Source organism: Ixodes scapularis, unplaced genomic scaffold, assembly GCF_016920785.2.
Source record: "Ixodes scapularis isolate PalLabHiFi unplaced genomic scaffold, ASM1692078v2 PGA_scaffold0__279_contigs__length_252992795, whole genome shotgun sequence".
NCBI lineage: Eukaryota > Metazoa > Arthropoda > Arachnida > Ixodida > Ixodidae > Ixodes > Ixodes scapularis.
Window position 1 is genome coordinate 181,116,469 of NW_024609835.1, and position 144,179 is coordinate 181,260,647.

The following is a 144,179-nucleotide window of genomic DNA, read 5'->3' on the forward strand; positions in this document are numbered from 1 at the left end:
CATCGTAGGAATCCTTCCATAAGCTGCATCCAGAAAATAGGGTGTTTTGTTCGGACACTTTTGTTTCTTGGAGGGCCACAATGTCGCTGTCATATTTCTGTACAAAGCGAAAAAGTTGGTATTGTTTTTTTCTTGAATTTATCACTCGCACATTTATCGTGGAAATAGTTTTCTGGGTGGTCATGGTAGCGTTAGCTGCTATTCCTTAGTGTCAAGTTCGGAAGCTGCCGGAGAGGTGGTTTCCCGGTCCTTGAATTTGGGATTCAGCCGCGGCTCTTTGGGCTCCAGTCGAATTTGCGGCTCCGTTGAGTCCATTGGAATTTTAGCGGCCCCAAGTTCTTCTATCGAGTTGTCGCTGATGTTAACTTTAGCTCTCTTGCAATGCCTTCCTTCCTTCTTGCCAACCTCGGCCGACTTCTTGGTGTGTGTGGATTGCTTTCTCATTTCTTTTCCTTTGTTCAGTGAAGTCTTTCTAATCCTGGTTGTGGTGTTGGGATGATGTCTACACCGGACATGTGCTCCTCCATCAAACTTTCGTTTGAACTGCAGGAGGGCTCTTCGCTTTCGGTTGTTGGTTCCTTCCCCGCCAGCGTCGTTTAGATTTCCTCATTGCACATTTCTTCTACGTTCATTATGTGCTCGCTATGATCAGCTTCTGGTGTTATGATCCCCTGGAGTTTGGAAGCGTATGTCACAGCGCATTCTTCGTTTGTGTGACCAAATCTCCAGCACTGCGTGCACCGAGGAATGCAGCACTGTCGACGGATGTGCCCGATTCCTTTGCACCTAAGGCATAGAGGTGGTCTTCCGGGGATGACGACGAGCGTGTTGGTGCCGTACACGTTTAAGAGGTGCGGGATCTTGTCGACTGTAAGGTCTTCTTCAGGACGAGCGTCACTTCTCGGGTAGTAGTTTCGAGATCTTCAAGTCCTGAGAATCTCTATGTTTCTCTTTTCATCTCCTTGATTGTCCCAAAGGGCTCTAAAACCTTCCTCACCTCGGAGTCTGGCATCGGGATCGGCAGCCACAGGAGCTTCAGTTTGATCTCCTCGTTGCACGGATCGATGATTATGCACTTCTTCCCTTTGATGAGGAACTCTTCGTACGCCTTGATCTTGAGCTTGGCAGCAGCATTTCCGAAGGTCACCATACATACGTGACTCATTTGATATGGGCCTAGGCCAAGGACGTCCTTCCGATCAACGACAGAAAAGATCGCTTCCTTGAAGTCGCTTGCCTTGTAAGGCCTTCCGATGATGTCGGCATGTAGAAATAGAGAGTTTGTGACGAGTATACCTTGTCTTGGTAGAATAACCTTGCAGTCTGAAGATTCCAATGTCTTCTTAAAAACCCGGCCGTCAAATGCCGTCGAACTGCTCTCGGTGGAGCTCATCTCTCTCCTCGTAGACGACGCTGCCGTCTAAAAATAGCGTTTCGGTAGACGGGGTCACCCGGGAGGACCCCGGGCCCCTGTTATTGAAATAAATTGTAGACAGGCAAAATATCGCTTCTCCATATGCTATGCCATCGCTTAGGAAACTCGATTTGACCATTTGTTTTATACGAGTTTAGCGGAGTGCGTATAGCTATTTCCGTCCGAAGTGCATTCCGGAGTGCGTATAGCTTTACTCTTTATATAAAGCTCAAATTACGAGGTGGCAATCTTGGATGGCTATGAAACGGTTCACAAGCCGAGGTGGCCATCCTGCATGGCTGTGAAACGTTTTACAAATCCTTAAAATGATTGTAAATCATAACATCAAAAATCAGGAAAAGTGTGTACCCGTCCTTTGTTTTTTCCCCCTTTTGAAATTTGCGTTTTTCGGGCAAAAAGGACATTCGTTTACAAACGGGACCACATGCACCGTAAGCATGTTTCAAAGAAACGCCCTCAATGTCTAAACCTTTCGGGACGACCGTATGCACTTTAATTCACAAAACCTATGCGACTCCGTTGAAGCTAGAGAGAAAGCATGCATGCTACGACAGACAGCCCTGGCTTCCACGGACGAGCGCGAGCAGCCCACATATCTGGACTACGCTCGCGGATGCTTTTTGTCTGCACTTTTCATGAAACAAAAATAATGAGGTGCGACAGAGCGGTAAGGCCAATAGCCCATGCCAGATAGAAAGGTATAAACTTTCTAGCCCATACCTCTCGGACCGAGTCAGGAGCATTTTAGTATTGCAGCGCGAGATTCCGACAATGAGCGCATCGCTCTAAAGAATACTTCGGCTGCAAATGCAGTTAAGCCTTCACCAGGTTATGCAAAGCACTCGTACATCACTCGCCGTACTTCAGTTCTACTCACCTGCCACGTAGAGTACTTTCGCGTCGTAGAACGATCCTTTTGTTCGCGCGTCTCCGGCCCAGTAGACCTGGTACAGCTTGTCGTCTTCAACTACACCGCTAAAGTCCCTCACATCGTCGTAACTCACAACAGCCTGGGTCTTGTCGAGTAGAAATTCTACTAAAACATAAGACATTGTAGAGCCCGGGCAGGATCGACAGGTTGGAGAAAGCGGGCAAACAAAACGAGTCGAGAGCGACCGTTCATGGAAGCTCGGCGAAGCCTCTATGGGTGAAGCGAAAGTGGCGTGTTTGGCGTTTCGGTGGGCTTCTGATCAAGGTTGTCGGTCGGTTGCGCGTCATATCTCTAACATCCGCGGTTTTATGGGCTCACGTCCCGAATTGGTTTTTCAAGCATAGATTATTTTTCGTATCCATAGATTTGACGAAATAGTGGTATCCGAACGAACTTTACGCCCTTTGAGCGTACGTCTGTCTGCACGTCAAAGCGTTTTGACGTACAGTCAGAGACAATCGATGTGCAATCAGAATCGCCACCAAGACATCTTGATGGCATTTCGCGGCGGCCGACTGCCACCAGGAAACCATCAGAAAGCCGACAAGCGGAGTCTGATTGGAGTTTGACTGTCGGTCAGAGTAACATGTTGGCCAATCAGACATGCTTGACGTACAGTCAGGCACAGTCAGCGGTCCACTAGAAAACATTGGCTGCCAAACAGGGTTACATTGATGGATTTTTCATTCGGGATACTTGCGTGTGAAAAAATATTGTCGAAGTCTTCACTTCGCGGTTTTGGCACCCCAATGCGGAGTATAACCTAGACATTCCCGTTTTTTTTCCTTGCGATGTGCAACCCTCTCTTTACTCCGGTTGAATCGCGCGCGGAAATAGTGGATAGCAGACGACAACCGAGCCAGTGCCATTTGATTCATTTCTCGGTACTGGAAGTTTGCGCGTTGTTATTAACAAGAAAAGTACAAAAGAAACGTGAGGCAACCGCGGGTATCACTGTAAAATGTATATATTTTATATAACAAACAGCCGTTACCGTGTGCTTGGAGCGTCCTGCTATCGTCAAAAATTACGAACGAGAGAACGAAGCCACATTTTAATGCGAGAGCATTACCTGGTCCCATGGAGTGAGCCGACGTCATCAGTTTGAAGCGCGAACACGGCACCTAGTTTCCCTGATCCCAAAGGTCTCATTGGCTAGCGCGCGGCGACGAGGCTTTCATTGGCCGCTGCACGCGTCAGTTTCAATGACCGCCGCCAGATGGCGCTGCGTGTCCGTGCCGCCTAAAGTCCCTGTATCTTGGAGAAGTGGCGCATTCTCTTTTCTTCTTCTCTAAAAACCCTCCTTACCCCACCTCTAACTTCCGGTGTGCGACGGAACCGCCCTCTGCAATTTCCCAAGCGTTAGGGTGGCCAGAGAGTTGGGTGTGTCGAGTGCGCCGACTCTCCCATGCATCGCCGCGGTCTGTTTGGAAAATCACCGTCAGGGACGCTCTACTCAGCGTGTATGCTAGGCGCGCGCAGCTGGCGCAGGGATTTGCGTGCGGCAAGGCGGATAGCGACGAATTCACGCCCATCGTGAATTCGTCGAATTCGTGCCCGGACGTAGACTGAACTCTCCAAATGCTGCTTTGGCGCCCATCGTGAGAATTTTTAGGCACCCAAGTTTGTAAAAATGAGATGTCCTCAGTTTTAACGCGAAAGAATTGACTACCTTCCAGTCATTGTCCACCCCAAGAAAGGACACACAATTAAAAATAGCGTGAACATGAATGGGTGACACCAATATTCTTCACAAAGAAAAAGAGACGGGTGGGATATTGTAAGGACCTCAGATATTGGGGTTCTGGTTTGAAATACATAGTGATCTGACTGTTCTGCGTCTGTATTTTGTTCTTTTACTGTATGATCATACCTCCCGGGCTTCACAATAAAGCTGTCTGTGTGTTTTGTACACTTCTGAAAACCTACGAAGGAAGGTCCAGTTTTGTACGGATTTTCATTCTATCGAAGCTTTTCTTGACAAATTCACAAGTAGCATAATGTACACAAAAGAAGGTGCATCTGAGGGTTGAAACAAAGATTGTAACGTGTATTGTATGAGTGTGAGAAATTATTTGCTGATGACACAATCATCATCAAATGAACGTATGTTAGAGGTGATAGAATTTGGAAGGTCGTTAATAAAGATCAAGAAAAGAAGCGGACCTAGGACACTGCCTTGTGGGACCACAGACAAAACATCGGTAAGGTTTGATTCTAAAGTGTTGACGACTGTATATTGGACTCTGGATGAGAGAAAGCTGCGAAAAGCTGCGAATCCAAGATACGATTGAGGGATCAATATTGAGTCGCGATAGTTTTGCGAGTAGGCGTAGGTGAGGAACCCGATCGAAAGCTTTGGAAAAGTCCATGAAGATGGCATCCGTTTGAGAGAGCGAGTCAAGGTTAGTGTGGAGGTCGTGAGAAAATTCAAAAAGTTGGGTGTCGCAGGAATAACCCTGGCGAAAACCATGCTGGTTTTGGGGGAAAAAAAAGTTATTACAGGTTAGGTGATTCATAACGTTAGAGAGGATGATATGCTCTAAAAGCTTCAATGCAATGCATGTGAGCGATTTGGGACGATAGTTATCAGGAAGGGATCGATCACCGCTTTTGAAGACAGGAATGACCCGGCCAGTCTTCCAGTCCGTTGGAACGCAGCCGTCTGACAATGACTGGTTAAAAATTAGCTGAAGAAATAAACAGGAGATGTCTCTCGTGTTCTTCAGTATTTTTGAGCAAATTGTATCAGGTCCCGGGGCAGAAGATACCATCAGTTTATCTATAAGATTAGAAATTCCAGATGCAGTGACAGTGATCGGAGGCATTTGGGAAAACGCAAGTAGAGGGAGGGAGGGAATATTTTCTGGTGGCTCCGTTGTGAAGATGGAAGAAAAGTAATCATTCATTACTGACGGGGCAAGTTCGCCGGGCACAACGACACCGCCCTTGTCAACTAGCTTAATGGACTGCATACTAAGATTGGGTGTAATCGTTTTCCAAAATTTAGTAGGGTTGGTTCGAAGACTGTTGGGCAAGTCCTGATGAAAATACTTCTTGTTGAAAGTTTTGATTAACGCAGTGTACTTCTTTAGGCACTGAAAATACTTATTCCACACAGAAGGAGAACCACTAGCCTTCGTATTTAGAAAAAGGCGCTTCTTTTTGTTATCAACTGATTTCAGCTTTTTATTGTACCATGGTTGCCCGACATCTCCACGAATCCGCAGCAAGGAAACATGTAAGTTGATCAGGTCAGTAACCTTTTGCTTAAATAACAACCAATTGTCCTCTACGGACCGCGACGAAAAAGAAGATAGAAAGACGTCAAAAAAGATGGTGAGCTTAGCATTAATACCAGCGTAATCAGCTTTAATAAAATCACGTATGACTTTAGACATGGGCGATTTAACTAGAACAGGCAGTGTGATCAATATATCCATTATTCTATGGTCGCTAAGACAAGGCACGTAAATAGTAGATTGCACAAGATCCGGCGATGATACAAGGACTAAATCAAGAATATTATCATCACGGGTAGGCTTGTCGATCATTTGACTAAGATTGAACAACATGCAAACGTCAAGAAAGTGCTTGGAATCACGTGACGTAGATGTGAGTAACTTCCAGTTGATTTCAGGGAAGTTGAAATTACCGAACAGTAAAAGATTCGCTTTGGGAAATCGTATCGTGATTTCGTTTAGGGCAGTATGTAGTTTATTAACAAAAGAACAGTCAAAACCTGGGGGCCTATAGCACACTGCAAGAAGCGTTTTGCTAAACTGCGATGAAAGACACACACAACATAGCTCGAGATCGCAGGATAGTTGAACGTAAAATGAAGGCATTTCTTTTTTTATGGCCACAAGGACGCCACCACCACGCTGCCGAGGCCGATCGCAACGATATACAGAAAAGTTCATGTTCGAATAAAAAAGCTCATCGTCTTTAACGTTCGGTTTTAGCCAAGTTTCCGTAAATATAGCTATGTCGGAGTTTCTTGAGCAGGAAACTACGAACATTCGTAAAAGTAACAACATGAGACTGCGATTTCTTTAGTTTTGATCCGACAGTTGCTTGGTGTCGGGAGGCGTTTTTTTTTTTTTTTTATTCCCATTTAGTTATGCTTCAAGCTCCTTTACGCAGTCACTAATCGGATCGTAAATGTAACGCTTGTTATGAATGTGAAGTTTATCAAAGGAGATTTTAAAGGGCACGTTTTGCGGCTCTGCAAACTGGTATTACTCGCCGCGCGCTAGGCGAACTGATTCAGAAAAGTCTTCACGGACGGCGAAAGTAGTATTTTTTAGTTTGTGACCGGCCGCCAAGATTGATTCCTTATCTTTAAAACGTAGAAACTTGACAATTATAGGGCGAGATTTGTTTTCAGTGAAGCGTCCTAAGCGATGGGACCTTTCGAAGTTGGAAGGATCCAGCACGATGCCCAATCTATGTAAGCAGAAATCAATAACAACTTCTTCGGACTTCGCCCACGTTTCACTCTGGGAATCCGGTATACCAAAAAAAAAGTAGGTTTGATCGACGGAGACGGTTCTCGGCATCGTCGCACCTCGCTCTTAATTTAGAAAGTTCCGATGAGATGGTATTCAGAGGGCTGTTAGGTGATTGTGGCTGAGCTGATGCACTCTTCAATGCCGTGATGTCATGCTCAATGTTAGTAATCCTATTGTTAAGAAGTATGGCCCCGTCATCGGCCGCTCGCTGATCACGTTGCAAAGATGTAATCGCAGCAAGCATATTTGCTTGGCCTGCTTCAAGACGCGTCAGCGTTTCCAGAATGGTATTGCTTACGGGGGAGTTAGGGCCAGGGTTAGTCTCTATATCTCCCGAGATTAAAAGCAAAAGATGGGAGATCATTGCGTGGTATGCGCAATTGAATAACCATCTCAAAATATTATTACGGTACACTGACAAGTCGTAGGGGCACGACATCACCATAAAACAGCAAAAACCGTTACAAGCGTTAGCAGCGTTGCTAATTAGATAACGAACCTGTAGCAGACGGGAAGTTTGCATGACAGTTCCAGCGGCAATGTCGTGCCTAGAGTCTTCGTAGGTGCCTACCAAGGTTGCCTATCCTCTTTGGCAATGTTTCTTTTCTGCCAGTTTAGGCGAACTGGGCCACACGCCTGTTTCGACCGGTTCAAATTTGAGTAAATGGTAACCAACGGCGCAAAGAAAACAAGTTTCAAGTACTTTTTGAGATTTTTGAAGTGACTTTTACTATTGAACGACTGCATACACTTGAATGTTCAATTCAAGAGTTTATAAAACGTGACTACCCCATGCTTGTCCCTTGCGCGTCACTTGCCGACAGGGCGGTAACGCTCAATGGCTCGAGCCCAGTGGGTAGTTAAGTAAGCCTGTGAAATAGTTACAGCCGTCAAAACGCATGATGACTAGGGGGGTGCTAAATTTTTCTTAAGCCTAGTTCACATGCAGCGGTTTTGGCCCTAGAGCGGCGCGATTTCTGCCGTCGCGGCGCTCTGGCCAGCACCAGCAATTCAGTGGCACGAGCGCCGCGACGGCAGAAATCGCGCCGCTTTAAGCGAGTTTCACATGCAGCGATTTTGGCCCTAAAGCGGCGCGATTTCTGCCGTCGCGGCGCTCGTGCCGCAAAATTGCTGGTGCTGGCCAGAGCGCCGCGACGGCAGAAATCGCGCCGCTCTAGGGCCAAAACCGCTGCATGTGAACTAGGCTATAGGGCCAAAATCGCTGCATGTGAAACCCGCTTTATGGCGCATTCACACTGGAAGCGGATCCGCGTTCGCGAAGCGGTCGCGGATGCGGTTGGCGAGCGACCCCGTTCAGACTCACCGAGAGGCGGTTGGCGGTTTCTCGGCAATCACGCGTGATCTTTTGAGGCTTGCGTTTGGCAACCCTGTTTTACAATCCAAAATCCACTTTAATTCAAGATCCAAAGCCAAAGTTTTGCTATTTTGGCACTCAGAATATTTTTCTCCGGGATGTTCGCGCGCATCACAAGTTCAGGCAGCGAAAAAAGAAGCATGGACCCGCCAAACTCGCCTGTGATTCCCTCGACTTCGCCCACAAGCAAAGCCCAGCTAGGCGCGCCTTGCTGACTCAGAACAGGATGCCCCCGACCTTTTCTTCGAAGTGGACCCTTCCCGCATGAATAGCTGACCTTGTTTTCGGGACAGAGGGCCAGTTTTCCCCCCGCGTTGTTCGCTTTTATCATTTTCGAAGTTGTCAGCGGTGGGGTGGACCGTGGTGCGGGATTGTGTTCGGTGCTAGCCGGTCGTGACTTCGTTGGTGGCGGACTCTCCTCTCGTCACTCGCTCGTCGGTCGAGTCTACTCTTTGTTTGACATTAAGCTCAAATAAACGCCGTATGGATTACCTCTGAATTGTCTGGTACGTACACTTCATGCCTTGAGTAGGTTCCCTTTATTAATTTTATTAGTAGCAAACGTTACAGATCGAGCTAGCGCAGGTACCCAGGTACGGTAGTGCGTTGGCTACGCAATCAAGCTCACGACGTCCCTATCGGCCTTCCTGGTTGTCATGCACGGTGTCGAAAGCTTTCAATAGTTCACGCGACTATCCTAGTGGGTAAAAAAGCTGACATTTCGGTCGATCAGGGGCGGGTTCCGACGTGGGAGAAAGAAGAAGGTACCGAAGAGATCGGACGCGTTTTTCTTAGGCTCCTGATATTAGGCCTAGCACCTAATACACCCCGTCTTGAAAGTCTGGGGGGCCGGTTGTCGAAAGACAATGATGCCGGCTCCTCTGGACAACCAGGAAGAAGCGGCCAAGACTTCGAGCCCTCAAGACCAGCAATTAGAAACCATGGACATGGACACGAGAAACCTCGCCGGGCCAAGCACCGGACCCGCCGCTGTCACGACGGGACCGGCAAGTTCGACCCCAGCAAAACCTATGCTAGTCATGACACCTGTCATCGAGCTGCCCACTGTATTCCATTTCGGTGAGCAAGCCACTTCTTCACCAGAGAACTCAGCACCGACTGTTGAGCAGGCTCTACGAACTTTACTTTCGAGCATTTCGAAGGAAAGCCTTGTAGACATTTTCAAAAGCATTTTAGGAGAGACTCACAACATTGTTCCTGTTGCCGAAAAGCAACAGAAGAAGAAAACGAAAGCCAAAAAGGCCAACGAGAAGGCGTCGACCGTCCCTACACACACGCCTGCAGGCGCTACGTCAAATATTCCTCCGCAAAGTCAGCCCCACGACACGACGGGGGATAGGACGTCGCAGCCAAGAGCTGCAGCTGTGGTAGAGGAAGCGCCCATGCTCCAAGACAACGGAGATCCTTGGATAACCGTAACACACAAGAAAAAAGGCAAACGGGCACGGGGAAACCCGAATGCGCAAGCAATAACGGGGGTTGTCGCCAAGCCCCAAAAGCGTCGGCAAATCGAGTATAAGATCCGCCTGACAAGATCACGCACTTCGATCAAGCCGCTCATTCCAAGACTGAAAGTGCTTCTAAACAGCACACATGCACCAACAACATACACCATGTACCTAATAGAAAAGGCCAATACCATCTCGGTCAGGACTGACTCGGAGGCATTGGCGGCCGTCCTAGAGAAGATCGTCGAGGTCGACATCGAGGGCAAGAAAATACCCGTTCAAGTCTTTCGCACTTACGGCGCAACCTATTGCAAGGGAGTAATTTACGACATTCACACCCTACAAGAAGATCCCCAAGACGAGGTACTCAACCTTGAACTGGAATCGGAGAAGGTGCGCGTGGTGGCCGCCCGACGTCTGGGCAAAACCAACACCGCAATGTTAACCTTCGACGGAGACAAGCCACCGCGATCCGTCTTGTACGGAAGGCGGTACATGCGAGTGTTCCCGTACATGCCAAAAGCAGTTACCTGCGGTAACTGCCACCGCTTGGGGCATAAGCCGGACATTTGCCCGACTGCTACGGTCTGCGCAACGTGCGGCAACACGCATAGCGAAAACCAAGTGGGATGCCCAACTCCGAACGCCCTGTTCTGCCAAGGGTGTAAGAAGGCTGGGCACATAGGCACAAACCGTGCCTGCCCCACATGGCAAGAAACCAACAAACGAATGAGAGAACAAGTCAGGAGCTATAAGGAACAGCACAAGCTGCAGCAAAAGCGAGAGGTTGCTTCCAGGGAGATCAGGATCCCGGTCCCGCCGAGCGCCTCACAACTCTGGGCTGACAGGCTCCGTAAGGGACTCGACCCGGCAGCACCCCCAGCAGAGCAGAACACCTACGCTTCCCTGAAAGCAGAATTGGATAGGCTGAAGGCCACGGTTCAAACGCTGCAAGAAGAAAACAGACAATACAAAGCTTCCTTCAACCAATGGAAGACACTCGCCAGCAGCATATGTGGCATTAAAGCATAATCAAGGTGCTTCAGTGGAATTGCCGAGGGCTTCGCAGTCGAGTGGCGGAGCTCAGAGCAAGATTCCAAGACAAACCCGACGAGAAGCCCGACGTCCTGCTTCTGCAGGAAGCCAACGCACACGACATTAACCTACGAGGTTTTATTCTCTACTCAAGCCCATCGATCTCTAATAATCGTCCGGGACAGAGCGCCGACCCTCCGGGGAAAGCCCTGGTCTACATCAAAGAGGACTGGGATCAGCACCAGGTTGATCTGTCAAAGTACTGCGATGACAACCAGGAAATAGTAGCAGTTCGCACCACGGTCCAGCGGCAAGTGAACGTCATCTTCACATCAGTCTACTACCGACCTATAAGAGGCAAGAAACACAACTACGATCACGGATGGATAGGGCATTTACACAGTCTCTACCCAAAGGAGCAAAAGCTTTACGGAGGTGACTTTAATCTACAGCACCTTCTATGGGGTTACGATGCAAACACCAAGGGAGCGGAGCAGCTGCTCGGTGAAATGCAGGCGCACCGGATCCAACTAGTGAACAAATCAGGAGTCAAAACGCGAATGGGGGACGTCAGGCAGAAAGACACCACCCCTGATCTCACGTGGACTTCGAACCCTTACACTCAACATCAAAAGTGGAAGCGAGCCAGGGACCTCTGGGGCAGCGACCACTGGCCAATCTACTTTGAGTTCTCACCAACTCGGAAGATTAAAGGCAGCAGCAAGAAAAGGGTCGTGAAAACGGTTCACTGGGACAAGTTTCGACAAGCGCTAGAAGCGGACAACTTTCCCGGGTCCAGCTTTGAGAGTCTGCTCAACAACGCCTTGAAAGAAGCGACCACCGAGACCAAAATTGAAGAAGATGCGCCAACTCCCGACCTGCACCTCTTGCGAATATGGGCTAAGCGACTTCAAGCGGTGCAGCGGTACCGCAATGGACGCAAGACTCCGCAAGCCCGGCGAGCAATCACGCGAGCCACGGTAGAGGCCAAGCAGTACGCTAAGCAACTCGGCACCAATAGGTGGATAGGCTTCAGCTCCTCGCTAACCGAGAAGACTTCGGTGAAGCGGCTCTGGGCGGTAAGTCGAGCCATGCTCGGGAAGAAAAAGAGCAAGAAGGGCACCAGCATACTGGCACTAAAGATGAATAAGACAGAGGAGCAGCTCGCTGACATGGCCGGAGATCTTTTCTTTCCTCAACCGCCATGTAAGGATGATCAGGGGCTCGGAAATCCGTACAACATAGAGGTCCTAGCACCGGACGAAGGCATGGACCGGCCTTTCGCTCTGGGTGAGCTCGAGTGGGCGCTCCACAAGGGGAAATCCTGCTCAGCTCCCGGCTCAGACAAAGTCACAATGACTATGCTCAAGAACCTCCCCGAAAACACCAAGCTCCAACTGCTAAATTGGATTAATCTCATTTGGATCACCGGCAAGCTGCCCGAGCACTGGAAACACTCTTTGGTCATTCCCATACCGAAACCCGGCAAGGACAAGGAATCACTAAACAATTATCGGCCAATTTCTCTAACATCATGCACGTGCAAAGTCATGGAGCGGATGGTATTGGCCCGAATTGACTGGCATCTCGAGACTACGGGGGCCTTTCATCCAGCTCAGACTGGGTTCAGGCCTTGCCTGGGCACCCAAGAAAGTCTGGCCCTGATATCGTCCAGCGTCATTCGCAACGTGCACAAATCTAAATTCCGGACCATCGTGGCCATCGACGTGAAAAAAGCGTTCGATTCGGTGCCCCACACGACAATTATCAAGGAAGCCAGCCGGCTTAACATCACCGGCAGGACCCTCAACTTCATCAAGAGTTTCCTGGAAGGGAGGACATTCTCGGTACGCTGCGGCAGGCACGATAGCGCGCCAAGGGCGAACCACGTGGGTGTCCCACAAGGTTCGGTCCTCTCGCCTACGCTATTTAATCTGACGATGGTGGCGCTACCACACGAACTCAGTAAGATCTCTGGCCTAGAATTCACCGTATACGCGGATGATGTTTCGATCTGGGCTTATGGGGACGATCTCGAAAAGCAGCGAGATATACTACAATCTGGACTAGATATAATCGAGGCTCACCTGGCCCGTGTGGGAATGCAGGCGGCACCAGAAAAGACGAACTACACAGTCTTACGCAGCCCGAGAATTCGCGTGAAGGAGGACTATGCAGCCAAACTCAACCTGGTCCTGGCGGGGAAACGAATCCAGCCGTCCCCTTCGGTAAAGATCCTGGGGATCACCATCGAGGAGAACGGCAAAGGAGACGCTTGGCTCCGCGACACACTCAAACAGTGCAACTCGGTGCTCAGCATGATCAGACGGATCTGTAATGCACGCGGGGGAGCGTCACAAGACATTGCCAAAAAAATGGTCAAGGCTCTCGTAGTATCCCGGGTATGCTACGGAGCAAGCCACTATTGGCTCACTGCAAGGCAATGGGAACGTCTCGAAGCTTTGAACAACCACGCTATGAGAGTTATCACTGGACTGCCCCGTTTCACTCCTCTCGTCAAACTGAGGCAGTACGCGCAGTTGAACAAATTGCACGACGTCGTGGAAGCAAGAAGGAACGCGCACGACGAACGCCTTAAGACGACACCGCAAGGAAGAGGCATCATGCGACTCCTAAAAAAATCGGTAGATGGCCTCCCAGAGCTGCAGAAACAACTGCCTCCGTGGGAAGACCTCGCGGCCATCACAAGCAGCAAGCCTCTAAGGGCATGCAGAAAAGGGGACACCAAGCAACTGGCCCGCCGGGTAAAAGCACACAACAAAATGGTGGAGAGCTGGAAGCAAAGCAAGACCGTAGTTGCTGCTTATACGGACACTGCATCGCTTGAAGGCCCCGTCATCCTCAAGTCGGCTGCCGTGGTATTCCCAGCACTTCGACTCGAGGCAATTGAAGCATTACCCCCTACGGTGTCGACAAAGGGAGGAGAACTGGCAGCCATCCGCCTTGCATTAGAGACGGTCGTCACTCAAGCCACCGACCTCCCTGAGAACCTCAGGATCTTTACGGATTCACAGGAGGCGGTGAAAGAGTGTCGAAACAAGAATAGCCCTAGCGTCCAAGTACGCAAGATCAAAAAGCTCGCCGCGACACTTAGGTCGCGGGGTGTCTTTACAAGAATCGAGTGGGTTCCTGGTCATGCGGGGATCCCAGGCAACGAAGAAGCCCATCAACTGGCCCGCGACGCCCTTGCTACCCCTTCCTTCCGCGGGCCCGGAGATGAAACGCTTCCACTTCAAGATCACCAATATGACGTGACCGCTCGAGATCGAGCATCCATCGTCGATTGGCAGTCACAAGAATATGACCCCGCCGAAGAAAAGGCCGGGATAAAAAATGAATACCAGGCGAAACTTGAAGAGCTCCTGCCCGAGCCGGCGCATCCCCTGCTCCCTTCACGGGGATTTGGACGACGAGGGCAGGTTCTGCTCACCCGAGTCCGCACAGAAGCAACACTATCACCCGCGAGACTCGCATCGTGGAACAAAGGCAAAAGGTCTGGCCTCTGTTCCCAGTGCGACATGAACGCTAAGGCGGACACATACCACCAAGTGTGGGTGTGCCCCAAGTATCAAGTAGAAAGGGCAAAATTTCGACCTCAGAACATTGCCACTCTGGAAGGCTGGACTCATCCCCCTGGAAACGAGAACCAACAACGAGCGATCCTGCGAAGTCTCCTGGACTTCCTCCACGAGGCAAAGCTGGAATCGTTTATTTAGTGTACATGTTTTAAATAGTATGCCGCATCCAGGCCTCGACTATTAGCCACCGATGCATTCTTACATCCCTTTCCCTGCTTAATGGCATCAATAAACGCTCTTTGAACTGAACTGAACTGGTTCCGACGTTCCACAGGCAGAGATTAACAAGGCAGCGATTTTCGGCTGTGGCACCCGCAATAATAAACAAACTCTTATCCGAACCAAATTACCGGTGCGAAGCCCGTTAAAATTACGAGTCAATTCTTTGCGCGGCGGATTCAAGTGACGGACGTGAACATCAAGTTTCTCCGTTGATTTGTCGAAAGCTAAGACTACAGCGCTAGGACTACAGCGCCTTGGACGCCTCACCAGCGACGGGTGCCATCTTGTTTCGAAAGTCACTGACGTCACGTCAGCGTCGCGTTGTGATTGGTTGCCGCTTTGCGGTTCGTGAAAGCGGTTGGAAGAAATCGGTCCCGAAGCGGTTGGCAAAAACGCGCTCCAACCGCTCGATCCTAGCCGTTTTGCGGTTGAGAACGCGCGGATCCGCTTCGCGAACGCGGATCCGCTTCCAGTGTGAACGCGCCATTAGAGTGTAGTAGCGTTTAACGTCGGTGTATAAACAGCCCATGATCCACGGTCGGACTGGAAGCGCGCGCTCTCTTTCAGCGCGCGCTTCCAGTCCGGCCATGAATGATCATAAAAAGGATTTGATGAACGCGCGTGCAAGGCAAACTTTGTTTTAGGCTTTTTGCTTTAGAACAATTACAACTGCAGACGCCAGCACGTGCAACGCGTGTAGCTACACCAGTAGCATGCACCTCGGTGCTTAGGAAATTTAGAAAAAGGTCTATTGGGACGCTGTTTGCTTCTGCGTGCTATCAATAGACCGATGATGATGATGATGATGATGATGATGCGGCTGTTCCCTTTAGATCGGGCGGGCTCGAACAATATTCATGCCCAAGCCTGGGGGCATTTGCGTGTTATTGCCCCCTAAAGGTAGATCTTTCTCCACCAGTCCTCTAATCGTCTCTTTGTTGCCTCGACAGACGGCCTATGTGGGCCACTGGAGGCCGTAGTCTCATTCGAGGCAGGCCTGTCCGCTGGTGCGGCTGGCCTAACCTCACTGGTTTGGTGTCCTTCTCTAGTAGCCGTGAAGCCCAATACTTCGGCAAGCTCCAGAGGGCTTTGAAGGTCACGGTCGTTGTCTCGTGACTGGGATGGCCGGAGTCCTGCGCATTCCAGTACAATGTGTGCTACTGTTTCGTCGTGGGCCCCGCACACCCGGCACACGCTCGTGGTCACAGTAGAATCGAAGTGACGTCTGTAAGACAGAGTCCTTAGTGCCCCGGCTCGTGCCTCAAATAGCAAACGACTACCCAGGCTCTTATCGTATAGCCTAGCCTCCGAGCCGATGGTCCTCTTGTTTGCAACATACACATCGAGCGTAGTCTTCAATTGGGCATCTTTGAGCCACTGCTGTGTTTCCTGGTCGCGAACCTTTTTCCGGACCTCTCTCTCCCATTCCCTGGCCGACGACGCTTGGACAGGGTCCGCAAAAAAACCGTACTTTCCCTTTCCGGAATTCAGTGCCATCTGGTGACTCAAATGGCAGTTTATCTTTTACTATACTAATGGCGGCAATGAGCCTGTGGTCTGCAGTATTTAATGGGCACCGTTACTTAAAGGTCGACGGTAAACGAGAATGTTCATTTCACTACAATTATTTTTCAATTTCTTTTAGTGTCGATGGCGAAACAAATGCAGCCAGCCGAAACGAAGCGCCAACCCACATAGACGCCTTGATAGAGTCCTATACATCAAGAGGCTTTGAAGCTGATTGAGTGCTACTAACAGATTGACTGGGACTGAGTTAGGAATGAACGCTTACGCAGCTCTTGCTTCCAATTCCTGGTTCACGTCGCGCTAACATCTAGAATGTATAGGCCTCGAATCATCTGCTCACGAGAATCTTCAACTTCTTCCTTCATCAGTAAGCAGAAGGCCGCCATTAGTATAGCACATATGCCGTTTTCAGATGATGATGATAGTGATCAAAGTGGCCAGACTGAATTCCGGAAAGGGTCTATACCCGGCCGATTGAGTCAAGGCAACGTTACTAGAGAGTTTTAGTAGATCGTTCCCATGACTCCGATAACGATATCCCGATACTCCGCCACCGCCTCCCTTGCGCATGCATAGTATCGTTATCGGGGCTATCGGAGGTATCGGAACGATCTACTAAAACTCTCTACTAGAACACTCAGTTGGGAAACTCGCCGTCGAAACCTGGGCCGCTGGCGTCCACCGAGACCTAGCTAAATACGACAACAGCGCCACTCTTCATCATTTGTCTGTACTGTGGTCACCTTGAGCTTTTAGGAAGCATGTTTTTGCGTAAAAACAAACGGAAAAGACACTTTTTGTATGAAATTGATTGGAGTTTAATACAAAATGAAGGGCGCGTGATGTTTTTATAATCTTTAGTTTGCAAGGTCTTGCGGAACAATTAATATTGTTTTTATACAACTATGCCTCAGCGGTCCTTTCAGGTAGCGCGTCCCGACCTAGGTGCATTTTAACTTCGGGAGTAATTCGCGGGGGTGGCACCCCTGTAACCTCCACAGCTGTATCTGTTTCGGCGCCAAAATGGCTGATTAAAGCCAAAATAGAAGTGCAGTTCCTCGAGTGGGCGCTGTGGGAGAAATGGCAGCGTTGTGTTCGCCATTAGCTCGGTTCTGGTGGACAGATTGGGGTCACTTTTTCAGAGCAGTCTCTATGACAGTTTCCCAACTGAGTGGTTCTAGCAACGTTGAGTCAAGGCAATCCACTTTCCAACGACGTTGCCATGCTGACAATTATCGCGTTCATTTAGGCTTAAGGATGGCCAGAATCAAAAAACCATCTAAAAAATGCGGCGAGGTCATTGCTCATGCTTTGCGATTTAACAGAGGTAAGGCAAAGCAAAAGCCTCCTACACCATTCGTTGCTGACTAACGCGCCCGATATTGCAGCTACGATATATTAGTTCCAAAGTGAGCGGCGCTCACTTACCGGAGCACCGCCATGTTTCCCCGGATCCTTACCGAGCCAGTCACGTGACCTCAAAATCCCTCTCCTAGGTACTGCGGATAAATTTAGCCGCGGTCGGTCACGCACGGTACCATAGCAACGAGCCTAGCTGGCACCGTACCCATAGCAACCAAGTCACTACTCGTCACGTGACCTTGCAAAAGCCGTGATGTCATTGGTAAGATGGCAGCGCCCAGAGCTGGTGGATGCAAGTTTGTTCGGTGCGCGGTAGCCGCAATGTGCCGCTGCTTGCCGACGATTTCGGGCTTACTTGCACTCTCTGACGCAGGTGTAACGTGCGAGCGCGTCAAACATCAAACATGGTAGCCAACTCCATCTGAGCGCTCCCCATGAAAGAGCCTGCTCCCGGCTGATGATGATGATGATGATGATGATCTTGCAGCTGTTCCCTTTGTATCGGGCGGTTCCGAACCACGTTCGTACCTAGCCAAAAAATAAATATACTAAACGAAAAAAAAACACTTATTTCTTTCACTTTCTCCTTGTCCTTCGCGTTCAAGTTGCTTTTGCCCTTTGCCACCAGTCCTCCAGTCTGCTTTTCGTTCTTCCGATTACTTTCCAGCTCCGTCCAATCGACTTCGTGGACGCTGCAGCGCGCGTTTCAACCTCACTTCGAGGGATAGCAGCAGCATCTCTATCTAGAAACGCGTTCAGCGCTGACCCCGTCGCAGGTGATTGGAAGCCGAGTGCTTCCGCCAGCAATTGGGCTTGTGGAAGGTGCTAGCCAGGTGTCTGTACGTTTTCAGGAGCGTAATACCACTGCACCGGATGGCTTGGTTGCAGGCTTGTGCATGAGAGGACGATGTGTTCGATGATTTCATCCGCTTCTCCACAAGCCCGGCATGTTGTTGTTTCCACCATCCGATTATATTTCTGTTGGTACATTAGTGTTCTCAGCCCTCCTGCACGTGCCTCAAAAAGCAAGCGGCTGCCCAGGCTGTTATCGTATAACTGAGCCTCTGCTGATATTGTACTTTTGCTGAGGTTGTACACTCATAGCGATGACTTGCTCTTGGCCGCCTTTGCCCATTGAAGAGCCTCCTCCTCACGCACTCTCTTTCGCACCTCCGTTTCCCACTTTGTGTCTGTATTGGCACTCACGGGCACTGTGAAGAAACCAAATTTTTTTTCCAGTTGGTATAGCCGCTTCCTCCATCTTGTCTGTATACTCGTAAGGTAGATGTATACGAAGAGTCGCTTTGCCCACCGATTTCGGTCCATGAATCGCAGCCGCCCGTTGTAGCCGATCTTGCTCGTTGCTTCTCTGGCTTCGAAGGATGACCACCCGAGGTCTCCTTGAACAGCCTCGTTGGCCACCATACCATGGCATCCTACGGCCTGCCTCCCGATGTCTCGCTGACGCGCTCCAAGATCTCTTGCACATCCCCGGGTACGCAGATAACAGCGTTGGCAAAAGTCAGTCCCGGTACTATGGCCACTTTCCAAAGTTCTCGTGTAACAACAAACCGGTTGCAGCTCCATAAGTTTCGTTTGCGAAGAACGTTGGTGCCTCGTATAGCTGCCTGTCGGAGATGTAGATGGTGCTCGGCCAAGTACTCTTGCTTATTGGTGAGTGTAATACCGAGGTACTTGTAAGTGTCTTGCTCGGGGATTTTTTCGCCATTCAGCACGCAGTTACCTATATTAGGCCCTTGAGGTCCAACCAGCTGCATCAGTGCCAGCTTTTTGTTGTTAAAGCGAAGGCCTCGCGCATCCGCCTCATCGCAAATGTATAAAAGTTTCTGCAAGTCTTCTGCAGTCTCCGCCATCAGTACAATGTCATCCGCAAATGTAAAACCCGGCAGTACCCAACTTACCTCCTCGCCTTCCTCTAAATGCACCAATGAGAACCCGATTCCAGACTGAACCAGGCGCCTCTCCAGTCCCGACACATAGAGGATGTACAAGAGCACTGAAAGCAGACAGTCTTGTCGGAGACCCCTTGTCACCGTCACTTCTTCTGATTTGGCACCATTTAGCTCCGTTTTCACCGTGTTGCCCGAATACAGACATCGGATGAGCGTTAACCACTGGTGCGGAAGACCAAGCTCTTCTAGGTACAGAATCAGTAGGTCATGAGGCACACTGTCATAGGCCTTGGCGATATCAAGAAAGCAGCAGCAGACTCCTTTCTTCTTTACGCGCAACTTCAATACATTGGGTGATCATAAAGAGGTTATCTTCCAGTCGGCGATCCCGACGGAAACCTCCCTGGAGCTTTGTGAGCACCCCACTCCCCTCCGCCCATGTCGCCATATTTTCTTTCACGATACGCGCGAAGACTCGGTATATCATGGAAGTCACTGTTAGTGGCCGATAGTCCCGAAGGTGTTTTCGGTTTCCACCCTTCTTTGGGATTAGGAAAACCCGGCCAAGTCGCCAGTCTTCTGGAAAAGGCTCTGCGCCGCAGAAGATTGCACTGAAGATCGCTGCCAGTTGTTTCATGGAGTCCTTTCCCATGGATTTTTTGAGACAAGAGGCTGGGATTCCGTCTAGACCCTGGGAGGTAGATGTCTTCAGGTGCGTCAGTGCTCGTAGAATTGTCACCCAGCCTATGACCTCTTCTTGAGAATGTTCTCCTGTGTTTGTCATCGGCCAGTCTAGTTGGGGAGCTGCCGGCTCTTCGGAGACAAAGGTCTCCTTCAGGTAGTTTGTCAAGTAGGTGCCAAGGTCGTTAGGTACCTCCCCAGTGACCTCGTCGCTGAGCAGGTACCTAAAACTCGGCTAAGGGCCGAGTTTTAACGCCGCCTAGGGAGAGGCGTTTTCACTAGGCGGCACAAAAACTCGGTCCTCCTACCATATGATCTTTATGCTCCTACCTCATCGGGTTCTTCTGTTATCCGTGGGTGCGTGTCAGCTGATCGCACTTTCTGGTTTCAAGCGCGTTCACGATGCAAAATGTTTTTCTCTATGTAAAAGATACTGAAGAAGTCGAATTCATAATTAAGTTTGCTTTTTTTTTCAGTTTGCGCAGTCAACACCAGATGGTATTGGCTGCGACCGCGCGCCGCCAACACTATACAGGCCAATACAACCTGGTGCAGCATGGAAAATACGCAAAAATACACAGAATTCCAGGCCTTGCCACGAGGCGCCGCTGAAACTCGGCCCTCCGAAAGGTGCGTGCTGCAGTGTTTCCAGATGGAGTGGTCTTTAATGTGCATCTCGCAATAGTGATACATGACAGCACGCCGGTACGATGTTCATCCAGACTGAAACGGGCAGGGGCGGGGGATTGAATCCACATCAGTGGACTTTACAGCGCGAGCATTCGCTACACGTGTTACCGATCCCCGAGCAACCAGACATGGCAGTCGAATTCCAGCTTTAGAGAAAAACAGCAACAAGAAGAAAATTTCCGGTTTGAGGCATTTAGTACTAGTGCCGCCATCTCGTTTAACACATTGAAAACAAAATTAACAGGATGACTTTATTTACACAAATACAACAATATTTAGTTTTCTCGTCGTGGTCTTAAAAATAAGGTTAGATGGACCCCTAGTGCGCACGGCCAAGCGTTTTTTTTTTTTTTCCACGTTTGTCTTCTAAATATTTGTATTTTCAAAAATGCCTCAAAACGCAGTCAAAACGGTCCTATTTCATGATTTTATCAAAAATCTCCAGCGCTTTTAAAATTCAAGGGCCGCACAACCTTCATTACGTCTTTAAATTTAACCTCCAAAATAATCAATACTCTCTAGCATTCCTGAAACTCAGGTTTGTGTAGCGAAATTTGCCCACTGAGTGACGAGCGGTTGCAGTAATACACAAACAATTATTCTGGTGCACTCTCAACAAAACGGTAGTCGTAGGGTACCACATTTGGGGTAGCCAGAAGGGGCTACGGGCCGTTCGTCGAAAGGCAATTCGTAACAGGGCAATTCGTAGCAGGGCAATTCGTCGCGTAGGGCAGTTCGTCATAGGGCTATTCGTCGCTAGGGCAACTTGTCGAAAAACGGCGTGTGTGTGTGTGCGTGTGTGGGAAAGGGGAATCCCGGAGAAAAGCTCACCGGAGAAAAGCTCACCGGAGAAAAGCTCACCGGAGATAAGCTCACCGGAGAAAAGCTCACCGCAAAATCGGCGGATGCGGAGAAAAGCTCACCGGCCATTGAGCGTATGCGGAGAAAATTTGCTCACGGATATTTTTGCTTTTTTTTATATGGAGGCTGTTGGATCGAGCGTAACATATATCAATTTATTATCATTAAAATTCGTCAGCTTTGTAAAAAATAAAATGTCCTCTTTTGTGATATTTGTTAAGCTTATTGGGTATATTGCTCCCAAATTAATAATTGCGGGAGAGTGTTTTTTGTGGCTTTCTATGCAACGAAAGCCTAACTAAAAATCTTTATGAACTTAAAAACAGGAAAAAGATAAAAAAAAAAAAAAACGTAATGATGACTGCCTAAAACCTAAAAATCAAAGGTGTAAATGCCGAAAATCCAAAAGGGCATGCGCAACAACACGGTGCCTGAAATTCTCTTTGAAGCTTTTGTTAACATTTGAAAGCAGGATAAAGCTGTCAATAGGATATCGAGGCTTCTTTTTTTCCACGGACATGCACGCTTTCTAGCCGTTCGTGCTTCCACGGACATGCACGCTTTCTAGCCGTTCGTGCTGCATGGTGTTTCCACACGTCCCCTTGTGTGATAGCGCCTTCTACGGTGAGCCACCCATGACCCTCAGAGCTGCGCACTGTCACCGTTGTTACTCGTGAGCTATATAAGAACTAGTCTTTTGTAAGGTAGGTAGCGAATTGGGCGAGTTGGTAAACTTTATACATGATGAAAACCGCGCAAACGACGACGACGGAGTGAAGACAAACAAACACGACACGACGAAGCTGTTCTCGCAACTAAAGTTTTGTCAGTGAAATTAACAGAAAGAAAACAGCGTAGCCGACACTGATGACATCAACAAACATCTACTTATCTATTAGGCACTACACAATATTTGGACCTCAAGCGATTCACACACCGCTATTCATATTGGCTCGCAAAAAACAAACCTCTTTATCTGACAGAAGTACCGACGGCGCACCCTCAGCTGTCAATAAATGGTTGCCTTTTTTACCGGTGTACGATGTTCTGATTTTATACTTGCGGCTTCAATAATTTACAGAATGGGTGATTACTAATTTCTGAGGAAATAGTAAATATGCCCATGAACCTCAAGAATATTACAAAAACGAGGACATATTTTTAATGAAGTGACGAATTCGAATTGTGTTAAATTGCCAAGTTTGACGCAGAATCAAGCTAAGCTAAGAAAATATCGGTGAGCTTTTCTCCGCATCTGCCGGTTTTGCGGTGAGCTTTTCTCCGGTGAGCTTATCTCCGGTGAGCTTTTCTCCGGTGAGCTTTTCTCCGCCGCCCGGGAAAGGGGGGGGGGGGGGGGGGGGGGGGGGGGGGAACGAGTCATAGAAGAAGTTTGTGTAGAACATAAGGCTTTGATGTTTCTTTTTTTTTTTTTTTTTTTTTGCTTTGCTTCGTTGGGTGCTTTGTCGTATTCTGTTTAGAGAGTTCACGATCCCTTGTCCGGTTTCTAGGACCCACAAGCAGACGTTTGGAGACTTCTTTGATGCCTATTATCTTTACCATCTTTCTTTTTTTATCGTTCGGTCCCTGTCATCTTTACCCCTTAAGTTTAGAACAAACTTTTCAAGGCGTACCGCTTACCGGGAGTAAATGTTGGTTCGTTCGTTGGTAATACTTTGGTCCTGCCAAGCTTGGCAGGCCGATGGTCGTTGAAGTTCTCAGGAGGCAATGGAGACTTTGCGAGTTCTTTGGCGAGCCAATTTATTTTACAAACTATGTAAATCTGTACAAAGTAGGGGAAGTTGGCATACTCGGATCGAACAGGTTTTACATATGTCCGAATCAGTCCAAAATCGAACTCCCTCGCCCCGTCCGAGGTTTTTGAAAGCACTCACTCCCTCGCCCTCAGGGAAGTTTTAACCAATGGTTTCAAACTTTTTCGAAGTCACGGGGCGTCAGCCCTCCAATGGTCAGCTGGGGACCGACCCGGCCGTTCATCAAGTTTGCAACGGCCACGGCTGACAGCTCCGTAACATTGGCACAGCCTTGGCTTCCAGACAGAGTGGCACCGCACCAGAGCTCCTGGCCCGAAACTCGATCGTCGCCAGCGTACCCTGTGAGACGCTGGAGCACACAAGAAATCACGCGCACTCACAAAACAAAACGTTCCCTTTTGCGAAAGAGACAACGTCTTCGCCGCGGGGTGCCTGCTCGAGAGGACCGCGGTCACCCGTCGAAAGTAAAGAAAGTGACGTAGAAAGTAAAGATAACACCGAAAAGCCGATCACAACCACCCCCTGCAAACAAACAAAAGGAGAGGCCAAGTTTGAAACTGCGGTAAGTTCGATGCAAACACTTTTCAGGTTGATGCCGCCGCGCCACCCCCCCCCCCCCCCCTTTCCCCCCCTTTTCTTGAAAAAAGTTTGTGACGAATTTTCGAAGAACTTCACTGCGACCACTTTCGCTACTACCGGTTCACCTAAAACGAGATGCCTTCTTTGACCAGTTCACCTATGACCAGTTTCCCTATGACGACCAGGGTTGCCAGGTTGGGCTATAAATAGCCAAATTGGGCTAGTTTTATTTGCAGTTGACGGGAAAAAATGGTAGTTGGCTATTTGGCTAGTATTGGGCTATTTCTAACCTGTGCATTGGGCTATTTCTGACCTGTGCACTGAGCAATTTCTGACCTGTGCTGGAACCAAAATGCGTGAAAGCACTTGGGTTTATAAGTTCGAATGTATTTTTAAAGTAAGTTACGTGAACATTTGGCGCTTCAGTCCCTTAACCCTGATAAGTTTGCGACAGCAAACTAATTCGTCTTCTTTTTGCGCGCTTTGTGCAATTGTTTACCTCCAAATGCAAGCATGTGCTGTTATTCCTCCATCTCAACAAGTGACGGCGCGATTCCTCGCGGCCTTAACAGCACCTGTTCTGCGCATTCTTTAGGTTGTCTGAATTCTGCATAGTTCTCCCGTGACGTCATTCTGGTCACCAAGCGTCCCAATATAGTGGAATGGTATGTTGTCATGCGCTTGTACGAGCGTTTCAAGAAGTTCGCCGAACGTGCAAGGGACGCCATTTCTGGGGCATTTGATGGATAAAAATGTATTATGTGTCTTTTCTTTTCAAAATGAACGTTTCAAATGGTGAGTTTTTTTGGGCTATGTTTGGGCTATTTTTCTGGATCGACATTTGGCTATTTTTGGGCTATATCTCGTAGACGTTTGGCGGGTTGGAGTTCAAACACCTGGCAACCCTGATGACGACTTGGCTGTGACGAGTGGGCCTGTTCCCGCGTCCGCTTCCCCTCTTCCCCGCGCCCCCGCGCGGCCGTGGAATGAGGACCACCCGGTGAGGGGGGCCCTCGCGACTCCTTTACACCGGGGGTTTGGGGACATGGAACATGTATGTATAAATGGTAAAGTTCAGAAGCATTCCAAGAAACGTTCGACAACCACCTTGTTGTCCGCGTAATTTTGGGGTTTCAAAAAAGTCGGAGGCTTTTCTTCTCTAATCGTATCCTGTTTGGAGAGTTCACAATACTTTGCCCGGTTTCTAGGACCTACAAGCAGAAGTTTGGAGACTTCTTTGGTGCCTATTATCTTTACCACCTTCCTTCCTCCTGTTCGGTCCCTGTCACCTTCACCGCGTTTCCCTGGCGTTTCGTTCTAGTGATGATGCGACTGCCTAGACCCACTGCTGACTTAAGTGCCTTTGTTATTTCGATATTCGCTTAGCTTTTTTTCGGAAAGTTCGGAAGTAACTTTTCAAGGCTTACAAAATAAAGTTTTGAAGACCTCTTTGTTAGCCACACCCTTTAAGTTCCGAGGGCATGTTCGTACATCCGCCGAATGCTATAAAATATTTGGTCTGAGCGTGTATCTTCGCAGTCGCTATGGAAGTCATCGGGACTGCAAGAGGCGGAGAGATGCTTGTTTGCGAAGGATTTTTATATACTACAAACCGAAGGACTGAGCAAACCATTCAAAGGGAAGTACCAAACAAGCGAGGAGCTCCGTCTGTGAATATTCATTTCGAAGCACTATACTTGATAAACTGGGAAAATTGAACACATAAGAAGCTTTTTCAACTTAGGGTGACGAATTGTCATCATGACGAATTGCCCTATGACGAACTGCCCTATGACGAATTGCCCTATGCGACGAATAGCCCTGCTACGAGTTGCCCTGCTACGAATTGCACAGCATGCATTCAACATGTAGTCACGGCGACTACCCGCAAAAGAAACATGGCGGCTGGCAAGCGACGGGGGAGCAATACGAATAAGGCTTAGCGAGCTGGACTGCTTTTCAAAAAATATGATTTTGAAGTGCGTATGCCCCGTTCACTGTCTTCCACACGTACTAGAACACTCTAAAACGCGTCTCAAAGCACCGGCACCGCACCTAATGGGAGATTCGCGGGTTTGTCCGCAACTGCTTTCGTGCAGCCGGCTGCATTTGCTTCGCAGCCAGAAAATATTCAAAGGAATCGTATAGCGACATAGAATGATGCCTTTATTGAACAGAGCATCTGCTTGCTGTGCTTGCCGTAAGTAATCCGGCATTTTCAGTTGACGGCGGCAAGGCGAAGCATCACCGATTCAAGCGACGTCAGTTCCCATTGTTTACCGCTTTTGCTCACCTGTTGGCATTTGTTATCCAAGCCCCTGGTAATCCTCCCGCGTCTGTGCACATACACATCACGGCACTGTTAGCGCGAACACGACGTCGGCGCATTTTACTTATTAGCGAACACGAAATTTTATCGCTTACATTATAGAACTAATTGAGCTCTTTCCGTAGCAATAATAACATTGACTTGGATGACATCCATTGGTTTCAAAGAGAGAAATTGGAAAAACTGGCGATCGCTTGTTCGCGCTAACAGAGTCGCGCTCTGTACTTGGCGCTATTCGCGACTCCAGCGACCTATAGGGGGCGCCACCACCAAACAAACATGGCGGCTGAGTCCAGGTCGCGTCGGCTCGGCCGGGCCGCCTGAACAGGTGGCGCGTTCAATTTAACAGATTTTCTTTTGTTTAATGCCCAATTTTATAGGTATTTGAACTGAGACGGTTAAGTGTAGCCCGTGCAGATAAATTTGCAAAGCATAGTTTTGTTTTGCCGGTGTTTTTTGTTCTTTTCGGGTCAAACGTTCGTTTCGGAGATTTCATTCAAAACCGAAACCATGGACTCCGGAGAGGCGATAGTATACTAATCAGTTTTGATCATCTAAGGAAAGCGGCGATGACTACAGACTTGTTCCACAGAGAGTAACTTTTCAGCTAACTCTCATGCCTCGACCATGCGAATTATCTGTTCGCGAAATCCAGGTTTCGTGCGTATCCGCGTTTAAGAAACAGCTCCAGTCGTCTGCTCGGCCAACAACACAGGCTGCAGGAAAATTACGAAAATAAAGCAAGCGCTTCTTGAGTCAAGGACCATGTTAACCCGCTGGCGCCCGACTAAGCAGCTGATACTCGTATTTCAATTCAGGTTTTAGTAGCAATCGAGAAGATATTTTGACGAGCGGGTTATGTATTATATTATGTACTATGCCCACTAAGGTGATATTAGTATATTCTTCTGGCTGAAATATGAGTTGACTAGCTATTAACTGAGCTGTTGAATAAAAGTATATTTGACAGACAGAGAGATACTACTTAAACTTAGCCAAATGGTTCTATAGCCGGCAGCACGGAGACAAACTGAAGAAAGTCTTCATCGAACATTCACGCAGAACCTCTTTGCGTTGAACTTTGCTTCGAATCCTGAACGGAAAAAATTAGTATTTTTTGTGGCCGGTCAACCTGAGCAATGTAGACGTATATTGCTGCTGGCTTCGACGTCCTCGTAATATAAATATTGGAGGCGCGATAGGTCAAAATGCCGTGACAGCATCTAACGTTGCGAGACTCGTCCCCCACCTTTTTAAAACAGATCATTTCCATCATTCATAATTTGCAGCGAGCAGGTTTTCCTGAATCAAGTAATTGCGAAATCAGCCCAACACCTTCAGCGTGGTCCAGAGGCTTTTCCGGCGAAAAGCAGTCAAGATGAATAGCCCACGAACCGACCGGGGTGGGTGGCTCAAACTTGAAGCTATAGCCGAACACAACCAAACTCAAGGAAAGCAGCTATCGAACCTTTCCATTCACTTGACTGCAACATTGATATTCCCTCCAGTGAAATGCCTCGTCTGTCGCCCTCAGTCCACTGTTCTACATCCTTATAAAGAAACCACTTATCAGTTACCAAGTAGTCGTCACTTTGAATGTGAATCGAGACAGACAAGAACTCAAAACGTTTTTCCGTGATTCCTCCCCATCCAAGAAATCGAAAGCACGCGACCGTGTGCTGTGGAATAAACGGGCTTTCAAACACGTAATAGAAGAAAACAATCTACTGAGGCTTCACCACACTAATGATCGCTCAGGCAAACTTAAGAAATATTCGGACCTTCGTCAAATTACAGTGTTCGCGACCGCGCCGACTACACGCTTCCGCGAAAGCCACCAGAGACGCGGAGGGGCGCGAGCGACCTGGACCGGCTGGTTCCCGGTTTTCCCGCTTGGTGGCGTCCGTTTTGCTGGAGTCGCGAATAGACCCCTTTCGGAATTTTGGCAACACTGCAAAAAATTTAGCCGGAATAGTAAAACATCTAGCAACATTGGGTGATCGCCGCCATTACGCAGGGTTCGACTCGTTTGACCGGTCGGCGTGCAGCGTAGCCGCCGTAGCGTTTTGAGCTATGGCTTGTGCGGGTGTTTTCTCGATCACCTGTTGGTCTAATGATCTATCGATACTGCCACATATAAGTGACAGAGAGGTGGAGCAGTTCTGCAGGAGCCGGTCAGGCACAAACCGGTGCATGGAAAAAAGCTACAAGTTCCTCGTCGAAGCATCCGTGGTCCCCGCATCGATAAGGGCTAACTACTCACGGAACAGGCAAGTTCTTTCTTGTTTTGTAGTGATTTTTTTAGTAGCATTCCATAATTTTAATACAGTTAATCATAGTGATCGAGCTTTTAGCTTGGCCACTCCGAACGACCCGGTACGCTGCCCCCGTCGTGAGCTCGTCGCTCGGTGACAGCCAAGAACTCGCTCGTTTCGTTTTTCGTACCCCTCCAATAAACTTACGACCGCGTACAAGGAACTGCAAAAGGTGCCTCACGAGTCACAACCTTGAGTGTTCAACAAATCGCAATCGCAAATCGTACAGAACAGCAGAAAAGGTTGTACGGGTGGGTGGCAGGCAGCATTTTAAATTCCTTCCTCGGTAACCTTTTGAAGACAAAGAAGTTAAGCGGTTTATGGCACTGCTCACAAAGCTACAGAGTAGACTTTCCAGAACCACTGATGTATTGGGTTTATTTCACGGCGTTTGTAAACGTACCACGTTTGTTTGAACCCACTTAAAATGCGACATTGCAAAAAAAAAGAAAAAAAAAGAAGTGTGCTGGAACTGATCTTTATTTGCACAGAAAATATGCACAGCTGTTTGAGTGTAAAACCGGTGTGTATTTTTTTTTTTTTTTTTTATCCCATTCAATGCAGGAAGTTTCTTCATCAAGGGTTCCTGCTACCGAAGCAAGAGGAAGACCCAAGAACAACATACAATGTGTTCAGGAATAAAAACCGTTGAACAGACTAACAATGGTTGAACATGCTCTAAACACCAACTCATTGGCAGCATTCTCACAAATTTCCAAACTGATTAATAGCGTAACGTCCCTAAACGTCTTGCGGTACGGCCTTGGCACTCTGTTCAGGCCACCACTCCAAAAGTTCCCACGATCTCAAGACGGGTTCGAGTAATCTTCAGATTCGGTGCACACTGCATTTAGTCTGTACACCCCCTCCACCCGACGTCTGTTTTCTGGAAAACTTTTTACCGGCGTGAGTAAAGGAAACGAACTTGCGGAAGAAGTAATCATGCATCTACACGTCGAACAAGAACCTAAAATGGCCTCGGTTTCAGTGAAGAAGCACTGAAGGAGGGAGCCGCTCGCGCATGCGAGCCGCGCACTGAACCGCGGCCGTACCTCTCTAGTTAGACGGGGCTCGACAGACGGCCACACTACTACAACATATAATCGTTCGCGATGCTTCCGCTTACGGATGATAAGAGCGTTTTCTTGTCTAACCCGCGAAAGTTTTGTAAACAACACGAGGGCTCGGTTTTTCTTTTTGACCACTTTAGAACTTGTCCGACACGTAGATTTTTTTCCGTCTCCGTCAACGTATCCATCCTGCGTACACAAAGGTACGCCGCAATGCGATGCCATATTGAAGCGGCGCTCGCAGACTGGGACTCAACGTGTAAGCAGCACCGTTGTAGGCGGTAAGATGCAGGCGGTTCTGGCGGGACCCCTGCGTGATGGCGGCGGACCTAGTTGTAGTTGCGTGCAACAGGTGGCGCTCTATTCCGAAAGGGGTCTATTCACTGCACAAAACACCCCTTCAACTGGCTACGAGACTGACCCCACTAAGACGAGAAGCCGACAACCGAACCCTCCGTAGGCCACTCCGTGGAGTTGTGGAACGCCTTGACCGATCTGTGGCCTCAACGCTTCCATGTTTTTCACTCAAATAAGTAGACACATAAACGTGCGACTCCTTGGATTCGGCGGCAACACGCGCCACCTAACGAACAGCGCTCGAACTAAAAAGCTTTGAGCGCCTCGCCAGACATGCACGTATGTACAGGGTGTCACAAAAAAAAAAGATTACAGGGCTGTTTTCACTGCAAAAATAAACTAGGCATCGCCGAACGCTCATTCTCCGCCCATAGGTAGCGCTAGAGGTCACAACCAGCTAGAGTGCCTTCATACACACGCGCGCTTTTGCTTGAGTGGTGACATCTCGGCCATTTTTCCGCCCAATCGTTCTTTCTATGCATTTTGAAGTGCGCGCAATCCGGTGTCACTCAGCACGAGCGCGTAGCTTTGGCTAATGCATAGACGCCATTTTACCGCCCAAGTCACGCACCAAGTGCGCGAGAGCGTCACGCGCTGGCACATTCAGGGCAACAATGGATGTCTTCACCCTGAGACAGACAGACATGTAGGCACCCTACAACCAGCAGAGCCGTATATGGGGAGTTTGGTCAGTCTATGATCTCGCCGCCGTAACGCGCTCCTCCCGAGTGAGCCAATCAGCACGCGGCGCAGAGCGAGAGGCATGAGCGCATGCGCGTGAACTCCCGGCTGCTCCCAGCTGAGTGGAGAGGGCCGCCATCTTAGATCATTCTCCCGGCGGAATGCGTGGGGTCGGCACCTAAATCTCGATTATTGCCTTTTATATAGCTGGCTCTGGCAAGAAAATGACATTATTTTATTCCTCGGTGGGTTAAGAAGCTAATAAATGAAGATTTTTCGGCGACTTTTATTCAGGCGAAAAAGAAGTCGGCCCGTAGCAGACGATGCGTAGCCTCAGCAGTGCTCTCCTCCGACCAGTCTCCGGCAGCGTTGCTAAAAAATGGCGGCCGTCTCCTCTCCGCTCCCTTCTTTCTCTCTCGCTCCTTCGGCACTCTCCTCCCTTTCATTTACTTATCTCCTCTCCGGCGCCTTCGTCGCCACACCCACTGGCCAAGCTCTCCCAATATACGGCTCTGCAACCAGATGCCAAAGTTTCAGTGCGATCCGATAACTTAATCAAGTTATAAGTGATTTTCTGAAAACTTCAATGGGAAAATGGACCCGATTTTCGCCGGTTTTCGGATTCTGGTGCCACAGAGCCCCATGTATTCGAAAACTTGATTGGCCGCCATTTTCCGATTGAATATTGAAAAGAACAGCACCTGGGACCCAGTGATACGATGGCATTTGTGGGCTTTCGCTTATGCTTACGGGTGTCGCAAACTTTCGTCGAACCGGATTTTTAGGTCGAACTTTCGGGGTTCGACTGGGTCGAACCGGTTCGACGAACCTTCGAACTTTTCACCAGATTCGGCCGGTTCGACTTTGTGGACAGTGTGGCCAGACCTTGATACAGGCATGTCTAGGTTTGGAGAATCTTTTTTTTATGCAAAGGACTATTTTAATTTTGTGAACAGCTACAATTAAAAGAAACTGATTCTAATAACTGAAGAAGTTGATAACTTAATTCGTTGTACTGTATTAACTATATAACCGATCAGGGCTGCCCTTAGTTCATCTCTTAGCCATCACCATCCAATCCGAAGCCAACTGGCCAGTCTGTCGCGCATGCGCACATTAGTCGAACCTCAATACAAGGTTCGTCGAATTTTCCACTAAAAGTTCGAAAAAGTTGAACCAGGTCAAACTCGAACCTCGGCCGGTTCGCGACACCCCTAGTTATGCTGTGATCCCATTGTGATCCCATACCTTTCAATTTGACATAAGTGTGAATGTGAAGCATGCTTATTAATCAATGCTTGTGGAAATTTATGAGCAAACTTTCCAAGTTTCTAAAAAAACACAGAAGATGGTGCCTGTTCCAATAAAGACCACCACTGTTTTTAATATGTTTATTTTCAAAGTATAGAGTACACATTTAAATCAGAAGGCTTTCGTTTAAAAAAACGATGGCATCATTTAAAGTAACTTAGGTTTAAACCAATGTTCAACTCCAAAACAAGTCTCTATAAGGCACTGCACAGATGGTACACTATGAACAGCTTTATTATAAATTAACGAAAGCAGGTCTGGAACTCACAAGCAGCTCCAGACTTGCAATGCACGTGTGCCCATTTTTGTGTGCGAAACCCCAATGGCACGCTCAAGAAGGGTGAGTGTATTTTTGATTTCCACTGAGTATTCAATGTTAAAAGCCCAGAACAGGCAGATCAACAACGCCACTGCTTGTTTAAGGCTTGCAGCATCAATGGTCACACCTTTTACTCTGACCGCATACACTGAAGATGTGAGCGCGTCCTCACCAGTGTACACAATACTTGGGTTGATGTACTGGGTGCCCGGCTCCTGTGACAAGGACAAAGGCCATTTCAATAAAAATACCAACATGCAAATTGCTGCACAATTAAAAAAATTTCTTGAGTCCTCTTATTCCTATTAAAAGCACAACCTATACTTCTTTCAATTTGGTAATGCTGTTGGGCCGAGATGCTTTTAATGTTTATCCATGCATTTTGGGAAAAATATACATTGTAAGCTCACTTTTCAAATCAAAACTTGCTGTTCTGGCAAGACAAATGACATTAAAAGAATACCTCAGAAGGTCTCTACACACACCCTGGTAATTGTTCAGTTTGTTATGTCGTCATATATTTTTCGCAAGATTAGTGTTTCGAAAACAGTCCCACAGTGCAGTTTTTTTTAAGTAAACGATAAAGCACAAAAGGTTGTATGTATCCATATAAGCTTGCTGGTCTGAACCTCAACTTTCGAATGGAAAAAAAAAAATATTTGCGATGTCTACCGTAAAGTCTCGAGCAAGCGCCCACTCAAAATTTGAAAATGATCACGAAAAATTAAGACGTGAATGCTTCTGAGGCCCTCAGTAAGCAAAGATAAGTCCTTTGCATATTTTCTAAATGTTACAAAATTGTGAGACACTTATTGTGGAATGGACGGATGCTCTCATTTCACAGTAATTAAAACCCATTTCGTTTTAAATACTAACTACTACAATTATAAAACTGAACTACTCAGTTCACTCAAGCATATCTCATGTTTCAGGTTGGCAGCTCTTTTTGAGGGTACCTATAAACGCGAAAAAGCACTATTCCTTCAATTGTTGTAGTGTTTTACATCATGACGGTCGGGAGGAGCTCTGCATTTGTTTTTCATCCCATCCTCCCCAAACATCAGGGTTTACAATGTTAGAGATTAGCTTTTGTTCTTATGAGAAAGTAGGATTTCTTCTCCCCAAAATAAATATGCGCCTGGTGCGACATAATGGACCTTTTCCGACAAGCATTCTGCGCACGTGCGAGCGCCCGATGCGAAGCAGCAAAAGACTGCACGAAAAATTGAAAAAATTCAGAGTAGGCTGTGGATCAGCGAGTAGAACACGTAATTGCAGCATATATATAATTGTGTTACACAGAAAAGGAAGTGGACGGAAAGAAAAACACGACGTTTAGGCGGACGCCACGGATGCCCCTCTTTAAAGTCGCATTGGGCACGCGTCGCAGCTCAGAGAGCGAAGAAACTGGTAGCGTAGCTCCCACTATCGATTGGTAGTGCAGGTAGGTCACTTTCTCGATTTTTAGTTCGGGCACTCACGGCCTGGTGCCATCGATATGTGGAAAAGGTCCATTGCTGCAAGCACAACATCACCCCTGTTTTCCACCTTATTCTCATTTAAGCTAACGACAAATTTTGCATTCCTTATCACATTTCACCACAGTAATTGTTCTGATTACAGCTTTCCAGCTCTGCAAGAGAAAGGGAAAATATTGGCCAATCACTCATTCACGAAATGTCCTGCCCTGTACATTATATACCTGTGAACCCTTTTGTTACTACATGAAATTAATAAACAAGTTTTATCACCTTCCACTTTCCCAGTCATTATTGTTAATATCCTAATGGGCTTTTCTCTCTAATAATAAATGTATAATTTAATTGAAATAGGCATGCCGAGCCATTCATACCAGGCTCTTCACGAGGTTGTCGCTTCTTTCCTTCAGCAGGCATGGCAGCAAGATCAGGGCACCGTTGGCAAGGAGAGCTGGAGAAAAAACAAAAAACATCTTGGGAAATAATGCTTTGCAATTAAATGGTACCATGGTTATACAATCACAATATACTATCTAGAACCTTTACCGGGTACTCGCTACATTACTTCGTTTTAGCTTCGGCATGTCAACCTATAGTATGTATTCGCGCGAGTCTCGGAAGCAGTGTATTTTGGGAACAGTGCCGTCTTTGAGTCCGCGAGAGCAGACAACCACACCGCCGCACCCGCACTACCCGGCGATTTTTCCGCCGACACCATGCACAAACAACGGACGCTTTACACAGTTTTGTTACGGTGCAGTGGATAGTTGCGGCAACATTATGATGTCATCTTCAGAAAGTAGTTCTCCATCGTTGGGCCCTTATGGCAGACAGCCAACAGGAACATGTACACTACAAGAAGATGGAAATCTGCAGCGTGAATCCGTTCGGTCTGTTGCCGAATGGCCTCGTCCAAGACAACAGGCGGCGGACGCGGGTGGAAATGACTGACATCCACTATACAGTGCAACCGACTTATAACGATAATGAGAAAAGCCGAAATTTTAATCGTTATAACAAATTATTGTAATATCTGGACTAGAAACTGATCATTTCCAGTCTAAAAACTCTAGAAACTGATCGTTATAAGCGGTACATTGTTATATCTGGTATCGTTGTAAGTGGGTTGCACTCTACTTGATCTGAACAACAAGTTTTGTTATGCGCAAGAAAGTCTTTCAAATGCCCGTAACTACAGGCTGATGAGTCCAGGCACTGTTGATGAAAGCAGTAATTGCGGAAAGAGCAATCGTTGTCTTGCAGGTAAGGTAGACCTACGAATATTTACTTTTAGAAGTCTAATTGTTCTTTGATCTGGCAAAGCAGATTGAACTCATGGCACTTGTTTTCAGGTACGTCTGTGGCACTTCTTGCATTGGGCACATTATTTCTTTTGACATGTCGATATCTCAGAGGGCTAGGCCTATCGTGCTGGTCAAGTTCAGTCGCAATAAAGGACTCCCAAGAGTGGACCCCAACGTAAGCTTCCTACCAGAGGAGGCGGAAAATCAGCCTTGAAAAAAATTATCCCGTTCCAAGCATGTTTTCGTCTTTTGAGTCGAAACAAACTCAAAGCTTTCGGGCGCCGTTGATTGCCAGTGACAAACAACAGCCTGTACTCCAACTCGTGTTGCTCGCACGGCACCAACAATGCCCAGTATCACTTTACAACGTGCTGCACAGTTCTTAAAAAGAATGATTAGCCTTCTAAAAGTGAATCAAGCAAAAAGATGCACATGTGCTCCAGAATTACACGAATATCTTAAGTCTACCTTACCTATGAGAACAATCGCGCTCTCTGCACTCACTGCTTTCATCAACGGCTCCTGGAACCCTTAAAATACTTGCTTGAGCGTGACAAAACTTGTCTTCAGGAGGAGGTAGCCCGAGATGTCAGTAATTTGCACCCGCAGCCATAGCTATAGCTCTTGGACCTGCGGCGGTAGAGCGAACGGATCCACGCCGCAGATTTCCACCTTCTTCTTGTAGCGTGCGCATTCCCATCCGCTGTCCACCATAAGGGCCCAGCGATAGAAAAATTCTTGCCGTAGACAACATCGTAACATTGCCTAAACTATACACTGCATGCACCGCACCACCGCAACTGCATAGAGCATCCGTCGCTGTCGCTTTCGCATGAAAGAATTACGGAGCAGTGGGAGTGTACGGGCACAGTTGTCTGGTTACGCAGACACAAAGATGGCACTGTTTCCAGATTGCACCGCTCTCAAGCCGTGCTTAAATATACCCCATTGCTGGAAAAAGTTCTGCTCGAGCCATAGGCTATAGTAATGTAAGCAGCATCACAACTGCTGGTTCTGTTGGCACAAATAGGCAAATAATGAAGGTTAGAAATATTTCTACCTGTAAACAACATTAATGCAGAGGCATAGCACTTTTTCTTCAGATACTTACTTTCACCCTCTTCTGGGCACTTCTCGGCAGCTTCTAATATTTGTTTTGCCTTTTGTTTTGATGATGATTTCATACAGAAAAGCTTATAGAGGGCCTTGGTGCTTCTCTCCAGGAAGGCAGAGAGACCCTCCTGGGCATCTCTCCCTGTCTGGCGTCGGAACTCCAGCTGAATCTGTAAAAATTAATTTTGTTCTACTTATTTAAAACACCATGTCAAAATCATAATAAAACATTAATACAGATTTTTGTAAGATAACATAGCATGACAATTTAGGCTATTCATGCTTTTTGCTCTCAGAGATACAACATGCTTTACCTAAATGATATATTTTAATACTCTTATTTCAACCACCTAGCTTTGACCTCTTGCAGTGTTTGCAGTTCTGCATAACAATTCCCTCAGCTGCACGCTAACATTAATCATATTTCTTTCAGTTTGAGGCCGATGCTTACATTACTGCCAAGTTACTGGCATATGTAGACAAGCTGTGGCAATTCTCGCTTTTTATAAGAAGTGAAACAAAATTATTAGGAATTGATGTGTTCCACTGAAATATTTTTGGATTGTTCTACCTAGATATATAAATAGCATAAGAACCTTACATACAATGTGAACCGCATATTACTGTGAAGGTAATCATGTTCACAGCCTCCACAATCAACCAGCCATTGAGCTGCACAGCAAGGGCATTGTGATAACTTGTCACGGTTCAAGGAAATGCGAAAGCTAGTGGCAGCCAACACATCAGGTTGTGAATTGAAGATCTGAACAGATGTGCGATATGACTGCTACTATACTCCGTTTCATAGTTAAGCTAGAATGCTGCCATGGCTAGTTGTGCAAGCACATGGCTTTGTCTAGCACCTCATTTGCATGCGACCACATGCAAATGAAACGCTAGACAAAGCCAAGCACTCGTGCTACTAGCCTTGGCAACATTGTAGCTTAAGTATGAGATGGAGTATAGTTGGTCATACAGACAAAATTCATTACAACGGACTAACGTGACCCAGCGCAAAACATTCCCTCTTGTATCTGAAGTATGCTGTATCCGAAACGGGGAGGAGCAGAAATAGAAAAACCTTTTACAGCGCAACTTCATGAAGCTTTACAGTAAAACCTCGTTATAACAAAGTTGAAGGAGCGGTCGTAATTCTTTCGTTATAACCATTAATTTGTTATAGCCAATGTCCATTTCTTCCCACTATTAGCAAGCAAGGGGAATTATGATTGCTTTGTTATATCCATTAGTTCGTTATATCCCATTTTGTTATAACGAGGTTTTACTGTATTTGCAAATCTTTCAGAAAGAACAGTGTGATGAGAGGCTGCTGTGATTGTCTGAGTGAATATGTGGCAACGTTTCACCGGATCTTAACTATATGCAGGAGTGTACATTTTACTTGGCTTAGCTGTGTAAACAATCCATCTTCGTACACACTGAATATGTTTCTATCTTCGTATCTAGCCAGGACTTAAGGCAACTACTTTGTCTGCTACTCGGAGATGACGCCTTCGGTAATGATAACAGCTCCTCCGCAGATTTGCCTGAAGACAACATTGTGCCGGACTTTAAACAGACTAAGTCAGCACTCCTTGAAATTGACAAGGCCAAGGCCCAAAATCACAGCAAGCTCTTCAGCACGCTTTCTCAGGAGAAATTCATTTACAGGAATGCCGAGCGTGCATGCGCCTCATAGTCACAACAAAGGGACCATCGCAACAAAAGGCCAAGTAGCTAGCCTCCTGGAGTCGCAAGTGCTTTCTGCAGATGTCACCAGAGACATATGCTTCTCCTCGATTCCCTTGTTCTTCATAAATGTACCGATTGTTTGGTTGTACAGGGTCCCTGCCTTTCCAACACTTAAATGTTTTTAACTAGATCCGCAGTGCTGATGATTCTTACTTTACTGCTGAGAAATCGAAAATGCATCATAAGTTTGTAAGTGCCGCTCCGGACTTAATTTTCCTCCAAATCTGCTGGAGCCAACACTAATCTGTTATGCCCATGCCCATTGAAACCAAAATTTGTTGCATTTAAAATCTATGTGGACTCGAAAAAAATCCACACTATGGTTTGTCATACACCGATTCATACTAATGAGTGCTGGCTTTAATTGGTAAACATTTTAGAAACAATACCTACCTCTTGTGTCAGTGCAAGCGCTGGGTACCGATCCGTCACAGCAGCCACAGTCAAATTTTCTTTATTTAGCCATGCCCTCCTAGTTTTGTAGGTCCTGTTCATGGCATCTTGTACTTTTTTCTGATCCCACACTGTCTTCTTCATCTCCTTCTTCATGAGGTCCACCTGTCCCTGAACTGCTGCCTCGTCCTCTCCAGTGCCACAGCTCGCAGCGGGAAACACCTGAAATTGAGAAACTATTAACTAAAGCAGGACCACCTGGTTCAGCTTCTACTCTTTTCTATAGAGGATGAGCTTCCCGAGCAGGAAACATGCGCAAGTTTGTCCCCCCTCCTCTCTTTGCCACGCCTGCTTGGGGAAGAAGAAACGAAGGGGCTAGGGAGACACAAAGGGGATTTTAAGTAAAATGCTCCATTCCATTAGTAAACAAGACACCCATGCCAGCAGTGCACTTTGTAAGCATGGCATGAACCTCCTGTCTCTCTGTTGTACATAGACAGCAACACCACTAGCACGAGCTGATGGGCATGTTATGCGTGGCTCGCACCTTGTGCAGAAGAACGTTCTCTAAGCTTATCCAGCAAAACTTGTCCTTGTACCAGACTACCTTCATGCAGTTTCCTTTATGCAATACTCTGTCATGGGTCATTCCATGTCAAACGTCCCAGGAGTTGCGCGCGACCACCTTCGATTTCTAAAAAAAAAATTCCTGGCCTTTTGCCACATTGTTCGTAGCCATGCACTAAGATATTTTTGACTGAAAAATTTTTTGATGGCGTGAGCGCGGTTTTAACTTTTGAAAAGAGCATGAAACTGGGTATCACTGTGTAATTTATGAAAAATCAGCATTTTTATCAAATACCCAACAATATTTTTTTCTTAAATCTGCACGGCTTTCGACTTGCAATGTGGTTGGGCTTGAGCAGTTTTGTTTACTTTAATTATTAAAAAAAAACACAACTTCTGAAAATTTTAACATGTTTGTTATTTTATTAAAACATATCTAATTGTTCCGGGGACTCAATAGAACTTTTTACCGGCTGCCCTGCAGGTATATAATCTTTAAAAAAATGTTTAAACTGCTCAATTAAATATCTTGCAGTAAAAAAATAAACTCCTGAAGTTGCCAAACAGTGTGTTTTGACGCATAAACAGCGGTTTATTTCACCCTGACGTGGTCCAAGTAAAAATACAAAATATGGTGGGTTTGGAAGAACAATCGATTGTCTTTTGATTCTGAAAGTTTAATCAAAGTAATTCATGTTTAAAGCGAGAAAACAATTTTTGAAGTTGAACACTCGCACCACAACCCGGCGTCGCTTCTTAACGCCTTTTCGCCATACAGCATGCCACCGGCGACGATAGCTGACACGATTAAGTCAAAAAAAAGAATGGAGTTTACTGCCGCTTCCCCTTGTCCGTCTTTTCACCTGCAAGGGAAGAAGCAATGGGCATCGTGTTGATAATCGGAGGTGCCGCCAGTGCGTAGCCATAGCAGGCCCGTTGTGCCCTTTGTATCCGAGGGCGGCTCCTCACACTCCGAAACGCAATGCCTAATCGACGGGCAGCACCAGCAGACGTGGACTTCTAAAAGGGAAACGTGACAATATCGCCGCGAAATCTAGCCGTCACGCATACTGGGGTTAAAAGCGGAACTATTCAGCGACGCAAGAATTTGCCGTTTCAAAGCCGATTTAAACACAAACGAGGCATCAGCATCCAACGGCGTGCATTCGTTAACACCACATCGCCTAATTGTTTGAGATTGCCCGTTCACTAAGCTTTTGTGTTGCTGTTTAAATAGTGTCCTCACGTTGATATTAGAGAGTCAATGCGATGTGTACGTAAGAAAGAGCAAGCTTACTAGTGGATACTCTGACCTGGCAGTGCTAAGCATCTGCTGATATCAAGACAGTGGAAGACCACAGGAGGACACCGCCGCACTAAACAGTCGAAATAGGAAAATCCATAAAGCAACAAGAGTGGAAAAAAGCTTCTTCTCACCAAGATATACCGGCAACTCGAAGTCCCGCTGTCTACCTGCATGCGCAAACCGTGACACCGTCGCACGCTTTGCTAGGCTCGACGGTGGTGTGCTGTGCAGGAAAGAGGCGCAAGAAACGACGCCAGGTAGCGGCGCGAGAGCTCTCCTTCAAAAGGTTTTTTTCCTCTTTAGAACAAGATTATTTTATTTAAAATTTCAAGAACAAAAGGCAATAAACTCTTAAGTCACCATGTTTCATATTTTATTTGGGCCAAGTTCAAGGCAGAATTGACGGCGCTTGAAACGGCAAAAGGCAATTTTGCACAAATTTAGTTGCTTTTCTGCATGATATTTAGTTGTACGGCCTGAAACCCTTCTTTTTTTTTTTCCTTTTGTGCAGTATACCTACAAAGCCGCCAATAAGCATTTTTACAGTCACCTGCAGCAACGAGATAGTTTGTAACAAAACTACCAAAAATGCTAAAATTCTTACATATTCCTTATTTTTTTAAATTGCTTCAAGCCAATATTCATGATGCTTATTACGTAGCAATCCCAATACCATGTGGCTTTTAGGCAAAAATACTCCACCTTTCCATAAATATATCTTACTTCTCATGGAGAGTAAAATATATTTATGGAGAAGTCCACGTCGCCTGACGCGTTGAGAAGTCCATGTCTGCTGATGCTGCTCGTCGATTAGGCATCGCGTTTCGGAGTGTGAGGAGCCGCCCTCGGATACAAAGTGTACAAGGGGCCTGCTATGACTACGCACTGGCGGCACCTCCGATTATAAACACGATGCCCGCCGTTTCGTCCCTTGCAGCTGAAAAGACGGACAGGGGGAAGCGGCAGTAAAACTCCGTTCCTTCTTTGGACCTAATCATGTCAGCTATTGTCGCCGGTGGCATGCTGTGCGGTGAAGAGGCGTTAAGAAGCGACGCCGGGTTGTGGTGCGAGAGTTCAACTTCAAAAATTGTTTTCTCGCTTTAAACAAAAATTACTTACATTAAACTTTCAAAATCAAAAGACGATTGATTGTTCTTCCAAACCCACAATATTTTGTATTTTTACTTGGACCACCTCGAGGTGAAATAAACAGCTGTTTATGCGTCAAAAGAGACTCTTTGGCATCTTCAGGAGTTTTTTTTTTACTGGAAGATATTTAATTGAGTGGTTTAAACACTTTTTTATAGATTATATACCTGCAGGGCAGCCGGTAAAAATTTCTATTTAGTCTCCGGGGCAATTAGATTTTTTTTTTTTTTTAATGAGAAAAATTTTAAATTTTCCAAAAAAGATTGTTTTTAAAAAATATTTAAATTAAACAAAACTGCACAAGCCCCACCACATTGCAAGTCGAAGGCCATACATATTTAAGAAAAAAAATATTGTTGGGTGTTTGATAAAAAAGCTGATTTCTCATAAATTATGGGGTGATACACAGTTTCACGCTATTTTTAAAAATTAAAACCGTGCTCACACCATCAAAAAATTTCTTTCATCAAAAATATTTTAGGGCATGGCTACAAACAATGCGGCAAAAGTGAACTTTTTTTAGAAATCGAACCTGGTCGAGCGCAATGTCTCGGGCTATTGGCCCTCATGCAACAGTTCTGCCAAACCTGACAAACATCTCCTTTACTGCCATTTTTTCTTTATTTTTCTACTGTCGTGACTGGGTGCCAGAGTACGTCTCTGAGCTTTCTTTTATGGAGGTTGGAGATTACACTTGTACTGACAAGGAAAATCAATAGTGCCGCAAATGTTACATGCTGAGTACATAAATTAGTTAAATGCCTCCTCAAGTTCAATTTCTTTCCATGGTTGTTATGAGCACATGTGGTACAGCTTGCAGAGGGCAAATTCAGGCAGTTTCCTGGCAGCCCGCAGACTAGACCCTTCTCTGAAGCAAACCTTTAACCTAAATTCTAAGTGTGGAGGCTTCGCTAGGCAAGGCTTTAAAGAAACAAAATCCTAAAGGACTGACAAGTTATGAACTTACATTTCTAACTGCATTCTTTGGCCTGCACTGCTGGTTGCAAGGAAGTGCAGCTCTTCGCTCTCGGTGAGCCTTAGCTTCAGCTTTTCTGGCGTCCACTTCGTTCACACCGGCTGGCATCCTTTTCCTTATGTTTCTGGCCCGGTTCTTGATACTTGCATGCCAGGAAACCTAAAATATAACATTAGCAAAGACTTTTGGCTGATAATTGCATCATTGAAGATATTGCCATCAGAACCTGGCAAGTGCAAACAATTCATGTTTGACACCAGTGCATAATCTGATGAATATGTGTTTGCCATGAAGGGCAAAGGCAGCACAGTCGATTGGCTGCAATTAAGTCATCCAAGCAAGAAAAAAAAACACTCACACAGTGTGTTCGTGACTTGTCCTTGAGCTGTGGGTATCTGCGTACTAGGTCTTTGGCGGCTGCGAGATAGTGCTCGCAAGGATACCTAGGACAAATTTCAAAAGTCAGTCACTTGTCCGGTCAGTTACTCAGAAGTGAAACTTTGAGAACTGGCATTATTTTGCTCACAGTCTAGTTCCATTTTATAGTCGGTAGTGGCTTTTTATCTTTCCCAGCAGAATTTCTGAGTCACATCAGCACTGCAAGACCTCTAATCTATGCACATAATCAAAATTTCGCTTCCTAACATTGTGCTTTGAGGCAGTCTAAAAAAGTCTATCAGCTCAAGTGTGCAATCTGCAGAGAAACAAAAAAAAAAAAACAAGTATGAGGAAGACAAAAACTTACCTTGATCCTACGGATGAAATCAGAGTACACAGAATGTGTGGAGTGTGCGGTAAGCTTTGCTGCACTCACAAATGGTTTTCTACAGTTTTTGTTTCCCACCTTGCACTTTACACATCGTATGTACTCCAACTTAATCCATAGGATCAAAGAAAGTTTACTCTTTTCTGTTTGAAAATGACACTAATGTGCTAGTGTCTCCATGTTTATGCGTGTCTCCATGTTTCAGTGGGTTCTAGAGGTGTCTATAGTCCTTTTCCTTGTCTTTAGGCGGGGAAACAGAGCGTTGAGATTTTTCCCTTTGCCTTTGACTGGAATGACTACGAAGATATTGTAAATGGCCGAAGAGGCTTGTACACTGTAGCTGGGAGCGGAAGCTTATGATGCAGAGCCCAGGGACTCTGGATTCGATCCCCGCCACTGCCCATCTCAATCTGGATGAACATCGCATCAATCTGCGGCCATGTATCACTACTGTGTGATACAGATTAAAGACCCAAGGCTAGCAGTCGTAATGCACCGATTAACTCTCTCATTTACAGTGTAAACCAGCGTCACTGTATGTACACTGGCACACCGACCACACGCTGCCTAAGCACTAATGTTCAATTTGATTTTAAGTTGCGAAGACTCCATTATGACAATAATTGATGCACATGACGAGGGGCAGGTCTTGCGCATGCCACATCAAGACATTGTGCCAGTCTGACTGGTGGAAACTATGAGAAAAAACAGAAAGGACACTATGCGACATCAATCTTCTCTATGGCTTGTGCCTGCACACCATTGAGCAAACACAAACACATAAAAGGCAAAGGGGTTGAAGCGATCCAGAAGCCTCGTGCACTACAGTGATGGCTAGAGCACGAGCTCACAGTAAGGTAGGATGGTCCGATTGTGCAAGAGCTCGCTCAGTGAAAGCATTTAGCAAAGCTATAAGCTTGCACTGCCTCATGCCTCTCGCCATGTTTTTGCTGTGGTGCCCACTTTTGGGTCATTCCATGTCAAACGTCCCGGGCGTTGCGCTCGACCACCTTCGATTTCTAAAAATAGAATCCATGGCCTTTTGCCGCATTGTTTGTAGCCATGCCCTGAAATATTTTTTATGAAAAAAAATTTTTGATGGTGTGAGCGTGGTTTTAGCTTTTAAAATAGTGTGAAGCTATAGGTATCACTCTATAATTTATAAAAAAATCAGCTTTTTTATGAAACACCCAACAATTTTTTTCTTAAATCTGCACGGCTTTCGACTTGCAATGTGGTTGGGCTCGTGCAGTTTTGTTTAATTCAAATATTTTTTTAAAACACAATTTTTTGTGAAAAATTTAACATTTTTGTTATTTTATTGAAAAATATCTGTTTGCTCTGGGGACTAACTAGAACTTTTTACCGGCTGCCCTGCAGGTATACAATCTATAAAAAAATGTTTAAATCGCCCAATTAAATATCTCGGAGTAAGAAAAAAAAATCCTGAAGTTGCCAAAAAGTGTGTTTTGATGCATAAACAGTCGTTTACACACTTGCCAGGTTCGCCAGGATAGTATTAGAGAGATCTTAACAAGGGGGGGGGGGGGGGGGGGGGAAGCAGGAAATGAACTGTTTCGTCCAAACTACCAACAAGCTACACCACTAATGATTTGCTAAATGTTCGACGTGGCTGATGCCGCCCCTTTTTCAGGAAGTCCTCGGAATACTGTCAAGCATAACAATGTTCGCCCCTGTGACACTTCGCCAAAAGAACATTACCGAGGGTCGTGTCAGACATAGATGCTCGGAACTGGGTGCGATTTTTCTTTATTACGCTAAACTGCCTTTCGCATTCAGTGTTGCTGTGTGGTATTGACAGGATTCCAAGCATTACTGCTGAGATACGACCAAACTTCAGAAGTCCGTCTGCGCCTTTGATGTGGGAAATGGTGTTCCACCAGACATCAGCTCGCTCCTCTTGAAGCGCATCTGGAGGAATGACAAATGCCTGCAGCTTCACAAATTCCATCTCCAGAAAGTTGAGAGCTTCATCTTCAGACTCTTGCTGCTCTGCCGGCAATAAGGCTGGAAACCGCTCCCCAAAAAAAAGAGGACGTTCCGAAATGACATGGTTTCGATGGATTTCAGGTTCGCTACACGTGCGTTACTGAGTGCATTGTGAGCCAATGGAAATTTGAGGTGAATATAGTCACAAGCAGTGACCATATATCTTCGAACTCCCTCAAAAATTGTTCTCGTGTACTTGGCAACAGTCTATCTACAATGTGTTTAGCTTCTTGACCAATCACAATGTCTTCATCATCCCTCTGTGCATCGTGGCTCTTGCAGTCAATCTCAAGAAGGTCCTTGTGCCCCTTCAACAGGCCTGGCCTCACAAACCTTGACAGGAGCTCTTCAGGAAGGCCAAAGAGCAGTGATCGCAGAACGTGTGTTTGAGGAGCTTGTGCTTGCAGGCGGCAGTTCAATGCCTCAAAAGTAGGGATAGTGGTCTCCAAAAAAAGGCAGCATGCTTTGTTGAGATCAGAGCTTAAGAACATGAACAGCCGTTCCTCACGTGTTAAAAATGGTAACTGCTCAGTCTTGTCTGCCACACCAGTGCTCTTAACCTTTTTCACTGTCACTGGTGTACTTTCTCTGGTCTTTTTTCTCTTCTGGTTACTCAGAATGTGCTTTGACTGTGCAGTTGGCGCTGACGCCACCGTCGTCTTTAGAATTTGGTAGAACGACAGAAATTTTGGACCTTGTGCCTTCTTTCTTCACCTCATGAAGCAAAACACTCAACAGAGGTGCCCATTGATTTAGTAGCCTTTGCAGGCATTTCCCCAGCAACAACCACCGGGTGGCCACGTGCTTCAGGATTTTTCGGAACTGAACATTGTGTATTTTGTGGAACTGTTTCAGGGCAACTTTCCTTTTTGCACTGTTTTCCGAATAAAAAAACATCCACGAGAACTTCGTCAACCTTAGCCGAGAGACAGAACGCAGCTTTTTAGCCGCAATGTTTATCAAATGGCACAAACAACCAATATGATAACATTTTCATTGGCCTACCGTCAGCACTGCCGCCACGCAATTTGTTTTTCCCAGCATTACATTGGCGTTTTCAGAACCAAAAACTATGCAGTTACACAACGGTATGTTCAATGAAGTGAGGGTATCTGTAATCAATGCGCCGATGTTGCGCCCCGTAGAATGGCCCTCTAAGGTGCTCAGTTGGCGGGGGGTGCTGCCAGTGCTGCAGTTGTTTGCAGCAAAAAGAGACAACGGAAGTGAAGAAAAACTGTAATAAAAATAATCGGACCCTAGCGCCACCTAAGGCACTGCGTAGACATCTCCTCGTGCCATGGCCGGGCTAGAGGCGCGCGCGTGCCGAGTCCAGAACGGCCGTGCTCGTGCGTAGGTGAAAGCGGCAGCGGCACTGCGTTTTTCTGAACAGGAAGCTAACAATCATATAAGCCGTGTTCCCAAATGCACTCGAACTTACTCAACAGTAGAGGTTTCGTACCTTGGCGTTTGAAAATCTACCCTCGTTCTACGCTCCTGCTCCGAGTTGTCACGTGGTAACCTGCCGGAGTAACCTAAACCTACTCTCGAGTAACTTGCACTGACACACGTGTAATAAATTATAACAAAAAAGTCATAAAAAAAAAAAAAAAAAAAAACTACAGCGGCTGTTTTTCGAGAGATTTGGGGTTGCGTTCATACAATCGGGAGAGCTGGCAAGTATGTGCTTATTTCACCCTGAGGTGGTCTAAGTAAAAATACAAAATATGAAAGGTTTGGAAGAACAATCAATTGTCTTTTGATTCTGGAAGTTTAATCAAAGTAATTTTTGTTGAAAGCGAGAAAACAATTTTTGAAGTTGAACTCTCGCATCACAACCCATCGTCGCTTCTTAACGCCTCTTTGCCACACAGCACGCCACCGGCGACGATAGCTGACACGATTAGGTCTAAAGAAAGAATGGAGTTTACTGCCGCCTCCCCTTGTCCGACTTTTCAGCTGCAAGGAAAAAAACGGCGAGCATCCTGTTGATAATCGGAGGTGCCATCAGTGTGTAGCCATAGCCACACACTCCGAAACGGGATGCCTAATCGACGGGCGGCATCACCTGACGTGGACTTTTCCTAAAAGGGAAATGTGACAATATCGCCGCAAAATCTAGTTGTCACGCATACTGCGGTTAAAAGCGGAACTATTCAGCGATGCAAGAATTTGCCGTTTCAAAGTTGATTTAAACACAAACGAGGCGTGAGCCTCTAACGGCACGCATTCGTTAACACCACATAGCCTCGTCGTTTGAGATTGCCCGTTCACTCGGCTTTTCTGTTGCTGTTTAAATAGTGTTGTGACGTTGACAATAAAGAGTGATTGCGATGTGTATGTAAGAAACAGCAAGCTTACTAGTGGACGCTCCGACCTGGCAGCGCTAAGCATCTGCTGATATCAAGACAGTGGAAGACCACAGGAGAACACCAACGCGCAAAACAGTCGAAATAGGAAAATCCATAAAGCAACAAGAGTGGAAGAAAGCTTCTTCCCACCAAGATGTACCCGATAACTTGAAGTCCTGCTGTCTGCCTACGTGCGCACATCGTGACACCATCGCACACTTTGCCAGACTCGACAGTGGCGTGGTGTGTAAAGAAGAGGCACAACGCGCAGTTTCAGGTATGCTTGCTGAATTGCTGGCTGACCAGAAAAAGATGGAAATCAAATTATCCCATCAGTCAGTTAACTCCCGATGTGACGCTCTTGAAGCACGAGTGGCTGCCCTTGAGTCGTCTTCCGCCACGCCAAGTGACCCTTGTACATCTTGTGACAATCTGCTTATAGAACTTAAGCCGTTGTCTGGCGTGGTAGACAGACTCGTATCGAGGGATGACGACTTGGAAAACCTTTCGCGCGGAAATAATCTAATCTTGCATGGCCTCACGGAAAGGGCAGTCGAAACTAGTGAGTCATTACTTTCTAACATGTCAGAAATATTCTTGGGTAAACTGAATACAGTCTAAGCCCGTTATAACAGACCTCGATTTTGACCAAGATTTCGGTCTGTTGTAAAAGTAGTACGTAGTACGCAGATATGAAGTTGAGTCAATCGTATGTAGACGAAAACCAACCGAACTTCACAAATCGGCATGTTATCGTAATGAGCTTAGACTGTATTTACTGTCCACGTATTGAAAGGTGCCATAGAATAGGTCGAAAACACGATGATCGTTCACGTCCTGTCATTATGAAACTTCTTGATTTCCGCGAAAAAATTGAAGTTTTGAAAAATTCTTCCAAGCTCAAGGGTTCAGATATTCGTATCTCAAAGACTTCTCTGTTCATGTCCATTCTGTTCGAAAGAATATATGGGATGCATCGGCCTCTTTTTGAGACAGTGGCTCCACCGTCCGCCTTCGATATGATCATGTCTTCATTAATAATGTGCGATATAATTAGGACGATAAAACTAACACTCTGGTTAAGTGTTCGGACTACACCGCCCAGGCTGATACCACCGCCCCATCTGCTGATGGTCGTTTACTCGGCCACGATTTAAAAGACGGTTTAAGTGACAATCTTTCTGTTTTGAATGTTAACGCCAGAAGTTTAGGAAATAAGTTCCCTGATTTTCTGTCACTAATTTCTTCCCACTCTGCTCACATTATTGGAATCACTGAAACATGGTTACATGATGGCATATATGACACCGAAATTACACCCTCTGGTTTCTGCGTGGTTAGAGGTGATAAGAAGTATGGGCGTGGCGGTGGCGTCGCACTCTTTTTAAAGACTAATATTAAATTTTCAGCAATACAGGGGCCTCCCCAGATTGAATCAGTGTGGTGCAAAATTCATGTGGAAAATAGATCTTTTGTTGTTGGCGTTGTCTACCGCCCTCCCGGCTCTCCTATTGATCAGCTACATACTTTATGTGACTTTATGCACAAGCATAACCTGTCTTCTTCCAATTTAATATCAGGGGTGGAACTCATGAAATGTATTTGGGAGCAGCCACGGGAGCAGTTCTAACCGCTGTTTTGGAGCAGGTTGGGAGCAGCTAAAACTACATTCTGGAGCAGGCTAGGAGCAGCTCAGATCAGTTTTCATTGCACTTCTGCTTGTGTCTTAGACGAGCTCGGGAGCAACTTCAATAGTGCTTAGCTGCACAGATGAACATGAGTGGTTAGGAACCTAGGTAGATGGGATAACAGTGTAGCAGATGCGAAAACTTGAAACTTCGTGAGCCTTAATGAGAACCAAAAAGCAAGTACCATATATTTCTGAAGATGGTATCCTTGATATTTTCTGAGTGGCTTTCAGCTGCTCAAAATGCAAACCAACACTGCTTATCGCACAACTCACGTGCTCGACATAGTAATTATATGTGCGAACCACGTGACGTGCGTAAGCAATGGATGTGCTGTTGCGTGGAGGAACAGGGACACAAATTTCAAGTTTATCCTATTGTGCAACTCAATATCGAAGCAGCAGACTACGATTAACAGACTTATCGTATTCAAAGCGATGATAAGGAGAAAGGTTAAAGGACGCCGAGCAGATCTACCCCTCGCCTGAGAGCTGCTGGCCGGCAAGGTTTCGGATCGGACTGCGTTTCAGTTCTATCAAATCACAATTTATCTTGCCGGAATGCGGTTCCAACTTCCAACGATGAAGCACTAAAAGGAATCTTTTGCTCATTTGTTTTCAACTGCGCTCACGTACGGATCCTGGGCCGCAGAGCCTCAGGCAATCTGCCGCTTAACGACTCGACCTCACCTTGGCCTACTTGGTTAACCGCTGATGGTTGAAGAATAGCAATCCAATCGCAGGTGGTGTAGCGCTTGGAATCCGAACCCCGAGTTTTTCCGCGCGCTTCCGACTCGGAACACACACGGAGAATAAACAGAACAAAGGATTGCAAGGCCGACCAAGCTAAACGCGCTCATTGTTGCCAATCGAGTCCATAGAAACCGAAACCAAGACAAAATACAATTTGTTTGGCGCACGTTGTGCGATTTGATGCATAATGGCGCAAGGTATTGGCTGTGGCGCAGTTTCCGCAAAATGGCGCAGGATGGCGCAGACAAATGCGTCTGGCGCAAAATGGCGCAAATGGCGCAGCCGTTCCACCCCTGAATATTAATGGGTGATTTTAATTTACCTGGCATCCAGTGGTAGTCTTTTTGTAAAGAGTTACTGAACTTTTCGTTATCATTTAAAGCAGATTGTTCAGGAGAGCACGAGAGAGTCGTCAGTTTTAGATTTGGTCTTTCTTCAAATACCTCTTCTAGAAAACCGTTTTGAATGTGAAGTCGTTGACAGTATATCAGATCATAAGGCAGTCTGTTTCTGTCGCTTATTTTGTTCCTAAAACACGTTTTGTTTACCCCACATTTCCTGATTTTAACCGTGCCGATGACGTGTCCATAATTGACTCATTAAGCCATTCCTTTGAAGTGTTTGAACAACTTAGTATTTCCAGTGACGTGAATGTACTCGTTACATTTTTTGAAGACTTGGTTAAATCGTGTATCCAGCAATTTGTGCCACTCAAAACAAAAAAAAAATAACATTGTCACTCCTTGTATAACAAGGAAATTATTGCATTTATCGCGACGTGTCGGCAGACTGCAGCGTGGAAAACGTTGCTCAGTTTAATCAAGCAAAGGAGGAACTCCCAACTTAAAACTAATTCCGCGAAAGACTTCTATTTCCGTGTTACATTGCAAAACTTAATAAAGAGCAACCCTCGAAAATTCTGGAGATCTACTTTACCAGGCAGCACGACTTCAAGCTCGTTCATAATTAACGACGTAACGCTGACAATCGCTACAGCGTTCAATACATACTTTCAGTCAGTATAACAGTTGATAATTTCGAAATTCCTCCTTTTAATTATGTTTCGCAGTCTGCGGTTGACGACATAGATGTGAACGTTCGGGGTGTACTAAACCTGATTCTGAAGTCAGATAAAAAAAAAGACCTGGTCCTAATGACATTCCTGATTCATTCATTGTTCGGTGCTCCCTTGGGTGCAGTCGGTATCTCACGGTTATTTTTCAGAAATCACTGTCAACGGCCACAGTTCCTTCATCTTGGAAACTCGCAAAAATCATCCCCGTATACAAATCTGGCCACTCACAATCACTGCCAAACTACAGACCAATTTCTATAACGTCACATTCATGCAAATTATTGGAACATATTGTCTACAGGCATGTTGTGGAGTTTCTCAAACTTACAATATTTTATGCGATTTCCAACATGGTTTTCGACGCGGTTATAGTACTGTGACACAACTAACAGAATTTGTTCATGATATCGCTCAATCTCTTGATAACGGTACTCAAGTTGATGCGATATTTACAGATTTGTCAAAGGCTTTCGACACAGTTCCTCATTCTAAACTTCTGCACAAGCTTAACCGAATTCTAAATAATCATCACCCGGTCAACTGAATATCTAGTTTTCTTTCTTGTCGGTCACAGGTTGTCTACATTAACTCATCCAAATCTAGTAGAGTTGATGTATCATCAAATGTTCCACAAGGATCAGTTCTTGGACCGCTACTCTTCTTGTTATACATCAATGATTTGCCATACTATATTTCCACTAAGATACAACTTTACGCTGACGACCGCATACTATATCATGTGATAAACTCCTCCGATGACCATATAACTCTTAAGGCTGCGGTACCACGGCGGCCATCTTGAACAAAACATTAGTTGAACCACCAGGGCGGCGTTGGCTGTCCGTATGAGCAAATGCTGCAAAACCTGCGCGCCAATTTCAAAACCCTTTTTCCCGTCGCTTGCGACCTTGAGTTTCCTTCTCCACTCTTACGCCCCTCCTTTCACGTGTTCACCCTCTGGCGCGTCGCGCCCACGTTCATTGTTGGGAGGACAATGTACCGGATAATCCCCAACTTGAGGCCCCGATTTGAGCGAGATGGGGTTTTGAAGCGGTATGGAAAAGTGGGACCGTCAATTTTGAACTATGCCTTTTCGATACTGCATAAGTTGTGTACGGGGCTGGCCAAGGCACGGGCGCGAGGACGTAACTGTATACAATGCTTGGGTTGCAGGAGCACTCGCGCGCAGAAATGGTAGGACGCGCTTTCTGAAATCACACGCCTACATTCCGCAGCGTTGCAATCCTAGGAGTAAAACAGAGTACATCTTCGGACAGTGCGTGAGTTGATGCCGGCCGTACGAAAGACACACCTCGCGCTTCCTGTCACTACTGCCTCTGCTTGCACGCGCTGCCGATTGGCGGTCTTTTCTTTATTTTGTTTCGTCGCTCTTTTGAAAATACTGAAACTAATATTTTCTCAGACCCTGCTCATCGTACCTCTGCACTACAGTTGTGTAAACACATTGTGATGTAATTTGAGATATGGGACGGAGTGTCTACATTCTTATTTCGTGTGTAATGCCGGCATAAGATTCCTTTGCTGCCAGAGGGTCAGAATAATGGTAGGGTCGGCAGCAAAAACTATTTCAATGACCGAATTATGATCAAACACCAGTAAGAACATAAAAAAGAAATCACATGGGGACAATAAAAATATTGCTACAAGAGGATGGTACGCGGGGCACAAACAATATTCGGAGTGACGTTGAGGGAACGCTACAAGCCAGATCTTTCCTGATGGCAGCCGTAAAAGTTGATCTGGTGCCTCGTTTTGATCGGCTTTGCACGGAAACTCGTCGACTACCGACTATCTTGTCAGTGGTGAACATAGTGAACATGAACTGGATGATTTTTTTGTTGTTTTTGTTTCTGTAGTTAAATGAGAGCATGGAAATATGAGACGTCCGCTGACGCTTGCGTCGGCTAACGGAACCTCAATCGCCGATCGCGGCCGATGTCATGGGCGTATACAAATACATCAAGTCGTCTGGGCGGGAGCAGTTGAAGCGCCGCACTTTTTTGGCCGGTCAGTAGAGACTCCGCGAATTCTGACTCGAGGCTACTCTGTGCGGAGAGAGCCTCTACTGAGCACTTCACTCACAGCGTTTTCACCCTGTGAGTGAAGTGAGTTGGTCAGTGATAGCATCGAAGGCTAACTTCGAACTCTAATTTGGAAATAATGTCTCTGTTGCCGCATCGCGGACAAAGATATATATGCTCTTATCACTGTAGCAAAATAATGTGGCAGGATTTGTGCTCTTGTTATGATCGTGTACCATTGTAGTCGACGTCATCCCAGCACGGCGTATCGTTTTTGTATTCGGTTCAGCCCTGCAAACCACACTTAGGAAAAAAATGAAAGTTTGCACCTTGTTTGTTCAATTTTTTGTTATACTGCAGAAACACATTGCGCCCCGTGTTTTTGAAGGCACGGTAGACGGTGGTGACGGTGAGGTGACTGACCCCCATGTCAGCCGGCGTCTCGCTCGACCTCCTCGGAGGACAGGTCGTTTTTACTGGTGACTGGTGCATACGTGGAGCAACTCCGCGCGCATTGCGTTCTTCATCTCAGAGAACGCAATACATGACTCAGCTCTATCTCGTCATCGCTCCAAAATGACAAGTGGAATTCGCAACTGTAGTCGGTGACAGGTCAAGAACGAAGTGGGAGCTCCTCCCACCCTGTTCCACTTCAGCGGAGCGAACGGGGGAGAGGAGGTCGCTCCCTCTCCAGCGTTCGCAAATGGCAAATTTTAGTTTATTAGGCCACTAACTGTCAATTTACGCTCGTTCCTTTACGTCCGCCGCAGCCGATAATGTTATCCCCGGGAATACCAAAAGTATAATTTCTTTCAACAAAAAAAAACAAAACAAAACATAATAATAAAACGCCCGGTATATCACAGCTTTGACAACTCTTCACGTGTGTGAGGTTCGATGACCGACAGAGAACCACCGCTGGCCGTGCTCCCGAAGCGGGGAAGTGCAATTTATGGAGACCGATCATATTATCAGAAAGGTGCAGACTAGGGATCCTTCATGTGTGCGAAGCGCACATGGAGGCACTCTAATGCAGACAATCCAGGAAAAGTATTCTTGCAACTATGAGGTTCCAGTTGTACTTACACATGCATTATCGTCAAATTTGACGGAGTTCCAACACTAAAGAGTTGTCAAGAGTGAAGATTATAAATGAGAATATCAGCAGGAATCTATTGTCTGTTTACTGAAAACAAAACAAGCATCAGAAAAACGCATTTGGGCGGCCAGAAGCACCGACTGCACGCACCCGAATGGGAGGACACTCCTAGCAATTTGTTTTCAGAGCCACGGTATGCCGGCTGCCGGCCAAATAGTCACTTTAATTCTATTATGGCTTTCGAAACGTAAATACACGCTCGAGCATTTTCAACAATATCAAGCGAGCGCCGACCGGCCTGTAGATCAGCGCATCGTCACGGCGCGAAGTAGCGATATCAATGACAGTACGCGCGTGCGCAGAAGAAACGCGCCGAAGTCGGCGTCGGCTGCTAAGCTGTTTCCCCAATCACGACCCACCCTTGGTGCGACGCCCACCGCTTGCCCCACCCCATAAGCAGGGGACCTAGTAATCAAAGCGACACACACGGTACGCAAACACGAACAGCAGCCAGTAGGAAGGACACCGACACGAGCTTAGTCAGCGAACGAAAAGACAGACACAAACTTCACTCTAGGCAAACAGAGCAGGGGTAGTTACAAGGATGAGAGGCGTGCGCAGATGGAGGTAAGCAGTGCACAATAAATACGCGAAAACTCGCAGCAACCGAAGAACCACGCAGCAAACATGTACGTGCACACGCACCAGAAGCACGTGCGTCACGCTGCGTATCTACGCGGAACTGGCGATTTTGGCATTTCGGTAATTTGAAACTTCGATATCGATTGCGTGAACAATTTATTCAGCAAACTGAACCGGTGGAGCCTCGCATAAAAAAAAAAATCGTTTGACAATATGAAAGCGACTGAAATTCTTCCTAAAAGCTATATTAGCAGAAGGTACCGTGTTATAAAGGACCTCACGAGTTTCGACCAAGTTTTCCAGCACGTTATTTTGCAAGAAACGGAAGAAGCCAAGTGTACAACCAGTTTCCGAAGCTGGCAACCACAGCTGGAATCAGCGCCATCCTCGGCAGTTTCCTGAACCTCGCATAGTCACATTTCAGCCACCGCCACATAGAGGGCGCAACCAGACATCCAATTTGTGTTTTCTGTATGTTTTATGATTTTTTTTAATAAATAAGCTCGATTAGTGAAAGTGTGGGCTAATAATCAGGACCTGGAACAGTAATCTCCATTTAATACTAAAAATATCGGCCTAAATGTCTGCCAAAAAGGGTCAAAATACTCGGTTTTGACTATCAACAAATTCGTGATTTCGCCTATATTCAAACTTTTTTTATGGAAACTCAAAGGTGAAATTTAGAAAAAGGGCCTCTAATGACAAAGCAGAATATGTTTTTCTTTGCAGGTCTACAATTTTATTCAAATGTGCCAATCCCTAAGCGCTGTACCACTGTACTACCAAATGAAGTTTGCCAAAAAAACTGTTTTTGTCACTTTTCACGTGAGCATTCCGAAAAAAGTTTAGGCCATATTACAATGAAATTTAGCGTAGCTCTTTCTACCATAGTTGCAAACACATGTAAAAAGTTTCAAATAAAATGACCGAGTAGGCGGCCAAAAATCCGCGACTGAATGTGCTTCCGCGAGGTACATTTTTTAAAGTAAATATCTGTCAAAATAAAATGAAAAACGAAAAAAGGGCCTCTAATGACAATGAACGCACTCTTCTTCTATAACATTCTAAAATTTGAAATAAATTGCTCCAATTGTGCACCCTGTACCACTGTACTACGAAACCATGTTTTGCCGAAAAGGCCAATGTTCGCGGGTGCCCACTGAATTAGCGTTTTGCACTAGGAAAACAAATCCTACATCAGAGGAAAGATAATGTTGTACAGGACAAGATGATATATAACATAATTTTAGAAAGCTTGAACACGCCACAATCGCATTTCGAAAACGTGCGGAAAGCGTCATATGTCATGGCCGCCGTGGGACCGCAGCCTTTACAATTCTTTTCTGAATTTTTGTTTGTGGTGTAAAACCTGACAAATGAACCTATGATAATGTAGTGATTGCGCAGGCGAGCTGGTGGATGTTAACCATTTTGTTCTTAGCCCGAGACTGAGGCAGGAAAAGAGGAAAGTTTCGAAGTAGAAGAAAAATGAACAGTCGAGGACACACGGCGTTAGCGGAAATTTACCTTAATTCTTTGGATTGTATTGTATCTGATAGATTGCAGGAGATGACGTCGGAGTCCTGTTTTGTGAAAAGATATGTCGATGACATTTTAATCTGTTCTTTTCGGGAGGGATTATCTGACACTCTGGAAGCATTGATCAGATCGGCAGCCCCGGAACTGAAGTTTACGGTCGAACGACCTACGAATGGTAGACTGCAGTTCTTAGAACTTATGATTCACAATGAAAAAGGGCTATGTTGGGAATATGGAAAAGAAAACGCGAAACCGCTGCTGTCAAAAAATAGTTGCAATTCAAAAACAGTGAAAGCGGGTATTGTAAAGTCTTTAATCACAAATGCAATGGAAAGATCATGTACACATTTCTTGGCCGAATCGGTAGAAAGACAGTGGAGAAGGCTAAACGGTGCTGGTTATGAGGATGAATTCGTAAGGAAGCAGTTATCCGTAAAATTCGCAAACAAATGTACAGGAGAACCGAAGCAAAGGCCAAAAAATAGAACTATTGTAATTCCATTTTATCACAAAATTTCTCACAACTTAAAGGCTTGTGCCAAGAAGTTCAATGTAGATCTGGTTTTTAGTTCGGATTATAAGTTGAGCAAGCTCACACCTTTCCACAAAAGTGTAAGGGAATGCGCAAAAACACATCGAGAAAAGTCTATTCCGTGTGGTAATGGAGTGGTATATGAAATCCCCCTGGAATGTGGCTTTAAATATGTGGGGCAGACGTCAAGGTGTATAAATGACAGATTGACTGAACACAAAAGGAATGTCAAAAACAACGTTGCCAATTCGGAAATAGCGAAACATGTTCAAGAATGTAATAATTGTATACCCCACTGGTCTGAAACAGAGATTATACACAGGGAGTTAAACGACATCAAAAGGGTTGTAAAAGAAACAATAAGAATGAAATCAATGGGCAACTGCATTAGTCAGGTGTCGTTACAGCTTAGCAGCAGCGCAAAATCATTCTTGCGGATTTGAAAGTTTTGTGAAGTGCTTGTTGAATGTGAAGGTGTAAGTGGTTTCTTCCTTTGTGTATCACGTGGATTGATATCTTCTGTTACCGGGATGCTTTGTGATTATGGGTCGGAGAGTAGAGGGAGAGAGTGTACTGTGTACGCGAAGGATTCACAAGTGTCTTCCGGATGAGGGGAGCTATTGTTCATTGCTTTGTGGAAAACGTCAAGGTCGTTTGACAATTGTGGTGGAAAGATGTGAGACCTTTGTTATCTTTTGGCTTTCGAGATCGGGAAGGTGCTGTGGTGAAGTTTGTGGAGTGTATATAAGAAGGTGACCAAATAAACTTGTCTTTAGCTGTGTTAGAGACGTGTCCTCGACTGTTCATTTTTCTTCTACTTCGAAACTTTCCTCTTTTCCTGCCTCAGTCTCGGGCTAAGAACAAAATGGGTAAATGAACCTAAACTTTCGTAAGACCTTTTTATGACCTTTTCTAGACGTTCATCATCTTCTGTGTTTAATTATTCATTCGACGGGTTATGAATGGAAACGATTTTGAATATAAATATCTTGGCCTCCTTTTTACGCCAGATTTATCTTGGTCTAAGCACATTGATACGACATGTAATAAATCGCTTAAAAGAATTGGATACCTGCGGCATACCTTACGTGTGGCACCTCAAGATAGAACTAAGCTTCTAACTTTTAAAACTTTGATTCGCCCAATCCTCGAATATGGTTCTATTATTTGGTTTCCCTACAAACAGTCCGATAATAATAAAGTTGAATCAGTTCAAAAGAAAGCAATATGTTTTATTTGCCGTTGGTATGACAGAAACTTTTCTCCTTCTTCTAACCTCTCCGTGTTAGGCCTAAGACTTCTTTTTGAGCGTTGTGGTATTGAGCGCCTAAAGTCTTTGTATTTCATGATTAACTCATCACGTTTTGACTCTTTAGATAGCTACATAAAGTTGCTCAAGTCAACTGCAACTAGGATCCACCACAAATTAAACATTTTACCTTTTCATCCTCGTACTGATATGTTTAAACACAGTTTTTTTCCTCACATCATTGAACGTTGGAATTTGTTGCCAGGAAACATCCGGTCACTACAACCAGATGAATTTCTGTGTGCCGCTGACAGTGGTCCATAGTGATGTCTGGACCGTCTGTGTATAACCCCCACTCCTGCCATAGCCCCACTGGGGATGCAGTATCTATAAATAAATAAATAAATAAATGAATAAATAAAAACTATGCCAGGTTACGACGCGAGAGCTACACTTCTAAATGTTTTTTTTTTTTTCCTCTTTAGAACAAAATTATTTTATTTAACCTCTCAAGAACGAAAGGCAACAAACTCTTCTGTAAAAGTCGCCATGTTTCATATTTTTCTTTGGGCCACCTCAAGACAGAATTGATGGCCCTTGAAATGGCAAAACGCAATTTCGCACAAATTTAGTTGTTTTTCTGCATGGTACTATTTAGTTGTACGGCCTCTGAAACCTTTTCTTTTCTGCAGTATACCTGCAGGGCTGTCAATAAAAATTTTTACAGTCACCTGCAGCAACGAGATAATTTGTAACAAAACTGTCGAAAATGCTCAAATTTTTACATATTCCTCATTTTTCTAAATTGCTTCAAGCCAATATTCATGATGTTTATTACACAGCAATTCAAATACAGTGTGGTTTTTAGGCAAAAATATTCCACCTTTCAATAAATACATCTTACTTCTCATGAAGAAGTAAGATATATTTATGGAGAAGTCCGCGTTGCCTGACGCATTGAGAAGTCAACGTCAGCTGATGCCGCCCTTCGATTAGGCATCGCGTTTCGGACTGTGAGGAGCCGCCCTCGAATACAAAGGGCATGAGGGGCCTACTATGGCCACGCACTGGCGGCACCTCCGATTACAAACACGATGCCTGCCGTTTCTTCCCTTGCAGCTAAAAAGACGGACAATGGGAAGCGGCAGTAAACTCCGTTCTTTCTTTGGACCTAATTGTGTCAGCTATCGTCACCGGTGGCATGCTGTGCGGCGTTAAAGGGACACTGGCAGGGTATTTATGCTCGCCGAGGTTTTTAGTTGTACGTGACATATGAGAGCCCAATTACCCAGAACAGAATTTGCGGCTCGAAACTCGGTTTCTTTCGGCCCGAAAACCGCCGATCGAGAACTGGCCGGTTCGAGTCGCGCTCACTCTCTTTTCTGTGCTCATGGGCCGTTTTCTAATGTTTGGACGCGATCACCAAATTTAATCAAAGTCGTGGGTCACTGAAGGCAAACAGTCGATACTAAAACGAGAAAAAAATATGAAACCCATTTTTTGTGGTTTTTAAAAAGCTACAGATACGTTGATTGAAAGCAAAAAGGTTGCACAGACAACCGGAAGCATTTTGTGCATTCACTGCATAACTCTCAACATGGCGTCTGTTTGCGTTTCGTGGGACTCGCGGGTGGCAGCAAACGACGGGCGTGGGACCTCTACTTTAGAACTGTTGTTCACGGTACCGGCGAATTCTGTCTTCCTTCAAAAGAGAAATTTCGGACCGATCAAAATTGATATTCATCTCGTAAGACACGCCCGACCAGCAAGCCGATTGCACGAAGACGTCGGCGAGCCGTCGTCCCTTCTCGTAGCTGAAGACATCACTTGCTCAAACGTCAAGCATGAAATGCGTACATCAAGTCGAATACGCACGCGTACGGTTTCTTTACGAGGTGCAAATGTGGCCAATGCGTGGTGCTGCTGCCCGACTTCAAGCCGGGAGTGCATGTACTGAAGAGAAATCGGCCGCAAGCTTTTCGACATACAGTCGACCGGATGCATTACTACGAACAAAAGAGTTCCTTCAGTAGCTCACGGGTTCAAACCCTAGTGTGGGCGTACCATTTTTTTTTTTGCGAACATTTTGCGATGTTTACATTTCTTTTTTGTTTTAGAATTACAACTGAAAAAAAAACACAAAAAAATAATTGCCTTGGACGATACGTCGCTGAACTAAATGGTATGGGATTCCATTTTTGACACCTCCGCCGCACAATGCCACTTTCAGATGTGAGGCAGCTCTTCACACAACATCTTGGGAGTACTCTTTTCGGAGCCGATCACGGGAATTCCCCACAGGCACTCACTACTAATTGCCAACACTTAAAGGGACACTGACAGGGTATTTATGCTCGCCGAGGTTTTTAGTTGTACATGACATATGAGAGCCCAACTACCCAGAACACAATTTGCGACTCGAAATTCTGTTTCTTTCCGCCCGAAACTGGCCGGTTCGAGTCTCGCTCACTCTCTTTTCCGTGGTCACGGGCCGTTTTCTAAGGTATCAAAGCGACCACCAAATTTAGTCAAAGTCCTTGGTCACTGAAGGCACACACTCAGTATTAAAAATAGAAAAAAACATTAAACCCATTTTTTGTGGCTTATGAAAAGCTGCAAATACGTTGATGGAAAAAAAAGTTGCACATAGAACTGGAAGCATTCTGTGCGTGCGTCGTTTCGCGTATCCTGGGACTCGCGGGGACGGTGACGGCAGCCGACGACGGGCGTGGGATTTCTACTTCAGAACTGTCGTTCGCGGTACCGGTGAATTCTGTCTGCCTTTAAAAGAGAAATTTGGGACTGGTCAAAAGAATTGGTATTCATCCCGTACACGCCCGACCACCAAGCCGATTTGCACGAAGACGTCGCCGAGCCGTCACTCCATTCTCCTGGCTGAAGACATCGCTCGTGCAAACATCAAGCACCGCACGAAGTGTTTACTTCGAGTTGAATATGCTCGCGTACAATTGCTTTACTAGGTGCGAATGTCGCCAATGCGTCGTGCTTCCCGACTTCGCCCCAGAGTGCTTTTGCTGAAGAAAAGTCGGCAGCAAACCTCCCAACTTACAGTTTACCGGCTGATTATTACTAAGAAAAGAGATCCCCCAATAAATGTCTGCCCCAGTAGCTCAGTTGGAAAGACGTCTGCTTCACATGATGTAGGACCGGGATCAATCCCCAGTGAAGCATTTTTTTTTTTTCAAACATTTTTTGATGTCTACATTTCTTCTTTTTTTTTTTTTTTACAATTATCACTGAAGAAACAAATAAAAAATAACAAACAAATGTTGTGGCCGACACATGGCTGAATTAAATGGTATGGGATTTCCTTTTTGACACCTGCGAACTCAATGTAATCACTGACCACAAAATGCAAAGGCATACAAATCAGGTAGCGTCCGCTTTCCGAGGTACCCGTAAATGTTCTACAGGAATTTCAGCCAGCCATTGGTCCCGATCCCGTTGATCTTTCGGAAACTCTGTCGCACAATGCCACTTTTTTTCGGACGCAGGACATGTGTGCCAGCTCTTCACGCAACACCTTGGGTGTATTCTTTTCGGAGCCGATCATGGAAATTCACCACGGGCACTCACTACTCATCTCCAACTCCTCAATGTACAAAACAACTCATCTTGGAGTACAGAACAGCGAATGGAACAAACATAACTGCAAAAGAATCGCACGGGAAACAGTTCCCCCTACACCACATGTCGTCTGCTACGCACAAAAGAGAGAAAAAAAAAAAAAAAAAAAAGACCGCACGGTCGGGTGTAGTTACGTGACTTCCGCCACTTACACTCTTCTCTCCACTTCTCCGACCTCCGTGCGCGGGTTTCGGTTTCGAGGAGTTGCGTCTTTTGGCTTTATTAAAAAAATACACTACTCTGTTGCAAAATATTAATTGGGTAGTCCTCCGACACCATAATAAAGCGCCTGGCAAAAAATGTAAAAAACTTTTTGGGGGTGTCAGTGTCCCTTTAAGGGAGGATGTGCGTTCTCAAAAAATATTCTTTGTTTATTGCTGTATCTCTGATTTTTTGCGCAGGCATCCAGTTTATTGTGCTGATTTCATAACTGCAATCAGATTTCAGATATCTCTTCTTTGTCAAAAGTTATCAACAAAATAAAATATTAATTGGTTAATTTCAGGAAAAGTTTTAAAAAACCTTCTGATTAAAATTTTAATGAAAAAAAGGTATCAATTGCTTTCTAAAGAAGTGCCATACAAGCTAAAGCTATTTTTATTTCTTTAGCACTATATAATAATATAAAAAAATTAAAGTAAATAGAAGACATAAAACAGCGGCTATAACAATGTCTAATAATGAAATGCCAGTTTTATATATCACTAAATATTATAATAAAATAGCTTTAGCTTGCAGTCTAGTTCATTCCCAAGAAAATAGTACCAAGTTTATGAAAATCGGTAAAGCACAAGTGAATCAAAAAGCCTTCCTGGCCGGAGAGGAGGCTGAAGAAACCAAAGCTGAGAAAATCGACTTTGAAATTTGGGTAAGCATAACTAACATTGAAGCTTTAGATAAGTGGAATGCCTTTGGTTTGAATTTAATACTAAGGGAGAGACACGGGTGGGAAAAGCAGCCTATATGCAACAATTGGTTAGCCGTCAGAAGGGCTTTTTTAGGGGACGTGGGGACGTTTTCAAAGCACCAGCTTGTGAATGGGCGCGGCCATTCCACACTGCTCATATTTGGTGGTCGCGAAGAACATGTTCAGCACGTTCAAATCCATGATCAGAAACTGCGTGCCGAAATCTGTCTCTTTATCCTCAACAGTGACATTGAGGAGGTCAAACTCCCGCTGTGTGGCAGACTTCGCGGCCAAATCCTGCTTCATCTCGTCAGCCCGCGCCGCACGTTGAGCAGTTTCGCTTGCCGTGTAGAAATGCGAGTCGAGTCATGACGCACCAGGGCCGAAGCCGCCGTCTTCTTCGTTGCTCACATCAGGGGCGAGCACCTCGGAAAACGACGCAGCTGCTGGCAGCCATACCTCGGCAAACCTCACTCATGAGGGCCCTCACTCACCCTCATCTTCACCGGTGAGGTGAGGGTGAGTGAGTTTCTGAATCAGGAAAATCCATGAGTATGAGGGTGAGTGAGGGCCGTGAGGGCTGTGAGTGCGTGAGGGCCGTGAGGACGGTGAGAGGCATGAGAGCCATGAGTGCGTGAGGGGCGTGAGGGTGGTAAGTGGCGTGATGGACATGAGTGCGTGAGGGGTGTGAGGACGGTGAGGGCCGTGAGTGCGGTGAGGGGTATGAGGGCCATGAGTGCGTGAGGCCGGTGAGTGGCGTGAGGGCCATGAGTGCGTGAGGGCCGTGAGGGCGGTGAGTGCATGAGGGGTGTGAGGGCCATGAGTGCGTGAGGGGCGTGAGGACGGTGAGTGCGTGAGGCCCCCTTCAGACGGAGCATCTTTCTCAGCAATTTTGGTGTTGATGGCGGGTTGTTCTCTAGCTTTCCCTAGATCGACACAAATTTCTGAGATGGGGTCCGGCTCGAAATAATCAAGCAACTCGGAGAAATTCGAAGACGTTTGAAGCGGCTGCATCCAATCAGGGACGCAAAATATTTATGTGATACCTCGTGCCGAAGATGATGACACTGAAAGACTTGGTTCTGGTTTGAAATCGATCGTTTTTGGAAATAAACTGTTTCAGAAAGGTACATTAGTATTCTCAACGAGATTTAAATGCATAAAAACATGTTTATAACGCGTAATTGTGTCTAAATAGTGCAAGAAAAATAAAATTGCAAGATGGTGATGGCAAATTGCAGCAATTGGTTGCTGCTTGTGATCGCGGGCGGCCAGTGTTGTTGGTGCTGCGACGTCAAGTTTCTGGGCGAAATTGCCCCATCTGAAGCTGGCCTGAGTGGCACGAGGGCGGTGAGTGCGTGAGGGGCGTGAGGACCATGAGTGTGTGAGGGGCGTGAGGGCCGTGAGGTTCAGTGAGGATGACTGAAGGGCTGAGGTGAGTGTGACTGTGTGGATGAAGATGAGTGAGGGGCTGAAGGTGAGTGTAGCTGTGAGGGTGAGGGTGAGTGAGGGGCTTAGGTGAGCGTGGCTGTGAGGGTGAGGGTGAGTAAGGGCGACCTAAAATGCCGACCTCTGCTGGCAGCTGAACTTGTCGCATGTCCGCCGCAAGCAACGCGGCTGGCGAAGCGAGCGAAGTCCTCTTGTTCTACGACCGACGCTTCTGCTTGCCGTACGCACGTTGCGTTGAAAGCTTCAAGCTAGGTATCGCGATCACTACCGATGTCTGCTAAGGACGACGAGCTAAACAAAGCAGGCGAGCGCCGAAAAATAACGTGCTTGAAGCCAAAACGCAACCGCTAGCAGACGACAAACAACGATGTCGGCTGCTCCCTACTCCTTCCGTGCTGCAAGGAAGGAGAGGAGGGAAAGGAGAATGACATATTTCAGGAGAGGAGGCATGCAATTCGGCCAATAGCGACAGCGCTCACTGCAGCCCGTGCTTCTTAGCTAATCGGTAGCTCGGTTTCTTTCTCCGGGAAAACGCGGTATTCTGTGCTTTCCCCGGGCGGACGCCATTGTTAATGGGGACAAAAATGTAGACAAAGAAGCAAGCTTTCGAATGAGACCAAAATGGCCGCGAACGGGCGTGCACCGGTGGAGCGTGGAGGGCACGCATTTCGACGTCAGTTTCCTCTTTCGAGGAGATTTTGGGCGCGTTCCGCGCGACATAATTATCATTTTTTTTATACTTTGAGTTTGAATTACGCTATAATATTTTGAAGAGAGGTGCTTGGATATGTAAGGCATCCAAATACAAAATTTTTGAAAAATTATTTTTTTCGCGATTTTTTTGCATTTTTAGGATTCGCGTCCCGTCCCCCCTTGAATGTACAAAACAACTGATCTTGAAGTGCAGAACAGCAAGCAGAACAAACATAACTACAAAGGAATCGCACGGCAAACGGACCCTGAACGCATTTCGTCTGCTGCACGCGAAAGAAAAAAAAAACAACGCACGGCCGGGTGTAGCCGCTCACTTTCTTCTCTCCACATCTCCGTGCAGTGCGAGAGTTTCGGTTTCGGTTTCGAGCAGTTGCGTTTTTTGGCTTTATTAAAAAAATATGCAACTCTGTAGCAAAATATTAATTGGGTAGTATTCCGACACAATAGTGAATCACTTGTCAAAAAATGAAAGAAAAAATTTTGGGGGGGTGTCAGTGTCCCTTTAAGTAGCGACTCCGGGTTGTGGTGCAAGAATTCAACTTCAAAAATGGTTTCCTCGCTTTTAACAAAAATTTTTGTATTTTTACTTGGACCACCCCAGGGTGAAGTAAACGGCTGTTTATGCATCAAAACACACTCTTTGGCAACTTCAGGATTTTTTTTTTTACTGTGAAATATTTAAATGAGTGGTTTAAACATTTTTTGTAGATTATATACCTGCAGGGCAACTGGTAAAAAATTCTATTAAGTCCCCAAAGCAATTGGGTATTTTTCAATAAAATAACAAAAATGCTAAAATTTAAAAAAAGATTGTAAAAAATGATTAATTAAACAAAACTGCACAAGCTTAACCACACTGCAAGTCGAAAGCCGTGCAGATTTAAGAAAAAATATTGTTGGGTGTTTCATAAGAAAGCTGATTTTTCATAAATTATAGAGTGATACCTAGTTTCACAAAATTTTTAAAAGTTAAAACCGCGTTCACGACATCAAAAATTTTTTCGTCAAAAATATTTTAGGGCATGGCTAAGGACAATACGGCAAAAGGCCATGAATTTCTTTTTAAAAATCTAAGGTGGTCGAACGCAATGTCTGGGACGTTCGACATGGAATGACCCTTTTATAACACATTCCATGTCAAAAATAGATCTGTTCTGGTAGCAACATGTATCAGAAGAAGTTTGTTAGCAGAGCACCTTTGCCAACCACAGAAATTCAAAAACATTCAAAACTACAAGAATGTGCCATTAATGTGTCATAAAAACACAGTCCCATCACCACAAATTAAAATTGAACTAGCAGAACTGACCATAGAAGAAATTGTTATTGTATTTCAGGATACACATTCTACAAAGCAGCATTTGCAGAACACACGTTTTTCAAATCCCAAATAATGTAAGATGTAGTGCCAAAAGTGATCATATGGATGACTTTCCTTGGACAAATTTTGCACAAGTGCACCTCAGGCACTGTGGAGCTTAAAATGTGAGGCATGAGCATACACACATCGCTATGGACTAGCATCAGTATTGATATTGCTATGAACTAGCATCAGTATTCACTGAAACACGAGCAATGACTGAAAAGTGTGAAACAAATGCTGCATTTGGTTTGATACTCACATGGTATTGACGCATAGTGCAGAAACAATGTGCTTTACGATCTTGGCCCGCAAAGTTCCAGACACTAGGCCTTCTTTTGTCTCCGCAATCTCTTGACAGATGTTGACCGGGAAGTCGTGGAACTTGTATCCTGAAGGTCCAGGGGTTGGCTCTATGAGTGCAGGGCCGGGATGAGATGCAGTGCTGTCGTGGCTAATCTCGTGACCAGGAACACTGCTGCCGAGAAAAGCATGCCCTCTTTAATTTGTCCACCATCTATCCGATATTCACATGAGACAATAAATTCGACCTAATATAACGTTAAAAGATACAGCTCAGTCCTACACGCATGTTACGTATGCATCATCGTCATCATCATCAACCTGTTTTATACCCACTGCAGGACAAAGGCCTTCCCTACAGAACTCCAACCATTTGCATCCTGCGAGACTCTGGTCCATTCTTTCAATCCAAATTTCCTTATTTCATCAATCCATCTAGTTTTTGGCCTGGCTTTACTTCTAATCCCGTCTCTTGGTACCCATTCTATCGTTCGAGCGGTTCACCTGTTGTCGCTCCTCCACTTTACATGTCCGGCCCACCTCCACTTCTTCCTCTTAATTTGAGCTAGGATGTCTTCTTCGGATTTGTTCCCTAATCCATGACGCTCATTTCCTATCCCTAAGTGTCACGTTACCATATTCGTTTTCAGTTTTCTTTCCAGGAGTTTAGTGAGGCCAATGTTTCGGCCCCATAAGATAGTACTGGAAGTATGCATTGGTTGCATGCTAGTCCTTTCAATGACAGCGGTAACCTGCTACTCATTATATCGCAGTGCTTCCTAAATGCCGAAGTCAACTGATTTTGCTTGCATTGCTTTTCCTTATTGCCCCCATGTCATATGTGCTACTGAAACCTGGTTGCACGACTCTATACTTGACTGCGAATTTACTCCCCCTAATTATGATATGGTACGTTGTGGTAGGTCGTCTGGAAAGGGTGGTGGTGTTGCATTATTTTTTAGGTCTGGTGTCCGCTTCACTGTACTTCTTTCCTTAGCAAATACAGAGTCACTATGGTGCAAGGTACATGACGATAAGTTTGTCCTTGTTATTGGAGCTATTTACAGAGCTCCTGGTTCTACCACTCAAGTGCTCTTGGATATCTATTACATATTGAAACATAACCTTAGAAACTACAAACTCTTCCTTACAGGAGATTTTAACTTGCCTGACACAAATTGGAGTATGCTGTGGGCAGCCGTGACAAACAGCTGTGTAATGCTCGTGTTGATATTACTATGTCGTTTGATCTCGATCAAGTGGTACATCAGTGTACTAGGGATAATTCAATTCTTGATCTCGTTTTCCCTCATAGCATTACTTTGTCTGGTTTCGAGTGTTCTGTAGCAAGGGGTCTATCAGATCACAGTGCTGTTTTTGTGACGCTTAGTATTCGTGCACTGCATGCAAATCCTGAAATTGCCTCCTTTCTGGACTTTTCTAGAGCAGATGATGTGTCTATTCTTGATTTCCTTAGTTTTTATTTTGATGAATTTGTTGCCCTAAGTAATGACTGTGACGTTGATGTGCTACTCAGCGAATTTTGCACGTTAGTCAGTGACTGCATTTTGAAGTTTGTTTCAGTCAAAATTAAAAAAAAATAATCTGACACATCCTTGGATAACTAAGGAAGTGTTACAGTTATCACGCCACGTTAAGAGGAGTAAGAAACTAAAGCATAGTGTTAACCCAGTGGACATAAACCGTTTTGAATGTTTGAGGAAAACTCTTGAAGAAAAGATGGCTGCCACAAAAGAGGTTTATTTTAATATAACACTGACTCAATTTATGAAGTCAAATCTAGCAAAGTTTTGGAAGTCCATCCTACGAAGAGATGAAACACCCCGTAATTTCATTATTCAGAACTGTGTTAATGACCCTTCTGATATTTCGAATAGCTTTAATGAATATGTTCCGTCTGTTTTTACTCTGGATAACGGCTGCGAACCTAGTTTTTGTCCCACTATATCATGTCCATCGTTAACAGACATTCAGGTTAATGACTCTGGTGTACTTATTTTGTTCCTGAACCTCGACTGTAAAAAGAGTTCAGGCCCGGATGATATTCCAAATTCTTTTCTGTATCATCACTTCGTCTGGAGATCAAAAGTGCGACAGGACAACGGACACAGAAGGAGACACAGACACAGCGCTGTGTCTGTGTCTCCTTCTGTGTCCGTTGTCCTGTCGCGCTTTTTAATCATTATGAATCACCAACTCGCCCAACTTTCTACCTTCGCGAGATATTAAACTACAATTTTCCAAAAGTCTCTTTCATCCGGAATTGTTCCTCGACTTTGGAAATCAGTAAGAATAGTTCCCATTTCCAAATCCGGTAATAAGCAGTCTTCTAAATTATAGACCAATTTCTCTTACATCCTCTTGCAGCAAACTCCTCGAACACATAGTGCGTAAGCCTATCTCCGATTATCTTGAAAATAATTCTTTACTCTGTCCTCACCAACACGGTTTTCGTCGTCTTTCCTCAACCACTACGCAGCTTCTGGAATTTACTCATTACATTGCTTCATCATTAGATAAAAGAGGGCAAGTTGACGCTATTTTTATTGACTATTCGAAGGCGTTTGATAAAGTGTAACACCCTAAGCTTCTTTTAAAGTTAAAAGTCCTTCTTAAAAACTCCCTTCTGCTTGACTGGATTTCAGATTATTTAAACTGCAGGTCGCAGTTTGTTTCCTTTGCGAATGCCTTCTCTTCGGAAGTTTCGGTTAGCTCAGGTGTACCTCAAGGTTCGGTGTTAGGGCCTCTTTTATTCATTTTATATTGTCACGCGCAGGGTCATGGACTTGTAGAAAGTTCTCATTTAGTCTTTCTGCGGACATAACTTCTATTGTTTATGCCTGCTTTTGTTGTTCTAGAAAGTGCTTGTTCATTCTCGCCTGAGTGTGCTACGCTCGAACCTTCTCCGCCGAATCTTCGAGATAGTGACTCACTCTAGATAAGAGGCCGCCCACGACCTTGTCGAGTCAGTCTCGCCCCCGTAGTGGGAGGCCCATGCGTGAGGTTCACGTTCGATGTTGGTGGCCTCAGTGATGAAACCTTGGACAGTGGTAGGCGGGCTCCGCACGAGGCCCCCGAAGGTGTTTTCTTTCACGCCCCACATTAGGATCTTCAGCTTCCGCGCCGTTGCTTCCAAGGCAGGGTTCAGGGCCCTAATGAGAGCGTCGTTAGCTTTGTCGAAGATGTTCTTCGACTGAGCAGCCGCGCAGATCCTGACGCCCGAGAAGAAAAGAAGCTGAGGACCCTAATGCGGGGCGTGAGAGAAAACATCTTCGGGGGCCTCGTGCGGAGCCCGCCTACCACTGTCCAAGGTTTCATCACTGAGGCCACCAACATCGAACGTGCTCTTCTTGCACGGGCCTCGCACTACCGGGGCGAGACTGACTCGACAAGGTCGCGGCGGCCTCTTATCTAAAGTGAGTCACTATCTCGAAGATTCGGCGGAGAAGGTTCAAGCGTAGCGCGCTCGGGCGAGAATGAACAAGCACTTTCTTTCTACAGGGTGAAACAAGGAGACGGCAGGCTCTTTAAATCGACCGGAAAATTCGGTTTCTTAACCTATCGCGCTACGACTTTGTGCAGCGTTGCCCACAGATGGTGCATTGTTTTCGTAAAATTTGCAAAGAGCGAACTTACCTGAGAAAAAAGTAAAGAAAGAAAAAGGCTTAGCTCCTATGGAAACGCAGCGACGGCTCCGCTCTGCAAACAGCACGGCGCCATTTCGCACGGGAGACAAGAGATGGCGCAAGCGGTCGCGAAGCCAACTGCAGCCAACGTACGAGCAGACGACGCCGAGAGCCGGCCCTTTAGCAGACAAGGAACTGCAGTTCCTTGCTGTTACCTCGCCTGTCTTTTTTGTTTCTGCGATTGTCGCCGCCTGCGGAACGCGGGCCGCTTTTGAGTCGAAAGGATCGTCTGCTAAAATAACGGCTTTCGGCGCCGTATGCTCGTTCGTTGGCGGCGTTCGTTGCGCCATCTCTTATCTCCCGTGCGAAACGGCGCCACGTTGTTTGCAGACCGGTGGCGTCGCTGAGTTTCCATAGGAGCTAAGCCTTTTTCTTTCTTTACTTTTTCCTCAGGTAAGCTCGCTCTTCGCAAATTTTACAAAAAAAATGCACCATCTGTGGGCAACGCTGCACAAAGTCGTAGCGCGATAGGTTAAGAAACCGAATTTCCCGGTCGATTTAAAGAGCCTGCCGTCTCCTTGTTTCACCCTGTAGAACAACAGAAGCAGGCATAAACAATAGAAGTTATGTCCGCAGAAAGAATAAACGAGAACTTTCTACAAGTCCGTGCCCCGGCACGCGGCAATATATAAATGATGTTGTAGAAAACATACCCGTTAAAATTTGTCTTTATGCAGATGACTGCATTCTGTACAATGACATTTCGTCTCCTAATGATCAACTGCTACTTAACGAATCCTTTATCCGTGTTTTAATTGGAGCAAGAAAAAGCAAATGGATATTACCTTTGATAAGACTGTGTTTATGAGATTTACGAATAAGAGATCCCCTTTAGTTTTTAGCTATGGCATTGATGATGTCATTTTAAATGAAGTTACGGAGTTCAAATATTTAGGTGTTTTCTTCACATCCAACCTCAAGTGGGACAAGAACGTCAACTTCATTTGTTCTCACACCCTTAAAAAATAAGGTTATGTTAAAGGACACATGCAAAGGAAAAAAAACATTTTTTTTAAACGGCTTAGATGGAAAAAGGACGCCATAAAACGATTTTACAACGAAGAAAAAAAAATTTAGAGCTATATTTACGGCGCAAAACGAATTTGTAGTTGGCGCCCGCGGGCACCGCGGAAAAGTGGTTCGTATTTATCACGTGACTGGTCCTTATTTATCACGCGGTGCTTGCATTCTTTCGGAAGCTTCCTATGGCCTCTAAAAGTAACTTATTCATCTTTGTTAGAAGTATAACAAGAAACTAAGATGAATAGTAACTTTTAGAGCCCAAAGGAAACTCCTGAAAAAGCGCAAGCAGACGTGATAGACCTGTGCGCCGGTCGAACGACGGCGGCGGCGCCCCAAAGCAGACGAACTTGTGCGGCGGCGGCGACGGCGGTGTGGAGAAACGCATTGAAGTGGCGTTTGCACAACGCTCAGCGTGCGGCGGCGACGCAGCGCGGCGGCGCGCGGGCCTACCACGTGACCAGCGGCGGCTCCCGTGAGCGCCAACTACAAATTCGTATAGCGCCGTAAATATAGCTCTAAAAATGTTTTTTCTTCGTTATAAAATCGTTTTATGACATCCTTTTTCCATCTAAGCTGTCTAAACAAAATGTTTTTTTCCTTTGCATGTCTCCTTTAAACACACCCTTAAATACTCTACTAAAGAGGTTTAATTCGCTGCTTGTAAGACCCTTGTTAGGCCCATCTTGGAATATGGATGTGTTGTTTGGGATCTTTATTTTAAGAAAGACATTAATCTCCTTGAGTCTATCCAGGCCAAGGCTGAAAGGTCTATTTTGAATAGGTATGACCGTAATTTTTTGCCCTCCTCGGCTGTTTTATTTCTGGGGCTGGAGCCTTTGTCTAGAAGGCGAACAGTTGATCAAATTAAAATGTTGCACAGAATTGTTAATGAGGAATGTGGAATAGAGCAAAGTAAATATATTTGATTCTCTACTTGTACACGTACCAGACGATCTCATTCATTTAATATTGTTCCTTTTCAGTCTCATACCCTTAAGTCTTAAAGGGATAATACAACGAAATTTCGGCGCTCATTTTTTGGTCTATATGTGTTCAAAAAAGCAGCATCAAATCGAACATACCAAAATCTTGTTAAAAAAGTCACGAAAAGGAATTTTAAAACCAATTAAACGATTAGCAAAGAGCACCTGGTGGATGCTGCTAACGCCTCGCTTGTAATGCCCGTCTAGGAACCTTGACATCTAGTGACGGAGGTTGTCTCGTCTCCGGCTACGGCGAGAGAAGAGGGGCAGGAGGAACTCCCCTCTTCGCGAGAATGCCTTTTGTGTGTCGCAGAAGTCGCTATTGTCCCCCTACAAGATTACAGAAGATTAACCCGTCACTCAAAATTCGTACAAAAGCAGCCGCTTCGTGGAACGACTAGGCCATCCTCTCGACATCAGCCTTGCCGCAGCTTTGCTCGTCTTGAGACGACCTACGTCACGATTGCGTTGGATGTCATGTGGTCTCCGCTGGGCCTTCTCCGAGCGCTTGCCAGAGTGGGCCATTTATAACGAGAAATACAGCAACCAGGCTCAAAATACAAACGCGCGATTGTCATTTACGGATATTGTAGATCATATTCAACCTATTTTTGAACACGACGGAAATATTTAAAATTTCGTTGAAGTATCCCTTTAATGTGGATACGCAATTTTCTTGACTCGCGAATGCAATACACAGTCTTATATGGGTATGTATCTGATTTAATTAATGTCACGTCTGGCATGCCCCAGGGCACAGACCTTGGGCCTCTTCTTTTTCTAATATTCATTAATGACCTTCCAAATTCTATTTCTTCTCACAAACATATTTTTGCAGACGACTGTGTTCTATATCGCGAGATCACTTTATCTAATGACCGCAAACTCATCCAAAAGGATCTAGATAATGTCTCTCAGTGGTGTAACAACTGGTTGACGCCACTAAATAAATCTAAATGCAAATTAATCCACTTTTCTCGTAAAACAGTCCCTTCCTCCTTCCAGTATGTGCTGGGCCACGAGATCATTGAAGAAGTCGATAGGCATAAATATCTCGGTGTCGTACTAACTTCCGATGTGACATGCATTAATCACATTAAAACAATTTCTTTGGACGCAGCACGGACCCTTGGTTACATCCGCGTTGCCTGAATGCTGCTCTTTCAAAGCTTAGGAAACTTGCATATGAAACCTTCACTTAACCAAAATTACAATATGCTTCTACAATATGGAATCCGCACCAAAATGACTTCTTCAGCCAACCTGAAGCAATTCAAAACCGGGCAACCTGCTACCTTTTATCAAACTATGACTATAAAAACAGTGTCTCTGCTATGAAAACGAGCCTAAATTTATCAACTCTGGAGGTATGCCGCAAGGTTACACGCCTTTACTCACTCCATAAACTTTAACACAATCATCCCAGTGTTCGAATCTCATTCCTGCGCACTCCCACACGATCGTCTCGTCGCCTCAATAACTCCTACAATTTTCAATGTTTATCGGGTTCTTTTAACAAATCATTTCTCCCACTCACAATTGTGAACTGGAACAATGTTCCAGAATCGCTCATTACAATAATTGACCCTGTGGTTTTCAAAAGCTCCATCATGTTGTATTTTTCAAAACCAAATTAGGTATTTCTAGCTGCGTTGCATGAGTGTGCCTTGTTATGTATTTTTTATGTTGTTGTTTTTTCATTTCTTGTACAATTTCTTGCGTCGCCCCCTCCTTATGTAATGCCCTCGAAAGAGGACCCTCAAGGATTAATAAATGAAATGAAATGAAACCATACTAACTGCTTTAAATATTTGTTTTTTCCACATAGTACTGAAATTTGGTGGGAAAATACGTACTCTTCCCTACGCTGATTTTATTAGCGCGGTTTTGCCTATTCTTTTCAGTAACGCATGACGTCATCGTTTTCATTTCTGTTATGTTTAAGGGCATGTTGTATTGTTTGAATGTTAATTTGTTTCTGTATTTATTCCACTCCTGCGATGACCTCACAGAGGTCGCAATATGTGTAAATAAAAATATAAATAAAATGCGCTCCACCCCACACTAATTCTACGCCTGATCTTTCTCGTGATCGTGATCCGCCGTTATAATCTGTCTGAGAGAATTATATCCATCCATATGTTTGAGTATTTCGTCGCCTAGTCTGAAGGCCTGCCCGACGGTTTGACATTATTTCAGATTTCTTCATGTTTATCTTTAAATCAATGACAGAGCTCTCCCTTTGCAGATCCTGAATCATTCGTTGCAGGTCCTTCCCAAACTAACTTATGAGGACAATGTCATCCACAAATCTAAGGTTGCTCAAATATTTCCCATGTACTCGTATCCTTAATTTGTCCCCATCAAGTTTCCTAGACACTCCTTCTTGGCAGGCTGTGAATAATTTCGGATATATTGTGTCACCCAGCCTCACGCCCTTTTCGGTAGGGAACTTCTCGGTCTTTTTATCGGGGATTACTGTTCCCGTACACTCATTATACCGTAAAATTCCGAGAGATGCCCCACCCCCGAAAGATAGCTCACCCCTATTTTTGGCTTGATTTGCTATTTTTTTAAACACCGAAAGATACCCGACTCCTAGCAATAGTAGTAGTGGGATCAATGATGACCTGGACGTAAATGCGGCTAGTTAGCTATGGCGGAATATAAGCAAACGTTGCTAGCTGGAAAGTACAGTCATCTTTGCTTTGTTGCCCCTAGCCACCATAACAAGCTTGAAAGGAACATGGCCTAAAAATAGTAATGTTTTAAAATTTTCTTCATTGCACACCAAAAGTTAGGCCACTCCACATTTTCACCTGATTTGCTCTTGATGATAGGTGGGTTATCTCTCAGGATTTTACGGTATATATATCTTCCAATAGCACTGTGTAAGTATCCTCAACTTCCTGGTACCTCATTGCTTCTACGACTGTGGCAGTTTCAACTGAATCAAACGCTTTTTTGTTATCTAAGAATGCCATGTAAAGGAGTTCATTATATTCTGCTGATTTTTCAATTATCTGGTTGACTATATGAATGTGGTGGATTGTTGAGCAACCTTTCCAAAATCCAGCCTGTTCCCTTGGTTGATTGAAGTCTAGGGTATCACTTATGCGGTTAAGGATTACTTTAGTGAACAACTTGTACACTACAGACAGGAGACCTATGGGTACATAGTTCCTTAGTTCTTTAACATCTCCCTTCTTGTGGATCACAATCATGTTTGCATTTTTTCAAGCCTGCGGTACCTTGGAGGTTCCGAGGCATTCCAAGAACAACATGCATAAAGTATATAAAAATAGTTATTTCTTTTTTCTTTTGCTTATAATTTTGAAACTGAAACAGTCCACACACTCACTACAACAAAAACACAGATCAATTATCCAAGGATTAAATGTTTGGAAATATACTAACGTTTGTAAGGGTTGTTCAGCCGTAACTTCCTGGAATGGGTTTTCGACCGGTCGTAGCACATCCCCATCCGCAACGATGGCTGTCTCATTAGTATCAGAAAACTCTTTAAGTATGTTGTCCTTCACCTGCAACCAGATTATAAACATGTGACCCAGCTCAACTGTTCACAAACATCCAAGCTTAAATACAATGACTCAGGTGATCGGCCTTCATTCATTTTTCCCACAAAATGAACAACCGAGCCTCATAGGCATATGGATGCACGCGCCCGAGTCAGTGGCGTAGCCAGGAATTCTTTTTAGCGGTGGTGGGGGAGGGGCTGAGGTGGCTGGGACGTCCATGACTTGGGGTGCAGAGAGAAGGGGGGTCGTCAAAATGCATGTGTATATTAAAAAGTTGGCTGGATTTTTTTTTGGGGGGGCGGGGGAAGGGAAGGGGGTAGTTTCATATTCCCTCTCCCTCCCCCGGTCTCCTGGCTACGCAACTGGCCCGAGTTCACTCAATGAACAATATCTTAAAATGATGTGGAAAACAAAGATCAAGCATGCAATCAAAATACAAAATAATTTTCTTTTTTATTTCAAAACACTATTTTATCATTACTTACACTGGTCCTTGGCCAATCCCCTCTTTTTGTACGCAAAAACTTCAAGGTACAACAACTATAAGACTGCAAGGTTTTGAGCAGAAAACAAAAAAAAAAAACAAAAAAAAATGTGGGAGGCAGTAAAAATACTACATGTGAAAAATAATGGTATTGTGGGGTAGCAAAAGAAACGGGCAGTAAAGTCAACAGTAGGAATGACAAGAGACCTGAACACAAGATGACTATGCATGATGTCTTTGGGACTTTTAACAGGAAAAGAACATATGGGGTGAGAGACATCATACATATATTAAAAATGTACAAAAATGTTATTTAATATCAAAATCTAAAAAAAAAAAAAAATTGGTCACGGAAGACATTAGGGAATGAGCAAGGGCACATTCTCAAATGAGATATGAAGCCGGTCGTCAGAATAGGCCATAGCAGAACATACTGTTCTACGCGATTCAGTGATGAAGAATTCTTCGCAGATTGTTTGCAAGAGCTTTGCTACGCTAGCGGGAGCTCGTGCCGTCACGTTGAACCCGGATTGAGCATGCGCCCGCTACGCCCACAATCCGCAGCTACACTCGGAGGGGTCGCCCAGCGTGATCCGATTACTACAACCCGCCACAATCCCTCCCTTCTGAGCCTTCGGAGTAGGGCTTTGGTTCCCCTTGCCCGAATTATCGACCGGAGCTTCGCCAATTATGTGTAAAGAAAGTACAGACCTGTATGAGGATGGTGTCGACGAGGTTTTTAAAAAAGGGGCTGGTAAGAAGTGCCGCCCTCACATCAGACGCCGTTTTCTCGCCGTCCACAATGAGCCTTTTACAGGACTCCTTGTATTTAACTACACAGCTGACACTCATGCTTTTCTGGGGCACAGGTAACAATGCTGAAGTGTGCAATAACAGTTAGCGTGCAAATTCAATGCGGTTTTGCTCAAACAAGCACACGGTGCATGCACGCGCACATGCTCCCCAGAAATGGTAAAACCCGCGACAAAAGCAAAAAGGACAACCGCACTACTTTTTATCTGTCTCGGGTTTTAGTATGTGCCTACCAAGGTTGCCTGTACTCTTAGGCAATGTTTGTTTTCTGCGAGTTCAGGCGAACTGAGCCACATGCCTGTTTCTACCGGTTAAAATTTGAATAAATGGTAACCAACGCGAAAAGAAACAAAGTTTCAAGTACTTTTTGAGATTTTTGAAGTGACTTTTACTATTGAATGACTGCATTCACTTGAATGTTCAATTCAAAAGTTAATAAAACGTGACTAGTACATCATTGTCACCTGCCAACAGGGTGGGAACGCTCAAATGCTCAAGCCCAATGGGTAGTTAAGTAAGCCTGTAGGGTAGTTACACCCATCATAACCCATGATGACTAGGGGGGCGGTGTGACTTCCAGCGTCCCCACTCCTTTTCTAGATATAAAAGTTCTTTATCTAACAAAGCCACAGAAGGCTCCCTGATGCACTTATCAGCCCCTCTTGTTTTGATAATGAAGGCTTCCTGAATTTCTCTGCTTGTTTTTTCACTGTGTCATCCCAAAACAGTTGTGTTTGACAACAACGGACTGCCTGGTCATCGATCCCTATGCACAGCCAAATGCTCTCATGCTGTCTGATAGTTGCAGTGTGCTCTCTCCCACAATCACTTATGCAGTGGCCTGTTTATGCAGCGGTGCTCTTATGTGGGGCAAACGGGCCGCTGCATAAATGATCGTGCGAGAGAGCACGCGACAACTATCAAACAGACGCCATCAGGGCATTTAGCTGTGCATTGTGCAGGCACGTAGCCAAGAGGGGGGGGGGGGCCATGAAGCCCCCCCCTCCCCCCCAAAATCTTCCATTTTGCTGGGGCCCCCTCTCCTTCCTCCCCCTCATATAGCAGTTTCATAGACGGGCCCCCCCGAAACAAAATCCTGGCTACGTGCCTGGCGTTGTGATTGATGCTTGTGTTGCTTGTTGTTGTCAAACACAACCAATTTGGGATGACACAGCGAAAAAACACTCATCATCAAAACAAAAGGGGCTGATAAGTGCTTCAGCGAGGCTTCTGTGGCTTTGTTAGATAAGGAACTTTTATATTTAAAAAAAGAGAGGGGGACGGCTGGAAGTGGCACGGTTTTTTTTTAGGAATTAAGTATGTGTTCTTTATAAATTTTCGGTGGCGAGCGCACCCCGTGTTGTCGTCACCTTCTTCAATTATCCCTATCTCTTTGGCACTTTTTTCCACGCAATGGATCTGTCTCCACACATGCAATGAGCAAAAGACACAAAATAACAGGTGTCCTGGATCCCATACAGGTTCCTAAATAAGGCCTCTAGGGGCCACAATCTTGCTGCTGGTGTGTGTAGGTCGTTGAAGCCTAGTTAAGGCGTGCCCATGGGGTAGATTGGAGACTAGTTTGTGAAACGCGAGTGCTAACATCTTAAAGCGTTCCTACATACGTACCATGTTGTCCTGTTTCTTGCGTCGAAACTGGCACTGTGGAGGGTGCTGCTGTGGGGGGTGTTGCTTTGGTGAGTGTTCTTCTAGGAGATATTCTTGTGGGGGGTGCTCAGGTGAGCGATAGTCTTGTGGAGGGTCTTGTGGCACGTCTTCTAGCTCCTCTGGCTCTTGTGGCACGCCTTCTGGCTCCTGTCGCAGTGGCATGTCATTTGGTCTGTCTGGTTGTGGCTCGTCTCGCAGCTCCGGATCTTTGTTGAATCTGACCACTTGGCTGCTAAAGATGTTCGGCAAGACCAAAAAACTTACTCACACGCGAGCGGTTTTTGCACAAAAGTGTACTGTGAAAGCTCCTGCAGGTTGCATTAGGGTGCAAGAAACACTGATAATAAGCGATTCTACTCCATCTGAAAGAGTTCCGAGACAATGTTTGGTGCAGACCAGGCACACTGGCCTATTCATGGTCCACGTGTGTGACTGTGTGTACAAGAGGAATACCAGGCTGGCGAAATTGAACCGAGCCTCACATTGGCACTCCCGGTACTTCTGCATGTAAATAGAGTTCAAGCATGTACCAAATACTACCTGGAAGTGCTTTTCCTGCAGGAGCAAGGTGGTATAGCCTAAACATATTTTTTACGCTGTGGGCCTGCAGAATGAGTCCTTAAAGACTGATGAACAAGCAGAAAGAAGGAAATTGCCTATCGATTTCGCCTTTCCATCTTAGAAAGGAGAAAAGTCATTCTCCCCTCCGAGTGCATGAGCTTTCACATCCGTTTTCAAGGCAGGAATCACACAAAGAAATTACCTTTCTGTACCAGTGCCTGGCTCATTTAGTATTATGATGCCATTTCCATTAAAATTGATGTCCTCTCCCTGGGCAATGCAGAGGGTCTGGAAAGGTGCGGCTGCCTTCAGTATCTTTTCAGCCCGCTCCAGGTATTCCTCTGCAGCTGTCATAAAAGAAAAAGAAAGAAAAGCTTTTCTGAACAAGTATAAAGAAAGTCAATATACATCATGTTTACTTAAAGCCCGACGCGCATGGATGACCTTCTACCGGGACGAAGACCCTTTCCCAATGTCCTTTGCTCCATTCCTCCTCCTGCTCTTCCCCCCACCCCCTCCCTCTCCCGAGCAGCAGGTGTGGAAGGTAACCTCTGCCGAGAAGAGGAGGGCTCTCCCTCTCTTTTGGGTGGAAAGGAGAAATCGAAAGGACACCCTGCTCTGCTTGTTGGTTGGCCTTTAAAACTGCTTTTCATTGAAAGTACCTTTCACTATAAGAAGTATCCATCATACTTAGGTAAATTACTTTGTAAAAGTATTTGAATTATAATTACAACTACTCCGCTCCAAAAGTAGTTAATAAGAATTAGAATTGCTACTGTGCAAAAACTAATTTCTTACATTTACGAACTACTTTGAGAAAGTAATGCAATAACTTCACAACTAGTTTCCTTTGAGCTACGCGACTTCAACTGACAGCATTTTTTGCTCCAAAATTCTCCCCCTTCCCAATCTATGACCTTTGCCATGGGCAAGGCCCCACTCCCCCTGAAACAAAATCCTGACTATGTGCCTGGTCCGGTATAACGTTGTACATGAATTCTGGGCCTATGTATAATCGGATTTACCTAGTCAAGTAATACTTGACATGTTCAGTTCAAAAAAGTTATTCAGTAAAAATAAAACCAAGAGCTTTCACGGATTCAGCAGCCTCTAAATGAGATCAGCTGAGCAAAATATTCAAAGGCAATGAAATTTTACAATTCCGTGGCCTAACAGCACACATTTAGTTTTGTCTGTATTTATTTTTAGACCACTAACCTGTGCCCATAAATGCAGGTTTGCAAGAGCAAATACCGCCATGCTTTCAATCTCAGATGTTTTGGCCTTTAATAAATAAAGTGCCATTGTCTGCATAAGAAATACACTTAAAGGTGCACTAAAGACGTTTCTGAGATTGTCTGTTCTTGATGAAAACTCAATCTATGAGCTCTAAGCGTCCTAAAAATTCAAAAATTACGCTCACGCGACGCTGCTTTCCCTGCTAAAAATGTGATCTACGATTCAAACACGCCCTTTCCCTAGCGGAACTTCCCGCTCAGAAAAAGCGGGGCATAATCCAGCCGGGGCAGCGGCGATGCGACGACACTGCTCGTCAGCCAACCGTGAGCCACCGTTCCAATAGCGGACGACGGGGTATCATCTGCTACGGGACCGGTGGCTTACGGTTGGCTGACGAGCAGTTTCGTCATGCTGCCGCCGCCTCGGCTGGATTATGCCCCGCCTTTTCTGAGCGGGAACTTCCGTTAGGGAAGGGGCGTGTCCCAATCGTAGATCATATTTTTAGCAGGGAAAGAAGCGTCGCGCAAGAGTAATTTTTTATTTTTGTTTTAGGATGTCTAGAGCTTGTAGAATGAGTTATCACCCAGAACAGACAGTCTCAGAAACACCTTTAAGAGTCCTATACCATTTATGAATATTACAAACAACATGGTTCAAACAGGCTCCCTTGGGGGACTCCCGTCACATTTCTGTTGACGATTCTATTATAAATATGATTCATAGTTTTAGTGCAGAGCCACGTATGCCCTCGTGTTCTAACTTTTCAAAACAGTATATTGATTAATTAGATCAAATGTCTTAGACAAATCAACGTACAGACCCAGAATAACTTTTATCTTTTCCTTCCTATGACTCGAAGAATCAAACTCACTATTTCAGTATTATAGTATCCTGAGCATATTTTGATTTCCCCCTTTGCCCCTCCATTCTGATAATATGGTGTACCCGAATGATGTCAGATACTGTCTAAAATTTAGTCGCTACAAGAGCGGCCACTAAAAGCAAGGGCGATATCTAATTGGCAAGTTTGCTTTCCCTTCCCTTAATTTCACAAAGATCAGGAATGTGTGTGTGAAAACGTTGGCTCACTGGCCTAATTAAGATAGAAACATGAAGCAGTCGCACTGCTGGGGACCTCTTTTTGAGATCTTTCGCAGCAGGTTGCTCGATGTTGTGTGGTCGATTAGCTTGTGAATAGACCCTAAAGACGGCTTGCTTGCGCTTTTTGGAGGCCATGTTCTGGGTGCCCATTATGTACTTTGACAGTTAAGCTGTGTTTACATAATCAATACCCAGGCAGTCTTTGCGCTTTTAATGCCCCACAAGCTGATAGAGGGGAGAGAGAAGGGGGGGGGGGGGGGGGGGGGGGCAGAAAAGGAAATACACTGAGGTTATCCTAGGTTAATTTTCCCCGTTGGCTACTGCTTGGACAACCAGGCAGATAACCAATGCTGTTTGTCCTGTCAGTGACTAAATAGAGCTGAGTTAAAGTTGGACGAAATCATGCAAACAGTAGTTGTAATATTAATTCCATATTTTGCAATTACTAGTACAATAAGTAATTAGACTACAATTACAATTAAGTTACAAATTACTCAAAAAAGTAATTAGATTACAGTAATTCAATGACTGTAATAAATTACTACCCGACTATGGTACCCATGTTTCTATACCTACTTTTATTGCCAGCAGAGACCAATCACTCAAAGCAAAAGGAGCCCAGTGGATGAGTAGACAGATATTCAGGGTGCACCAAATAACTTGTTCCAAAGTAAAAAAAATAAAAAATAAAGTGCTCTGCGGAAGTGAAACCAACTGCATGTTGTCAGCAAATGTCTTGCGAGAGTGCCCGGATTTTTTTAGCGAGCCTAATTATTTAATTAATTAAGACTAATTAGCCAACTTTTTCAATATTTGTTTAAGGGCTGAGGTGCGAATTGGAAAGTTTTAGAGAACATTGAGAAACACCCATATAAGGTATTTGCAGCATGATATGCTTGGCATGCCAATTTTTCCCAGCCTTCAAAGAATATGACAAAGGGAGCGCATTGCCGTGTAGTATTTTGCGTATTTTGCAGGCATTTTTCGAAGGCTGAAAAAAAAAAGCATGCAAAGCATATTATGTAGAAAATACTTCAATTGGGTGTTTCTCAATGTACTCTACAAGTTTCCGGTTCACACCTTGGTCCTTAAACGAATATTTAAAAAGTTAGCTAATTAGCCTTACTAAATTAAATCACTAGGTGCAATGAAAAACGCCTGTGCATTTTCGCAAGACGCTTGCTAACATCATAGATTTGTCTTCACTCCCGCAGAGTGCTCCATCTTTCTTTTCTTTTTTTAAGCTTACGCAATCTGCACTGGAAGGAGAGCATGACGTTTACACATTCAGATTCTCAGTGAAGATCTTATTTTTGGACCCTAACATAATAAGTACATTGTCATTTCCCTGGGCTTCCTCATAAATTGCAATAATTGGCATTCTGTGGAAACTGCAGGAAAGTACGCAGGGCGAACACTGTTAGTACGAGCAAGCAATCGCTAGTTTTTGCTGTTTTTTCTCTTAGATTTTAAAAGTTGTCATGAAAATTACTTTTGTCCTGCCGAGTGCCCATTTAGGGCATCGGCCTAAGCAGTTGAATTTTATGCTCGTCAACACCATACTTGAGAAAAATGCGATAAAGCGCCAATGTTGTGTTCACGCTAACTGTATCCTGCTGTGTACAAGCACATCCTTTAGTTATGGCAGTGCTTTTCACTTACTTAACAAACAGTTGTATTAATTGATGACACTGTCACATGAGAAGAATGTCCAAAAGATTAATATATTACACTGAATTTTAACTATCCTCATTTGAGCACTTTCCGTGCACAACACAAAAGGCTTTAAAGGAGCACTAAAGAGGTTTTTGAAGACGCTTCTTTTTGCTGTTATATAGTAGCAGGTGCCAGTTAGTATGTATATGATGTTTCAGATGTCAAAACCGCTTATTGAACCCGTGACGATAGAAATAGATGTGGACCATGCTTTCTCCTCGCGTTCCTTCCGCGAAAGTGATGTGCCCGCTCGTCTGCCCCTCTGAGTATTTGCGTCGACACTTGTAAAAGACGTTTTCTTTCTCAATGCCACGGGTCCCGTGTGCAAATTATTACCGCACATGGAATGCGATTACATTTTGTAGTATTTCTATCTCTTAGGATGAGATATTATGCAGCATAAAAGAGAAAATCGGAGAAGCAGTGTGCGTGCGGTTCAATCCGCATGCGCATCGACTTCAGTTCCCACTCGGATCAAAGTGCCGGGGGCGCCAGCACTCGCGATTCGCAGACGAGCATCTTCGTTGCTCGGTTTTGTTTGAATGCACTCACTGCACCCTGCAGTGTTCTGCGATATATCGCAGGAGAGGGGAGTGTTGCACACTTTTGGACACATGTTTAAGGGAAATAGGCTGTGCATGGCTGTTATCGCAGGAAAGGAAAGTGCTGCACACTTTTGGGCACATGTTTAATAAGGAAATAGGCTGTGCATGGCTGTTAATTCTGGATTTTTAGTATACTTACATCACATAGAATGATTTATCACCCTGAATACACAATATCAGAAACCTCTTTAATACCCTTTAAGCTGTTTATGGCAACTATAAAAAAAAAAGTATGATCACGATTAGTATATTATTATAAGGAAACAGCTGGCACTGTGGAGCAGACTCCTTAGATATACTACGGCAGTCTTGCAAGCATCAAGGTCAACCAAAAGTTAAATAAAAATTCATGAACAATTCACATACTTCTCCGTTTCCTCAACTCCCTCTTCAGTTGTTTGTTTTCTTTCCTTAAAACCAGAATTTCCAACTTAAGCGCATCAATAGTGCCTTCGTCCATAATCTCTTTAAAAAGATCTTGGGCCTGCATTACATGGACAGAGGGGGTCCTTTTTCGATGCACCTGAAATGTAATAGAACACAGTTCAAGGCAGGGGATGCAGATGTTTAAATATGCCCAGAAACAATGAAATAAAATTAATTATTTTGCGTTTAAATATTGAAGCAACAACTGTGTTGTGCAAGTGGCAGATAGAGCAAAGATAACTTTAATTTCTTGATATATAGAAATGACATGGCCTAGATCGACGACCAGCTATAAATCTCACGTTTGCATTGTTAATGTGCCAGCTAAGATGAATATTTAAAAAGACAACTAAGAACCATCAGGTCAGGGTCTGTCGTGGTCAATAAAAAAGATAAATTTGGAAGTTTACGTGCCGAACCAACGAAGTGCATCTGGCACGCCCGAGCGGATAGCTAGGGATTAATTTAGACATCTGAAGATTTTTTGGAGTTTACTACGGTTGATCGAATGCCATTTCATCGAAGCACGTTTTAGAGAATGGGCACGTTTTATCAAAGCACGGTTTAGAGAAAGTAGAGCTTGTTTAGAGAAATGACGTTTACCGAATGTAGTGTCAACGTATCTTCCATGAACAGCGTTTCAGTTGGCTTCACGAGCGGTAGCATGTTTTCCTCTGTCATTTTATGGGGAGGAGAAATGTAGTGTTGCAAGCAAGCGCCATCTACGGGAGTTAACGGTAGGCGTTGCCTTTTACTTCAACGCAGCATTAGATGGCGCTGTGCTCTCGGCACGAGGGATTTCACCTTAGCACGCGCAGATCTCACCGCCTATCGGAATCGTGACAGCCAAGATAGAGTTGTGATTGGGCGTGCCTTAAAGAACATTGTTGAGTGTGTGAATAAATGGGGCGGCTCAAGGAGCTTGCTTTGAAAATTGGCCTGAACGTTACCTCGACTACATGTGTCTCTGATCCGACCAAGTACCGGAGTCGGAACCACCGGCCCGGCTCACGTCATTGAACGCCGTTGGGCAACTCGGCGAGTAGCGCCCTTGCCGGCCACCCTCGTCCTTGACATGTAGCTCAGCACGGCACAGCGCAGAGCGTCAGTCGCATAGGAGACAGGCGGCGTTATGTCCAGACCAAGGGGATCAGTGTATGTAACCCCCCTAAAACATAACACCGAAAAGGGGACGCTTCTTAAAAAAAGGCTTTCCTACTTCTCGCGTGTATCACTGGTGCGCGTGTTAAGCCATGCTCCTGCCACTTCGCGGCGGCAGTCTGCGGCGGCTCATTACAAATATATTAATTCACCTGATTTACCTGTATACGCCACTTCGCGGCGGCCGAATTCGCTAAAAGGAGACTCATCGCCATTTTCTCTAAACTGGGTTCTCTATAAAGGCATTCGATAAACCGCGGTCAGTAAAACGGTGTTCGCTAAAATGAACATCTCTAAACTGCATGCCTCCAGATTTTTTTGCGTGCAACCCAAATCTGAGTTTCACGGTGCCTTACTGCAATGAGCCCTCGTTATAGTGCGGGTACCTTGGCCAGAATTCAAACCCGCAAACTAGAGACTGGAAGGTCTTGTCTCGGAGCCGTCGCCAGTAACGTAATTCCAAAGGAATAATTAACTTACTTGAGCTGTCGTCTTTATATCCATAAATCAACCAATATATTCGGTAGCACAGCATTACACAACACTATCAAACGCTGTTGATTTCATTTTTTTTTTTTTTTTAAGCTTGCGGCGGCGTTGGTGTTGTGGGCACACTAGTTGCATGGGCGTCAACCTTCTCCCAACATCGGCACGCCTGTACATTTCTACCTTCCGAATGCGATATAAGAGTAATGCTATATGCACTCCGGAGTGCAGCTCGGCCGGAAATCGCTATACGCGCTACGTTTGTCTCGTATAAAATGAATGATCACATCGAGTTTTCTAAGCCGTAGAAGTTAAGGTGTCCGCTTCGTACATAAGTGGACACGGGTTCAAATCGCAATAAGCCCACCTTTTTTTTTTTTTTTTTTTCTTGAGCGTTGTTTTGTTGAGGCATTTGGCGATATTTATATTTCTTTTTTGCGATGAACACTAAAAAAAACACTGAATATTGTCGACGAAACTTCGAAGATTGGGGACAGCGGGGCTTGGGTTGCCGGCTGGACGCCGCGAAGCGGCGTGTACAGGGTGACTTTTCTAATTAGCAGCCGCATACTGTCGCTGCGGAGCGGCGTGAACGCAGGCGAGGGGCTGTGTAGGGTGACCACCTTCCTCCTAGCGAAATGCGGGACACGCGGGGCAGGGGAGGGGGGGGGGGGCGGGGGGGGGGGGGGGGGGGGGGGGGGCGTGCAGAGGGAATTTTTAACACGCACACCACAAACCGGGGCCCTGTTAACACATTTAGTATCCTGTGTTGTTTATACACCTGCTAATCGCATTGCAGCAATTAAGCTCAGATGATTTTCACGCCCAGTGATACAGTAAAACCTCGTTATAACAAAATGGGATATAACAAACTAATGGATATAACAAAGCAATCATAATTCCCCTTGTTGCTATAGTGGGAAGAAATGGACATTGGCTATAACAAACTAATGGCTATAACAAAATAATTATGACCGCTCCTTCAACTTTGTTATAACGAGGTTTTACTGTATACTTTTATGCCAAATGTGTTATTACATGTTTCGAAGTTGAAAACACAAAAAATAGATTGTAGCGGAACTCAATGCAACAAATAAAAATAAAATACAGTAATTTTTTTTTTTTTTTTAGAATTATTGTTTTTTGTCAACGCTTACGTTTATCAACACGATCCTACACACATTTTAACATTTTTTTTTTTTGTTTTTTTTCTGACCGTTTTGAGTTGCAGGCTTGTTTGTTGCCTTGTGTGGCTGTCTTCACAAAAAAGAAAAAAAAATCCACAGCAACCCTTGCTTTCACATCGACATAGTGATTTGAATTTAATGACACAGTGATTCGAATATAATTACAATATTTTATATTTAAACTTTTTGCGAGCAGTTTTTCTTAAAATATTTTGCCACCAAGTGGAAAGGCACAATGGAACATGCTCATCGGTTTTCCTGCAAAAACGACAGTCGCTTCTCGCAATACTTAAACAGAAAATGGCATACCATTGTGAATTATCCGAATACCAGCGACCTCCGCGCTTCCCCGCCTCCCGTTGTTCGACAGCACCATGAGTTTCAGAGTGAATTTTATGACAGTATGAAGTGCGGGACATTTTGAAAATTTTGAAGTTTCATGCGGGACGCGGGACACGAGCCCTCAATGCGGGACGGGTGGTCACCCTAGGGCCGTGTTAACGAGCCCCCCAGTGATACACGCGCAGTTCGAAAAAGGGTGGCCCGAGCGGCATGAGCTTTCCGCGTAGGGCGTATAGCAATTTCCGTAGAAGTGCACTACATAGTGCATATAGCATCGCTCATGCGATAAATATTATCAAATATTACATCAAAGAAAAAAAGAAAAAAAAAAAAGATTTCGACAAAACTTTGTCGCACCGTGGCCTTGTTCTTAGTTGCGATCAGGTCGTTCATTTCCTGGGATAGGTCATGTTCATTATCTGAAATCACACAAAAATACAGTATTTGCAAGAGATGGTGCAAACTTGGTCACCAGAGAAACTTACCTGAAACGTTTACTACCACTGCTCCGTAAAGCCCCATGCCGCGCCAATTTACCTTGACTCTGTCTCCCGTTGTCACCAACGATCGCTTTCCGCGAATGTCTTCTTTTCTTACCACCTCATACGTGTTGTCGTCGGTAAAATGGACTAGAACACGCGACATCGTGCAAGAAGTTCAGGTAAGAGCGCGTCAAATATCAGACATAGTAGCCAAAACTCTGTACACTCTGGCGATTTCGCTGATTTCGCCGCGCGCTTGTAAGACTAAAGTTGCCAGAGGGCAGCCTCTTTCACGCTAAATGCTCAATGAGCCAAATCTCGCAAAACACTATGAGAAGAATGTCAAGAAAATGTTAGGCAAACGAAATTATCTGTTTTCTAAGTTAAAAGTAGTGTTTGATAAAATAATGAGTTATATTATAATGCTGTCATGAATATCGTTTGCTCTGAACCACGGTGACAACCACGTTTTAGCGAATATTGCTCATTTCAGCAAATGACGTTTCAGCGAACGATGTTTTAGCGAATATGCTTGTTTCGCTTATTACCAAAGCCGGAAATACTTGCCTGGCGTATCGTTCTTTACCACAAGGGAAAAGAATTGGAAAAGAACGACATACAAGGGGACGCCAGGCTATTTAAAAAGACCATGAAATGACCTTTTTACTTTTTCCAGATAACTTTTACATTAAACCGTCAATGTTCACTGAATGCCGAACAGGCATCCGTTTTCGTCTCGGTTTATTAACTTATTCACAAAAAATTAATGAAATATCGACTTTTTCTTTCTCTCCAACTGACCGCAAAACAAGCCGTGACGTACGCTGTTTCCGGAACCGGAAGTCTTCTCGGCAGTAGGAGAATGGGAGCGTTAGCGGCGACGATTGGGGTGCGCCAGTAGGTTTTACTGCGCTGATGTCACTGACGTATTTTCTGAATCGGCGCCTCTCATCGCCGCATCGCAGCCAACGTTACTACCAGGTGAAACAAGGAGACGGCAGGCTCTTTAAATCGACCGGAAAATTCGCTTTCTTAACGTATTGCGCTACGACTTTGTGCAGCGTTGCCCACAGATGGTGCATTTTTTTTTGTAAAATTTGCGAAGAGCGATCTTACCTGAGGAAAAAGTAAAGAAAGAAAAAGGCTTATGGAAACGCAGCGACGCCACCGGTCTGCAAACAACGCGGCGCCGTTTCGCACGGGAGGCAAGAGATGGCGCAACCATCTCTCCTCCTCACCCTTCACGTTTCTCTCTTTCTCTATTTTTGGCGCCGCGCGCGCCGCCTAGGGGGGTGCCAAGAAGGAGAACTAGCAGACGACGGCCATGTCCTCTCCGCGCATTCAGAGAGCACAATCTTTCGCGTTGCGTATTTGAAAGTGCAGGTTTCTGATACATTCTCACATTGCATAGTGCCAAGCAAGTGTTAAACACCAAGAAAGAATGAGTTAAACGTGACGGTAGCGTTTTCAACCTTCGGATAAAGCTCGCAGAACTGAGTACATAGAAAATAGAACACAGCTTTATTTCCACGAGTAACAATGCAACGATATGGTTCTCACGAGCGTTGTAAGCACCGTCATAGTCAGTGATTAAATACGTAAGAACGCCTTCATAATATTCGGCCCCACACAATCCCGAGAATTTCTAGATCCTGCAGCATTCCACGAGCTTAACGACTACAAGCGCGAATTGCGATTGCAGCTGCCTCCGCGCTAAAAAGAGCTTGAAACGCTTTAGCAATCATAGCGTAGATAAATATGCATGAGCTATCGAGGACGCCGGACTATTGCGATCATTACTGTCGATCTGGTTTCGACCGGGACCTTCCGAAATTCGGGTGACTGCATGTATAGCAGGGCTAGTTTGTCACTCATCCTTCTTCAAAATCGTTTCCTTTTTTTTTTTTTTTTTTGAGGGGCGTTTGGGGAGAGGGGGGGGGGGGGGCAATACCGTTGGAAACTAGTGTTCCTTCGGTTGTACCGTAACTTCAAGCACTTTTTTTTTAGGTTTAATAAATTTTACAGTTATTTGCCAGAAATAAACATAAGCTGCACAAGCTATGCAAAAAAAAAAAAAAAAGATCGTGATAGTTTATTCATATAAGGTATTACATAGCATCACAGTTGAGAAGTTTTGCCTCCTTTATATTTACTAAAAGTAAAAATATCCAATTTTGGTTTTGGTCATTACCAGAATGGGGAAAAAAATTGCAGAGAAAAGGCAACTGACTCGAGATTAAAATATGTGGCATATATTTATTTTAAAATTACCACAGACTACCATAGCCAAGACAGCAGTGAATGGAAGCGCTTATCAACATGCTCAGATATACTTTTTACAACAAAGACAATAGATGAACAATTATTAAAAGAAGTCACTACACAAATCTAACAGGCAAAACATAAAATTACAAAAAGGTCTCACACTAGCCAGTTTTAACAACAAAGACAGTACACGAAAGTATTATTACAAAAAAGCCTCATCTGAAATTTATGTATACAACACTAATATATACATATACAACACTGAATGTTTACAAGAGGTTTAAGGGGAGACTGACAGTGTACTTATGCTCGCCAAGGTTTTTATTTGTACATGACATATGAGAGCTCAACTACCCAGAACTCAATTGGTGACTCGAAATTCATATTCTTTCCACCCGAAAACCGCATATCAAGAACTCGCCGGTGTGATTCACACTCACTCTCTTCTCCATGGTCACGTGCCATGACCTGTTCGCGTGCTACAGTTCACGGCACAGCAACCAGGCATATCGGCCGTTCGACAACGCAATCCGTGGCGAAACGCGAAACGGACATCCAGCTACAAAAAGAAACGAAAAGCTACACGACCAACGACAACAGCAAAACTGGCACGAATAGGGATGTCGCGAACCACCCTAGGTTCGATTTCGAAAGGTTTCGATATTTGCGAAGCGAACTGAGGTTCGATTTCGAAAAATTTCGATATTTTCGTACCGACCGAGGTTCGATTTCGAAAAATTCGCAACTTTTGTTAACAGCGGAGTTTCGAATTCGAAAAGTTCGAAGCTTTCGCGGTTTCTAAAATTTCGAATTCGAATATTTCGAATATTTTTTTACTTCAGGTTCGATAAATTCGAAGATTTCGAAATTCTTTGTAAAAAAAATTCGAAAACTTCGAACGCTTCGAATTTTTATAGACATGAAGTTCGAACAATTCGAAGATTTCGAATTTCTTTTTGCATAAAGTTCGAAAAGTTCGAAAATTTCGATTCTCTTTTAACGCTAAATTAAAAAAAAAAAAATCGAAGATTTTGAATTTTTTTCTAATCCAAGTTTTCAAAGTTCGAAGTCCGATTTTCAAGTTTTTCCACAGTTTCAGTTTCAAATAACGTTTTCACGACTCACTGGTTTTCACAAAATCAAGTTTAGAAAAGTTAGGGTGTGATATCTAGATTCTGCGAAGTTGGTCAGGCAATTAAATGAGACGACGAGTGTCCCGGACGTGCTAGAATATTTGCCAGTGCAGAATTGTGACCGCCAGCCCCGGGGGGGGGGGGGGGGGGGGGTCTTTAACCTGCATCACGCAGTAGTGATTGCACGAACACTGTTTTACGAGACTCTTCCAGTTCGAAACGGCCAGGGGCGAGCAGGAGGTTGAGGCTCAGAAAAACCTTGAAGCGACCTGGCAAACTAGCTCGCCACCCCTTGCACGCTGGTAGTAATCCGATCCGGTGAAGTTTATAATTGTCCTGGAGGTTTATTTTCTGGGAAGGAGGAATCGCCTCGCAAAAAGCACAAAAGCCGACACAACTCGAGGTCGAGGAGCGTTCTACCATACAAGTGGCGTCGGAAGAGGAAAAACGGGGGGAAAGAGGGTAGCGGGAGGGGGGGGGGGGGGGGGGGCTTCAGCCTTTTTTTTTCCCTTGCCGGTATTTCGGACTGTTAAAGAAAACAATACGGGGACAGAGCTTATTTTAATCTGAAATTATTTATGCATATGTATAGCTAATGTCGCTCTTTACTGCATAAAAGGTTGCGTAGATGGTCATTGTTAGAAACTCGTTGTCAGAAGGCACTGCTCGTCACATGCTTAGTGGTTCGGAAGTTCAAAGCTGTTTTTTCGACCTAAACACCTGTGCCGATAGTAACAAAAGAAAAAAAAAAAAAAAAAAGAATAAATGCGGGAATAAAAAGCAGGAGAGAAAAAAAAAAAACTATCAAGAATTCGTCGGAAGTGTTCTATTCTTGCATAATCAGAGGTTCAGAACTTCGAAACAAGTTTCTTTTACCAAAATGTGTACAGGCTAAAAGAAACACGTCCCAGGAACGTGAAGCGAAAAAAAAAAAAGTTTTCTTTTAATGACGTGCTGAACTTGAACACTACTAGAAATCTTCTCCCATGAGTTAATTTATTCCTTAACGTGAAAAAACAATAAATATATTATTTTGTATTCTGTAGATGCCAATGATATGTACTCTCTGTGGTGTTAATTTAAATGCGATGCCTCAAACAACTTAGACGAAAATAAATCTCAAGTTTAGGTCATAATTGCATGCAGATACAGGTTTGGACATTTCTTCGAAACTCACGTTGAATAACAATAATCACATCTTAAGACGGCACTTACCTAGGCTATACATAGATCATTCTTAAAAAAGTATAACTTATCTACCATGAATAGCTCCGGCTGCAGCGTGCTTCAAATCTGGCACAAACGATAATCGTCAAAAACCCGTCGTCCTTCCTCGCCCCTTCGGGGATTTATTTCTTTAAACCTAAGCATGACAGAACATTGAAATAAACGACATTGTCTTTCGTAAGGAACGCAGCACCGCGTGTAAAAGTTCGAGAAAAAAAAAATTACGAATGTACCCCACTACTTGAAATCAAATGAAACCGTCCGCCGGTTTTTCGAAGTTCGACGAACGTCGAACTTTTACCCTAAAAGTTCGAAGTTCGTCGAACTTCTGACTTTTCAGAATTTGAAAGTTCGAAACTTTTCGAATTCTCTTGATAAATAAGTTCGAAAGTTCGAAATTCATCGAATTTTTTGGTCAGTCAAGTTCGAAAGTTCGACAAGCATCGAACCTTGCAGCGCAATAAATTCGAAAGTTCGAAAAATATCGAATTTTTTAGCGTAATAAGTTCGACGGTTCGAAAAGCGTCGAACTTCTTAGCTTAACAAGTTCGAAAATTCGACCTCCGTCGAATTTTACGATATAGACAATTCGAAAAATCGAAATCTTTCGAACCTTTCGAACCGCTTGATTCGATCATCGAAACTTCGATTCGAAAAAAGTTCGCGGCATCCCTAGGCACGAACGTCTAAGCAAGTCCGGATCTGTCCGATGCAACGCGAGTCCGGCGTAGCTAGCGGCGCAGCTCGCGACAAGACACACGGGACACGGGAGAATTTGCTGGCTGGATCCTTCATGGCTGCCAAAGGGGCGGAGCGCTAGGAGAAGGTCACGTGCCACACACCGGCCTACCGCTGAGCTCGGCGGCATGATCAAAGGTTGTCGCTACTTTTCCAGTATAGAGGGACTTTACGCCAACGCAGAGCCGTTTATCTGCGCCAACGAACGAGCATACGGCGCCGAGAGCAGGCCTATTTAGCAGACGATAATTTCGACTCGAAAGCGGCGCGCGTTCCGCAGGCGGGGACAGTCGCAGAAACAAAAAAGACTGGCGCGGTAACAGCAAGGAACTGCAGTTCCTTGTCTGCAAAAGGGCCGGCTTTCAGCGTCGTCTGCTCGTTCGTTGGCGGCAGTTGGCACCGCGACCGCTTGCGACATCTCTTGTCTCCCGTGCGAAACGGCGCCGTGTTGTTTTTCCTCAGGTAAGTTCGCTCTTTGAAAATTTTACGAAAAAAATGCACCATCTGGGGGCAACGCTGCACAAAGTCGTAGCGCGATAGGTTTGTGGCTCGTACGCAAGTAGCGAGTTCAACAACGTTTATTGCACGCACCGTGAGCCCTTATATACAGTATGCCCTAGTGGCGCAGCTGCTGTGCCGATGACAAGGCTGACGATGACAAGGCTGATCTGGTATCAGCTAGTGACGCTGCGCTACATCTTCCCTCTTTCAAACAAAACAAAACAACCAAGAGAAAAACAATATACAAAAAATTAAGGAATAGAAAATAGTACGCTTGCAGGATCACGCTTAAAGTTCTGGTCTTGGGTATCTGACGGGGCTCCGCCGTTGTCTTGAACTCCTCCTGAGCTCCTGGGTCGGAGGGTCTTGTGATGGTGGGGCTCCAGTTGAGGGTTCTTCCCTCACCTGGCGGCCAGTGGATTCAGCAGCCGCAGTGGTGACAAGTTGCTGTTGCCGAGGCGGCAGCACGCGCAGGTGCTCTCTCGTTCTGCGTAGCACACGTCCGTCACCAGTTTCGATCACAAAGGAGCGCGGAGGCCCCGCACGCCTCATGACGACTGCCGGAGACCACGTGTGTGAAATGGTGTCAAATGCAGACACTTGCTGACCATCTTGTAGTTCCGGAAGGGCCTTTGTTCTGTTGTAGAAGGTCCGCTGCTTGCTGCGGATCTCTTGTAGTCGTTTGTGCACCTCTTTGGGCGGTACGATGGCTGGTTCCAGGCAGCAGTCGGGAACCGGAAGCAGTGTGCGTGTCTGACGACCCATTAGCCTCTGTACTGGTGACTTGAGCAGGTTATCCCTTGGGCTGTTGCGCCATTCCAGGAGGGCGCTGCAGAAGTCGAGGGTATCGTAGGAGCACCTCGTTAGCAGTTTCTTTGCCTCTTGTACGGCTCGCTCAGCCATTCCGTTGGAGCGAGGGTGGTGAGGGCTTGACGTGACGTGAATGATTCGAAACTTACTCACAAAGTCCTTGAAGTTGTAACTATTGAAGGGGGGCCCATTGTCACTGCACAACTTGGCTGGTATCCCATGAGTAGCGAAGACTTCTGCACAGGCGGATACCACTGAAGATGCCGTGGACTGTCGCAGTTCCTTGATCTCGAAAAAGAAAGAGTAGAAGTCAACAATTATCAAAAAAGTCCGATTGTTGTGGTAGAACAAGTCTAGCCCCACCAGCTGCCATGGTAGGTTGGGTAGTTCATGGCTCAGTAATGGTAATCTTGCGTTTCTGGGCTTATGCTTCGTGCAGACCCCACATGACTTTGCAAGAGCTTCAATGTCGCATGACATGGTCGGCCAATACATCACTTCTCGGGCGCGCATCTTCATTTTTGCTTCACCCCCGTGTGCGGCATGCAAAAGTTTCAAAATCTCCGTCCTCTTGGCTTTTGGAATTACCACTTTGTTACTCCTGAAGACCAGCCCATCTTCCACGTGCATCTCGTCTCTGTAGTTCCAGTACGTTCGAAGTTCCTCCGGGACGTCTCGTTTCTCAGCTGGCCAGGATGCTGATGCATACTCTCGGAGCTGGATGAAAGCCGCGTCGTTTTCTGTCGCCTGGAGGATGTCGTGGAGCCGTGCATCTGAAACTGATAGCGTAGAAACAATGTTGACTTGAAACTGGTCGCTTTCGTCTTTTAGCATAGTTTTGGTTGGGAACCTTGACAACGCGTCCGCTAGAAAAAGTTCCTTCCCTGGCTTGTACTGCACGGTAATGGGGTATCGCTGAAGCACTAGCCTCATCCTTTGTAGGCGGAGCGGGCAGTCACAAAGGGGTTTCCTGAATATTGCTTCCAGTGGCTTATGATCCGACTCTACAGTCACAGATGAGTGCCCTAAAATATAATCTTTAAACTTGTTGCATCCGTGTACTATAGCGAGTGCCTCTTTTTCAATCTGAGCGTATTTTTGCTGAGTCTCGGTGAGGGAGCGTGATGAGTAGGCGATAGGATGTCCGTTCTGAATAATCACCGCCCCGACGCCGGTCTGGCTTGCGTCCACTGACAACGTGACTGGTTTACCTTGCTCAAAATACGCAAGTACCGGCGCCTTGATAAGCGACTCTCTGAGCGTTTTAAAACTGTTTTGTTGGCGCTCAGTCCAAACCCAAGCGATATCTTTTTTCAACAGCTCGCGTAATGGTGCTGAGAGGGCAGACATATTTGGTATGAATCTTGCGACAAAGTTCGTCATGCCAAGAAATATTTGTAATTCCTTACGGTCTCTGGGCTCCGGAACAGCAAGGATGTCCTCGACTCGTTCTGGGTCTAGGCTCAGACCTTCAGTCGTCAAAATGTGACCTAGGTACCGTACTTGGTCCTGCAGAAAATGACACTTTTTTAGGTTCAACTTGAGATCGTGTCTCTCGCAGCGTTCCAGTAAGTTTTTTAGGTTCGCGTCATGTTCTTGTATCGTGGTTCCCCAAACTAAAATGTCGTCCATGACGACTGCTACGTTCTTTAGGCCTTCTAGGACACCGTGCATTGCGCGCTGGAATACTTCTGGGGCTGTGGAAATTCCGAACGGCATGCGCAGAAACCTGTATCTGCCATAAGGGGTGCTCATGGTACAAATGTGCGAACTTGCCTCAGACAACTTTATTTGCCAAAAGCCCGATGACGCATCCAATGTCGAAAAAAACTTGGCGCCGTGCAGATGTGGAGCTACATCTCCTAGCGTCGGCATGGGATAATGTTCGCGTAATAGACGTTTGTTAAGATCAGATGGGTCTAAGCAAATTCTGACCTTATCTTTCTTTACGACGACCACCATGTGACTCGACCATTCTGTTGGTTCGTTTACCTTCGTGACGACTTGATCCGCTTCCATGCGGTCCAACTCTGCCTTGACTCTATCCTGGAGAGCCACAGGTATTCGTCTTGCTGCCTTGACGGTGCCCTTGGATCCTGGTTGTAGCTTCATATCGTAGACCACACCCTTCAGCTGGCCGAGCCCTTGAAAAACTGCTTCAAAAGGTCGTGCTGCACCGTATAGCTCTGCGGTGCTCACACCTGCAACGCGAGTAATCAGTCCGAGGCGTTCTGCTACACTGCCACTCAAGGTGACTGGAACCTCTTGGCGTACAACAAAAAACCCAGCGTGACATTTTTTGTCTTGATTGCGTATAGGGTGTTTTCACTGACGTAATTTCGTCCACCATTTTGTTGTTGCGATCTGTCTGGCGTGTGCCAAACTTGAGGATTTAAAGGATTTGCATGCCTTCTCAAATGCGTAAGCACCGCTGACATCATTTCAACCGGTTACGATGTAATCCTTCAATGTAGTAAATTTGTTTGAAAAAACAAACTAACAACAAAATGGCGGATTGACGTCATGTGCAAACAACCTATATCGAGGCAAATTCTTTCTGGTGCCTTTTCTGCATGACCGAAGAACGTGTTTAGGGTGACGTCGCACTTTACTGTTGGCTTCGACGTAACTTGGCCTAGTGTGGCCCTGGAGATGACACAACAATTGGCTCCGGTATCTATTTTGCAATGAACGGGAACGCCTTCTAGTGTCACCGTAGCCGTCCATAGATCCTCGCGAGATACAGCACCGACAGTTAGCGCTTCCAAGAAGTATGTCTCGTCATCGCTAGCCACAACCTCGTGTACTTGCTGTACGGGGGCCCTTTTCCGCCCTGACTTGCAAACTTTAGCGAAGTGATTAAGGCTTCCGCACTTGTTGCATTTCTTTCCGGCTGCGGGGCAAACCTTAGTTCTGTGCTTCGTAAACCCACACTTTTGGCACGATGATCCGATTTCTTGAACTAAGTTGAATTCTTTTTCGCGTTCCTTTGCTCCGCTTTGTATTGTATTGCACCGTTCTTCGCCCTGTTCCCAGGCTCTGCATCTTTCCACCGCTTTGGTGTAGGACGGGTTGTCGGATATGAGCTTTTGCTGAAGTTTCTTGTCCCGAACGCCCAGAATGATTCTACTTCTAAGTAGACGTTCTTCAATATCCCCAAACTCGCAGTTGTTTGCCAAAATACGAATGTCAGTCAACCATTCGTTGAAAGGTTCCCCATCTTTCTGGTCCCTCGTACCAAACACAAACTCGTTGTAAGTTAGGTTTGAAGCCGGCTTGTAGAAGCTATCAAACTTCTCAATGATAGTCGTCACGTCTTGCCTTTCCTCTTGGTTTACAAACGTAAATGTACTGAACGATTTCCTTGCATCTTCCCCGATTATCATTAACAAGGTCGCCGCCTGGACTTCTTTCGGTTGATGGCTGAGCAGGGTGGCCGTAGAAAACAGTTGAAACTCACATTTCCAAGTTGTCCAGTTCCGCCACAGGTCTCCCGTCGTGTCCAGGGGTTTTGGGGGCTGCAGCAGCGTTGTACAGGGCAGCACGATGGCCTGCTGCGGAGACGCCATCGTCCGGGTGGTGTGGCTGTCGCCTACTTTCCGTCGCTCGGTGGCTGCTTCATTGATCCGCGGCGCTCGGGCGATAAAGCACTTCTGACACCATGTGGCTCGTACGCAAGTAGCGAGTTCAACAACGTTTATTGCACGCACCGTGAGCCCTTATATACAGTATGCCCTAGCGGCGCAGCTGCTGTGCCGATAACAAGGCTGACGATGACAAGGCTGATCTGGTATCAGCTAGTGACGCTGCGCTACAAGGTTAAAGGGCAACTCCGCTCAATTCCGAAGATTTCGGGATAATGATTGATTTCGAATTAAAAGCCCTAGTAAAACACACTACGTCGTTTGCTTCGCGAAAAATGGGATATATATTTTTAAATCTGATTTTAAACACGAGCAGAAATCGAAACCGAAACTTCGGCTCCGCCCGGCAACAATGGCCTCGGGTCGCCAAGTACATGGCCATCACGTGGTACGAGATGTCACGTGATCCTCGGCCCAACGACGGGTGGGATTGGGGCGGGCGTGTGGCAGGCGCGAGTGTCGTCTGCACCGCACTCTTCGCCACGTTTTGGTGTCTACGGCATTCGACGGCGTCTGCACAACTGCGGCATAAGTGTGCGCGCACGTGGTGTCCGTAATGTGGACGAAACTCCGAGAGACATTAATCACAATCGGTGAGACGACGACGGCGGTTGTGACGCGGAAGACGGCGGTAACGGCGGGACCACGGCGGACGGCCGGACGGCTCCAGGGGTTTCCCCAGGAATTGAAATCAGGGGGGGTGTCTAATTTTTTTTTTGGGGGGTGGGGGGGGGGGGGGGGGGGGCATTGCGAATATAGGAGTCGTTGTGAATTAAGGGGGTGCCTTCGGAAAAGAGGGGGAGTCCTAACCACCTCTAGGGGGGGTCTAGGAAAATCCCTGGACGGCTCCCAAGAAACGCGCTGCGCAGGCGCGTTACGCCAATCACGTGGACACTGCTGATCACCGAGAGGCAACGTTGCTGACGTCATGCGCTACGCTCGCCCGGAGAAGTGAAAACAAGCAAAAGGGGGCCATGTAGATGTCGTTTAGCTCAATGTTGGCTCCGCCCATGCCGTCGCCTTGACTGCGCTGTTCGTTGCGCCTGAATTCGCCCGCTCAAGTCAGCCGATTTCGGCAGCTTGGCGAGTTGCAAAGTTTGCCGGACCGTTTAAGAAACATTTAGACGGAACTGCGTCGTAAGATTTCACGTGTGATGTTCCTAGGCGATACTGAAGAGGACTGCATTGTTTTTTCAAAACCAAAAATGAAGCGGAGTTGCCCTTTAAGAAACCGAATTTTTCGGTCGATTTAAAGAGCCTGCCGTCTCCTTGTTTCACCCAGTAGATTACCTCAGTTGTGGAACTCAAGCGGAAGGGGGTACCCCCCCCCCCCCCCCTCACTCACTTCAATCCGCCAAGTGTAAGGTCTTAGCCAAGTGTCGTTCGAAGCGCCATCTAGATTTTCATTTCATAACTGTGCGTTCCAAAGAGCAGAGATGAAGCGCCATCTAGACGGCGTGCTTCGAAACGTACGTAGCGATCCCAGCGATCCCGACCCGATTTCACCGTGCCCGATTCCCATAGAATACGCTGCAGTTATCAAAGCAGCCGTTCGGCAGCGCGTCGAGCGACGCTTGGCGAGTCGTGGTGAGTGAGGGGGGGGGGGGGTACTGTTCGTGCATGCAGCGTCTATGAGCAGTTCCGTAACTGAGCTAATCTAATAACGTTGATCGCAGCTGAGCGAAATTCAACGAGATGTGTTGCGCTACAGCGACAGCATGGGACTAGTCCCATACGCCGGTATGCCTGTTGGGAAGTGCAGCGGGTCTTCCGGTGAAGACTCCAGAAGTCAACCCAACTTTCATTGTTGGTAAGAGACGGCCCGTGTCAGTCGTTTGCAAAGCGACGTAGATGGAAACAAATTGCCGCGGCGTTTTTCGAGGCCTCGGAGATGCAGGAGCGAGCCGACGTTAAAAAAGATACGTTTGAACTACGAGTGTCAGAAAGAGCTGCGGCATAAGTTTGCGACTCTACGCACGTGGTGTCCGTAGTGTGGACGAAACTCCGAGATGCAATAATCACAAACGGTGAGACGACGACGGTGGTTGTGACGCGGAAGACGGCGGTAACGTCGGGACCACGGCGGGATGTTGGTCTGCTCCCAAGAAGCGCGCTGCGCAGGCGCGTACGCCAATCACGTGGACACCGCTGAGCGCCGAGAGGAAACGTTGCTGACGTCATACGCTACGCTCGATTGGAGAAGTAAAAACAAGCAAAAGGGGGCCATGATGATGACGTTTAGCTCAATGTTGGCTCCGCCCAGGCCGTAGCCTTGACTGCGCTGTTGGTTGCGCCTGAATTCGCCCGCTCAAGTCAGCCGATTTCGGCAACTTGGCGAGTTGCAAAGCTTGCCGGACCGTTTAAGAAACATTTAGACAGAACTGCGTCGTAATATTTGACGTGTGGTCTTCCTACGCGATACTGAAGAGGACTGCATTGTTTTTTTTTCAAAACCATAAATGAAGCGGAGTTGCCCTTTAAGTACTTTTTTGCTTGCTGCTTGAAGTCGGCACGCGCGAGAACACTTAGAAAAATAAACGTTCAGTCAGTCAAGAGTTTTGAGACGAAGGAAATCAAAGGAAATAACCGTTCGTCGGTCGTCGCGACCCAAGTAACTGAAGTCGGCCCTGCCCCACTGCGCACGCGCAGTAGTTGCTTCGTTTACCACACGATAGATGGCGCTTGGCTCTCAGCGTACGTAGAGTAACTGTATATGCTCCGCTTGCGGAGCAGAGTACCGCAATGGTGCCATTCTGGAGCCAAGCACTGCGGGAAGCCACGGTCGGTTTTTGCAGGGGCACGAAGGCGCAGACGCGAGGCGGCGTGCTGCGGCGCGCTGCTGAAGGAAAATAGTGCGGCGTGCGGCGACGAGCCGCGCATGCGCCGTGATAGTTGTCCCATCGTTTCCTGTCTCCCTCTCGCAAAAAGCGCACTCGCGTACCTGCGCGTACGCACCCGCGGGTCCCGCGGGTCGCGTACGAAGTGAAGCAGTCAAGTCGCTGTTGCTGGGACGCAGATAGCGTCGTGAGCCCGCTGTGTGCCCAACTTTTGGAGGACCTTTCCCCTCGAGCGATCACAGGAAGCAAAAGAGCGCAGGCCTGCTTATTTTCCTCTTGTGTTTAATCGAAGAGCGAGTGCCGCTGCTCACCCTGTGACATTTTTTTTTTTTTTTTTTAGCAGACCGTTTGTTTGATATTACGTAGACGGAACAGTGCTTTACCTTCGTGCTTTCTAATTATATGGGAATCCGAGGAATGTCGAGCGCCCCCACTTTCATGCTAAAATAGTGTACAACTTATTTTTTTCTTTTTTATCCGAAGTTTTTGCCATTTCACGAATTCGAGACGCCCGGGTTCAGAGCTCTTCAAGACCGGAATGTTTGCATGCTTTCAAGTTGGGCTAAATTTTGAATTCGCTTGAATCGCAAACATTAGGGGCTCGCGAATAATAAATGTTAGACGGTGCTCCAAACTTTGGAAGATGCCGCAAGGTGCAAACTGCCTAATGCAAAAAAAAGTCCACCGACGTTCCACTTTCATTGCGGATAAGTCATTGAAAACGCAGTCTAATTCGTTGCAGGGACCAGAATGATGCCGAGATCGACTGTTTTCCTATTGACCAGTATATTCCACCCTAAGAACAGGGCGATAGAGCTCTGTCTACATTCAGTGTGTGAAACCAACCTAAATCTCGCTTTCCCTTAGTATTTTGAACATTTTGCCGAACGTATTAAACTGTTTTACTACCACCGACATGGTCCCTTGCAGAAATTGCGAACAGGCACAGCACTAACAGTCTCTAAAACATATTTATCCACACCACTGCTTGCAGAAATCTTTTAGGGTATTGTAAAAGGGCTGGCAATGATTAAAATGATCTCCTTCCCATACGAAAAAGCCAGACGAGGCGGTGTCTTACAACGTGTCTCGCCGTCGGAATCCGGTACAAGTTCTTGACGCTTTCTGCGCGATTTGTGCACTTGGTAACACTACAGGCTGTCATTTTCACGGGGCTCTTTCTACGCGCATGCAAAATTTAATGCGGTAAACGACGTAGCGGCTGACGAAAACGCCGTCCCCCCGCTTTCAAAGGAGAGCTCGCCGACTCGCCAAGTTGACCGGATGTGCCGGTCGCGTATCGGTATCGCGTATCACTCCGCGAGAGCCACAGACGCGGGGAACGCGATCGTCGTCCGTGTCGTCTGCTTCACAAACCCTGAAAACGAATGTCCCAAAACATCGCTCGCGTTAAAAAAAAAAAAAAAAAGGGATTGTTCTGTACCCAGTTGGTTCACATAATGCTCAATGACTTAGGAAGCTTTCGGTTCGTTTGATTTTGGTCAAGGGTCTATATTTTGGAACGCAAAGCGGAAATTATGTTCCCCCCACAACTCGGCGCTCTGGAAGGCCGCTTTCCCGCACGAGGGTCGGATCCAGTTCTGCGCACGTGACCACCCCTCCGCCAATACGGAGATGGCGGCGCAAGGAAAAGGAACGCGCTACTCTGGCTCTGCAAGCAGAGCCTATACAGTTACTCTAAGCGTACGTTGCCCTGAGTTGCGGTGAGCGGACGTGTTTCCTGGTTCTCCTCGAGCATCCGAAGCTAAGTGCCAGTTTTTCTTCTTTTCTCTCTCTTTTTTTTGAGAGTTGATTGGAAGTGACTATGCGGTAGCAGTATTAGGTTTGAACAGCAGCAGTTAGCGTTAGTTTCGCAAAGTAGGCTCTGTTTGAATTTTTGGCGGGAAGGGACGGTTTGTTCCCGGTCTAGACATGGGTCTAGATTTGGGTCGGCATGACAAGGGTGGGGACGAGTTGGTGCAGTGCGAGGGGTGTGGGAGGTGGTGTTACCTGAAGGAGACGGGTTTCGGGAGCCTGGAGGTGGCGGCGGAGGTGAGTTTCGAGTGTCGGCTTTGTGTGAAGCTTCAGCAGGTAACTGGGGAATGGGAGGGTAGAGTTCGGGAGATTGAGGCCCAGCTTAAGGCAGAAGGAGAGAAGCGGGTGGGTCTCGAGGCCCAGGTAGAGGAGCTGACTAGGCAGATTAATCATGAGAGGGAGCAGCGGGTCGGCCTCGAGAAGCAGGCGGAAGAGCTGGGGGAAGTATGGAAGGCGGGTTTAGAGGAGCGTAAGAGGGAGTGTGACAGTAGGGTAGATCGCCTGGAAGGGGTAATTCGAGCGAGTGAGAGTAGCGAGGGAAGAAAGGAGGAAGTGTCAGTTCTAGCGGGACGAACCGCCAGTCTGCAGGCTGGGGTCCCTGGTGGTCGGGAGTCTGGCCTGTTGGCAGGCGGGCTCGACGACGCTGGAGAGCTGATTGAACCTCAGCTCAATGGCGCCTTCGAGCAGCAGGCGTCGGGCAGTCAGGTGACAGGAGATAAGTCGCAGGACAAAGGCGCGCAGGCACCAGGGGGATCTAGGGTACTGGTAGTGGGGAGCTCTAACGTAGCACGGGTTAGGAGGGGTGTACATAACAGGGTGAAGGGAGACCAGAGGGTAACCGTAGAGGTCCAGCCAGGGAAGTGTATGGTGGATGCTATGACCGCAGCACGTGAGGGGGTGTGGGATAACCGGGAGGGAAGGAACCTAGTAATAGTTCATGCGGGGCTTAATGATGTGCTGAAGGGTAGGAGCCAGAACCTCGGAAAGCAGCTAAACGTGGGAATACGTAAGCTGAGGGACGTGTCTGAGAATGTGCATGTGGTTGTGTGCACCATTCCAGAAGTTCGGGGGCAGTCCGGGTTAACGGAGAGGAGGGTTGTCGAAGCCAACGGAGTAATTAAGGGTATGAGTCGACAGCTTCGGTACGACGTAATGGAAGTAAACAGAGAGGTGTACGAGGCTGGCTCCCGCCCTTTTGCAGATGGCATTCACTACAGTGAAGCCACGGGTTACAGGGTGGGGGATAGGATGGGCCGCACGGTGACTGCTTTTTTGGGGGGACCGAGGGCCCTGGGGGCACTGAAGTAATTGAAAACCCAACGAAGTCAGGAGAGGCACCCAGGGTTAAAAAGAGGAGAAAACGTAAGAACAGGTATAAAAAAAACAGCACAATCAGACATTGGATATATTAACATGCAGGGTGGTAGAAATAGGTTAAAATGGGAAGAGGTAGAGGAGCAACTAAGAAAGGAGGATTTAATGGTGTATGGGTTTGTGGAAACACATCTCAGAGACATGGAGCAGCCACCTTGCAACCCTGACTATGTGTGGGAAGAATGCAACAGAATGGAGGGAACGAGGAAGGGAGGTGGAATTGGAGCATTTATTAAGAAGAATATGAACTTTCAAAGGATCAGAAAGGAGTGCGCCGAACATTTGTGGCTGAAAGGAAAAGTCGCTGGGGAATCAACAGTCCTTGGAGTGGTTTACTTATGGACAGGGACAGGTGCTAAAGAGGAAAACAGAAAAATGATTGATTGCATATCAAGAGACATTAGTGAACTAGGGGAAGGCTCCGAAATAATTATTATGGGAGACATGAATGCCCATATTGAGGGTCTGGATGGGTATACGGACTCAACTGGAAGCATATTACTAGAACTGGTGGAAAAACATGACTTAGTTTTATGTAATACCAGTCAGAAGTGTGACGGGCACATAACTTGGGAAACTGGCAATCTGCATTCAACTATAGATTACGTACTCATGTCACACAAAATATATGGTAAGTTACAAGTAATGAAAATAGATGAAGAAGGTTCCAAAAGTCTTGGTAGTGATCACAAACGTATTAAGCTGAATTTTGCCAGAGAAGTAAATGCTGAAACTAGACAACATAATTCAAAGCAAACTTTCTGCAGCGACAAAGAGTTGGAAATAGTTGTTGAAAGAATAGAGGCAGCAGTTTCAGGGCAACGGCATACAGATTGGACCTATGAGAGCCTAACTAGGCTTTTTGCTCTAGAACTAGACAAAGTTAAGAGTAAACGAAAGGGGAAGCAAGGACATAGACCAAAAAGCTGGTGGGACAAAGAAGTGAAGCAAGCGATACAAAAACGTCAGGAAGCCTCCAGAGAACACAGGTATTCCAAGCGTAGTGGGGAGTCCGAAACGGAAGCAAAAAGAAAATGGGACAATTTTATAACATGTCGCCGAGAGGCATCCAGTTTGATCAATGCGAAAATTCAGAGAAAGGGTGAGGAATGGATGAGTAATGTAAGTAAGAAAGATAGAAACGCTGCCAAGAAGTTTTGGGAGCACTTGAACTCACTCGGTGAAACAACGCAAGCTAGACAGAGGTTCATACTCTCGCATCAGGGAGATCAATTAGAGGGAGATGATGCGATACAATATATAGGAGCAGTGATGGAGGAGAAATTTCGGGAACGGTTACATGTGGAAGATAGGAGAACCGAAGGAAGTAGCAGTCCAGTTTGTGACATCGTGGATTTTGGACAAAGAGAATGGGAAAAGGCGGAACGAAGGGTCCCTAGTGGCACGTCGACAGGCACAGACGGTATCCCTATCAAGCTGGTGAAGAATTTGGGTCCTAAATCTAAGGCAAAACTAAGGGAGGTAGTGAGTACCATGATAACAAAAGGAAATATTCCAGATGAATGGAGGCTTAGTAGGATGAGTATGATATATAAGGAAAAGGGAGATAAGTCTGACATTAGGAATTATCGTCCTATAACCGTGACACCGGTTATTTACAGGTTGGTAATGCAGATTATAAAGAACAGACTGGAGGAATGGGTAGATTGCGAGGGCATACTGGGCGAATTACAGAACGGGTTTCGAAAACAAAGAAGGTTGGAGGACAATTTATTTTCTCTAACACAGTGTATAGAAATAGCGCAAAAAGAAAACAGACAGCTCTGGCTGGCATTTCTGGATATCAAGGGTGCCTATGACAATGTGAACCAAAGAAACCTGTGGGACATAATGGAGAACTTAAACCTAGATGAAGGACTAACAGCACTATTAAGGAACATTTACAAAGATAACAAGGTGATTATAACATGGGAAGGAAAGGCGACAGGGAAAATAGAGATAAGACGAGGCCTTAGGCAGGGGTGCCCGTTATCGCCTTTGCTGTTTATGTTGTATCTGAGAGGATTGGAGGATAGACTAGAGAAGAGTGGGCTTGGGTTCAACCTTTCTTACAGTAAGCTAGGCCAAAAAATTCAGCAATCCTTACCGGGATTGATGTATGCGGATGATATTGTACTAATGGCTAACAACAGGACAGAGTTGCAGGAATTAATGAGCATCTGTGGTAGGGAAGGAGAGGAATTAGGTTTAGAATTCAGTAGCGAAAAATCGGCAGTCATGATTTTTAACGAGGATGAAGTTGAGAGGCTGAAGATACAGAATATTACAGTTGAGAGAGCTAGTAAATACAAGTATCTAGGAGTATGGATATGTGATGGTGCAGAATATCTCAGAGACCATGAAAAGTATATAATAGGTAAGGGCAACAGAAATACAGCTGTAATGAAAAATAGAGCACTTTGGAATTACAACAGGTATGAGGTGGTGAGAGAGATTTGGAAAGGGGTCATGGTGCCTGGCTTGACTTTTGGAAACGCAGTGCTATGCATGAAATCCGAAGTGCATGCGAGACTAGAAATAAAACAGCGCGGAGTAGGTAGACTGGCTTTGGGGGCACATTGCAAAACGCCAAACCAGGGAGTACAAGGAGACATGGGATGGGCGTCATTTGAGAGCAGGGAAGCGGTGAGCAAGGTAGAATTTGAGGATAGGTTGAGGCAAATGGACGGGGAGCAATGGGCACGAAAGGTTTTCAGCTATTTATACATGAGGAGTGTAGACACAAAGTGGAGACAGCGCACTAGGAAATTAAGAGGAAAGTTTTTGGGCTATAGCGAAGATACGGAAGAGCAAGTCTCAGTTAAGAAGAAAGTTAAGGCCACAGAAAGAGATTGGTGGCTAGAGGGAATGCAGACAAAGACGGCTCTGGAAAGCTATAGATTAAACAAAAGAGTTATTGCCAAAGAAAGCATTTATGACAATTCTAGGGGAAGCTCATTGCTGTTTGAGGCAAGAACGGGTGTTCTGCGAACCAGAACATACAGAGTGAAGTACCAGGAAATTGATACAGTGTGCACTGCTTGTGGAGAGGAGGACGAGACGGCTGAGCACTTGATACTCTACTGTAAAGGGCTTCACCCTATGCCTACCGAAGACAACATAGATTTAATAAAGTCATTGGGTTTTAGAGACAGCGAAGGGAGAGTGGATTTCAAGACTGTAGAGATTACCAAGCAAAGATTAAGTGAATGGTGGCAGAAATCGAGAGAAAACTAGGTATTTTCTTATCCACTGATGGCAAGGGGGTTTCATAGCCTCACTTTCTTTGCACTGCGGAGTGAATATAGATTTCACATTTAAATATTCTAAGCTTAAATGGTAAAACAAAATGGCTAGGTGGCGTAAGCTACCGCCCGATCCAAAGGGCTCAGCCGTATTCATCCATCCATCCATCCATCCATCAAATTTGGCAATTTTCGCCACATATCTCTAATTATGCTACAAAATGTGGATCTCAATATTATTTAACAAAACTTTTCGGAAACATTCGCCGGCTATTTATTGTTTACGATCGCGGTGCTGTTGAGGTAGACTCTTACCCAATAGGCGACGTGGATTCGGCTGACGTGCTCTGTTTCCGCGGATGCATCGTAGTGAAAAGGCAGCGAGCTTTCGAAGGGAAGAAGGCGCAAAAGAGTCCAGTTTTCTTTTAAAAGTTCTATAGCAAATAATTTTTTTTGGGCTCCCTATTTTTGTGTTTTTGTGTTTCTTTTCACACCTTTTACGACGTGCGGTGGATGAAATTCGATTTTAAAATCATTCCATGGTCCCTTTAAATCGACCGGAAAATTCGGTTTCTTTACCTATCGCACTACGACTTTGTGGAGCGTTGCCCACAGGTGGTGCATTTTTTTTTTGTAACATCTGCAAACAGCGAACTTACCCGAGGAAAACGTAAAGAAAGAAAAGGGCTTAGCTCCTATGGAAGCGCAGCGACGCCACCGGTCTTCAAACAACACGGCGCCGTTTCGCACGGGAGACAAAAAATGGCGCAAGCGGTCGCGGCGCCAACTGCCGCCAATGAACGAGCAGCCGACGCCGAGAGCCGGCGTATTTAGCCATTGATTTAGCAGACAAGGAACTGCAGTTCCTTGTTGTTACCGCGCCTGTTTTTGTTTCTGCGACTGTCGCCACCTGAGAAACGCGCGCCGCTTTTGAGTCGGAAAGATTGTCTGCTAAAGACGCTGGCTCTCGGCGCCGTACGCTCGTTCGTTGGCGCAGAGCCGTTTATTGTGAGAGTTTGGCCATACATTGGTTTCAATAGGCGAGCATCTCGGGGCCAACCACAGGCCGCGAAACAGCCCTTAAAGGGATGGTGAACCAAAATTTGGATTAAAAAAAAAAAAAAAAAAAAAAAAAAAAAATACAATGCAGGAGATGTAGGTGGGACGCTACAATCCCTACAATACTACTTGCATGGCGATATCTCGAATGGACGGCCGTATTTTTGGAAAAAGAGGTCGAGATTGAACCAGGCCGACGAGGCGCGTGACGTCAATATACCGTGTTTCCTCCACTCTTCGCTTCACTCCCTCAAGACCGCGAGGCGGAGAAAACGCGAGGCCGTTCCCTCTCCTTCTCGGAGAAACATGACGTCAACATTCCGGCCAAATGCGTCTCCTTTTTTGAAAAATACGGTCATCCGTTCGAGATATTGCTGTATGAGTGATGTTTTGGTGTTTGTAGCATCCCGTTGCACGCTTTTTCTGCGTGTTTTGGGAAATTAAAATTTCGGTTCAGCATCCCTTTAAAGGGGTCATGAAACGCTTTTTCAACTTTTTCCTGTTTAGCTTTCCTCCTCAACTCATAAATCGCGCATTCCACCAAACAGTTAAAGAAGACGAAAAGGGGGAGTCCCCTCTTGCTCGCACTCTCGTCTGTGTAATCCCGGACACATCCATTCTCCCCCTAGAAGATTAGCCCGTCGCTCAAAATTCAGACAAAAGTTGCTTTCCCCACCCCGTTCATTCCGAAGCTGACAGTGCTGTTGAAGCTACGTGCTCGTTGGGCCAGCCACACTTGCCACGTGGGCGTGGCAAATGTGGCTGCAGAGAATGAAGTCAGGTGGTGAAAGGGAGGCGGCTGATTGGTCCGGCAAGCGCGTAGCTTCCACCACAATGTCAGCTTAGGGGTGAAGGGAGTAAGTGAGGTCCGGTTGCGTGTGACGTCAGTTTGGACCTGATGACGCGCTTTTGGGACCGCGGATGTATCACCGTGAAAAGGCAGAGAGGTTGCGAAGGGGAGGAGGTACGAAATAGTCCGCTCTGTTTTCAAATTTTCGCACTGAAAGTCAGGCTTTTGACCTTCTACCTTTTTTCTTTTGGTCCACTGAACGATGTGCTAATAGTAAAATCCCAATCTAAAATGATTTATCCCATACCAAAAATCGTTTCATGGGCCCTTTAACGGTGGTCGTGTGCTCTAAATATGTGACAGGACTAATTTGAGCCGCTTTAGCGTCGCTAGAGTGAAAAGGTTTAGCTCTTGGTGACTGTAAACTTTGTGCATGTGAGGTCGTAACAGTTAAGGAACCGTGCGCATCTAATTCAAGCCCCGACCAGGGCGCTCCTAGCGGCAAACGGGTCCATTGCATCGGGGAGCTTCTGCCAGTCGCTGCGTTGCTTGTGTGTTGTAGTGGGTTAGCGCTGTAATTTCTGAGATGGCTATTCCGCACCGAGAAAGCCGCAATAATTGCTGCGTGGTCGGCTGCAACAGTACGTCGAAGATCGCGCACGGCACGCAGTACTACATCGTCCCTTCGAAGCCGTACGAGGCGGATTCCCGCGCGATCTGGGTGCGACTTGTGCGTCCATACAGGTTAGGGGCGTTTCTTACCTTCCAGTTCGCGCTTTGTTTAAGCTGCTGACGAATAATACAATTAACTTTTTTCTATTCTAGTGACGATGGGACAGCATCGACACCGACGGCAAACTCTAAAGTATGCAGCAAATACTTCACCGGAATGCTGTGGCCCACCTAAGCCTACCCTTGAATGTTTCCATCAGCCTACAGTGAAATCGCGGAACGGCGCGAAAACAATCGCCCAGTTATTGTCAAGCTGATTCAGAGATAAACGTACATAATTACCGCAGTCCACTCAACGCCAACTACATTTTTTTGCGGGCGCGCTTAATTTTGTTAGCGGAGTACGGCGCTCCATGACATCCACTTGTTCGTCGAAACGGACCTCCTTCACGTCGTACACGCGGCCAGATTCACGAAGGAGTTTTCCCTTCTCCATATTGGTACCACGGAAGAAGCTTTCTGGATTCGTAACCACCTTAAACCCCGTCGTAATCACCCCGGGAACACTGTCCGCTGTGCTGCTCATCGCCATTGCTTCCCCCCGATGATTCTGCACCGGCTACCGAAGCTTTCCGGATTCGTAATCGCCCACTGTCCTCTGTGGTGTCCGTTGCTATTACTTCCCGATGATTCTGCGCCGACGGCACTGGCTACCGAAGGAACTTTCCGAATTCGTAACTGCCTTCAATTCCTTCGTAATCACGACGGGGACACTGCCCTCCGTGCTGTTCGTCGCCATTGCTCCCCGATGCTCCTGCGGCGGCTACCGCTAGGTCGCGGCGAACAATAGGCGACCGCCGCGACACGGCCGGCTTGCTCGCTTCCTCATCATGATATTGACTCAATCGCCCGACGTGTTGATTGTTCTCTTCTTCGTTCACGTGTTTTCAGAATTCTCGTGGCACCGTACCAACTGACTCGTGCTGTTGCACGATGCCGTGCTCATGTGTAGCCGCCAGCTTTCACGAACAGCGCTCGTCGCAGTTGTTCTTCCCGCTTACCGTCTTTTCCGCTTCGTCACCGAGATCATTTACACTGGAAGCGGATCCGCGTTCATGAAGCGGTTGCGGATGCGGTTCGCGAGCGACCCGGCCCGTTCAGACACACCGAGAGGCGGTTGGCGGTTTCTCGGCGATCACGCGTGATCTTTTGAGACTTCCGTTTGGCAACCCTGTTTTAAAATACAAAATCCACTTTAATCCACGACACCGACACCGACAGACAGCCTGTTTGTCGGAGTCCGCCGTCCCATCTGGTGGACATGACACAGAACACGGGGACAAGGAAACTTGTTTCCTAGTGAGACTGGAGTTGTCAACAAAATACTTCAAAATGCAGAGACAAACAGGGTATGGCGACGCGGTTTTCGTGTTTTGCTCTTTGGGCGTAAAACGCGCCGACAAACTCGGTGACAGTGAAGACGATTACTTTATTTCTTGTTTAAAGCTTCCGGTTGTCTTCATTTGCCGTTGGCGACTTTCCGAAAACAGTCGTGACAATCGACACCCAACTTTTTCCGAACTAGAATTCCTGAATCGTTCCTTTTTTGGGTCATTCCAAGCATTCCAGGCGAGCGCCACGGAATTTCACGCTGATTTGAGGACGTTTTTAACTCCATATCCGAATGATCGAGGGCAGGCGCTTTATGAGGGACAATAAGGGGGACGTTTGATGGAAGACAATCACAGAACGGATGACAAGTCTCGTTTTGCCGGAAAGCCTTGCCGCGGAACTGGCGAAACGTCGTGTCCTACTTTCTAGTTAGTGGTCTTACTTTGGTCAGTCTTTGTACATGGGTGAATCAATCCTGATGCAGGAGCGTAGACTGCAGGAGCGTAGACTTATGCAGGAGCGTAGACTGCAGCGTCCTGAAGCACCACCTCGCGCACCAAGTTTTCGCGAGCAAAACCATGCCACAGCAAATACCCTTTCGGAACAGACATTCAGGAGAGAAACCAGAATTTAACTCGCCTCACTCAGACACGGTACAGGCTGTAACATGGGTTCGCTTTACAGAATTGTTTTGGTCTAAAAAAGAACCTCAGATTATGCCTGTAGTCTCCTTGTCCCTGCCAACATAAAAACGTGGTTTGCTTTTGCAATGCAAACTATAGAGACCGACATACGTAGATTGTCCCATTTCATCTGAACTGGCAAGTCTGCACAAACCGCATCTTGGCCAACGCAGGGCTAGGGAAGAGAGTCCTGAGATACACAGCCCTGAAAAGATAACGTTGCAGTGCTTTAATTTTTTTTAGTCTCCATGTGTAGAATTGTGTGGCATGTAGACTAGCTTGTCTGACTGTTCAATGTTTTTTGGCTGATTATTTATACTCTTGTCATACCAGCTGCCATGGCGATGGGCTACTCTCCGACGGGAATGTGCACATATGAAAGAGACCTAGCCGGATGAGCATCACAGCTACAACATTGCTGCCACAGTACAGCTAGATACAATAGTTAACGGCTTATTCAAGTGACCAAGTGGTGACAAGGGAATCTCGTGGCCACCTTCAGCAGGCAGGTTTGTCAACAAGGTGGCAGATTTCACTCTTTGTTCAATTCACCTATTGTGCTGTCATTGCCATTCAATGAAATGGATTGAGTAAAGAGGTACTGTAAAAGCCTTGAATCAATGTTTATTCAGCTCTCAATTTTGATCAATCTAATTACGGGGGACCCCAAGCTTTGCACAAAAATTCCAAACAATATTTGATTTCTACAAAACCATGCTGCTAGTTGCGAATTAGTTTTCTCAACTTAATGTGCGGGTTATTGCAGAGCCACCACGCACTTTAACAGATATTAAACAAGCATGATGTTGTACTGCTCTGTTATTTAATGGCGTCACCTATCGCCATCCCACACCTTTGTTTCGGGTGCAGCGTGTGTGTCGTGTCGTTATGGATAAAGAGTTTGTGGCTATTTAGTTCCGTTGTAGCTCATGAAGGAATTAAATGTACCTCATTTCCTTCCAGCGGGACCACTGTGAATCCTGTCAGAGAAAAATGAAATGTCTGGCTCCTTCCTGGGTTATGGCAGAGCTAAATCGCCACAAACCTAGACGACACGGGTTCTGACCTGGCCTATGTACAGTCGCACAGCTGGTATACTCCGTTCATCCCTAAGCTGACGGTGCAGTGGAAGCTACATGCTTGCTGGACCAGTTGTACGCCCATCATTTGCCATCTGATCATGCTCCCGCCCACATCCATGCGCCGGGAGCACGGTCCGGTGATGAGAGGAAGGCGGTCGATAGGTCCAGTGAATGTGTAGCTCGCACCGCGCTTTCAGCTTAGTGGTGAACAGAGCATAGGAAACAGCTCATTACATTGCATTAGCACTAAATGACAGAGGGCAGGTTCATATGATTTGTAGGCTTATATGAGGCCTCTTATCGAGTGCCACATTGGAGACCTTTGGCCAAAATCAAAACATTTGGGATGGAACCAGCAATAATTAACTGGGTTGATTGCCACCTAACAAATATTGAAGCCAAAGTGTGGAAAGCAACGGTAATGTTGCAGACCCTCTGCCAGCATATTCGGCTGCAGCTCACAGTTCTGTTTCGGGGTCAGTCTTGACATATATAAATGACATACTACACAGCACATCCCTAGAAATACAGGTCGGGTCCTGGGGACGATTGTATTAGTTACTCACTGATGAGCACTTTAGATAAGCAAGCATAATTAAATATGTATGCTAACCACATAAACGAATTGTGTGTAATATTATCAAGGTGTCAGCAGAACGTTACTTTAACCGCTCAGCAAAAATGAAAGCCTCGGCTGGTTCGCTAGCCAGCCACTGCCCCTGACGCCCGTTATGCGTATAGCGTTCGAAATTTTTTCTAGTACAAAAAAGGAAACAGTGTCACTGGACACGTCAACTTGTCAAACATCAGTCCAGCTGTATCTACATAGTGTAATACAAGGCTGAAAAGGCTGTGAGCTTTTTTTTTTTTTTTCTTAAATTATTTTTGTCTTTGGAACACAGGACAAGTACCGGGGCACGCTCACCCGAAAGCAGGGAGCCTTACTAGTACCTGCGATGAGCCGCATGCGGCTCGCGAGCCGCAGTTTGGCCACCCCTGGTATAGACTAACTAGCTATTTATTTAGCAAAGTTTACTGCAAGGTAAATATCACATCAGCATTCACCAAGTTCACTTTTCTTTCGCATATATATATATATATATATATATATATATATATATATATATATATATATATATATATATTTTTTTTTTTTTTTTTTTTTCTAGTTCATGCTTTGTTGTCCACCTTTTCACCCTGGAATAGTGCTTTAGCCTTAAAGGGATAGTGAACAGAAATCTCGAGCTCACAAAGCAAGGCTGGACGGATAGGCGGGACGCTTCAAAACCCCAAAACAACACTCATAGAGCGATATCTCTAAGGGATCGCTGCATTTTTGGAAAAGAAGTGCGCGAGTGAACACGGCCGACGAGACAAGTCATGTCACGAGTCCCATTCCCTTTCCCTCTCGCTATGTCCCTTCGAGCTAGTGAACCGAAGCGAAAAGGAGAGAAGCGAGGCCGCTTCCCCTCATTCTGAAATTCTTGCGGAGGACAATGACGTCAAAGACCTCGCGTGATCGCGCCCTTCTCTTCCAAAAGTGCGGCCATCCGTTTGAGATATTGATGTGTGAGCCATGTTTTGGAGTTCCTAGCGTCTTGTTCAACGCTCATGCATCCTTATTTTGCGAAATCCAAATTTCGGTTCGGTATCCCTTTAATGGGGCACTAAAGCGTGTCTTGAGAGTCTCGTTCTATGGTCATACCTCAATCTACGAAGATCTACGAAGAAAAAAAAGTGAAAGCCGTTTACAACTCCCTGTAACACCGAATTAGAGCGCAGCTCTTGAGGAGGAGGAGGGAAGGGTAGGGGGGGGTCAAGTGACCTGGGGTGGGTCACGTGACCTTGGGGGGTCACGTGACGATGCCGACGATGCCATCAGTGACGTCACAGATGACGTCATCAGTGACGATGACGATGCGGATTCCGATGACGTCATCAGTGACGCCACTGATGACGTCATCCGTGATGATGACGATGACGATGCGAATGCCGGTGACGTCATCAGTGACGTCACAGATGACGTCATCAGTGATGATGGCGATGACGATGCGGATGCCGGGGACGTCATCAGTGATGATGATGACGACGATGCGGATGCCGGTGACGTCATCAGTGACGATGACGTCATCGGGGAGGTCACGTGACCTCGTCGCCGCTCAAGCCGGGAACGGACCCCTAAGAGCTGCGCTTTAAGAACAGAAATTACATTCATCCGCGGCCGATTCGTATCTTAAGAAAGTGATCAAAGTTCCAGACACCTACCGTCGTCGCACAATGACAGATGGCGCTACCGAATCTTGGTGAATACGGTCAAACAACGGACGCGCGTGTTCCACTCGCGAGCGATGGGTTCCCGCGTGGACGAGCACGACTGGTCGGCAGCTCGTCCACGGTGGACGCCATCGCTCGCGAGTGGCCGACACGTGCCGTCCGTTGTTTGATTGTATTCACCAAGTTTCGGTAGCGCCATCTGTCATTCTGCGCTGACGCTAAGTGTTGAGAATTTCGATCAATTTTTTTATTATGGAAATCGGCTGCAGAGGAATGTAATTTGTATTTTTTCAGGATGGTTAGTGCTCTTAGATTGAGTTATAACAATAAAACGAGGATCTCAAAAAGCACTTCAGTGCTGCGCTGCAGCGTAGCGACATATGCAGAATTGCAATGCCTACTCCACGGGTGTAGCTTCTCTGCAGTGCGGCAGTGCGTGGTGCGGGAAGCGCACTCAACGGAGATAATTAGACTGCCCGAACATACCACGTACAATGAGAGATATCACGAAACATCCGAGTACTGAGTCATGTTCGCTGCGTAAATCAAATCCAATCACACGTTATTCTAAGTGATAACCGGATGTTCTGAACGATTCGCACAATGTTACAGGAACAATCTGGCAGCACTGCGACGCCTGAACTATTAGTTTTGGTAGTTATAAAGTAGAATTACCTTTTGGTGCAATGTAGGCATAAATACATCACATTTTGGTGAAATGTAGCAGGGTAAGCACTTTGACGGAGCATAGACATCAATGCGTTTCCCCTTGGAAGGCATTCTTGCACATTCCAATCCAAATTTCCCATCTTCAACTATCTTCTTTAGGTAGCATGCAGCAGGACTTCAAGGGATAACTTGCTGGTTCGGTAGTAACTTTGTGGCTAACTGAAAGGACCCCTGAAAAGAAAAAGAAAACGCTTTTTTAAACAATCTAGTTGGGACACATGTGTTAAAAAAGTTTTACGAAAAAATAAAGTTTCTTAGAGCAATATTGATTGCGATTGTGCGCGAAGTCCATGACCGTCACGGGTCATTCCAAAATTACCATCTCGGTCGTGAAGGCGAAGGCGATCGACCTTTCCTCCACGCGTCTGAAATGCCGAGAGAGAAAACAAGTGGTAAGGACATGACTGCCGACTAAATCGTGTCTCGCGCCGTCAATATTACTCTAAAAATTTTTTTCTCACATACATTTTTTTGACACGTGTGTCCCGACTAGACTGTTGAAAAAGTTTTTTTTTTAAAGGCTTTTTGAAAGAGCAGGTCTCCCACTGCCACTCAATGGATTGACCAGGACGCACCCAGAACAAGCATAGCGACCTACAATTTGCCTTGCATACAGCATGTTTCATATCTCAATGTTTGAATTTCCTTTTCTGCACATTGGTTTAAGAGTGGCTTGGTTTGACTGCTTGGTCTTTCCCCATTGGGGAGGCGGTCTACAGTACTTTAAGCATCAGCAATGCTACACAGTAGAGGGAACGTGCCAAAGGCCTGGTTGATGAGCAGGATCGGACTGCACCATAGAGTTCTACACAGTCAGTCGAGTTCTGGAAAGCAAGCGTCTGCATGATCAAGTGTGGTTTCTTGGCAGATGATTGCCTGCAACACTGGTGTTCATCAACATATGTGATGAATGTCTCGAGAAATATTTTTTGGATGGAAGACCCCGAACTGCACCTGGAACTTTGATGTAGCTTGTGCATGCTCTTTTCATTACCTTCTGAAGACTGCGCCTAAAAGAACTGCTGGAGAATGGCTGATGGGATCAAAGCGTTACAAGATGCGTCATAGGAGCCGCCATGTACTGCTGCAGTTTGTCTTGATCCCGGTGTGGCTCGTTCTAGAGGTTCAAGAAAAGAGAGCAAGCAGAGTGGGAAAATTGCTTTCGTCGCAACGTCCCCACCAACTTGGGGTTCCTTGAATCTCCCTCTACTGATTTGCTAGTGAACCGCAGCAGAGCAGGCATCTGCGGTGCCCGCCTTCCACTGCTGTAACACTGCCAGGATTGAGACGAGAGGTTCATCCATGATTGTCAATCTGGGAACGTGTTGCTAATTCTGGGAAAGGCCTCCGAAGGGGTGTATAGCATAGATTTGTGTACTTTGAGTAGAAAATTCCTATAGTGTAGTCCCACTAGAGCGACAAACACCGATTTTTTTCCGGCGACACTACAAAGCTTTGTGTCGCTGATGCTGTTCCACTGCAAGGACCAACATCCGCGACAAGCGACGACAAACCATGGACGACAGACGAGTTCTTGTCTGTCGTTGAGCTTGAAGCGCAGCAAGCAGTCCAACCGAGGAACATCTCTCGGAGGCAAACTTAATTTTCTCGCCCGCTTGTGCCTTCTGCTGCTGTCTTCCCCACCCTCCTTCTACCCTTCCTCCCAATTCCTCCCGTGACTCAGTCCTTGACGGCCACTGATCGTTCCCGCAGTTCCGATTCCTGGATTGCTCGTGGTGGTCGCGGGTGCGGCTTGCTTGCTAGTAATCGTGTTGCAAAAGGGTATTTGCTGTGACTGGTTTTGCTCGCGAAAACTTGGTGCGCGAGGTGGTGCTTGAGGACGCTGAAGTTTACGCCCCTGCATCAGGATTGATTCACCCATGTGCAAAGACTGACCAGAGTAAGACCACTCACCAGAAAGAAGGACACGACGTTTCGCCAGTTCCACGGCAAGGCATTCTGGCAAAACGAGAGACTTGTCATCCGTTCTGTGATTGTCCCCCATCAACGCCTGCCCTCGGTCATTCGGATATGGAGTTAAAAACGTCCTCAAATCAGCGTGAAATTCCGTGGCGCTCGCCTAGAATGCTTCGAACGACCCGAAAAAGGAACGATTCAGGAATTCTAGTTCGGAAAAAGTCGGGTGTCGAATGTCACGACTGTTTTCGGAAAGTCGCCAACGGCAAATGAAGACAACCGGAAGCTTTAAACAGGAAATAAAGTAATCGTCTTCACTTTCACCGTGTTTGTCGGCGCGTTTTACGCCAAAGGAGCAAAACACGAAAACCGCGTCGCCATACTCTGTCTCTACATGTATTTTGAAGTGTTTTGTTGACTACTCCAGTCCCACTAGGAAACAAGTTTCCTTGTCCCCGTCCTCTGCGTCGTGTCCGCCAGATGGGACGGCGGACTCCGACAAACAGGTTGTCTGTCGGTGTCGTATGTCGCTGTCGATTGTTGCTGTTGCTCTAGTGGGACGCGGCTATTAGGGACTCGGCCTTGGGTATGTTAGGTGTGTGTTCGTATAAGTCGCTGGTCGTGAGAACCAGCCGCATTGCATTCGTTGTGCTCAGTGTCCTAGATCTTGTCTGGATCTGTCTGTAATTTAAGGGGCCTTTAGAACTTCAGCATTACACAGTGATGACATCAGCAGCTGGACATTGATGGGACCGAAATGAAGAGGACAAAACTAGACTGTAACTGGAGTCTATCACTAGCATGGAGAAGTTATCAATAGCATGGACTTCACATTCACACAAGAATGTCCCGTGGGATTTGATGCACAAGTAATTGTGAAGATGGCTTTAATGCTTCTGTTCTAATTCCCATGGACCTCCACAGGCTGAAAGGGCAGGTGACATTTCAGGTTACTGAACAGGTCACATACCTATGTATCAAACGCAGAGAAGGGAACAGTGAACGAAAATGCACCAGGACAAGGTCCCTATCTTTTGAAACCGAGTTCTGCATGGGTTTTTATATCGTACTTCATTCTCTGCTCCTTGGTGCAAAAAGACATATTGGAGCAGTTCTAGCTGACCTCCAGTGCTGATCAAAGTAACACGATGTGACATAATGATAGGCGTAAAAAACAAACAGCTTGAAACCAATTCGCGTCCTTTTAATTTCACAAAATTTTGTATTTTCAAAATAGCCTAAAACTGGTAAAAATCAAAGCAGTCAATGAAATGTGAAAATACGGCAGAAAAAGTAAACACTTGCGGGGCGTAAAATCACTGAAGGAAATCCGTTCATGGCATTCTTGTTCAGCGACAAACAAGTGTTCATTCAGCTGTGAAGCATTGAAGTGGATATAAAGTCTGCATATTGTTTCAGGGCAAGAAAAAGTACCAATTAATTGAGCAGTACGACTGAGAGCATTGCGGGCGCTACGCGGGCGCGTAAGATGGCGACAAAGGTTACTTTGACAAAAGCCACACGGAAAAAGTAGACACCAGCCACACACGCTGTGCAGGGCTCTCGTTCTCGTTTTTTGAAATACGGTTGAAAAGCACTGCGCATTAGCACTGCGCATTAGCACTGCGCATTAGCACTGCAAGCACTCCACGTGTACACGGTTTCAATTACGGAACAGAGCAGAAAGGCAGAGAGGCCTACTTCATTCGAGCTTGAATAAAGAATCGCCGAGGTTGGAGCAGTCGGACTGTGGACATAGGCATGCTCGGAACTTGTGCTACCGACGTTTATGCGCGTGATATGCGGAATAACTCAATGGATGTGCACTGGCAGATGAAACAACGCGTACTCTACACAACAGAGCGTCCACTACCGAAGTATCCGCCGGAGTGTAGGAGACGCTCCTGACTGCACCCGGCGCCGCATGTGCGTCGCCGTCAATATTTTGTGCGGCGGTAATCTGTCCAATCAGGGCACGCCGCTCCGTGGCAGATCTGGAAGGACCAGGTTTTGGAGATACGCACCCGGGTAACCCGCGTTCAATACAACAAGGGTACCTGTGGCTGGAAAAATCCTGAAGAGGCGTTACGCGGTATAACCACTATCACTGCGATCGTTGTAACTTCGTGCTTTTGTGATTCGAACAGAAGCTCTTTTGCAAAAACGACGAACGGCGACGAAGCACAACACAGTTCACTGCCAGAATGTAATATCACGCGTATCACGCAGTACATTTGCCACAGTTCGGAAATCTTATCATGCACCATCAGCGGTATCAGAACGCCCCAAGTCACGATACATTCAAGCGAAACCATGTGCGTGTCGCAGGAAAATGAATAGACGTCTTCCAAAATTGAAGCGCCCCATCACGACGAAATACCACAAAGTGCACTCTGAGAACTAGTTGGCCGCTCAGTTTTGGTTTCGATTGAGCAGCTACATTTCATGCTATCACGCCGTGACCGAATGCGCTGCTTGCGTTTTCGATTATCTGACTTTTCAGAAATGTACAAAACACTCATTCTCGAGCGATACAAAACGAATACCGGGGCACTTTCTTTCGTCACCCCACGAGTGCATCTTTGAACTCAATTTCAACAATCCCGTCTAGTACCAGTGAACTGCAACTGAAAATTTGTCACCTCGAGCCTTACGCGTATTTTGTTTGCCAAATGTCCGCTTCTTGTTACTTCATTGGGCGAAAAGCAATCCGCATCCTCACACGAGTATCAAAGTTGCGCCTAACGTTGACGCATGAACTTTTAAAAGGGCGCAATAAATTCGACTTCACTACTGCACAAAAGTTACTATGATGTCTTCCTCGTGTCATCATATATCTCCCGCTCAAATTTTATGCTGATAGGAGATTACGTTTTCGCAAACGCTGAGGTCGGCTAGCTACGACGGAGGCTCTAACAAGCGTCCCCTACTCCTCGCTAAGCCTTTTTGGACGAGCTTTTACTGACGCCCAAAATCTGTGCCTGAACGGTGTGTCTGAAATTATCTCGCCCTACTCAGTCACGAAGAAAGCAGATACATAACAAATATTATGGCCATTAGCAACCGTCAATTACGCTTTGAATAATTTCGTTCGTTTGGCGCACCGCATAGGGTTTCACGCCCGTCCGGCGCACTTCCGGCGAACGGTGCGACATTCTTCACACAAGACAAGTGCTCGAATTTTGCTCTCTTAAAACGGTTTGTATGAGCGAACGTGCCTCTATGATTGCAGGATAACTTTTTGAGCATACGCGATGTTGCATATTAGTGGAATGCAATCTCGTGGGGACTTCGCTTCGTGCAGTGCTACGGGTCAGTACAGATAAAAGATAAGAAGTGTGTTCAAATTGAGCTTTTCAATGGCGCCTCCGAGTTTTACCTCGCGTACTCAGGCGTATTAATAAAATCAGTAATTGAAAAAAAAGTTAAATTTCGTATATGGACGCACAAAACAAACACACTTCCTGACCAGCAACGCCAATGTAAAGGTGCAAGCTCGACGTATGCTTCCTTATTGGTTGCTACAGCGTATTGACTTGTACACAAGCAAGATCCCCGAGCTCCGCAGCGTCGAGGGTCCCAACACTGGCTCGTTCACACACCTCGAAACGCTAACAGAAAGGCTCAAGTACATAAATACAAGCATGTGTTAAGACAAGCTATAGGTCTCGGACTTGTGCGAAAGCTTTGAGGCCTGGCCATTTGCGTTAGTTTAGAGACCAAAAATGACACTCTCGGGACCAGAAAACATGAGATAAAGGTGGTTAATAGTCCATGCTCTGTGTATAATATTTTGTGAACCTGTCGATCGAAACCGAAACCATACCACTTTCCTCCCTGACCAACTAGTTCCCAGAGTGCAACGTGCGCAGTGTTGCATGCAGGGGTTTGTGGAAGTAGTATATTGTCGAATGACGAAAATAATCCCTGGAGAAGGGGAACACGAGGGACAAGGGACAAACATAAATTTCCAAGCACTGCTAGGTAACTGGTGAGCGACCGAAAAAATCCGCCTTGTTCGGGTATCGAACCCGGAACCACTCCATTACAGGTGGAGCGCTCTACCAACTGAGCTAACCAGGGGTTAGACTTCAGTAGAGCAAACGGGTTTTATCAGCGGCCACCAGTCTAACACCAACAAGGGTGAAGCTTGCGATTTAAGGTTGTAAATATAATGCAATTAAATGCAAAGGTGCAAGCGAGCTGGACAAAAATGACGAAAATAATCCCTGGAGAAGGGGAACAAGAGGGACAAAGGACAAACATAAATCTCCAAACACAGCTAGGTAACTGGTGAGCCACCGAAAAAATCCGCCTGGTCCGGGTATCGAAACCGGGACCTCTCCATTACAGGTGGAGCGCTCTAACAACTGAGCTAACCAGGGGTTAGACGTCAGTAGAGCAAACGGGTTTTATCTAACACAATTGGTGTTAAACTGGTGGCGACTGATAAAACCTGTTTGCTCTGCTGACGTCTAACCCCTGGTTAGCTCAGTTGGTAGAGCGCTCCCGCTGTAATGGAGAGGTCCCGGGTTCGATACACAGACCAGGCGGATTTTTTCGGTCGCTCACCAGTTACCTAGCTGTGTTTGGAGATTTATGTTTGTCCTTTGCTCCTCGTGTTTCCCTTCTGCAGGGATTATTTTCGTCATTTTTGTCCAGCTCGCTTGCACCTTTGCATTAAATTGCATTATAATTATAGTCTATTGTGTTGACTCAATCGATTCTAGGTTCCTACATAGTAGGGGTGTCGCGAACTTTCGGCGAACCGGATTTTTAGGTCGAACTTTCCCGGTTCGACGGATTTTCGAACTTTTCACCAGATGCTACTGCTTCAACTTTGTGGACAGTGTGGCCAGGCCTTGATACAAGCATATCTTGGGTTTAGAGATTTTTTTTGTTATGCAAAGGTTTTTTTTTTTTTAGTTTTGTGAACAGCTACATTTAAAAGAAACCAGTGTTTTGCACATTACCGAAAAAAAGTAACGAAACAGCGTTACTCTATAGTTTGGTAAAAATTAACACGTTATTGAGCTGCGTTTCCGTTACTTTAAAAAAAAAACAACAAAAAAACGAAGATTACTTTTACGTTACTTTTACGTTTCTTTTGTGTTCGAGTGCATATGTTTGACGGAGATGTATGGGTATATGTATGGTGCAGGTGACAATAGGCAGGAAAACATCTCAGAAAACAAGGAACTCACAGGCCTGGTCCCTTTGGAAAATGATTGAGAGCCTACTTGAAAACGAAGAATTTAAGAAGGGAGTAGAATCAGCTCTTAAAGGGGTACTCCGCCGATTTCTTCATGGTCTCCGATTTGCTTGAAATTTTGCTAAACTCGCCAAACAACATCGCCAAAATAGTATCCCAAATATTAGGTCAAAATAATTTTTTTTCACGAAGTTATTGAATTTACAATTTTGTTCCTCACCGTGTTTTTCAAACTGAAAGTCTCTACTGGCAACAATGAAAAAGTGACGTCATTGGAAGTGCAAGGGTTCACTCTTTGGACTGTAGAATTTGTTCCCAACTGATTCGAAGCAGTTTCATGGTGTCAAATGAATGCCTTGGAAGCTCGCTCCAGTCCCCGCCCTCCAGCACGGAACAAATAATTGGCATATTCTATTTTTTAGACTGCTCGCCCGACTGGCAAGCTGAACTTCCACTGACGTCACGGCCCTGAAAAGGGCGGGTATATTTGAATGTCTGTTTTTGCATCATTTTCATTTGCCGATTTCGCAATAACTATTATGAATTTCACGATATTAAATAGCATTCCAGAAAGGGTAAAGGCCTGGGAGTCAGAAAATATAGTTAGTTGAGGTAGCTCAAAAATCGGCGGAGTACCCCTTTAAAGGGCAACTCCGCTCAATTTTGAAAATTTGGAGTTAGTGGATAATGTTACCTTGCAAAGCACTCATAAATGACCCTGCATACTCTTTTCTCCGAAAAGTAAATTAATTTCCGAGTAACCTTGAAAGAAGCAAAATCGCAAAACGAAACCGAAACTTCGGCAAGGATGGGCAACACTATCGTCAGCGCCTACAGTCGACATCGAGAGCATGCACACACCACGTGGGATACAAAGGGTCACGTGGCCTTCCGCACGGACAGGCGCACGTCGTCTGCATCGCATCGGCTGCACAGGACGGCTCCCGCTTCATTTCCGTTGTGAACCGAAACACACAATGAGGTAAGTTCTTGCCAAGGTATATTTTGTACGCAATTGTAGCAGATGCAAGCTGGGCCTGTAGCCGCCGTCATATCTTATTTTATGCGGGGAAGCCAATGCAATCACAAGCTTGTCAACGCTACGTTCTCGTGCACGCTGCACGCGCTTGCACGCTGGGAGAGCTGTATTTCTAACCCGAACGGGTCTGAGGAAGGACTGTTGCAACGTAGTCAGCATGTGTGGCTTCTGTTCGTTGTTCTAATAACTTGTGTGGTGCGCCCCGCGAGAAAGGTTGCCCCGCGAGAAAGATACATCTCGAAAGCCCGCGATCGCGTAGTGAAAACGTGTTCTGGTTGCATGAGCAATCGCTCAACACTTGTTTATGCCAAAGCGATGTGCTGGAGTAATATTTGATTGCATATGTTGCCGACGTAAAATCGCGTTAGCCACTCAATTTCCTGGCTGTCGAGATCTGAACATGATGGAGCCACCGCTGAGCCGTCTGCTGTCGGGGAAGCTGTGCCGCGTGCGAAGATCGACGGCACGGCGTCCGGCTTCAGTTTCGCGTACTTCGTCGAGCAGCCACAGTCAGCTAACACGCGCATATTTCGCTCGTAGCATTCGGGCAAGAAGTGATCGGAACAGATCAATATCCTGGCAGTTGGCGACAAGGACTTCTCGGGATCCCATAGGTACAGGGCGTCCGTCCAAAGTTTCCGCCGTTCAATGTCGCCAGGAAACCTGTGTAAGCGAGGACTCCTGGGCTGTTTAGCTGGTAGTTCGGGCAGACACAACAACGTGAGCCTCTCCCTTGGCGCTTTCTATCAGCCATTGCAAAGGCACACCAGGAACAAATCTACGCGCCTCTTGACTAAATTAAACACGAAACAACGAAAGATGAGCACGGCACATCCAGCACAACGGCAAAGACGCCACCGGAGCCTCCGCGTTCGCTCGCAGATCACGTGGACACCGCCTCCGAGGTAGGGTAGGTGGAGTCACAATAGTTGGTAGAGTCAGAGGGCAGAGTGACCGCCGGAGGCGGCGAACGTGGCGCCGCCTGTGGGATCTGTAACTCGAAACGAAAAAAACGAAGAAAACACTGACGGTGGAAGCGGCGGAAGCAGATCGGCGGAAGTGCAGTGTTGGCTGCGCCGCACGTTCCCGCTATAGTTAGCCGATATTGTTACTTTCGCGCTTGTACAACTTTTTTAGACGGAATTCAATTCCAATATTTGACTTGTAGCCTTTCTAGATTATACTGAATATAATTACATTGTTTTCTCAGTAGCCAATATTGAGTGGAGTTGCCCTTTAAAGGGCAACTCCGCTCAATTCCGAAAAATTTAGGCTTACATGTGATTCCATTTCACAAAGCACTACTTACTAAACAACTCCACGTCTTCGGATTCGCGAAATGTGAAATATTATTTGTTTAATCCTAATTTAAACACCAGCTGATACCGAAACCGAAACTTCGGTTGCGTCAAGCAACATTGGTCTCGGGTCGTCAGAGTCATGGGCCCGTCACGTCGAACCACGTGGTCTTGTGACGTTCGGGAGAGGGGCGAGAAACTGGACACGCGACGCGCGCAGGTCGCTTCGCGTGGCGTGGACGGTGACGGCCCGGGTGAGAGGGGGAAGGGGAGAAGACAAAAGAGAAAGGGAGCGGAGAAACCATAGAGTTATTATAATGTACGCTAGAGGTTCAAGTGGCACTAGTGTGCTGACGCAAATTGAAGCAGACAGCAACCAGTCGAAAATTGACTTCCGGTAATGCATTTCTATGGGAAAAAGTGAGTGCATTTTCTCCCTGCACTTGATCATAAGAGCAAATATCCCAAATAATTCGTACGTACTAGGTAGTTTGGAACATTTCTCAGTCAGTCCTACGAAAGAATTGGTCAGTTACGGCGTTTTTCTCTCGAATTCATCGCACTAAAAACGGTGCTAAAACGGCTTCGTACGTGCATTTATGTGCACTGTCGGACACTGTTAGCGCGAACGCGGCGTCGGCGATTTCCAGCATGGGGGATATACATGCCAAACGAACGAAGGACATCTGGAAAATCAAGAGCGGCGGCAAGAACTACGCAGCAACACCGGATCAGTAACTTGCAGTGCATGTACGATCAAAATAAATTGAAGGCCACGTAATCTATTCCGATTTTAAAAAAGTGACTACCGCTTTATACTTTCTGTCCTGAGCGAAGCTACGTGTTCTACGTTCAAAATATCACCCCCGCACTAGACATCTTTGAGAACAAGTGCGCGATAAAAGCTGCCCGGCAGAGAAAACAATACGAAGAGACACCTTTCATATCCCACGGACTTTATTCTCTACATTGAAGGTTTTTATCCGCTCATGCACGATGGGATCATTTTCATATGGTGACAGGACTGGCATATTATCAATATACAAGCGTCACCGGAATGCTGGCGAGCCTTGAACACTCTATGTTCGTTTCGATCGTAATTTTGCTTTGAATCGTCGCTTGTTTTTACACACCTGCTGCGGAACACACGTTTGGGACTCAAATGCAGCGAAGTTAAACATCGCTCACTGATGAAGAAAAATGCGCAAACTAAAGCAATTACACTCTTACAATGTTAATTAAGACACATACTATTCGGTACGACCGAAATAACCTAAGTGTTCCATGTTATTTTCCGGCGAAGAGACAAAATGCACGCGCGTTTTCCCATAGGAATGCACAGGAGCACCGCAAAAGTAGACTGGTTGCTGTCTACTTCAATTTGCGTCACGGAAGTCGCATAGACACTAGCGCCAGTTGAACCTCTAGCGTACATTGTAATAACTCTATGGGAGAAACAGACCGACAAGCGCGCAGGGCAGCGCAAACTAGCGCATCCGCGTTGCGGTGACCACGTGAACGCCCGGTCAGCCAACACCGGGAGGAAAAACTGATGACGTCATCGTTCAATTTCGCTCTGAGAAGTAAAAATAAACAGAACGTAAGAATGACGTACACATGCTTCTGACGTAGTGGCTGTACGTTTGCCGCTCCAACTCCGTCACTTTGACTGCGCTGACGATTGCGCCTCGCGTCGCACGCTAGAGTTGGCAGATTTCGGCGGCTAGGCTCGCTTTAAGGTTTGCTGGCCAGTTTATTAAATATATAGACGGAATTAGATCGTAATATTTGACATGGGTCTTCCTATATGATACTGAAGAGGGCTACATAGTTTTTTAAATATCAAAAATGAAGCGGAGTTGCCCTTTAAAAATATCGAATGTACCAAAGATGGGTGGGGACAGAAATGGGAAATTTTTAAACAAGAAATGAGGAAGATGAGCATCGAACTGTCATCAATTGTGGCATACCGACAAAAACGGAAGAAAGGCGACTTAATGAAGACATTCTCTACCTCTTTTGCCTTGAATGCCAGGAACCAGGGAAATACAAAGATGACCATAAAGAACCTTAAAAAACAAATTGAAGAACATGGTAAACTGCACTACGAAGGAGCCGCAGTAAGAACACGTATACCTTGCAAGTCATGGAGGGAGAGCAACCAAGGAAGAGGTACCTTAATGCCGAGAGAGAATACGTGAAAAAGAAGCGAATTGACACATTACAAGGAGATGGTCGAATTTTGACTGATGAAAAGTAAATTCGCAAAACATTTGAAGCCTACTACGAAAATATATTTACTTCCAAGCCACTTACCGCAACCATGCAAACGCAGAAATCCTTATTATCTGGGCTACCAACACTACCAAAATAGACGACCGAAAACCTCTACACCCCTATCGATGTAAGCGAAGTTGAATTAATTATAAAAGAGATAAAAAACAGTAAGGCCCCAGGTCCAGGTGGTTTACCAGCCAGTTTTTACAAGAAATGGAGCAAGAGACTTGCACCTGTACTCTTAAATGTTTTCAAGGAATCGTACTGCAACGAGTGTCTACCTCCATCATTTCTGAAGGCACACACAGTGCTAATACCTAAATCAAAGGATTTAGACAAGCTTCAGCGGGTAGAAGGTTTTCGGCCAATAAGTTTAGTCAATAACGACTACAAAATTTTTGTACGCGTGCTAGCAGGTCGATTGCTAAGCGTAATAATATCTTTGATTGTTGGTAACCACCAGACTTGCTCCATCAAGGGAAGGAATATACAAACCAACCTTCCCATAGTTCAATCTATAATAGAGATTTGCCAACAAACACATGAAACCGCGGCAATTTTACAACTTGGTCTTGCAAAGGCCTTCGATGAAGTTCAACACTCCTTTCTGTTCTCTCTTCTGAGGCACATACAAGTAGGAGAAAATGTCGAGCGTGGGATAAAACTTTGTTATACGGACATATCAACCAAATTAATATTCAACAGAGCTCTTGCACGATCAATAGAAGTTCAACGTTCGGTCAGACAAGGATGCCCCTTGACACCCCTTCTTTTCGATCTCTGCCTTGAACCACTCTGCAGAAGCATTCTGAACGACAACAAAGTTCAAGGCTTTAGTCTCCAGAGCTGCGAAGTTAAGCTTCTGGCCTACGCCGACGACGTTGTGCTTATGTGCTCCAACAAGCCAAGCATAGAAAACGCAATGTCGAGCGTTTCACATTTTTGTGCCGTGTCTGGTACGGCAGTAAACAACGACAAAAGTTGCGGTTCGTGGTGTGGGGAGTGGGGAACGACTCCACCCCTATTTGTGAACATATAATGGTCCACCGAGATACCACAACTGCTGGGAGTACCGCTAAAGGCAGTGGACAATGGACCTCTTGGCGAATATCTGCTGTTACCCAGACATGCGACTGGGTTCGAGGCTAAGTGGCGAGAAAACAACGCGCGCGCAAGGCCTCTCTCACCCGTTCCTCATCCAAAACGTCAGCTACATCCTGTTCACCCATTGAGGCGCTGTGACCTAGATACGGCTCCCCCAAACTCGCCCTTGTCCCCATCGTGGGTAATCTTCCGCCCCGAAGTCGACACAACGAAACCTTCTTCCCTCCCTGCTTGGCCAGAAGGAAGAGAGAGAGGGTACTGGAACCATTTACTCTCGAACCGATGTTTCTACAAAAGGTCCATTCAAAGGCAATGTGGGACAATGTTGGAAAAAATGTCAAATCAGCTGCACGCATGTGGAACCTCAGATATCTATCATCCTTTGGTAGAGTGGCCGTTTGCAACATTTACTTTATGTCAAAACTAACATACCTTGTGCAGGTTATGCATTGTTCCAGAGTAACAATCAATGTGTTCAACAGGATATTTGCGACCAGAGTGTCGAACCGATATTTTTATCGGTTCGGTTCGGGTTCGGGTTCACGGCTTTCGGTTCAGTTCCGGTTCAGTTCCGGGGCGCAAAAATAACGGTTCAAACCGGTTCGAACCGGTTCGAACCGGTTTGAACCGCTAAATTGAGAATATATTTTCTGCGTTGTTCTGTCAATAGGCACTATTTAGGCCATGAAACTAACTGCTGTAAACAATCTGATTTTTGCGAGGACCTATTTTTGAGAATTTCGCGAATCGCCTACAATTCGCGAAAAACGGGTCCCGCGAACAATTTCGGTAAAATGTAAACAGATTGAAATTTATAGTGAGATTCCACCGCTTCGAGAAAATTACAACCCACGAATTGTTCCAAAACTTAGCTTGAACCTAAATCGCGAAATATTGAGCCCACGAAAAATAAGTCGTTTACAGTATATAGTTTTCTTTTTTTTATCGTTTGTTCAATCCAGTTTTATTTTCAGGTACAAAAATTATAAGATTCTGTTATTTATACCTACACAACAAGAAAAGAAAATCTCCATTAACATACCAAACGTCGTGTTTATACGACTCAACCTCCCTTCGTTTACCAGAGTCACATACAATGTACCTGAATCGAAATGTTTTCGCGAAGTGAAGTAGGTTGCCTAAAATACCCGTGACAGGTACAACTTTGTATCGCAGTATTAGATGTTGAATCGTGGTTTTGCCCTTGAACTAAGAAATTAATTACAATGAATAAAATCATGAAATGGGCACCTCGTCGCCATATATACCATAAAATGTTTTACGGAATACGTTTCACAATATATATATGACGACGAGACGACTGATCTTAAGGCAATATAATTTTAAAGATGTCACGAAAGTCACGGGACAAGTCCTTCCACTCTATATTTTATAAAAACACTAAGCGACAATCGCAATGCTCGTTTTTTCTAACTAGCATTGTTTGCTCTCAGCACCATGATTCGGGCGACAAATCATGCAAAAAGGAGTGGCTGAAATTGTTCACTCTAACCTATGAGCACCTTCGTACTGAGATCGAATCTGACCTAAAACAGTGCTTACCCATGCGAACATTTTCTATATTGGATAAACTGGCATAGCCTGGTTCTGAGGTTTGCTCTTGACAAAATGCCGGTCAATTTAATTTGCAAATAAGCATCACCCTCTCTAATTGATGATTTTTGTCAAATAGAACAAAGTGGGATTTCATGCTCTACTCCATTCGGAAGCTACTTAATTGGACACTTTCTGAGAGTTTAAGTGTGCAATCGTCATAGTTCCATCATTCGTTCCAGTAAAAAAATGTCGATAATAAAAACACATAAAAAACGCAATAATAAACTTCTATATATTTGAGAAGTTATATATGCGTGAGGAACACATATAGTTATTTAAATTAGCTTCAAAATAAAACAACAACAATATTATTTAAAGCTTTTCCAAATCACCTATAACGTGTCTATAGAGGATAAAAGCGCCGAAAAAGATTTGCAGAAGATCTTTCAGATAATTTAAAAGTGCATTTACTTATATATCTTTGAGGTGAGGATCTTCTATTTATGCTGCCAAATCTTCAGACAGGAATTAAGTATATTTGTATTATCATCGATAAATTTGACTTTATGAAGTTCACATAACCGCCTGAGACCGATACGGAAGGACGATACTCGAAAATACGCCAGCTGTTGAGTCTTCGGCAACGTGCTTTTGTTAGCTGTTTTGGAGTGTAAAATACTGGGTTGCAGGGTATGCCAAAAACACTGTGGTCACATGATATATCGCAAGGCAAATACACGAAATGTGCAGAAATAAGGAGATGACACGCAATTTTTTCTAAATAATCCCTTACACAACGCTTTACTGGAAAAAGAGATGCATAGAAATGCATAAAATGGTATTCCTAATTAAACATAGATTCCTCGCAGGGCAAATGAAGATTTTTAGAATCCTAATATAAGTCACTTTTGGGCATCAGCTTGCCTCAGCTCGAAACGTCGCGAGATACTTGTTATCTTAGGTTTTTCGTGCACTTGTTTTGGGACCTTACTTCGCGACTCTGTTCTTTATCAGTCATGTGCTGCAACATTTCATTAGGCTGCCGTATATCATCGCGAGACTGCTATAAATACTACACAACTTTACACCTTGGACGTCTACTGCTAGTGTTGCGAACGTCGCACTTCACCAGAAAGCTGAAGCATTTAACATGGTTTGCACGTGACGTAATCGCACTAGATACTGGTTGTCATTGCGAGTTGTTCTTGCTGAGAATATCAAATCCGATGGGGCAAAATGCACGCTGCAAAATTTTCGCGCTCAGTGCAAGCTATGTATTTGAGAGGCACACATTTTTCTTGTTGGTGCATCGTCGTTAGACACGGTGCGAGTATCTGGCGCGGCGAAAACGTGCTTTCTGGCAAGTGTTTTTACAAATAAAAGTTGTACCAACTACCCATCTGTCACTATCGTTTCCAGGCCACGCTTTCTAGTCTGCGCCGAAAGTGCGCGGCAGAGGAATCTTTACGACACAGTATGCTTTAAAACTACCCCCCTCCCCACTCCCTTTTTTTTAGTTGCTCCTCAAGATACTTTTTATTCCTCGGGGATTGCCTGCTCCGTATTGAGTGGTGTTCACTCGACAATTATATTTGTGTCACTCGTTAACAGTAATTCTTTCTTGCTTTTACTTTGCACCAAACTGTGAAGGTTAAACAAAATACAGGGCGGTCGAAACTTGGAGAACTTGAGAACGACACTCCTGCGAGACTTAGAGCGGCTGCCAACGTTTGGCTATCCCCGTGAGACCACTAGGATCTTTCTTTTCAGCTATCCCTCACGTACACACTAATAGTTCCATGTAACGTCGGACTAATACGTCACATTTAGACCCTTTAACACTTCTATTCTCGGTACAACTTTCTGAGGCAGTTCAGCAATAACGAAAACGTGTTTGGGAGCCTCAATGGCGTGCATACATGTAAAATGGGCCGTGCAGCATTTTTTTACCTTCAGTTCAATAAATACCGCCAAGTTGTAATCCCTGACGTTGATAACTTGCAAAAGCATCCATTAGTTTGTTCCTCCGAGAAATGAGAGACAGTCGAAAGAAAGAAATGAAACAGCTTTCCCCTCCTCAACTCGCAATTAGAACTATCAGCCACGTGATCTGATCCTAATATATGCAGCGTCAGTGTTTATCATAGTCATAAGCAGGGTTGGCAAAGCGAAGCATGGGCTAATCTTCAGATATAGCTTTAGAGTGGCTATAATGGGGCCCGAGCCCCACTAAAGCGACAAACAGAAACAAACGACAGCGGCTAGCCTTAAACCTGCGTATTTCGCGATTTGACAGGCTTTGGAGAATAAAGAAGGCTATGCTCAAACACGAGTATCATGCACACGATGGTACCATTTGCAGGCTTGTAAACACTCCTGCTAACTTCGCGAGCACCGAACAACTCAAAGCCGTATAAAGGTACCATCGCGAACGTGCTGCATGTGTCTGAGGCTTGTCGCTTTCGTTTGCTTCTGCTTCTAGCTCTAGTGGGACTCGGGCCCATCATAATCTTTGAGTTGAACACGAGCCGTTACCCGAATGTTTGGCGATACTGGTTGTCATGAACCAGAGCATTTGACTCGGGATCATGACAATCGGGTACATCATGGTGTCACGGGACTCTGAGTGCGAAGTTGTGATGTCATGTGACGTCAAGGTATCAACAACGTTAATAGATCTAGCGACGTCCTCAATTTGAATCGACTTTACGCGGTGAGTCACGTGACGTCACGGGGTCACGTGATGTGACATTACTTGACAGCATGTCTTGACATTATGACGTCACGTGACGATGTGACACATGGCTATTCATAGTGCCAATAAGAAAGCGCCGCAAAAAACCTGGATTTATTATACATTGGAATTCTGTATATGACGATTTGATCAATACTTGGAGGAATTCACGTGCCAATTTTTTATTCCCAAATAATAAATTTGTAATACTAACAAAACAAAAATCACCGTGAACCGTTTTGAACCGGTTACCGTTATATTTTTTTCCGGTTCCGTTCCGGTTCAGTTCCAAGATGGCGGCGAAGATTTCGGTTCGGTTCAGTTCCGGTTCGGCTAAAAATAACGGTTCTGTTCCGGTTTTCGGTTCGGTTCGGTTCCGGTTCGACACCCTGTTTGCGACATTCATCTGGAGGTCACCGTATTAGCCAATGAGAAGAAGAAACTTTTTTCGGAAAATTCAAGACGGGGGGCTAGGTCTGGGTCACCACTTTGTGAGACAGCTAATTGCCAGATGGAATTTTTTTAGACACGAGCAGCATCCTTCCTTGGAGATGTGCAAAAAGTTTTTTTTGGCAAAATACCTGATACCACCAGCTGATTATTCACTAAACACAAGTAAAATAACGTTACGAAGATATTATAAAGAAGTAGCAGACACGTTGGATTTCTTAAGAGCAAGGTTTGACCTAGACTTCTGAACATCGTGCTAAAAAAAATCACTGGTAAGGAAACTTCTGCTTTCGCTGTTTCCGGACCCAGTGTTTCGCCGGTACCCTTATGACCCTTCAGAGAATCGCAGAACGGATGTTCTAAAAAGTCATGAAAATGCCAATTCCTCCCAAGTGCAAAACTCTCTTTTACAGATTTCATTCACGTACAATACCAGTAAAAGAGTGGCTCGACTCCCGCGGCATTGGGGTGTACGGAACCACCTAATGCCGACTTTGCCAAACAACTGAAACGTTCACGCACGCTTTCATTTTATGTGTAAACGCTGTCTTTTTTTAGGGCGTTTTCAAAAGGACACTGAAAAAGGACTTTGAAGTGGTTGAAACAAATTTTTGGCACTTACATTTGGCCGTAAACCTGGATACAATCCAAGATGTTTTAGTGGTACTCGGACGTTATAGCTTATAGAAGACGCGAAAAGTAGAGATCGAAGCGGGAGCTGCCAAGCCCTCCTGGGTAAAGTTTAAACACATAGCAATTCAAGTTGGCCACAGCATACTTGCATGCCAAGAGAACGGTGAATGGAAAGAAATAGTTAAAAACCTCAGACAGTCGCCAGGTATTATACAACATGCAGCTACTTGTGGAGAACATATTACCGTAGTGAGATGTCTTCCTTGCTAAGGTCACGCAGGTGCCCTACCACCTTAGTTAATTTACGTAACGTTTGCTTAAAAGTTTTTTCGTCATTGACAAAAGTCGTCACCTGTATATATTGTACATATTTTTGTACAAAATTGAACACTCGCGATATGATAGATAGACAGATAGATGTAAATAAATGTTTAAAAAAAGTTCCTTCAGTACCGTAGTGCAAAAGGCACGGGTTCGACCCCTGGTGTAAGTGTACCTTTTTTTGTCAAGCATTTTGCGATGTTTACATTTCTTTTTTTACAATTATCACTAAAAAAAACAATTGTTGTGGACGATTCGTCGCTGAACTAAAAGCAGTCTTGGGTAGTAAAGCGTTAACGCGTTACTGTAACTTTGTTACTTCTTCGGTAACTTGTAACTGTAACAAGTTACTATTTAAGTATGTAACTTGTAACTGTAGTTCTATTACCTTTTCTGAGGTAACGGTGAAAGTAACGACGTTACTTTTGTCGTTACTTTTCAGTTCTTTGTGAATAATATATCATTAAACGAGTATAATCTAGCTATTCCTTCAACTTTCCAAATTGTCTCTTCCGACATTTCGAGTGTCAGTTGGCCTTGCACAAACTTGAGAATACGTTCTTTCTCGCGAGTCACTCTCCGAATATAGCCACGTGTAGATTTGATGAAAATAAAGAATGTGGTTAACTTTACGCACTTGCTTCTACTTTGTGACTGAACACATCTTAGTATATTAAAACACTATCTGTGTTGCGTTTTCTTTTCTGCGTACGCTTTTTAATCCGGTGAATCAACCGTGAAACAAACAATACACGCGGAGGAACTTCGTATGTTTTGTATTTTGATTTACGCCACTACTCCGGCGTAGTTTCAACGGTGGAGGCAAAATTTACTGTTGTTTGCTCAGGGCTTGTTTCTCGTTTGCCAGGTACGAACCGCAATATATCAAAGGAGTCCATGAACCCAGCGCAACCGTCAACGAGCCAGCAATGTGCTAGTGCTACCAAAGATAGGGATGTTGATAAGAACAAAGAACTAGCATGGCCGGCGTAGAGATAGTATTTTTCTGTGGTGAAGGTGGTTGCTAACTATTTGACCGCAGTATGCAGACTCTGCAACAAAGAGTACTCTGACAACAAGTCATTGTGTTCAAATCTGAGAAAACACATCCAGTTGAATATTTTCGTAATATTCGCTAATTTTCCAGCTAAATTATGAAGTTTGAATTTACTGCAACGGTAGAAGCCCGACTGATTCGTGTCTATATTTTTTTTCTTTCAAACACTATTCTTTCCTTAATTTTTGTGTTATAGAAAAGTAACTAAAAAGTAACGTCGTTACTTTTTGAAAAATAACTGTAACTGTAACGAGTTACTCTTTTGTTGCGGTAACTGTAACGGTAACTTCGCTACTTTTTTCTGAAAGTAACTGTAACTGTAACGAATTACTTTTTTAAAAGTTTCTTACCCATGACTGACTAAATGACATGGAATTCCATTTTTGACATCTGCGAACTCAATGTAGTCACTTTCCACAAAATGCAAGGAGCATATGAGTAGGGTAGCGTCTGCTTTGCGAGCTTCGCGTAACTGTGCTACAGGAATTGCAGCCAGCCATTGATGCCGACCCGTTGATCTTTTTGAAACTTGTGCTTTCTGCCGCACAATGCCACTTTCAGATGCAGGACATGTGAGGCAACTCTTCACGCAGCATCTTTGGAGTATCCTTTTCGGAGCCGAACACGGGAATGGCACTCGGGTACTCACTACTAATTACCAACACTTAAATGTACAAAACAACTCATCTTGAAATACAGAACAGCGAGCGGAAAAAACATAACTGCAAAGGAATCACACGGCGAACGAACGCATTTCGTCTGCTTCGAGTGAGGGAAAAAACAAACAAAAAAACTTGCACGGTCGGGTGTAGCCACGTGACTTCCGCAGGTTTTTCTCTACCCTCTCCCCTTCTCCGTGTGGTGCGGGAGTTTCGGTTTCGGTTTCGAGCAGTTGCGTTTTTTGGCTTTACGTGACTCTGTAGCAAAATATTAATTGGGTAGTATTCCGACACCATAATGAATCGCCTGACAAAAAAGGGAAAACATTTTGTGGGGGGTGTCACTGTCCCTTTAACAAGCTTCGATAAAGACAGACATTTACAGAGTGGTTTCATAGTGTTTTGATGCGCGAAGCAGCTTAATTTTTGACATGCAGAGTAGGCATTGATACTGTAAATGATCTGATTTTGTCTCCTTTAGTTGATACATTTCATTCAGTCCTGGCCATGGCGACGGAGTTTCGTTATTCATGTCTATCTCACACGCAGAATGAGTCGGAGATGGTAGTTAATCGGCTTTTATAAACTACAGCATGCGAACGGGGACTGCTGGAACACAGCCAGCCAACCAACACCCCTCATGTTTGCGCCGGTTTTAGTAACAGTCCGGTTCATACTATTACCAGAAACTGATTTACGTCACTATGTGGAACGGGACACCAGTTGCTGGCTCTTTCTTACCAGCAGTAGCTCTTAGTTTTTTCTGCGAAAAAAAAAAAAAGGTTTCGTGTTTGTAAATCTTTTTTCCAGGTTTAAAAACTTTTGTTTTTCTTTTTTTTATTATGGCCTTAGGGAATGAAAGACTAATCAAGGGAAAGATTCTTCTGTGTACAGAAGAGGGTCCGGAACTTTGAGGCAGCGAGTGAGAGAGTGAGGGTAAAAAATTCCACAAAGGGTGTTTCTTTTTTTAACTAGAGAAACGAACAAATCGCTCGCCACCAGTTGTCCGCTGTTGTAAACAAATGTCTCCCCCCCCCCCCCCCCCCCGCTGTCCACCTCTGCTGCACAAAGCAGAGGGGGAAGAGTAGGGAGGTGAGGGGGGACGGCTGTAACGAAGTCGTTCGTTCAAGCCTTGTTGATGGTGACACTATTAAAAATAAAAAAAAGAAAGAACGAGGACGAACGGAATTAGCTGATAGCCGAAGGTTTTTTTCGCCTTCGAGAAGCGAGATAGTGTCGCCTTTTAACGGATGAGACATCCGTTAAAAGGCGACACTATCAGAAAGTTTTTATCAGAAATCAGAGTTTTTTTTAAAACTTTATTGTGACGGATGCTGGTTCCGTGCAGCGATAAGCTTGTGCAGGATTTTGAGATGGATAGGTGAATAGATGGACTGATAAGTGTGAAACCCACCTTTTAAGGAAATCAAAGGTTCAGAAGTCTTAGCAGCAAGATACAGCATTGCCTGAGCATTGCGTGCTCGAGCGCAAGTAGTTGCCTCTCGAGCAGAGAAGCCAGATCCTCCATTGAGCTTAGTGACCTAAAGTAAGTTCCCCTAACGTCTCCAGTTTTATGCATAATATTGCTATTCTAAACGTTATATCAGGCGTCGTGACCTTTTCCCAAATACATAATGTATTTCACGAGTTTTGGTCATAAGTAACGAGCAACGAGTAACGTAATTTGATAGCCGATTCCGTAAAAAAATAACGAAAATACTTAACTCGTTTGTAACGAGTACGTTACTGCGTTAGCGAAAAATGTAACGTGTTACCAGTAACGTCGTTACTAGTAACGCATCACCTCTAACACTCAAATAAACTAAATCTACTAACTAAAGAAGTCAAAAACTTAATTTTTTGTACTGTATTAACCTAAATAACCAATCAAAGCTGCCTTTAATTCATCCCTTAGCCATCACCATCCAATCCGAAGCCAACTGGCCAGCCTGTCGCGCATGCGCACACGAGTCGAACCTTAATACAAGGTTCGTCGAAGTTTCCACTAAAAGTACGAAAAAGTCAAACCTGGTCGAACTCGAAGCTCGGCTGGTTCGCGACACCCCTGCCTCGTAGGTGACAGCTAGCAACTCTCAGTGGGTTATTTTTCGACGTGACAAACTCCAGCGTTCTACTTTTAAACTTTTAGACCACGGTACTTTAAGCTAAAACGAGGAATAGTTTCTTCAAAACTGCACTCTGTTCAATTACTTTTTGGAAATAAAAGCCTAATTTACAAAATTATAGCACGACATTACAGAATAATCGTGATCTTTTTTTATGTAAGAATGGATAAGCAAACCAATACAGGCTGCATCTCTTTTCACCAGGCGGTAGCTTGCTCCACCTTTACTTAAAAGTTTTCGACCTTTTTTGCTTGCTACACTAATCTTCCCTAAAACCGCTGCAATTATTACAGGGCAGGGGAAATAATCACCAGTCGGTTCAGTTGATGAGGATGATTACGATTATTTTTGTAGCTACTTTCCTTGAATTGAGACGACACGCATCGTGACAACTTCCAAAATGTTGTCTTCTTCGAATACTTTCTAGTTTGCAAAACTAGCTGACACCGGTGACAAACGGGGATCGGTGGCCGAGTGGGCTAGCGCACACTAGCGCGCACCAGCTCGGAGCACGTGGAGCGAAAGCTAGCGCTGCAGTACCCATATATCTTGGGTTCAATCCTCACCACTTGCCCGTTTTGATCCAGATGAGCATCGTACTGTCGTGCGGTCGTGTATCACTACTGCGTGGTACACGTAAAGAACCCAGGCTAGCAGTCGTACTCACTGGCTAAATTGCTCAAGTTGAGGCCTGGGCGAGTTGGTACGACATACTTCGGGATGCTTCGAAGAAGTAACACGGAAGAAGTAACAATGTCACCATGTTCTAGCAGACTAAACTATTGGTGTATAAACAACTAACGAATAATTTGTCTCTTTGCTTGACCATTTAGTCAAAAATATGCGGAAAGGTGCTTCATAAAATAGAATGATGAAAATGTGAGCTCTCCACGTGCGAGTGTCGGCTTTTCTGGTGAATTTTACATAAACAACGTTGATCGATCCGAAACACACACACACACAGACACACACGCGCACACACACGCACACACACACGCACGCACACAAACGGCTGTGCAACACTAGAGCGCCAAAATTAGAGCGCAGACAGTAGAGCGCCGCGACATTAGAGCGCGCGACACTAGAGCACCACGACGTTGCGCGACTCAAGAGCGCGGCGAAGTTAGCGCGCGCGACTCAAGAGCGCTGCGACGTTAGAGCGCGCTACACTAGAGCACCACGACGTTGCGCGACTCGAGAGCGCGGCGACGTTAGCGCGCCAGACTCAAGAGCGCAGCGACGTTAGAGCGCGCTACACTAGAGCACCACGACGTTGCGCGACTCGAGAGCGCGGCGACGTTAGCGCGCCAGACTCAAGAGCGCTGCGACGTTAGAGCGCGCTACACTAGAGCACCAAGACGTTGCGCGACTCGAGAGCGCGGCGACGTTAGCGCGCGCGACGTTAGAGCGCTGCGACGTTAGAGCGCGCTACACTAGAGCGCCACGACGTTGCGCGACTCGAGAGCGCGGCGACGTTAGCGCGCGCGACTCAAGAGCGCAGCGATGGTAGAGCGCGCTACACTAGAGCACCAAGACGTTGCGCGACTCGAGAGCGCGGCGACGTTAGCGCGCGCGACTCAAGAGCGCAGCGACGTTAGAGCGCGCTACACTAGAGCACCACGACGTTGCGCGACTCGAGAGCGCGGCGACGTTAGCGCGCGCGACGTTAGAGCGCTGCGACGTTAGAGCGCGCTACACTAGAGCACCACGACGTTGCGCGACTCGAGAGCGCGGCGACGTTAGCGCGCGCGACGTTAGAGCGCTGCGACGTTAGAGCGCGCTACACTAGAGCACCACGACGTTGCGCGACTCGAGAGCGCGGCGACGTTAGCGCGCGCGACTCAAGAGCGCAGCGACGTTAGAGCGCGCTACACTAGAGCACCACGACGTTGCGCGACTCGAGAGCGCGGCGACGTTAGCGCGCGCGACGTTAGAGCGCTGCGACGTTAGAGCGCGCTACACTAGAGCACCACGACGTTGCGCGACTCGAGAGCGCGGCGACGTTAGCGCGCGCGACGTTAGAGCGCTGCGACGTTAGAGCGCGCTACACTAGAGCGCCACGACGTTGCGCGACTCGAGAGCGCGGCGACGTTAGCGCGCGCGACGTTAGAGCGCTGCGACGTTAGAGCGCGCTACACTAGAGCGCCATGACGTTGCGCGACTCGAGAGCGCGGCGACGTTAGCGCGCGCGACGTTAGCGCGCGCGACGTTAGAGCGCTGCGACGTTAGAGCGCGCTACACTAGAGCGCCACGACGTAGCGCGACTCGAGAGCGCGGTGACGTTAGCGCGCCAGACTCAAGAGCGCAGCGACGTTAGAGCGCGCTACACTAGAGCACCACGACGTTGCGCGACTCGAGAGCGCGGTGACGTTAGCGCGCGCGACTCAAGAGCGCAGCGACGTTAGAGCGCGCTACACTAGAGCACCACGACGTTGCGCGACTCGAGAGCGCGGCGACGTTAGCGCGCGCGACTCAAGAGCGCAGCGACGTTAGAGCGCGCTACACTAGAACACCACGACGTTGCGCGACTCGAGAGCGCGGTGACGTTAGCGCGCCAGACTCAAGAGCGCAGCGACGTTAGAGCGCGCTACACTAGAGCACCACGACGTTGCGCGACTCGAGAGCGCGGTGACGTTAGCGCGCGCGACTCAAGAGCGCAGCGACGTTAGAGCGCGCTACACTAGAGCACCACGACGTTGCGCGACTCAAAAGCGCGGCGACGTTAGCGCGCGCGACTCAAGAGCGCTGCGACGTTAGAGCGCGCTACACTAGAGCACCACGACGTTGCGCGACTCGAGAGCGCGGTGACGTTAGCGCGCGCGACTCAAGAGCGCTGCGACGTTAGAGCGCGCTACACTAGAGCACCACTACGTTGCGCGACTCGAGAGCGCGGCGACGTTAGCGCGCCAGACTCAAGAGCGCAGCGACGTTAGAGCGCGCTACACTAGAGCACCACGACGTTGCGCGACTCGAGAGCGCGGTGACGTTAGCGCGCCAGACTCAAGAGCGCAGCGACGTTAGAGCGCGCTACACTAGAGCACCACGACGTTGCGCGACTCGAGAGCGCTGCGACGTTAGCGCGCGCGACTCAAGAGCGCTGCGACGTTAGAGCGCGCTACACTAGAGCACCACGACGTTGCGCGACTCGAGAGCGCGGCGACGTTAGCGCGCGCGACTCAAGAGCGCTGCGACGTTAGAGCGCGCTACACTAGAACACCTCGACGTTGCGCGACTCGAGAGCGCGGCGACGTTAGCGCGCGCGACTCAAGGGCGCAGCGATGTTAGAGCGCGCTACACTAGAACACCACGACGTTGCGCGACTCGAGAGCGGGGCGACGTTAGCGCGCGCGACTCAAGAGCGCTGCGACGTTAAGCGCGCTACACTGGAACACCACGACGTTGCGCGACTCGAGAGCGCGGCGACGTTAGCGCGCGCGACTCAAGAGCGCTGCGACGTTAGAGCGCGCTACACTAGAGCACCACGACGTTGCGCGACTCGAGAGCGCGGCGACGTTAGCGCGCGCGACTCAAGAGCGCTGCGACGTTAGAGCGCGCTACACTAGAGCACCACGACGTTGCGCGACTCGAGAGTGCGGCGACGTTAGCGCGCGCGACTCAAGAGCGCAGCGATGTTAGAGCGCGCTACACTAGAGCACCGCGACGTTGCGCGACTCGAGACCGCGGCGACGTTAGCGCGCGCGACTCAAGAGCGCTGTGACATTAGAGCGCGCTACACTAGAGCACCACGACGTTGCGCGACTCGAGAGCGCGGTGACGTTAGCGCGCCAGACTCAAGAGCGCTGCGACGTTAGCGCGCGCGACTCAAGAGCGCTGCGACGTTAGAGCGCGCTACACTAGAGCACCACGACGTTGCGCGACTCGAGAGCGCGGTGACGTTAGCGCGCCAGACTCAAGAGCGCTGCGACGTTAGCGCGCGCGACTCAAGGGCGCAGCGATGTTAGAGCGCGCTACACTAGAACACCACGACGTTGCGCGACTCGAGAGCGCGGCGACGTTAGCGCGCGCGACTCAAGGGCGCAGCGATGTTAGAGCGCGCTACACTAGAACACCACGACGTTGCGCGACTCGAGAGCGCGGCGACGTTAGCGCGCGCGACTCAAGAGCGCTGCGACGTTAGAGCGCACTACACTAGAACACCACGACGTTGCGCGACTCGAGAGCGCGGTGACGTTAGCGCGCGCGACTCAAGAGCGCAGCGACGTTAGAGCGCGCTACACTAGAGCACCACGACGTTGCGCGACTCGAGAGCGCGGCGACGTTAGCGCGCCAGACTCAAGAGCGCAGCGACGTTAGAGCGCGCTACACTAGAGCACCACGACGTTGCGCGACTCGAGAGCGCGGTGACGTTAGCGCGCCAGACTCAAGAGCGCAGCGACGTTAGAGCGCGCTACACTAGAGCACTACGACGTTGCGCGACTCGAGAGCGCGGTGACGTTAGCGCGCCAGACTCAAGAGCGCTGCGACGTTAGAGCGCGCTACACTAGAGCACCACGACGTTGCGCGACTCGAGAGCGCGGTGACGTTAGCGCGCCAGACTCAAGAGCGCAGCGACGTTAGAGCGCGCTACACTAGAGCACCACGACGTTGCGCGACTCGAGAGCGCGGTGACGTTAGCGCGCCAGACTCAAGAGCGCAGCGACGTTAGAGCGCGCTACACTAGAGCACCACGACGTTGCGCGACTCGAGAGCGCGGCGACGTTAGCGCGCGCGACTCAAGAGCGCAGCGACGTTAGAGCGCGCTACACTAGAACACCACGACGTTGCGCGACTCGAGCGCGCGGTGATGTTAGCGCGCCAGACTCAAGAGCGCAGCGACGTTAGAGCGCGCTACACTAGAGCACCACGACGTTGCGCGACTCGAGAGCGCGGTGGCGTTAGCGCGCGCGACTCAAGAGCGCAGCGACGTTAGAGCGCGCTACACTAGAGCACCACGACGTTGCGCGACTCGAGAGCGCGGCGACGTTAGCGCGCGCGACTCAAGAGCGCTGCGACGTTAGAGCGCGCTACACTAGAGCACCACGACGTTGCGCGACTCGAGAGCGCGGTGACGTTAGCGCGCCAGACTCAAGAGCGGCAGCGACGTTAGAGCGCGCTACACTAGAGCACCACGACGATGCGCGACTCGAGAGCGCGGCGACGTTAGCGCGCGCGACTCAAGAGCGCAGCGACGTTAGAGCGCGCTACACTAGAGCACCACGACGTTGCGCGACTCGAGAGCGCGGCGACGTTAGCGCGCGCGACTCAAGAGCGCTGAGACGTTAGAGCGCGCTACACTAGAACACCACGACGTTGCGCGACTCGAGAGCGCGGTGACGTTAGCGCGCCAGACTCAAGAGCGCAGTGACGTTAGAGCGCGCTACACTAGAGCACCACGACGATGCGCGACTCGAGAGCGCGGCGACGTTAGCGCGCGCGACTCAAGAGCGCAGCGACGTTAGAGCGCGCTACACTAGAACACCACGACGTTGCGCGA

General features: G+C 46.2%; 2 protein-coding genes across 8 annotated transcripts; both read right to left on the reverse strand.

The window, feature by feature from the left end:
* Positions 1-32,079: 32,079 nt before the first annotated feature.
* LOC120851079 lies at positions 32,080-88,303 on the reverse strand. Of its 5 annotated transcripts, none has more exons than XM_042290648.1 (14): positions 88,035-88,280; positions 87,907-87,968; positions 84,314-84,470; positions 79,489-79,633; positions 78,687-78,957; positions 75,639-75,763; positions 66,468-66,683; positions 58,365-58,514; positions 42,744-42,828; positions 42,377-42,544; positions 38,388-38,609; positions 36,241-36,412; positions 34,200-34,276; positions 32,095-32,562 (listed from the first exon to the last, which is right to left on the reverse strand). In XM_042290648.1, the coding sequence occupies exons 1-14, from the start codon at positions 88,192-88,194 to the stop codon at positions 32,293-32,295; spliced, it is 2,280 nt and encodes a 759-aa protein (XP_042146582.1). In that variant the 5' UTR covers positions 88,195-88,280; the 3' UTR covers positions 32,095-32,292. The 5 variants fall into 5 exon arrangements, with proteins under 5 accessions (XP_042146587.1, XP_042146582.1, XP_042146583.1 ...); XM_042290649.1 differs by having other exon boundaries at positions 32,173-32,562; positions 66,468-66,680; positions 88,035-88,303; XM_042290653.1 differs by lacking the exon at positions 58,365-58,514 and having other exon boundaries at positions 32,080-32,562; positions 66,468-66,680; positions 88,035-88,303.
* A 5,693-nt stretch (positions 88,304-93,996) lies between these two features.
* On the reverse strand, positions 93,997-98,315 carry LOC120836006 (uncharacterized protein K02A2.6-like). Of its 3 annotated transcripts, XM_040214500.3 has the most exons (3): positions 96,115-96,518; positions 95,294-95,484; positions 93,997-94,993 (listed from the first exon to the last, which is right to left on the reverse strand). In XM_040214500.3, exons 1-3 carry the CDS (start codon positions 96,458-96,460, stop codon positions 94,184-94,186), a joined length of 1,347 nt encoding a protein of 448 aa, XP_040070434.1. In that variant the 5' UTR covers positions 96,461-96,518; the 3' UTR covers positions 93,997-94,183. The 3 variants fall into 3 exon arrangements, with proteins under 3 accessions (XP_040070434.1, XP_040070433.1, XP_040358377.1); XM_040214499.3 differs by lacking the exon at positions 96,115-96,518 and adding an exon at positions 98,166-98,315 and having other exon boundaries at positions 93,997-95,484; XM_040502443.2 differs by having other exon boundaries at positions 93,997-95,484.
* Positions 98,316-144,179: the final 45,864 nt, after the last annotated feature.

Excerpts from the sequence above, each read along its gene's own strand:
- LOC120851079 (XM_042290648.1), bottom strand. The coding sequence starts at position 88,194 with ATGTCGCGTGTTCTAGTCCATTTTACCGACGACAACACGTATGAGGTG. Across the intron at positions 79,634-84,313 it reads GGAGTTGAGGAAACGGAGAA|CTGCAGAGGAATACCTGGAG; the intron begins GTATGTGAATTG and ends CTTTTATGACAG. Across the intron at positions 42,545-42,743 it reads ACAAGTCACGAACACACTGT|GTTTCCTGGCATGCAAGTAT; the intron begins GTGAGTGTTTTT and ends GTTATATTTTAG.
- LOC120836006 (XM_040502443.2), bottom strand. The coding sequence starts at position 96,460 with ATGAGCACCCCTTATGGCAGATACAGGTTTCTGCGCATGCCGTTCGGA. Across the intron at positions 95,485-96,114 it reads TGTTCCGGAGCCCAGAGACC|TTTCAGATGCACGGCTCCAC; the intron begins GTAAGGAATTAC and ends CTACGCTATCAG.